Here is a 144,179-nt window from a genome sequence, read left to right on the forward strand (position 1 = left end):
CAATTCTTTTTTTTTTGTTTATTTTTTCCCTTCCTTTGGTGTGAAAGGTGAGATAAATGTACCTCCCACTTAGCAACAGTTTCTATTTTCTCCTTGACAGCTTGCAGCTTCTCATTTTTTATTCACAGCATGTTTTCTGGTGTCATTACTTCTCAGTTTCTGTCTTCTGCTAACACCAGGAATCCTCCAGAGATGCGTCATTTCCATCACTGGCAGGTCGATATTCATTTGCTTGCTTCAAGGTTTTGCAGCTCTGTTCCATAAGCATCACGGAGGGTCTGATTGTTGTAGCAATTAAAAAGGGCATCTTAGGCCCAAGCTGATGACTGATGGACTTTTCGGGTCCCAGAGAGACTAAAGTCCAAATGGCAGTTTACTTAACTGATGATCAGCTGCATTAAGACCCAGTAGGCTGTTTTCAATGGTCTGTCGAGGTGATCAATATGAATTCAGAAACTGTGAAATCATAATGCATAAGGAGATTTCCTTGCACTGATCTGAAATCATGGAATAAGTGAATTAGTTGAAAATAATATCAGGGAAGAACTATTAACTGCAATTTTAATAAGAAATAGATAAACAAATCAAAGGGTGAACAGGGCAAAATACATGCAACTTTCATTTTAAAAGTTTTTCTTTCTTGTCAAATCTCCTTTCTATTCATAATGACTGTATAAAAAATCTGGAATTTTGGATTGGAATGACAATAAACTGTTTGCAGCTAGAATTTGCTTAATTATATTTTGTTATGTTACCAAGTCTTATAGCTAACACAAGAATTTGGAAATTATTTTTATACTGGTTGAATAATTTGGTACAAGTATATAATGAGAGATGAATTAGGATGATTAAGACTGATTTTTCTCAATTTTGATGTGAACAAAATGGATCTGAACTATTACACAGATCTGAACCCTAACTCTTTAAAACATATTGGGAAACTCATACTTTCTAAGAAAATGTGCTTAAAATCAATTTAAAGAGAACTTTTCCCCAAATGTATTGATTCTCTCTCTCTCTCCCTCTCTCCCTCCCTCCCCCCTCTCTCTCCTTTTGTTTTTTTTTTCTCTCTCTCTCTGTTCCATTATGAAAATGGAATAAACTTAACTTGTGACTCAGCACATGCAAAATGCACAGAGTCTGGAAATAGATAGATTTGTCTAATCCAAGTGCTGGGGTCTGATCTGAAGAGATTTCCTTGGGGAAGCAGAAGCAAATGATTCATATTGACCAATACTATTTAGAGCTGCTCTGAAATGTTTTCCAGCCATTTACCAACCATTTCACAAGGGTGAGAATTTCAGACAAGGTAATTCATCAGTTTCTGGGAAATGCAGCAACAACCACTGGAGGGAGATGGTCTGGATAGGAGGAAAACATGTGGATTTCAATTTCCTTATTTATTTGTTGTAAGGATAGTAGAAACTTTCCATTTCTTAATTCTTTATTGTATTTAAAAATGGATGGATGTTGTTAATCTAACCAGCTATCTTATACATATATACAGTACCATAACTGCCTACACACACCATAATTCCCTGAAGATTCTTAAAGAATGAAGCAATTCTAGAGCAATTCCAAAACAAAAATAGATTATAATTACCCAGATAATTAACATCTAATCAGCCTCCCATTGATAATTCATAAATTATATGTGAAGCATCTCTAGCTAACTGAGTGGATGAATCAAGAAAGAATCTTAGCTGTAGGACAAGCTGACTTTTCACCAGACTTTTAATATTAGATCGATGTACCACCTTGAACCAACTGATTGCAAAATATGCTCATCTACCAAGATGAGCTTCCTATGCCACTTTTATAGATCTGAAGGTGACATTTAATTCAATTTCTTGAGACAGATTATAACAAGGATTGGCTGCCTCCTTCATTGATTTGATGTCTTCTCCAACTAATAATGATGCTGCATGAAAATACCACAATGCAGGGCAGCTGTATGAAAAATTGTAGAAAGCTATGGAGAAGACCTTGAGGTAAATATAAGAAGCCATTACATAAACAAAAACAGCAGAAGCTTTCCTTAAGCTCTGGGAAAGGAGATAATATTAGGAAGAGACCTAGGCTGGTTCTTCCCTGATTCATTGGGGCATTAGAGGAAGGGGAAAAAGACTTTCAAAACTATGTTAATATAGCTTACTTCAATAAAGCTTAATTCTAGTTTTCCTGTAGAGTTAGTTTCTTTATTAGATCTGCCATGTAGGGCTGATAACTGAATTGTCTATTCAGGCCTTCAGATGAGTAAAATAGGGATGTATGTTTCCTAGTATTTAATTCCTGTATTAAATTTTCCTATTATTTAATTTCTATATTACTGATATTATACAGGCTTTTGTTAAACCGAAATTCCATCCTCTGTTGTGGCCTGTCAGTGGCCTGTGCAGCTAGTAGCTGATTCCGACAGCAAGGAGGCTAGTGTGGTGCTGCGCCAGCAGCCTGTGCAGCTGGCACTCGAGTCATTCAATGAGGAGGCTGGAAAAGATGTGGTGTCAGAGACGGGGATTCAGCCAGGGCCTTCAGAACCTCCAGAAGCTCCCTTTAGTGAAGAGGACAAAGAGGAGGAGCCTCTTCTTGATGCACGGTGCACAGAGCTGCCAAAAGGCAGGAGTGGCTCCTCAGGAGGAGGTCTCCTTGAGAGTAAGGTTTGGGGCTAATTGGCCACTCCCTTAGCCTATTTAAGGAGAAACGCTGACTGAAGCAATTTGCAGGGAACAACTTAGTTCATACCTTTGTGTCTTGTCTTACTCATCTTATCAGATTCTTGCAAATTGCTTCTGGGCATTCTGCCAACCATAGTAAGCTTTCAGTTATTATTCTTTGAATTCTTGGCGGCTGTTAATGCAGTTAATTAAAGCCGTTGTTGTAAAAGACTGGTTTATTTATTAAACTAAGGTTTGAACAGACTTTGTGTGTGCTGCGTTCTTTGGGATTCGTAGCTGGGGCAGAACATACTCAGTTTCAGCTGTGTGATATTACAGCCCAATTTCCATGTTATTATATATGTTAATGCATCCCTTCTCTCTGCATCCCCAGTGGGGTCTGCAACAAAACTTCTATTTCCTAGCAAGATTATTATCAAAATACTGGAAATTAACCACACAAAAAAATGATGGTTGCATTTATTAAGCAGCATACTAAGCTCCATAAAATTTGGATTGCCAACAATATCCAAACTAAACAAACTGCCCTTTATTAAATACCTGGAAATTTCAACCCTCAAACTTTACACTTGATGCATTGAATTTTCTAACAGAATATACAAGCTGTAAAAGAAACAGCTGTGTGCCTATAGCAATTACATTCCCAAAAGCTGAAGTCTTTTGCTATGGGCTCTGTGTGTAGAGAAATCCAAGAGCTAGAAGCAATTCAATACAAATTTCTGAGATTGCTACTTCTAGTTCCTTGCTCTATTGCAAATGCACTAACTCTATAGTGCATGAGACTGTTGAGCTCTGTCTGAGGCTCTACTGGTTAACGTACTGTTCAAGCAAATTTATAGGGGTAAGATCCTAGTCCAACTTGTACTGAGATCAACATCATTCTCCATGGGGAGAAGCAAGTTAGATCTGATCTGTTCATTATGGGTTTTCTCCTCCCATCCTATATATCTAGTCTGGGCTTAAGGAAATTCATGCTGGAATCCTGATCCTTCAGCTAAATCTATTCTCATTTCAGAGAAGACTAAGCTCAGCTGGAGCTGAACAGTTCAGTATTTTTATGCTATCTATTTCCCTTTTGCCATTTTCACTGAGCAGATGATATACTGTTTCATATATATATATATATATATATATATATATATATATATATATATATATATATATATATATATATATATGTATGTATTTGTTTTCTCAGGTTTTCGCGGGTGTTTGTATGTAGGTCTTTGGTTATTCGGGTCTTCTCCCACGTAAAATTGGAAGTGTCTTGGCGACGTTTCGACGAAGTCTCATTCGTCATCTTCAGGCTGGTGTTCTCGGCTTCGTGCTTCCAGGAGCAATGTGAGATCGCAGCTGTCTCTTCCTTTTAACTGCTAGTGGAGGTGTGAGCTGATTGGGTGGGAACTTGGCTGTGTTCTGATTGGGTGGAGGTGTGTTCTGATTGGTTAGGGGCTTGGCTGTGCTCTGATTGGCTGGGGTTGTGTTCTGTTTGGGTGGGGGCTTGGTTGTGCTCAGCTTAGTCTGAGTTGCAGGGGGATTTGAGCTGGTGAGCTGCGTTGTTGTTGTTTGGCTTCGTGTTTGTGGCCGTGCAAGCTCTTCATGGTGGGTGTCAGTCTGCTTCATGTATGGATTGGAGGGGTTTAAAGTGGCTAATGATGCAGCTGCGGTCTGGCTTCTGGTCCTTGGTCGTGGCTCATTATCAGTGTGGGTTTGAGTCTGCTTTCTGCGTGGATGTGTGGTGGTGACATCAGGTGTGGCACTCGTGAGTGTGGGTCTGGTGTCATTCGTCGTGTTAGGGACTCGTTTGTCAATAAGGGCGGGTTTCCAAATGGCTGGTAGGCGGGAGGTATCGTCTCATTTGTTCCCTAGGACACACTATATACCAGAAGAAAACACACACAAACCGCTATCTGCACGCACTCTCACACCACCACCCTGCCCAGATCAACTCTGTAGCCAAGACACTCATTTCCAGAACAAAACGCTTAGCTGACGAACAACACCTAAAAACCGAACTACACACCCTCACTAACGTACTCACATCCAATGGATTCCAAAGAAATAAGATCACCAACCTAATCCAAAAAGAAACCCCCACTAAAATCCAAGACAGAGAACAAGAAAACGGCAAAGCCCTCCTCCCATACATAAAAGGCACCACAGACAGAATAAGCAAAATCCTCCACAAACATAACATCAAGACAGCATTCTGCACAAACCGAAAAATATCCACCATCCTAAGGAACCCCAAAGACAAAATTGAGTTAGAAAATCAAGGAGTATATGAAATCCCATGCACCGCCTGCCCCACCACATACATCGGACAAACCAACAGACGAATAAGTGCACGCATAGAAGAACACAAGAACTCAGTCAGAAAAGAGGAACCAACTTCTTCCCTGGTCCAACACCTTAAAGCCACAGGACATGATATTGACTTTAAAAAGACCAGAACTATCGCCAAAACTGAACACTTTAACAACAGAATAATCAGAGAAGCCATTGAGATAGAAAAACGCCCACACAGCATGAACAAACGAGACGATACCTCCCGCCTACCAGCCATTTGGAAACCCGCCCTTATTGACAAACGAGTCCCTAACACGACGAATGACACCAGACCCACACTCACGAGTGCCACACCTGATGTCACCACCACACATCCACGCAGAAAGCAGACTCAAACCCACACTGATAATGAGCCACGACCAAGGACCAGAAGCCAGACCGCAGCTGCATCATTAGCCACTTTAAACCCCTCCAATCCATACATGAAGCAGACTGACACCCACCATGAAGAGCTTGCACGGCCACAAACACGAAGCCAAACAACAACAACGCAGCTCACCAGCTCAAATCCCCCTGCAACTCAGACTAAGCTGAGCACAACCAAGCCCCCACCCAAACAGAACACAACCCCAGCCAATCAGAGCACAGCCAAGCCCCTAACCAATCAGAACACACCTCCACCCAATCAGAACACAGCCAAGTTCCCACCCAATCAGCTCACACCTCCACTAGCAGTTAAAAGGAAGAGACAGCTGCGATCTCACATTGCTCCTGGAAGCACGAAGCCGAGAACACCAGCCTGAAGATGACGAATGAGACTTCGTCGAAACGTCGCCAAGACACTTCCAATTTTACGTGGGAGAAGACCCGAATAACCAAAGACCTACATATATATACATACATACATACATACATACATACATACATACATATATATATATTAAACATATCTGAAAAATACTGTTTTCTGTCCTCAGCATCCTTTTGTTAACTTGTTAAATTCTCTGCTTTAGTGTATAGACATAATCTTTACAAAATCAAACTATTGGAACTCTTCTGTGGTATCTTGCCTCTCTTACCCCCTGTTCTATGTATCCCTCCAGAATGTCAGATTTTTATTAACTTTTCAGTGCAGGCAGATTGGCTTATTTTCCACTTTTCTTTGTTTTAATTGTTTACAATTGTGCTTTTGATATTTCCTGGCTGCCTTTGATACTTTCACAGAGAATGAAAGATGGCCTGCTTTTCCTGTTATGGAATTCTAATTATCATGGTTGTGAGTTTATGAATCTCTCTTCCTTGAATAAGGTATGTATTGGATTACATTCAGTTTTAATATTGAGGATTCCAGCATTACAAGATAGCTTTTCCTTAGCTTAGCTACCAAGCTTTCCCTAATGTTTCTCTAATGTCTCTTCCAACATATGCCAGGGTAATTAAAACCGTTATCAGTGCTATTTCATGCCTCTTTGAAAGATCTGCAGTTTGGTTTTGGAAAATATTTCTCACATTCTCTCTTTGGTTGGGTGGTTAGTAGTAAACACATGTAATGATGCTGCTGCTGTTATTACTTTTTCCACTATGAGCGAATGGGTGATTAGTTATCATTTCTTTCTGCTACGTATATTCCAAATATAGCCCTCTATCCCTTCTTTCATATAGTTGATTTATCTTCTCATATACATCTACACTGAAATAAATTCTATTGCATTCAGTAAGATTTAGTCCTTGCTTAGTATATTTATTATTTATTTATTCAATCTGTTTAATAAGCAGAGTTCTCTGTGCAGATAAGATTGTAATCCTGAATCTTAAGACTGATGATGTCGTAAGGGTTAAGAAAACAAAACAAAACAAAACAAAACAAAACAAAACAAAACAAAACAAAACAAAACAAAACAAAACAAAACAAAACCTTCCCCATGTACCATTGCTCCAATCAACTTCAGAGCATCATGTGACTTCATCAAAATAAAAAGAAAACATTTAGCTCTGGCTGAAACTATGATAGAGTTCAGCAGGAATTGAATTTTAATTAATCATTCCTCTGAGTTTTCTCCAGTTCTTTTATCATGCTCTTGATAGTGATGAATGTACAACCGAGATTATAGTTTAAAGACTGATATTCTGTCTCAATGGATAAAGGAGATAGCAAAATACCAGTAAAAATGTAGAAACCACAGTTGGCTTGGAGAAATGTTTAATATAGTTGTGGAAGCTTCAAAATAATTGAAAAGTGTCTTGGACCTTGAACAAACACAAGCACGCTGGTATACCAAGGGACATATTTTTGGTAAACTGTACAGCCCCTGCTTACATTGGAATTCCAGTCAATTCATTGAGAGGAAGAGATCAGTTATGTTGTGATGGTGGTGTGTGTGTTTATGTGTGTTTATGTACAATGGAGAATAGATCTGCAACTCATTCTTGCTTTTATCTGAATCTGCTCTTATGGAATTCTAGCTCCTCATCTTTCCTTGTAATTTCTGTTAGATTCTAAAACTGCAGTCAATGCTTTATAAATAATTGGTTCACCAAGGATACTTGTAACTAATTTGAACTAGGTCAAATAACTATTGACAACTTTGTAATTAGCTAGCCTTTGTCTACACAGGTAGTAAAATGAGCTAGTAGTCGGTTATGTTCAAATTTTAGATTTTCACTGAATGTAAAAAAAATGGTTTTTATAAAAATACTTTGCATATTATTTTTTAATCAGCAAGAATTGTAGACTCATTTTTGTATTCCCACTTAACACTATACAGGGCAGAGGTGGGTTTCAGCAGGTTCTGACCAGTTCTGGAGAACTAGTAGCAGAAATTTTGAGTAGTTCAAAGAACTGGTCCTCTGACTGGCCTTGCCCCCATCTATTCTCTGCCTCCCGAGTCCCAGCTGATTGGGAGGAAATGAGGATTTTGCAGTAACCTTCCCCTGGAGTGGGGAGGGAATAGAGATTTTACAGTGCCACACCCACCAAGCCACGCCACGTCCAACAAGCCACACCTACAGAACCAGTAGTAAAAAATTTTGAAACACACCACTGATGCAGGGTGATTTCCCTGTAAAGAAATGAGGTTCCTAGGCCTTATGGTTAGGCTAGTAGAACACAGGATTCCAAGAATTTACACCAACAACTCTGATCTTTGGGCTATGTTCATACTACAGAGTGGGCTACTTGCTCTATATTTTAAAAAAAATATATATAGTGCGATTCTGCTTTACTTAATCATAATGTAACAATTATAAATATATTTGTAATTCTTGAAGTACATTATTATGGTCATATATCTCCTGTGGTTTTAAAAAAAGGAATAATTTGGATTAAAAATAAGTGATGTTTTGCCTTTACTAAACCATACATATGTATTGCAATATTAAACATTATATATAATCATATACCTAACTTCAGATTGCTATTACATTGCTACATTATTATTACTTAGGTAAGAATAAAAATGCCTAGCTTGATTCCTCTAATGACTGGATTATTACCACACTATATGAAACAGGAGAGAATGAGTTGCTATGAATATTATGCTTCAATTTTTATATTGTCTTTATATTTTTCATCAAGTAATAAGTAATAAGTCCATACTTTATTGCTAGCATCAACAAATAATTCTACAATTTTTACTGGGCTCATATACAGTAGTAAATTCATTAAAAGTTTTTTGTATACCACTAATGAATCTTTCTCCTATTAATTAATCTTTAACCTGTATTCTAAAACCTTGTTTATAATTTATTAAACCATTTTTGATGTCCAGGAATCAGATTTTTTCCCCAAAGTTTACATCTCTGTCCATTAAAATGAAACTTTAATTATGTATTTAGCCTCAAGTTGCTTATTTAAATTTTCTACTTTTGTTTTCTGAGTCATTAATTTCATTCCAGCATTCTCTGTTGGATATACAAATATTCCAGTTTTTAGCACCCTTCCCTATGAAGAGAAAATTTAAGTTTTTTTGATGAATTCATCCTGGTGTTCTGCTCTCCTAATTGCTTTAGTGTTATGACCCCAGAGTGTAATTACCCAAGATTCTTTGTAGAGTTGCTTAGCATCTCTTCATTTTAATACAGAATTTTAATATATTTACTTCTAATTTCTTATCAATTATTTTAGTTTTTAGCTTAACAGTTTATAACAACATATTTCACCTTGCTCTGAAGGAAATAGGCATTTGTTTTATTTGTTTGTTTGTTTGTTTGGTTGGTTGGTTGATTGATTGATTGATTTGCCACCTATCTTGCCTGAAAATAGATGAGTCATCACAAACAAGATGACTGGCCATCTAAGTTACATATGGGGTTCAGCATAAGAAGCAACTATTTTGCATGTAGGAGCAGAATGGGGACATAGTTACTATGGCATAAATATTTTGGAGACCTGTGCCAAGAAACAACTAGAAAAAAAATGGAAGTCTGCAAGGAAAAGTCTGCAACCAATACAATGGTTGTGACACAACTATAGAAACTATGTAGTTGCTTAGTTGTCTATGAGGAGGATAATGGAGGGGGTGGGATATCATTGATCCAGTTTAAATATGTGCATCAGATATTATGATGCAGCTGATGCAAATTATGCATTTCTTTGCTTGATGCTATCATTATGCATGTGCCATTTTTTTTGATGCAATTGTGGCTCATAGTAGAGACAGGTTGTAGACAGAAGGTAAGTATAAAGAAAACAGAGAAAGTAGAATAGCTAAAAACAGAAGTCAGAGAAAGACACAGGTTGTCCGAAAGTTATAATTAAAAAAAAAAAAATTAACTAGAGATTCTTTTCTATGTGCAACATTATTTTTATGAGTGTAGTTTGACTTTTCTTTTTTGCTGCTTACAGTCATTCATAGCTTCCTTATAATTTCAGCAGATTGGGAATTAGGGATGAAGAACAGTGTTGAACATGAAATCATATTCATTAACCTCCCGGGAGGTTACACGAGGCTGGCTCCAGGGGATTATAACTGCTTCTCTGAGTGAGGGTGCCTTTCCCGCCGCCTTGAAAGAGGCGGTGGTGAGGCCCCTCCTCAAGAAGCCTTCCCTGGACCCGGCTGAATTAGCCAACTATCGTCCAGTCTCCAACCTTCGTTTTGTGGCGAAGGTTGTTGAGAGTGTGGTGGCACGACAGCTGCCCAGGCACCTGGATGAAGCTATCTATCTAGACCCGTACCAGTCGGGCTTCAGGCAGGGGCGCAGCACAGAAACGGCATTGGTCGCATTGGTGGATGATCTCTGGAGGGCTCGGGACAGGGGTTGCTCCTCTGTCCTAGTCCTATTAGATCTCTCAGCGGCTTTTGATACCATCGACCATGGTATCATGCTGCAGCGGTTGAGAGGGTTAGGAGTAGGGGGCACCATTTTGCGGTGGTTCTCTTCCTTCCTCTCCGGCCGCTCGCAGTTTGTGTTGGCAGGGGGGCAGAGGTCGACCTCGAGGCATCTCGCATGGGGAGTGCCACAAGGGTCGGTCCTCTTGCCTCTTCTGTTCAACATTTATGTGAAGCCGCTGGGTGAGATCATCCGTGGTTTTGGGGTGAAGTGTCACCTGTACGCTGATGATACTCAGCTGTACATCTCCACCCCAGACCACCCCAACGATGCCCTTGATGTGATGTCTCGCTGCCTGGAGGCCGTACGGGCCTGGATGGGGAGGAACAGGCTCAGACTCAACCCATCCAAGACCGAGTGGCTGTGGTTCCTGGCATCCCGATATGGTCAGTTGACTCCATCACTGACCATTGGGGGTGAATCCCTGCCCCCCACAGAGAGGGCTCGCAATCTGGGTGTCCTCCTGGACGCACGGCTGTCTTTAGAAGAGCATTTGACGGCCGTGGCCAGGGGGGCCTTTTATCAGGTTCGCCTGATCCGCCAGTTGCAGCCCTTTCTGGACCGGGATGCCTTGCGCACGGTCACTCATGCCCTTGTCACCTCCCGGCTGGACTATTGTAATGCTCTCTACATGGGGCTCCCCTTGAAGAGCACTCGGAGGCTCCAACTGGTCCAGAATGCGGCCGCGCGGGTGGTTATGGGCGCAACCCACTGTGCCCGCGTGACACCCCTCCTGCGCGAGCTGCACTGGCTTCCGGTGGTCTTCCGGGTGCGATTCAAGGTGTTGGTTACCACCTTTAAAGCGCTCCATGGCATAGGACCCGGGTACCTTCAAGACTGTCTTCTGCCACCAATAGCCTCCCACCGACCAGTCCGTTCCCACAGAGAGGGTCTCCTCAGGGTGCCATCAGCCAAGTTATGTCGGCTGGCGACACCCAGGGGGAGGGCCTTCTCTGTGGGAGCCCCAGCCCTGTGGAATGAACTGCCCCCGGAAATACGCAAGATCTCTGACCTCCGGGTGTTCCGCTGCGCTTTGAAGACCTTGTTGTTCCGCCAGGCAGGGCTGTCAATATAATAATTTTAAATTGGGGTATTTTAAATTTTAGAGTTTTTAAAGCAGCCAAATCTATTTAATTATTTTAATTTTTAATTATTGTTGTGTCTTGTGTTTTAAACTGGCTGTACACTGCCCTGAGTCCTTCGGGAGAAGGGCGGTATAGAAATAAAATTATTATTATTATTATTATTATTATTATTATTATTATTATTATTATTATTATTATTATTAAATGTGGTGATGGTGAAAACAATAGGTAGATCACCAAGTGTATCACCCTAACTTCACAGAATACTCTGCATCCAGAGGTGGTTTTCACATAATTTTACCACCGGTTCACCACGCCCCGAAAATGTAAGCGTGCTATTCCTTCCGCACATGCGTTTTGCTCATGCACGCAGCTTACATGCATGTGCATGGCTTAAAAAACATGACCAAATAGGATGGCATATCACCGGGGTGGGCAGGTGGGGTGGGCCCGTTCACAGGTCATCACTACCAGTTTACCAGAACCAGTCTGAACCAGCTGAATACCACCACTGTCTCCATCCTACAGCATATTACAAGACCTAAATTAACCAGGCAAGTCATGGACATTCTAAAGTTCAAATATGCCAAAGGCAAACACACATTTCAATACAGCAGTGATACATGAATAAAAACTGTGGAGAAATTCCTAGTGGCTGTTAACCACAGAGGAGAAAGAATACATGTAACCATATTGCATTAGTAGATTCTTTAGACTATAATTGAATTTTGCCTGGATCAGGGCCACATTGCAAATGAAAGTCATGAAATCTCTGTATGGATTGTAACTTAATGTTATAGACATACCACACTGAAAGCTGGGAAGCAATGAAATCAGGAGTGAAATCCAACAGGCTCTGGAGAACCAGTAGTGGACATTTTGAGCAGTTCAGAGAACCAGCTAATACCACCTCTGGCTGGTCCCAGAGTGGGGTGGGAATGGGGATTTTGCAATCTCCTTTCCCCAGGAGTGAGGAGGGAATGGGGATTTTGCAGTATCCTTCCCCTGGAGAGGGCTGGGAATGGAGATTTTGCAGTATCCTTCCCCTGGAGTGCGGTGGGAATGGAAATTTTGCAGTATCCTTCCCTTGCCGCACCCACCAAGCCATGCCCACCAAGCCACACCACGCCCACCAAGCCATGCCCATAGAACCGATAGTATAAAAAAATTGATTTCACCACTGAATGAGATATGTGATCTTCAAAGGTCTGGAGAAATTTTGGACATGTTACTAATGTGCAATCGGAAAATAAGGCCACATTAATCTCATTAAATGTAAATGGACTAAATTTACCCAGCAAAAGAAAGATGTGTTTAAAACAAGCTTTAACAAAACATAAAACTGAGATTGTTTGTTACAAGTATATACAAGACAAAAGCAGATAATTCACTGTAACAGGAGAAAAATAGAACAACAGCAATATTCAGCAGTGGAAAACACAAAGACAAATGGAATAACATTTTTTCTCAAACAGTTTCTTGGAAGGTATTAAAACAATTAAAAGATAAAAAGAGAGAATTTTAATTCTGATATTAAGAAAATAAGGTAAAAGTTTAACATTGACATCCAGGTATGCTGCAAATAAGAAGGAACAATTTTCTGAAAGTTTTTTCCTCTAAATGCTAATAGAAATCAAATATGAGGAAATAATAATTGTTGGAAATATGAATGGAGTGCTAGAACTGAATACAAACAAAACATTTCAAGGGGGAAAAAAGGAGGAAAACTTTTGAGAAAATCTTTTCAATGTATGGATACATTGGTTTGATATATACTTGGAGACTTAAAAAAATCCAAAAATAAGACACTACATGTTCTTCTCTTGCTGAGACATCAAATGCACTCAATAACTAATATGTGTTGTGTTTCCAAGGCTCTCACACCTTCCATTGTGGAAGTAAAGATCATAATACATGTGCTGATTATAATCCAATTACATATGCAGATCATAATGCTTTTTAATATCCTGGTTCCCAGGAGAAACTCTTGTTTCTCCAACGAGACATATTACAAAAATATAAACACGGACTAAAATATTTTTGTTAAATAAACACAATTCTAGGGTTGTCAATCATATGAAAGACATGCAAAGTTTTTTATAAGACTTGCAGAGAACCAAAGAAAAGGAATACAATAGGCAAAAATTACAAATGGAAGAAAAAAAAATAAAGAAATTAGAATACATTCCAAAACTAATCCAAAATGACAGGTACTGAGAAAGCTAAATAGACACAAACAACAATTAGACTTAATGGAAGTGGTAGAACTAGAGAAGAAGATAAAATATGTCAGACAAAATCATTCTGAGAATGCAAACAAACCTAGAAAACTTTTGACATATCAAATTAGAAAAGAGAAAGAAAGGATGATAACAGTGATTGAAAAATTGTTGTATGCAAGAATAAATATTAGAGAAAAAGTTGCGGTTTTTAAAAAAGAATTGTACTCTAAGCATAAAATTGACAAAGAAGGTTTTAAACATACAATAACGATTTAAAAAATTTATTGACGATCATAGACAAATATTAAGCAGATTTAGCCCAATTCAAGAAATTAAAGAAGCGATAAAGAAAATCAAAATTGGAAAAGCACCAGGCCCTGATGTGCTAATCGCTCAATATAATAAAAATTATAGGAAGGACTACTGAAGATACTGAATAAAATCCAAGTGACAAAAATGTTACCAAATGCATGGAAAGAAGCTATATATCTTTGATGTACAAAAAAAGTGATCTGAAGAATCCTCAATCATAAAAAACCAATATCTTTATTGAATGTTGATTACAAGATATTCATGACTATATTAGCTGAATATATGAGTATGTGCATTCCGATAATTATATGCATTCATCAACATTAAGAAAAAGGAGTCAGCCATAATTTTTCTAGATATGGAAAAAGGGTTTGACATTTTGAAATGGCTGTTTTGTAGAGTCTTAAAATGCATCAAAACCTGGAATGGAAGACATATATCAATGGGCAAAAAGCAAAGATCAAGTGAATTGAACATACTCTATAAGCTTTTTAATACATAAAGATCCAGGCAAGGGCGAATTTTTATAATCACTGTTTATAATCATTCTGGAAGTCTTGGTGGATAAGATCTGAAAAGACAAACTGTCAGGTGTGAAAGACCAGGACCATACCTAAAGTTCCAATTAAACTGTTTATTACTACTCATGTCAATGTACAAGAATCTATTCAAGTAATGATTAGCACTATTTTTGTGCTAAATAAAAGTCAATGGAATTCAAGAGGGGTTGGACTTAGTTTGTTTGTGGCTATGTAGAGACTCTAGGCTGATTCCTCTTTTGATTCCACCCCCAGGATCTAACATTCATTCTCCTATACAATAAATAAATGGAATCAAAATTGAAAGAGAAGAATACAAAATGAAATGGTATGCACGTGACAATTATACAGTCACAGCTGATGAAAATAATTAAAGATTTTGGCTGCTTTTCTGGAAACAAAGATAATAACAACAACAAAACAAAAACATCAAAGAATAACAAGAGTACTTACCCTATGAAGAAGACTTTATCAAAGAAACAAACACACAAACATACTGGTTGTGAGACAACAAAAGATCCAATATCTAAATATTTAGGACTTTATTTGAAAGATGTTACAAAGAAATATTTCAAAGTAATTATTATAAATTATGGAAAGAAATATAACAAGATCTCAAAAAATGAAAACCTTTTTTGCCCGGGAATTTCTGAGGTAATAAAATTAAATATACTACCTAGAGTGAATTTTTCATTTCAAATGACCCAAATTCAAATTTGAATTAAAAGTTTAACAGATGTATATGGAGCGGAGAAAAAAGAAGAATAAGATTCACACTTTTGCATGACTCAAAGGTAGAGGAGGACTTTCCCCCCCCCCTAATCTCAGACTATATTATCAAGCAGGTTATCTATCATGGATAAAATCTCTGAACAGCAGCACATCAATTATAGAAGAAGCTAGTTTAGCCAGACTGACTTTTTGGTATTTAAGGTATATAGAAACAAACAAACAAACAAAATATGAAGGTAAATTTGCTTGACTATAAAACAAAGTCTGGAACTAGCTAAGAATAAGTACAGTGATTTCCCCATTAGCATAATCATCAAATGTTTTTTTTTTCCCAAGAATAATTATGGTATGAAAGGTTTAATTATATATGCTGATATGGTACATTCAGATTCAGAAACCAAATTAAATACACTCAATGGACGCTTGAATTTATACTTAAAATTGCTGGAAGAATATAAAGCTATTTTAAGAAAGAAGGAATCAAAATCATCTAGTGAGATGCATATATAAATTGTTATTGAAATATGACATGGAGGCAAACAAATTAAAAACTGCATGCAAAACTTCAAAGAAGTATTTACCGTGGAACAATGGGAAGAGTTATGAAAAAAATCAAGAAAATTCACTCTCAACATACAGTTTGAAGGAAAATGGTGCAAAATGTTTTATTGAAGGGATATAATATCATAAATGATTACCAAATTTGAGAGATTATGTAACACATCCTGGAAATGCCATAATAAATAAGAAACATTTTATTATATGAGGTGGTCATGCAAAAATAATAAAATAAATAATAAAATAAAATAAAATGTAAATTGAAGTGAAGTAAAATAAAGTATTGGAGGGAAATACACCTAAATATTTTTTAAAAAATTGTAAGAACAAATTTGAATTGAAACCACAAATATTTTATTAGGAATAACTCCAGAGAGTATAAATGAAAAATATAGCTATCTATTAAGATATATGCTGACAGCAGCAATAGCTAATTTGGCACAACATGGAAAAGTAAAATATTGTGGACAATATAAGAATAATAGACTAAAATCACAGAAAACACAGTAATGGCAAAACTGATTGAATATATTCATAACTGACGTTTAAGTAATTCAAGCATCACACAACAGGGCAAGTTTAGACATTTGTTATATGGTTGCTAAGGAAAAGAATTAAGACACCAGGAAAAAAAAAAACAGAGGAAGCAATTCAATAAGCAACCATTTCCAATATTCAGAAAAAGTGCACAGTTACTGATTGGAAATTGGAAACAATGAAAGGGAAGGAGAACATATGCTAAAGTTTCCTCTTATAATGCTTTGATGTTTTATTGTTTACTTTTCTTTTAGTATTTCACTATTTTTTAATCTATATTTTCTATCAACAACTTGAAGAATGCATGCTGACCAGTGGTGGGTTCCTCCCGGTTCCACCCAGTTCCGCCGAGCCGGTAGCAGTGACTGAACCGGTTCTGCCCCGCCCACCCCGTCATATTGTCACCGCTACCAGCTCGGCGGAACTGGGAAGAACCAGGAGGAACCCACCACTGGCAAGTGCCCACTTCCCCCCCCCAGATCAACAAAGTATTTTATCTATTACAGGGGTGTCAAACTGGTGGCCCATGGGCCGGTGCAAGGCCACACCCACCCCAGCTCCAGGGAAAAACATTGCAAAACATCACGCTGCGAGTTTGACACCTGTGATTTAGTGGTTGACAGGAATTGACTGACCAGTCTGTACCTGAGCCAGACTGGCTTTTGGAACTAGAACTCACAGGCTCTTGGTTTTAAGATCACAGTGTTTAAAATATTCCTTCTTTTCTTCACTGCAGTTTTATCTAAAACCATTAATCCAAATAATTTCTAGTTTCATTCATTCTACCGGAAGCTCTTTCTTTAGCCCTCTACTTCTATTTTAAACGATTTTAAAAATATTTGATTGTTTAACATTTCTTGCTTTATAGCTATGCCCATCTTTTTTCTCTCATCCTTATAATAATTTTCTCATATGCACTTTTTCTCATCCACATCCTCTTTTGCGTTATTGTTCTCATACTCCCTTTTAATGCAAAACACACTTCTGTGGGACTTTTAAATTAATTTTACTCTGTGTAAAGCAGCTTTCATAATGTCTTTTCTTATATCCACTTCCCATTCTTTCTGTTGAAAGCCTGAATTTCCTTCTAATGCTTTTTTTATATAGGACTCACTCTGCTTTCACAATAGTTCCTCTTCTTCCATATTCTTTTCCCCCCACAACATTCAGTCTTGACCCTACCAAAAACTAATGTGTCCTTTATATGTATCATATCATCCCTTTATTCTTCAGCAATTCAACTTTTTTGCCATAAACAATCATATCAATGATGCTTTTAGATTTTTATTGATTCTTTTTGCCTATCTACATTTAGATGTATGCTTAAATCACAAATTCAGAACAACACTTCTTTTTTTAAAAAAGCAGATATTCACCAATCACTATTCTCATTCTTTCCTAAGTCTCTGAACAACCAATATTTTTTATTTTAAATTGGTTTTATTTACTCTTTTATCTCATTCTCATTTATTCATGTCACTTAGAATATTTTTCCCCTGGATCACATTCATTTTAAATGTTGCACAATTTTCTGCTAAACTTATTGTTTCTTCCATTATTAGCATTCACTGGAGTGTAACATGCAATTTATAGATTCCTACTCTTCTATGCATCCACAATAATTTAAAAAACACCAGTTCATACAATTTGACATACATTTTAGCCCTTTCATTCATAATTAAATATAGACTACCATTTTATTGTTTATTCCTTTGACAATCCCCATTGCAATCTGCCATATGCTACAGTCATTACCAGATTTGCCTATAGATATATAACATTTTAAAAGTGGCAGTGATTAATAAGATAATTGCGACCCAACCCAACCTTGGTATGCATCCTGAAAAAGATTGATTAACATTATTGTGCCAAGGTTTCATATACTGCAGCTGTGATAATAGAAACATTAGCATTTGAGGACTCATCTCAATTCTTATTTCTATAATTTTAAAAGAAATCCCTGGCACAGGCATATTTTTCCTGTTTTTTTTTTTTGTTTGTTTGCTTTACATTCTGAAGCTTTCCTTTCCTGAAAGGAAATTGATAATTCAGCATGTTTTCCAATTTATAGCATCAGGTAAGTAAATGCAAGTACATGTCTTTTCCAGATTGAATTCAATTGTCCAAACACAATGCTTAGACATCTCCTAATGGACATCTGCCAGAAAATGGACATTGTCTGATGAGCAACTTGCTGAGAATAGAGTTTTCACATTAGCAATACAATCCCCTTTCTTCTGTCTCTTGTCAATCATTTTTATTTTTCATTTTCTCCGTAGAAATGAAGAATTAATGTTCTGTTTTGAAAAATGCAACCCTATTGTTAAAAGAAAACTATTTAAAAATCAAATGTATGTTTTGTACATGTGTGTGTATATATATAGCATGCATGCATATTGCTAACATTAATGCTGACATTTATATTATCACAGCTGCAGTGTATGGGAGCTTATTGCAATAATATCAATAAACACATATATTAGGTTCATATTTGTATATAACACCTATAACACACAAAACATTATTGCAAACATTAGCTTTTAATTCTGTAATGTTGAATAGCAGTTTAATTGCTTGCATTCTAATATTAAAAGAGTTTCCTTATATTATTCTATTGCAGCTATTAGTTTGCATATCACTAATTGCCAAAGAAGTAATATTTATTTTGGCAAGCTATTGCTTTCAGGATAGGCCACTAAAAGAGGAAGCAAATTGCTGAGTGCCATAAAATATTTAAACATAATCATTTATCAAAATCAAGATGTCAACGAAATTAAGGCACTTTTATTTACTTAGATAGATGATAGATAGATAGATAGACAGATAGATAGATAGAAAGATACCGTATTTTCCAGCGTATAAGATGACTGGGCATATAAGACGACTGGGCATATAAGACGACCCCCTACTTTTCCTATTAAAATATAGGGTTTGGGCTATACTCGCCTTATAAGACTACCCCTCTTCCAACGCACACCAAATAAAAATAAAAAAACATCAGATTTGATTTCAATATGGTAATTTTAATTCAAATGCTTATGACATACAGGTACTTAGCAGGAAAACTGTCACTTATAAACATAAGGCTGTTTGTCATCAAACATGTAAACATAAAACAGTACAATTGGATTAAACTTTTTCTAATTCACTCTAAAGCAGAAAGGAAGGATAAGACAATAAACCCATGGGAGCTGCCATGCTGTTTGTTTTCTTAACAGAACCGGTACAGATACCTACGAGCCAGGCTGCCCATCTGTCAAGGTAACGGGCCACGTGTAGCGGCAAGAGGGCTATTTCGTACCAGGTTTTTTTTCCTGTCACCCTGTCCTGTCACCCATGTCCTGTCACCCATGCAGCCTTGACAAGATCGGCACAGCTTTCCCTCAATGTTGTCGGCACTCCCGTAGCATCATCGGTCAGCGCCGGCAACTCAGATTCGGGAAGCTGTGCCGATCTCGTCAAGGCTGCATGCCGCTCAATGCAGACCCCCAGTGATGGTGAGCCCCAGCTGTCTGGGGAAGTCGGAGCATCGGTAATATCCACCTGGATGCCTGGGACGGTGGGGGAAGCTCTGCGCAGCAACCAGCTGGGTCCAGCATTGAGCGGCATGCAGCCTTGATGAGATTGGCACAGCTTCCCCTCAATGTTGTTGGCGCTCCCATAGCGTCATCAGTCAGCGCCGGCAACTCAGATTTGGGTTAGAAATCTCTAGCAATGACTAGAGATGGTAGTAGCCGCTCTTACCGCTTCCGTCAGTCTGTCAAACAAACCCGGGTAGGCTTATACGCGGCGTATAAGATGACCCCCGACTTTTGAGAAGATTTTCCTGTGTTAAAAAGTCGTCTTATATGCCGGAAAATACGGTAGATAGATAGATAAAGAGAGAGAGAGAAAGAATTGTTGGAGGGACCTTGGAGGTCCATGCCCAGGGACTTCCAGCCAGGATTTGTACTTTAGTCTGCTACATCAAAGGTCAATAGTCTAACCACTATACTATCTAGCAGTTCAGTGATGTTCTAATGAGTCTGCCTTTATATAGCTTTTCTGATATCAGCTATTTTTATTTAAAGCAGATACGCGAAACTCTAGATTGTGGTTATGTATCTTTACATAATCAGTGTGAGAGAGAATTGGACTACAAAGTTGGTACCAGCAGTACAATTGCAATACTGTATCATACACCTTTGATAACCAGTGATGAATTGCGTAAGGAAAGATTTGAAGGGGAGAAGACTATAATTAGAGAGGATTATTCTATGGCTTAGAACCTTGCCTCAGCTCTATCTCTATATCCATTCTTTATTTTCAGCAGTCTTGAATTTTGTTTATCATGGTGCTTGATGGGCATTCCATCTTTAATTGCTTCCTTGTACAGTTGAGGCTTAGTGCACTTACAATTGTAATAAAAAGAGCTGTAGAGATTCAAATCAAAGAGGAAGAAATACATTTAACATTACATAGTCCCTCACAAACTTTACTTGTGAAATAGGAAGTGGAAGCAATTTTATTTACTATTGGGTAATTTAGAGATAAGATTTTAGGACACTTCAGTTCTTCCCTGTTGCTCTGTACAAACATGGCCAATTTGAGGACCAAATGTTATCCCCTGGAGACTCAGAATGAAATGTTGAACCTTGCCCACTTTCTAAAAGAAAAGATGCTACAAGAGGAATAATGTTAGAATTACTAGAACTGGTTTGCAAAAGTTCAGATGACCACTCTATGTTATTATCTGGCTTTTGCAGGCTAAGCCTGGTAGTTCTCACAAATATCCTCTGAGAATCAACTGAATTTCCTATCCATATCTAGAAACTTTAATAATCTGACAGAAGAAAAAAAAGCACTATATTAATCAAAATGTCTTGGGCTTTATGCTTTCCATATTTTTATGCTGCAAATGAGGAAACATTTTGACTTCTAGAAAGATATGTTTCCAGGCCTTGATCCCAGGGGTAGATACAGATATTTAATTTCTGCTAAATGACATGGAAATATTCTTACAATTTTGGCAATCCAGTAACTCAAAATGGTCAGTTCCAAACTTTCTCAAATTAGCTATTTACTTCTCTGAGAAGATATATGGGAAAGAAAAAGAATAGATTTAAAAAAATTTTTTTAAAAAATATCTCTTTTACTTAAGCCAAAGAAGTAAATCAACAGCTGTGATTCCAGTATTTTTTTAAAAAAATCTATATGGATCTGTGAATAATTATCAGTTTTTGTTGGATTAATGTTCCAAATTGGCATGGCATGATAGCAGTGTAGAGATTTGGATCACTCATATGCACAGACTGAGATTTATGTTGCATGCATGATGGAATTTATTTAGTTTTTGGCCATTAGGAATTTATGAGGCATGGATAATGTGAGTTCAGAGCTTTGCTTTCTTAGACCATCCATACCAGTTTAAGGAGGTTTGGCATCACTTACAAAAGATTACTATGTTCAAAAACTCTTAAAATCCCCCCCCCACCCATGCTGATTGATATAAACTTGGACTTGTAATATTGTTTGTTTAACTATATAATATGTAAACAAAAAGTACATATTACATATACACAGTGTATAAATTGTTTCAACTCCTACCCTCAAAACAATGCTATAGAGCACTGTACACCAAAACAACTAGACACAAGAACAGTTTTTTCCCCAAATGCCATCACTCTGCTAAACAAATAATTCCCTCAACACTGTCAAACTATTCACTAAGTCTGCATTACTATTACTATTAGTCTTCTCATTGTTCCTATCACCCATTTCCTCCCACTTATGACTGCATGACTCTAACTTTGTTGCTTGTATCCTTACAATTTATATTGATTGTTTTCTAGTATGATTTGTTTGCTTATTTGTACCCTATGACTATCATTAAGTGTTGTACCTTATGATTCTTGATGAATGTACCTTGACTTTATATGTACACTGAGAGCATATGGACCAAAGACAAATTCCTTGTGTGTCCAATCACACTTGGCCAATAAAGAATTCTATTCTATTCTATTCTATTCTATTCTATTCTATTCTATTCTATTCTATTCTATTCTATTCTATTCTATTCTATTCTATTCTATTCGGAGTTTAGTATACAGTAAAGTGAATGTTGAGAGTGGAGGTAATGAAAAAGTAGGGAGTCTTCTTTAAATTCATCAGATTCATAGTCGGTTAAAGTTACCTGCATGATCGGAAGCTTTCTTTAAAATGACAAAGCTAGTATTGTGCCATTGCCACATTGCCATTTATATGTGCATGTAATATTATGATGCACATTCAAAAGAGATGGTGCTTCATCATGACAATGCAGTGCTACTTACATCATTCACTCATCCCACCTCTCCATGGATACCACTATGTGAATCCTTTTTCCCAAAAGAAAAGGAAGCTATCAAAAGAGTTAATGGTGGGTGGTGGTGGTTATAAAATTGCTCACCATACCTGTAGAGAGTAAAAAGGACTTTGATGAGGATACTTTAAAAAGGATACCAAAGCCTGAAAAAGGGCAATATTACTAGAAAAATGTGGGTTAGGTAGCATCACCACCAGATGGATTTGTAACTGGCAGATCACCCTATTCTCCAAAGCACCTGAAGGCAAGACAAGAAGCAATGAATGGAAAGTAATCAAGGAGAGATCCAACCTAGAAATAAGAAGAAATTTCCTGACAGGGGGAACAAGTGGAATGGCTTGCCTGCAGCAATTGTGGGTGCTCCATCAGGAGAGGTTTTTAAGAAGAGATTGGACAGCCACATCTCTGAAATGGTATGGGATCTCCTGCTTGAGCAAGGGGTTGAACTAAAAGACCTCCAAATTCCCTTCCAACTCTGTTATTCTGTATTCTGATAGGGGATGATTATGAACATATCTCAGACAGACACACCCTTAGCTCACACGAATATAAAAGAGATAGGAGGGGAAATCACAAAGTTGGAAGATTATATTACTAAATAAAAGTAGCTTATAGTCTTCTATAAAGTTTCATGATCTGGTCTACTTTGTATGGCTGATAATACCTAATCCTTTAATTTTGATCTTCATTTAGTAGAACAGGCAGATACTGTTTAGTATAGAATGCAAGGGGTGGGTAGGCAGTCCTAATTAGCTAGGAGGGATGTTTGCCTGATGAAAGGTGATTATCAAATAAAATCCAGACTACTAGCGAATGAGAGATGTAGAATCATGGCTACTCTTGAACTCTGGCAATCAAACCATATTAAAGAGATACAGTGGTGAAATCCAATTTTTTTACTACCGATTCTGTGGGGGTGGCTTGGTGGGCGTGGTGTAGCTTGGTGGGCATGGCTTGGTGGGTGTGGCAGGGGAAGGATACTGCAAAATCTCCATTTCCACCCCACTCCAGGGGAAGGATACCGCAAAATCCCCATTCCCTCTCCATTCCTGGAGGAAGGATATTGCAAAATCTCCATTCCCACCCCACTCTGGGGCCAGCCAGAGGTGGTATTTGCCAGTTCGCTGAACTGCTCAAAATGTCCACTACCGGTTCTCCAGAACCTGTCAGAACCTGCTGGATTTCACCCCTGAAGAGATACCTAACTGACATGTTTTGAGACAGTATACAGAATAACTCACATTCCTTCTGTTAAGGCAAGAATAAGCATCAAGAAGACCGAGGAGTGAAATTGATGCTCACAGCTGAAGATAAACCATCTTTTTTTTTTAACTGGTTTTATCTGATGATCAGAACCTGTGCAAATAGGTTGCTAGCTTGGAGATAGTGTCTTGATTTCCATTCTAGATGTTCAGAATATATATGTGGCTAGAACTAGCTCAGAAGTTCAATTAATGAAACAAATACAACCATAATTAACTACAGATATAATTTTATAGCTAACCCTTTCTAGGCCAAAACACATTTACAAAAAGAATCTGATGTTATTTTCAATATTTTTCAGAATATGTAACTGATCTGTTAGGCATATTATTATTAAGGGTGAACCTAGAAGGAGGGAAGAAGATCGATATGATTATTTATCTCAGTTTGACTATCTCTGTGTACTGTGTAACAGGTTTTGTATCCTTGAGTGAAAGCTTCATAAATTCCAGTGTAAAACCCAGAATTCCATTCTAAATAGCTTTAGTATCAAACATGGTTTATTTCACTAAATATGCATTTAAATATAATAAAGCAATTATTAATTATTTTAATTGTATTTTTAATAAATTAGTCTGGTCATAATTTATAAATTGAAAAAATCTCTTCATTGTTTATTATATTCTACTCTCCACATTCTCCCCTTTTTCCATTCTCCACTCTTCACTAAGAGTGGAGAGTGGAGAATGGACTATCGCTAAGCAATATTGTTTGTTTCTTTCTTTGTTTTTATTTCTGTTTGTTCCCCTTATTTTATATTATAATAAACGATGATATTTTTTTAAAAAAATAATATTGTTGCAGGTTGATTTTTCTCTTCATCTGTTCACTCCTACAGGATTAGATGGAAATGCTCCCATTAAACTTAGATTGGGGAGACTTTTTGTAGGGGCAACAGCAAAACTTTATCCTTTCCTAATACTGGTTTAAACAACCTTTGTTTGCTCTTTCTCATTTCACTAACACGCAATTCCAACAGACAGGACTTTGGATCAAATTCTATGAACCAGTTCTTTGAAGCATGTTTCACTCAACACCAAGAGAATAAGCTCACTGCCTGTGGAAATCTGAAGCTGAAAGCATTGCTGTGTATTATCATAATGGGTTTTGTAGCTTTTGATCTCACACATTCGGCACAATGACTACTTGGCTTTTCAAACTCATTGAACACACCTAACTGAAATGAAAGGCTAGTGCAGTAAGTGTTACACTATAAAACTAATGAAGAACATATCCTTGAGGTAAGATACTTCAAATGAACTGATATATAAACAATTGTAGGCAAAGAAAATGGGACATCTAATCATGAGATAGATAATTCTTGACTGACGGAAGACAAGAAGAACCCAGAAGTTTGTTTGGTGTTTTATTAGACTCTAGTAAAAGGATTGACTAGATCAATGATGGCGAACCTTTTTGGCACCGACTGCTGAAAGTGGAACATGTGCGCCGGAGTGCCGCAAACCCAAAGACTAGCTGGCCAGTGTGCATGCGTGCCAGCCATCTGGTCTTCAGGTTTCCTGTGCTCCGGCGTGCAGGAAGACCAGCTGTGCACCAGAAACCCGAAGAGCAGGTGGCGACTGTGTGCATGCCCACAGAGAGGGCTCTGCGTGACACCTCTGGCACGTGTGCCATAGGTTCACCATCACGGGAATAGACATTCACTGAGCAGGGGAATCCTTATTTGTTTAAATAGGAATATTGGAAATAATTTCCAGATATTTGCATATATTAATTTACTTTCTAAAACAGCAAGGACCAGAGATTGAAGCAACACTTCTCAGTTGTTATTATTCTGAGCAAATGTTCTGTACTTGTACTCTGACTGAAAAGAAAGGAAGCAACTTCCAAATGTATGCAGGAAAAAGGATACTTGCTAGGAATGTATTTATCTATTTGAATGTGAGAATCAAGTTTTGAACTTGATATGATTTGATCTGTATTTATGGCTTGATGGCAACAAGATTAAATTTGAATTTATGGGATACTTGTTTCAATGAATAAAAGCTGCAATAGTCAGTTATAATGGGGAAGCATCAAGCCACATGGAGAGACTTTATTTTGTTTTGCTTTGTCCTTTTGCAGAACGAGATAAACATTACAAATGTTGCTGTATTAGGAATTTTAATATATCGGTGGTTTTAATGATATTGTTATTGTTTTGCTGTTTGTTGCCCACAGTGACTATGTGAGATGAGCAGCTATATAGAGTAAATAAATAAATTAAAAAGTTGAAAAAAAAAGTAATACCTTCACCTCCATAAGTTTAGTTTAAGTAGAGATACTTTAATCAATGAAACAGGAAAACAGTCTTTGAAATGAGGCCTTTTGTTACCTGTTCTCAACATAATCATTGTTTGCTACATACTTGGGCCAATAATGGGCTAGCTTTTTAGGCAGTCAGAAAATAAATCCATATTTTATCTTTTTATATGGATTCTGATATCCATGTCTACCTCTTCATTTAAATAAATCAGATATTCATGAAGGTATTTCTTAAATTTTGGGAAAAGGTGGAAACCTACCCTGGAACTAGATGATGAATGGAGTAAGATGGTAGATCCAACTTTGCAATTATTTCTTGTGATTTCTGAGGTGTGATGCCTAGAGTTGTGTTGCAACAAAATTTCCCTTCTTGTGCTCCTGAATCATTGTTTAATCATTGTTTCAAATTTTGAGAATTGCAATGTGGTTCTTTGAATTGATCTTAATCCAGAGTTCAAAGAAATGCATATGAATAACACCATCTGCACCCCCAAAACCCTATAACTATGAATCTTCCTGACAAAGTCTGATTTGTCAGGAAATATTTTTTTTTGACAAGTGAAGTTTTGTGATAATATTCCATGGGCTGACATTTATTTTTCAATCATAATGACAAGGACATATTTCATTGGCTGTTAGGATGCTGTGAAGAAATTCCTCACCTTCCTTCTTGGCAATGACAACAATTGCTGGCAAATTTCTGCTCTTGAAATTTTAATCTCTGCCAACAGTGTGTAACAGAATTTACATCGCACAAACTGTTTGACACTGAAGAACTTAATAATGTGACCCCCACATTCCTGTGAAATACAAAGTTGAGAGCAATGTCTCTTTGAGTGATTTGCTGATTGGCAGCCTTTCTCATGTGAAATTCATTGGTTGTCATCACGGGCCATCCATTTCATTCTTAATCACATAAAGAAGCTCTTCCTGATTCGCCACTGTTACATTTTTTTGGCCCAGTGATGCACAGTTTTCATGTCACCACTATAAGCAATGCGAATTTGTTAGTGAATTTCAATTGACGGAACTCCTTTGACAGTCAAAAATTCAAGCATGGTGCATTGCTGAAAGTAAACTACTATATTTTTTGCACTATAAGACACACTCCCCCCCCAAAAAAAGTGGATGGAAATATCTGTGCATCTTATAGAGTGAATACTGCAGCAGAGGGGAAGGGGGCTAGTGTTTGCTGCCACACCCTTTCACCACCACTGCTGCCTCTCACTGCTGCCATTTTTCACTGCCACTGGGGAACGCTGGAGCCTTTGCTGCTGAGCAGCTGATCGGCATCCCGGAATATTGCCGATCAGCTGTTCTAAGTAGCAGGGATCATCGCTGCCACCGCTGATCGCCACCACTGCCATTTTTCATCACTGCTGATCACCATCATTGCCATTTGCCACCACTACCATTCGCCAGCACTGCCATTTGCCGCCACTGCCAATTGCCACCAATTGTTGCTCACAATCACTGCTGATTTGGCAGCAGCGGCGAATGGTGGTGGTGGCAGCAATCCCTGCCACCTAGAACAGCTGATCGGCAGGATTCTGGGAGGCCGATCCAACCACCAATCAGCTGCTCAGCAGAAAAGGCTGCAGTGTTCCCTGGCAATGGCAGCAGCTCAGTTCAGTTGACCAGTGATGGACGCAATGGAGCGGAGCCCTGATGAGCCACGTGCTGGGGCTGCGATAATGTGCTGAAGCTGACCAGGCTGTTTGCTGTTTGCTGCAAGGATACTAGCCAGATGAATACCGGATGGATGCTGGGAGGCAGAGCCAGATTTTTTTTCTTGTTTTCTTCCTCTAAAGCTAATGTGCATCTTAAGTGTGTCTTATAGTCCGAAAAATATGGTACTTGCTGCAGCCTAATCCTAGTAATGCAACCTTTTCTCAAACAATTTGCTTGCAACGAAAATGAGAGAATATATGCTAAAGTAGATGTCAAAGCTTCTTGCATATCAGTACTGTCATCTTTTGGCAATTTAGAACATTGAAAGCATTATTTTTCATTCATTACTGGAGGTAATCATGGATTCTGAAAGACTGCTACAAAATTGTTTATAGATATCTTCACACTAACAGAAATATTGCAGTGCAGTTCAGCTGCACTGAACTGTCTCCAAGGTTTTTATTACATTAACACTGGACTACTTTCACATGTTAATCCCCATTTTCTCTGCTTGAAAACTGCCCTTTGAAATAAGAGTCTTTTTTCAAATTACAGCTAGCTGAGATGAAATAACAATAGTGGATACATTTCTTTATGCTCTATATATTTTAATAAGTTTCTGACTATGAAAAGAAATTAAACTCCACAACCAAACAACACCTTTTACTTCTTCTGTTCCCCCTTCCGCAATATGTTTAATTTCCCAAAAGCAAAGTATTGCCAATATAGAATTTATATTATATCTGTGAAGTAGTTTTTTTCCCAACAAAATAATTCGTCTCTTTAAAAAGTTAAAAACGAGTTACTATGTCTCGCATAAATGTATGCAGTTAATAATCTCAAAAATTGTTAATGCTATTATGTTAGCATTACCAGCAAAATCTAATCAGTCATACTCTGTAGTTAATTGATATAGTGACAGTTACCTGTAAATGTAAAAACACATTTATGCAAATTCACACATAAATACATGCAAATGTATGCCTTGACTGCTACTTCTGATTTTAATGTCATTTTTTTGTACTATGGATTATGTTTTTATTTGCTCACTACCTAAAGTGCCTTGTTAGATAGGCAACTCTATAAAGTTTTTAAATGTAAATGAATAATTTTTACATGTGATTAAAAATATTCCTATCCACCTACTTAATTCTTTCTGAATTCTTTCTTCTTTCAGCTGTATTCACTCTATTTTGGAAAAGACTGCCAAGAGCAATTAAAACACAATGAAACAAAAAAACAAAAATACAGGATAGATGTCCTAAATACCTTCTAGGCAGAAAAACAAGATATAAACATTATAAACAAGCAAGTAAGCATACATATCCAAGGCCAAACTCATCTGATTAGTCTAATTTGAAATTATATAATTAAAGTTCTATTAAGACATTCACTTCAGGTGAAGGCCAGAGTGTGATAGGGAGTATCATGTACTGTGTTAGCCCTACATATTGAATAGTGCTAAAATCTTACCTGGAGAAAGTCACACATTGATTGGTTTCATACGTGAAAACCAAAAATTAGGGTTTATATCAGTGGTGAAATCTGAACCGGTTTACTACTGGTTTGTGGCTGCGCATGCACAGTGTGTACCACACACCAAATGTGAGATGCGCGTGTGCAGTGCATGCCAAAAGGAGGCATGCAGTAAGTAGAACAGCATGCGCGGGGGGGTGATCAGCTGTGGCGCACAATCTTTTTTTTTGCTTTTAAAAGCATTTTTTCTACAACCTCTTCAGCCGAAGAGGTTGTAAAAAAAATGCTTTAAAAAGCTTCTGACGATCAGGCAACTCAGCTGGGATCATCAGAGCCTTTTAAAAGCATTTTTTAAAACAACCTATTCAGCCAAAGAGGTTGTAGAAAAAATGCTTTTAAAAGTAAAAAAAAAAAAAGCCTCTGATGATCGTGCGGCTCAGCTAGGCATGGGGGGGGGCAGGGATTTTTGCTACCAGTTCTCTGAACCACCCACCACCATCGCTACCGGATCAGCGATCCTGTCCAAACTGGGAGCATTTCACCCCTGGTTTATATGTTACATGAATCCAACATTTGCGATTTGAAAATTTTTGTTTATGCCTTAGTGCGTTATGAGAACTCAGCCAGTTTTGATTCATTTAATAAACAACTGTTTAGCCATAGTATTTAATAGTGCCTGGAATCTGAATGGAACTTAGCTTACTTGCTTATATTGGGTCTTTTGTCACCCTGATGGTTTACCTGCCAGATGCTGGAAACAGGACAGACAAAGTGGGCATGGGACATAGTCCCAAATTATTAAACTTTGAGAGTTATTAAGAGGAAAAGCCAATTCCTATCCTTTCTCAGCTAGAGTTGGAGGAGTTAGGGACAAGGAGACATGCTACTTTGGGGATGTTTCCATAGGGTATTTTTTGAAACAGAAAGAAATAGTTAATAAGGGATAATTGTGGCAGATCAGTTTGCCGATATTACTTCACTTCATAAATGTTTGCAGAGCTTCTGCTAATGCAGATTTTATTTTTGTTATAAATAAGCTCCAACCATAGACTATCCAATTGCTTGTGATTTTATGACTATAATTAAAACAAAACAAAAGAGAAATGAAACATTACTTTGTCACTGACTTTTGTTTCAAATTTTATCCATGGCAAGGAAGTAATAAATATAGATAAATAAAATAGCTAGATTATCTCCTCTCCTAGTAGCCAAACACAGTTTGTTGATAACTCTATGGCCCAGTTATCATGCCTAAAAAAAATATCTTTGCTATGTCTATGAAATTCTATATTACACTGGTTGTTTTTGAGTATCAATGAGCTGAATGGGAAGAAATTATGCTGTCTTATTTCTTATATTAATGACCCCATTCTGAGTAGCTTTTTACTACTCTTTCTCCTCTGATAGCAATACTATTATCTCGACATTCACATGCTGCCACTTATCTGTTTGAAACTTCATCTGTGCAGCATCATTGCTGCATAGGGGTTGAAACTTAATCTAAGCAAGCACATTCCCACATGGGCTTCCTTCTGCTTGCCTAAGCAGCTTTGCTTGCTGCCAGTAGTTCAGTTTGTGAGTGTAGAGGGCCAAGCTTATCCTTCAGCCATATCTGGAGGCAAACAAGAATCAAATCAGGAAAGGGCTGAATGGCCATCAATTTGTCAAGGGGGCAAAATTTTGAAATATACCCAGAAGCTTCCCCTTCACTCACTCATTCACACAGAGAAAGCAAAGAAAAATAAAAAAAAGAAAGAAATAATCTATTAAGAATAAACAGTGTTTTTTATGTAATTTTCCTTTGCCCAAGAAAATTCATCTTTGATTATTATTAATGGTGGGACTTCAGGCAGAACACCGAGGCTTCTACCATCCATCACCCAAGTGTTGCCATAAGGGAGAATGGAAAGCAGAGGTTTTATTGGCAGGCAGCAACTAGTTTGGGCACAAGTTTTATATCAGGGATCTGTGATGGGCACTTCTAGCTATTCCCATAGCTTAAATGTTAATGTTAAAAGCTGTCATACTAACTTAAAAATCTCTGAATGCTCTACTAAGAGTTCTGTAGCTCTTTCCCTAATAGCCTCCAGGAAATTGTTCCTCAAACTGTGGTTAGATATTATCAGCATTTTTGGGGGATTCTGGACATTACTGTGCAGTAAAAATATATCTTGAAAAACACTGCTCCAAAGCTTTCATATTTAAGCGCTTTACTTTGAAATTTTTTGTAAGATCACTGAAATTTCACAAGTTTTGGCACTCTTATAAGATTTCAATCATATTTTCCTAAAGATTATTTTTGGAACCTGCACACAGCATCTAAGCATGTCACACATGTTATGCTGCTGGCAGTTGCGTCACAAACTCATGGATTAGACACATAGCAAGTGCTGGTTGTCATACATTTATGTCAACTCTTTAAAAAGGATCCAAAGGGATAAACATTATTTAGTCCCTTACATGAAAGATAATCAACAGTCTCATAAACATTTTATGCATAACCTTTTTCAGTGGGTTATAATTTAGTGAATAGATAGGGAAAGCTAATGAAGGTTTTGAAGGGGAGTTCACCAGGTCAGTTTGTTTTGTTCAATTTTTGTTGAGATCGGTGGCTATAGAAATCAAACAGACACACAAACTCTGGGAACAAGAGCTAGGATGGAGTTGGGCAGCATCCAAATTGAGTAAAATAAATAAGAATCACTTGAATTTCTGGAAACATCTTTATTGCTAATAGGGTAATGTAACAAAATCTTGAAATCGTCAGCTGAACTACTATAATTAATGATGAAGTTACTGTCTTACATCTCCCAGCCCCCTCTCCCTGATTGAATTTTAGGAACCTTTTCTGTAATGATATTGCTTCCTTCTGTGATTTGACTTCCTCCTCTGAGCTTCTATGGTTTATCATATCGTTCCCCTTCAGACTCAACTTCCTTTTATCAGCATGGATTGCATGGAGAGTGATGATTTCCAGTCCCCCCTTCCTTCGCACTCCCAGGCCACGAAGAAGGGCCAGGTGCATGATATCACAGGGATAATCCTTTATGCTACTGGTTGTTGGAAAACCCACATAAAACAATTAGTGTTAAGTATTGAATAGACGGGCACAGGAACCAATCAGGAGCCAGTAGCTAGAGTGGTAAAATTAAGCACGCGTCAGTGGCTGAAGCCATGGAAAAGTTCCAGTTTAAAAAGGGCTGCTGCGGCTCGGATTGCCATTGCTGTTACTGGAGCTGAATAAAGCTGTTGATCTACTGGACGTGTCCTGTGTCCTCTGTCTGCACCCACTATTCAGCAATTAGCATTGCTAAAAAATAAACAAAACAAAACAAAACAAAACAAAACAAAACAAAACACACTCTTATTGTTTGGCACCTGGTTATCCAGGACTATATTTGTCCACTAAAGTCAAACCTGAAAACGTTGTACTGGGAGAAGTAACTGGATGTCCCTCATTTCTGGAAAGTCAGGGGAAACAGATCTACTTTTTCAATAATGGGACTGACCACTTTGAAAAACCTCTTCTTTTAGATTCATCTGTCGTCAATATTGTCTACTTTTTGAAAATGATTAAAAGCAGAACTTTTCTAGAGGACAAGTTTTGGGGCCTGATGCTTTATACTGTTTGTGTTTTATCTGTGTTATCTTTATGTTTCTATGAGTATTTTTTATAAGTATTTTCTTATGTTTTGAGCTATCAGATTTTTATGAAATTCATTGAGCAATTGATTAATTAAAATCTCTTCATTAATAATTGCTCTTCTGACAGAATTATCAAATGCCGCACTAAACTTCAATATATTTTACAATCTTTCTAGCTGCCCAATATTCCCCATTTTTCCACTGAGTAGAACTGGCCATCTGGTCACTCTTTCTTTCAAAAAGCCAAAAATAAATGTCACTTTGATCCTATCTGCAGGAAACTCCTCTGGCCTGCCTGCCATGAACAACTAACATTCATATTGCCACCCTTGCCCCACTTTTCTGAGAAGCTACCAACATAATATCACTGATAGTTCCAGTGATAAAGCAATTGAAAAATGCTGCTTGCTCAAAAATAGCAGGAATAATATAACGGGAGAAGAAATTATGAGATATTTACCTATCTATCTTTTTCTGGGTTTCTGTTTGTCTACCTCTGTTCAGTAAATGAAGTTAGTGTCACTGAGAGGATCTGGGTTAAAATAAGTGGAAGGAAGAATAAAATCAGTAGTATTGTTGATGTTTATTACTGATCAACCAACCAAAAAGATATAAACAATATAAATGAAGAATAAATTGCATATTTAAATAATGTAAAAAGATGAATAAAGAAAATTATGACAGGAAAATTTAATTACTTCTAATATTTGGCAGACAGAAATTCTGCCAATGTGGTTCTTCTAGGAAAATTCCTGGTTTTTCTTACAATCTTCTTCGATGGGAGAAGAAAGGCAATCAACTTCTTATTTAAGCAAAGCCAGTTAGAAAGCGATTAAGTGGATTTTAATTTATTTGATTTAGACACTGCCCAACTCCCACAAATTTTACAGAAAACGAATGCCTTAATCCTTGTTATTAACAAAAGCTAAAGTTGAGTTAAAACAGCTACATAAAACAGATTTTTAATCAAGTCATAACAAGAATAAATAATATTCCGAGTTAAGAAAATAGGCAAAGATTAATGTAAATTGATAAAAAAAAAATAAAGTATTAAATGCACAATTGCAAACATTTGAAGGAGGTAGAAACAAAATCCACGTGGCTGCACTGAACACTTAGAGAAGATCTAAACATGAAAAAGAGCACACAGAAAATGAAAAAAAGTCAGGCAGATCACTAAATAAGATTTTTAGAGATATTGCCAGCAAAACTAAAGTTCAGAATAAATCGAGGTTAGTGAAGGAAGCTAAGAATATAGAAAGACTTTTTTGGGTATGTTCAAAATAAATGAAGAAAAAAATAGTATTCCAGTTGATCAATAAAAATAGCAGGAGAGTAATAGATAATAAACAGAAAGTGAATTACTCAACTCTTAAATATGGCAGTAAACATCGCATACTTCCAGTTGCTGGGATCCAGGTAACAGTAGATTGACTTATAAGATATTTTAAAAAAATATTGGTCATAACTTGCTCACACTAGATGAGAATGCATGAAGTGAACCTGGGCTTTGAGTACTGTTGTGGTATATTGACTAAAAGAGATACATATGGCCCCCACTCCCTCCGATAGTTCCAGAACTCTTGGAGTTCCATTTGGCTCTATTTCCAGGCCTGTGGTTTAGGGTGTTTGTAGAGCCCCTATCATTTTTGAAAGATTATTGATATAGTTTTGTTCAGGTGGGCATGTGTTTTTTAATTGTGTGTTTTAGATGTTATTTGCCAAATGTCCTTTTGGAGTTGGGCCTGGGGGAATGCTTAAAATCCAATACATTAAATTAAATTGAGGCTAAATTAGATCTTTATGACTATTAAGCTATCCATGTGGTATGGATATAACTAAGGATGGCAAGCATCTCTGTCTCAGTCTTTCTGTCGCTGTCCCTCATCAGGTGATGGGGTTCTACTGGTTCGCCCCAGTTCGGGTGGACTGGTAGTGGGGGTAGCAAGAGCCTCCACCCACCCAACTGGATGTCATCACGGATGCTCTGTGCATGCACAGAAATGCCGTGTGTGTGCACTCCCAGTTCCGAACCGGTAGCAAAGGTAAGTGGAACCCACTACTGCCCTCATTGTCTGTTATCGATCATAATCTTTCTATTATATGTTTGTAAAACTAAGAAAAAGGGAAGAATGTAATAGATGTGAATGAAGGGAGTCTGATATTGATGAATACATACATAGAAGTAGAGGTGTCAATTTAATTAGGAATGAAAGAGCTAAAATTAAAGTAAGATATCAAGGAGGATCCTACAGAATTTAATCCTGGCTCCGACACTCCCTAACAATTTCATAAATGTCATGGATGAAAAAGTGGAATTAATGTTTATCAAAAAGTAGAAATGACTCAAAGCAAGATGGCATATCTAATACAAAAAGACTTTTTTAAAAAATTGATATAGCTTGAAGAAGTGGCTAAAAGTAGTAGAATGAAATTTAATAGTGACAGATAACAAAGTTCTTCACTTAGAAGATAGAAATAAATTGTCCAGGTCTGGGAATATGGTAGGAAATATATGGCTTGATAATATTATGGATAAAGCAGATTCTGGGATTGTAATGGATCACATGCTGCATATGAATATATAATAATAATAATATGACACAACCGCTAAAAAAGGCAAATGCAATTTTGATTACATGCCGTTAAGTCAATGTCAGTTCTTAGGAACAACACTGATAGATCGTCTCTAGAATGATCTGTCCCTAAGTTGACCCTTCATCTCTTTCAATGCTGAAATCAAATCCATCTACCTTCCTGTTGGCTGACCTCTTTTACTTCCTTCTATCTCTCCCAATGTGGTCTTTTTAAGGGAGCTGAATTTTCATGTAACATGTTCAAATGATGAAAATTTGAGTTTAGTTTTGATAATTTGGCTATTAGATTGTAATTAACAAGCTGTAAAACTTATTCAGCCACAGAGAAGTGAGCTGAGGCTGATTCACAGTTGGTAGAGTATAAGCAGCCTTTGAAAAGGACCTGAAGGCTAGAGTGTGCTTGTTGTCAAAGAGGTCAAATGTGGACTGACACCAGTAAACAAATCATCAGACAATGATTTCAGATGAGAGACAAGGGAGAAGGTGAAGCAAATCCAGGGTCTAAGACATGGCAAAGCAACGTAGATACATGACACCACTGAAAGTTGTCCTCAGTGTTTTTTTTTCCCCACAGAGAGAATGCAATAAATAAGCCAAACTGATCTCCCACTCAGTGCAAGCTGAGACATATCACGTAGGAACTGCAGAGTCTGTTTCCTAATAGCTCTTCCATTGTTTTTAGCTGGTTCCCTCAAATTTATTACTCCCTCTCTGCCTCTGAATCTTCACTTAAGCACCTCTGCTTAGGACAAAGACTAAACTCTGAGTCTGAGAGACTATTAACGAGTGTGGATGAGGGATTCTAAGAATTTGCTGTTTTTGACTCTTTTGGCTCCACTTTTTTTCCAGTCCTTTTGTTCCGAGAACATGTTCTCTCATAACACCTGGTAATTTGTGCCTCGAGTGAGACTCCGATTTGTTCTATGATCCATTTATTTGTTTTCATGGAATTATCAGGGGTTTTCTCCAATACCAATGTTCAAAAATGTCAATGTTCTTTTATGCTGCTTCTACAAAATTCAAAGTTGGCTTCCATAGAGTATAATAGGGAAAACTACGGGCTGTACACTTCTAAATTTTGTGGGTTTACACATATCATAACACCTGAATCAGTGGTGGATTGCCCCCGGTTCGCACTGGTTCTATAGAACCGGTAGTAAAACTGGCAGGAGGCTCCACCCACTGACCCTGATGTCATCAAAATGCACAGAAGAGCACGCGCGCAGCCCCATTGCGAACCGGTAGTAAAGGTAAGTAGAACCCATCCCTGGTCTGAATATCTTATTTTGTTTATCAAATTTATATAGCTTCTCATCAAACATAATGATTGGGTATATAATAAGACAAGGAATATAAAAACCATTAAAAACCACAATATAAATTAAAATAAAAACAAAGTAAAATGTATTTTTTCCAAGGATTTCATTTTTTTTTTTTTTACCAAGGACCAATTTTCAGCATATTTTTGACTGCTGGTTCCTTTACTATTGGTAGCTGATCCTAAAAGGCAGAAACTATCTACCACGTCAGTGCCTTCATTGTCACTTCTAAAGCTGGTTGTAATATCTGTTGTCATTAGTTTGGTCTTTATAATCATAGTCCAATGTTTTATCACTATGTTCCTTGCCTTTCCCTATTTGAGCTTGCAGCTCATTTATTTTTTCATATCAGAGTAATTTTATCACTGTAATACAGGTTATTGACGTTCTTTCAACAATTTTGAAACCATACTCATCCTCTTCCAATCCAGTCTCTCTCAATATATGTTCAGCACATTGGTTGAATAAATAAGTAGAGACTTTATGGTAAGTGATATGATCTTCTGACTCAAAAGGTCCATTCCACTTCATTTCAATTCACTGATGCCCAAGATGCCAAAGTGTGATCAATTCATTTCATATTTCTCTGTGCTAAGTTTTCCTATATTCATGCTCTTAACTTTTCATTTTTCCATTGTAATTCTACCTTTGCAGTTTCAGATTTCCTTTTCTCTATGGAAAATCATCAGCAACTACACATCCTAGAGACCTTAACAGAGCTACATCTACATCAGTAATACTCTTATTGAGTGCCGTCAGACTGGAGAGACCCATCACTGTTGGCACTATATTAGCAATCATTTTATCTTGTATGGTTTTCTTGGTAAAACACATGAGCAATTTATCACTGCCTTTTCCTATGCAGTATGAAATGAGATATTTTCTGTTATCACTAAAATGATCACTTGCCTCCAGCATTTTAAAATCACTGCTGCCTAATATAGTTGCCTGCTTCCTATAACTGGGCAACTGGAATGACCTTTACACCTTGTATATCCTTGTTGGGAAAATATGCTGTTGATATACAGTCCTGGCATACTTCACTTATCTCTCCTAGGAATACTCCACACCACAATGAGAGGTAGCATTGCAAGACTTGGGAGAGGGGGAAATGCAGTTTAGGGTATATCAATAAATGCATTATTTAAAACTATAGTAAGTAATTATTCCTCTAGATTTGATAACCCTTTGCACCCTGTGTTCAATATTTAGTATCATATTTTTTTAAAAAAAGATTCAGAGAAGCTTGGAGGAAATGCAGAGAAGAGCAACAAGGATGATTAATGTGTATAAACTAAACTTTACAAGAAGAAAGTGAGGGAATAAGGAATGTTCAGTCTTGAATGAAATAAGGCAACTAAAGAGGAATATGATTCAAGTATCAAAAAATGTCATACATATAGTCCAGGAATTCAGGAAAGCAAATTCTGAGCTATAAATATTCTCTTCTAAAGATAAATTCTGGTTTTAATGTTAGAAAGGTATTCTAATAGTAAGGGCAATTTGGCATGGAACAAATTGCCAAGGAAACTAATAAACTCTTCTTTGCTAGGTAAGCTAAACGTCAGCCCTGGTGGCCATATTTTTCTTTGTATCTTCAGGGTTGCCACACTTAGTGCTGTGGGAAAGTGGAGGGGAGGCTGCATGGAGGTGGTAGAGTTATTTAGCCATAACAACATTCTTTTCTCTGAGAGTCAAGGACAATCAGCCTGCACCTGGAGAGGCGTGACTGGGAGGCATCTCCAGTTGGGACAGTGGATTGATTGGACCATGTGATGGACTTGTGGGTGCAGGGGAAGGGACTTTGACTTTCCTTTGGGTGGGGAAAACCTGGGAGCTTTCAGGTTCAGATTTTCCCAGATGTGCCAATATGATATCTCTAATAAAATAGATCTTTGAAGAGTCTTACTTGGTTGGGGGTGTAACTTGAAACCCTGACACTGAAGCAGAGTCTGAATTATTCTTTCTGAGGCTGTATAGGTTATTTTTCTTGCAATAGTCTAACATAACTGTCTCTGTTATCCTTAGCTCACATCTTGAGAGAATACCTGAGCTAGAATTATATGGCCTGCTATCCTGAATCTTTTTTTTTTTTACAAGACCTGTCAAAACTTTCAGTTGCAGACAAATTCCCCTCATCTCCTTGCTGCTTTTCCCTTATCCCATGTTCTACATTTATGTTTTGTGAAAGAAATATAGGACTGAGGCATGAATATGAGTAAATGTAGTTGGCATGAAGAACTGCAGGAATAAACAGATGTGAGATGCAAGAAAAGAATTTTGTCCCCGTCTTAATTTGCATAACAAATGTAGTGCTTGGAAGACAAGGTATATATAATATTTTACTCTGATAAAAGAAGTAAAATAATTGTATAAGATAATTGTTGTGTAAGAAGAATTCTACAATCTGCATTAATACCACATCATTTTTGACCAGATGAGGCTTTCAGAATTGTATGTGAGCTTCCCAGACCTTTAGACCATTTCATTAGGCAAGATGATAAGCAATAGAGAAAGGATTATGGGAGGGGGGAATAATTGGTATTTAATCTTAAACTGGCAGAGGAAAAGCTGGCATAGATTGCAGGCATTCAAATTAGTTGCTATGATGACGTTGGATGGTTTTCAGAGTTTCTGGAATGAACAAACACTGGCTTATTTCCAGGGTCTGAAGATACTGTATATAATTTTGTGATAATATGAAACTGAGCCATCCCTACCCTATCAAAGAAATACAATTGGTTCCTTGTTAGGCAGAAAGCAGCAACAGGTTGATACTAGATAATGTTTACACTGATATAACTGGAAATAATTTTAGATAATGTACAGGTAAAAATAAATTAATAGAAGCCAAATCAGATAGGTTGGAAAAGTAGTTTCAGGAGAAATAATGGTAATAAATAAAATATGCAAACTTTCTCAAGCTAATTGGTAGAAAAGAAGGCAGAATTGTAAAGCTGATAATACTTAAGATGTTGCTGTAGAAAGATAGTTGCTATGCATGATGATGATGATGATAATGGCAATGAAGATAATGCAGAGTAGTGTGCTAAAAATAATCAGTATCCCCAAAACTAATCTAATTGTGCTACTTGGCAGCTGGGACTCATTGTCACTATAACACAAGAGCTGCAGTGACAAAGAGAAACCTCAGGCTAATTTACTAAGCAAAATCTGTCAATTTGAATGAGCTTTTTTGTTTAAAAATTGGATAATAACAATCTTAGTTTCTAATGGTTTAAATTATGCATCAGCAAAAAGAACTGGATGCTTCCTCTTTTAGTTAGCATTTAATTGCTATCTCCATTGCTGATGGCAGGATGTGCCAACATTTGTGATAGATATAGAAAAGGCTTCAAGATTCTTCTGTGTGACAGTCTGGAAAATTATAGTTGCTTATATTATTGAGAATAACATCTGGTTTCAGGTCTTTCTTTCCATGTCTTTTTTGACAATGAGAAATATCAAATAGGTTTCATCCGATAATAAATTTTCTAAGGAGACAGTAGTTACTGACTCATTAATCTCAAATGCTTTTTAAAAAATGTATTTAAAGGAAAAAAAGTTTCATGTACAAAGGTCTAAATGAAGGAAAAAAGTAAGAACTGAGATATGTTGTTTTAATATAGGGGAATCTGGATATTAGGCTAGAATAGAGGAAAGTAGAAGAAGGATTGAGTTTTGGTTAGACCCAGTATTAGCAATGAGGAGGGTAGAAAACTGGATGGAAAAGCAGTAGATTGTGGAGAGGTGTAGTGGCTAGTGAGACTCAGGCAGATTCTCAGAATTCCTCACTTCTTAGAGGAATTGAGGAAAGAGAATCAGCAAATCTTGTCGACCAGAAAATCTATCAAAGGAGGTATGTTGTCTTCCAGGAACAAAGATCAAAGATGTGACCAAGAGGTTTATCAAAATATTCAAGCCCTCAGGCTACTATTGCCTTATCCTCTTTCATGTAGAGATCGATGATACAACAAAAGAGACTGAAAACAATATCAACAGCCTATGAGAAGCTAGGCATGAAAGCCAAAGAGTTAGGAACACAGGTGGTGTTTTCAACTGCATTTCCAATGAAAGGTCAACATCCAATGAAGAAATGAAGGATTTTAGAAGTACATCACTAGTTTAAAGGAAAGAGGGATACATACAGTGGTGGGATTAGGCCAGTTTGCACTGGTTCAGTCAAACCGGTAACTAACTTTTTGTGCAGTTCAGTGAACTGGCTGAAAATAAAGTGCAAGACAGGTTTTTTTTCTTCTTCTCTCTCCCTTCAGTTAATAGCTCTGGGCAGACAGCCAAGAACCATTTAACAGGTGAATAATTAGTTGCGATAACAAAATCACAGGAATGCAGCCGGCACATGCCTTCAATAAACAATAGAAATTGACAAGATTAGGACAGGGAAACACCCAGGAAATTCATCAATGACCCATCTAGGGATGGGATTAACCTCTTCCCTTCAGGAAGAAGGACAAGATTACAAACATTTTCATTATAAAGGGTATTAAGTAACACTTCTGTGATCAGCTGATACTCCCTGGAGTTCCCCAAGACCTTTTATAGCTACGTCAATGTTGGCTACTTCTTGTTTCTTCCTGGGGGAAAAAGATACAGGATGGGACAATGATGCAGCTTGATCATAGAAGCCTTGAATTTAATGCATGTGTGGTCCAGCCAGCTATACTGCTTCTGCTGTGAAGCACCCAATTTAGAACATAGAGAACATGGAATAATATAGTTGGAAGGGATCTCAGAGGTCTTCTAGTCCAACTCCCTGCTCAAGCAGGAGACCCTATGTTATTTCAAACAAATAGTTGTCCCATCTCTTTTTGAAAACCTCTAGTAATGGAGCACCCACAACTTCTGAAAGCAAACAATCCATTGATTGGTCTCACCTTTAGGAAATTTCTCCTTAGTCCTAGGTTGCTTCTCTCTTTGGTTAGTTTCCATCCATTGTTTCTTGTCGTGCCTTTTGATGCTTTGGAAAATAGATTGACCCCCTCGTTTTTGTAGGAGCCCCTTAAATATTGGAACAGTGCTATTTTATTGTGAGTTGTGAGTGCTATTTTATTGTGAGTTGGGGAGATGTTTGGCAAAACTGATTAAACAGAAAAAAGGGCATGGCTGAATTTGCTTTTTAAATCCTCTCAAGACTTCTCTAGATAAAAAGTGAAAGATCATTAAAAAGATCACCTGTATTATAGAGCTGGGGCAATTTTTGAGATCGTTTCAAATTGACAGTGCAAAAACAACAACAACAACAACAACAATACTACTAATAATAAAGTCTCTTACAATGTGTAAGAAACAAGAAAAAAGTCAAAGAAATGATTGATTTACTAATGAGGGAGGATGGCAAGGAGATGACAGGTAGCAGAGTGAAAGCAGAACTGCTTAATTGATTCATTGTATCTGTCTTCACACAAAAGAAAAAAATAGTCCAACCTATTAAAAATCACCCTAAGAGACCAAACCAGGAATGCAAGGCAAAATAGGAAAGAAAATGGTAAGAAGACACCTATCTACTCTAGACAAGTTCAAAACACCAGGACCAGATGGATTACATCTCAGGATTACATCCCTAAATCCATGAAGAAGCTGACAGATGTGATCTTGAAACCACTGAACACAATCTGTTAGATCTCCTGGAACATTGGCAAATTACCAGAAGACTGGAAAAGAGCTGATGTCACTCCAATCTTTAAAAAGGGGGGAAAACATGATTCCAGAAAATTACAGACCAACCAGCCTATAATATAAATACTCAGGAAAATCCTGGAAAAAGATAATCAAGCAATGTATTTGTGAGCACCTAGAAATGAGCAAGCTGATTACTGGAAGCCACATGGTTTTGTAAAAATAAATCATACAGACAAACTTTGTTGCCTTCTTTGACAAAATAACTAAATCAATGGATCAGGGAACTGTTGTGGACATAGTGCACTTAGATTTCATTAAGGCATTTCATAAAATAGACCACAGCCTACTTTTTGGTAAGATAGAACAATGTGGGATAGATAGTACCACCACCAGATGGACTTGCAATTGGCTGACCAAACACCTGCAGCATGTAATTCTCAATGGAAAGAAGCATCCAGTGGGGTAACTCAGGGTTAAATTTGAATTCATCAAATTTGCAGTTGACACTAAGCTGGGAGGAATACCTAACACTTTGGAAAATAGACTCAGGATCCAAAAAGATCTTGACAGAATGGAACACTGGGACCTACCCAAGAAAATACAATTCAGTGGTGAGAAAAGTAAAGTCCTATACTTAGGCAAGAAAAAACAAAAGCACAGACGTGGAATAGGTGATATCAGGCTGAACACTAATCTAGGTATGCTCATGGACCACCACTCAAATATGAGCCAGCAGTGTGCTGCAACTGCCAAAAAAGCCAATGCAGTACTAGGCTGCATCAACAGAGAAATTAGTACTTCTCTACACTGTGCTGTGGGACCGCACTTGGAATACAGTGTCTATTTCTGGTCACCATGATACAAAAAAGATGTTAAGACCTTGGAAAGTGTGTAGAGAAGAGCAACAAAGATGATAAAGGGTCTTGAGGCTAAATTGTATGACAAATGGTTGAAGGAACTAGATATGTCTAGCCTACTGAAGACAAGGATTAGGGGAACATAATAACTATATTTCAGTACTTGAGGGGCTGTCATGAAGAAGAGGGAATTGTCTTATTCTCTAAGACACCAGAGGGCAGGACAAGAAGTAATGGATGGAAGCTTGTTGAAGAGAGATTCAACCTAGAAGTAAGGAGAAATTTTCTGATAGTGAGAACAATTAATCAATGGAATAACTTACCTCACTGGAGGTTTTCAAAAATAGACTGGGTGACCATTTGACTGGGATGGTATAAGTCTTCTGCCGTGAGCTGGGAATTGGGCTAGAAAATCTACAAGGTTCCTTACAGTCCTATGATTCTGAGTCTAGTTATATTACATTCTTTTGATTTCTTTTTTAATACTGTATACAACATTTATTTTTAGTTCTAAGGTTTCTTTTAAATGTTGAATTTGTTGAAGTAACCTTTTTCATGATACTAATCTGATAAAAAAGCTCCCACTTTTTAAGGTAACTTTATATGTGGATGACGTGGGTCCCATATTTATGCCATAATTTTGCTGTATGAATGAATGTAATTTATCAAACCATTTTCTAGTAGCTGGAAATTCAGTTTGTTTTGAAATCTTGGTATAATTGTCTCTAGAACAGATCATAGTAAGAATAAATGCATTTCATTACTTTTATTTATTTTCTCCCTGAACTGTTTCTCTCTTTTTTATGCTCTACTCCTTATCAAACTAGTAGTGGGAGGTTTACGTCATATTCTCAGATTGACAACAAAATCCCCCACCCCACCAAGATAAATTGTCCAAACACTTTTGAGAATACCATTTTATAATTACACCTCAGATTCATCTGCAACAAAAACTTAAATTTGTTTCTTTATAACAAGTGGTCTTAGGGCATTATAACATTTTACAATAAAGGCCATAAACCCATATGATAAAAGTACATTGTGATTTATTGTCCTTTGATCTATCTCTCTGTAAAGCTACCGAGAGAACATAAAACTTCATTTGGGTTAAGCCCTTATGGTTGTTGGGAACAAGCTAATTGAAGAATGATCCTCTGGAGACCCTAACTAGGAGATATACCTTGTTTAGTAACCCATGGTTGGCACCTGCAAAAAAGTTGAGCAAGTCCTTACTTGACATTACTTGGATGATACAAAGCTGATGCAAGTGTCAAGTGCCAAGTTTAATTCTTCACATGTTTAAAGTAACTAACGCTTTGGAATATCTTCAAGTAATTTGCAAAAGAAGTCAAGTGATAGGTTATTCAGCACGTTTTAGTTCAGATCATTAAAAAAATAGAATGGAGGGTATAAAAAGAAAGACACATTATTTAACTGGCTGTGATAATAGATTACATAGCCTCTTCATTTGCTGCACGTCTTTTAGTTCATTTCAAATTTATATATTACATTCTCTTTCATTACACTATAATCCTAGAGGAACTTTAAATGTGGATCATTTATCCATGTAATTGCAAGTTTTAATAGGGTAGAAACCTATATATTATTGTTGCTTTTGAAATTGCTAATCTATTATTATTATTATAAACATTAAATTCTGTAATATTAATAAGTGTTAGCATTAAGAAAATGCTTAAGAAAGAAAGCATTGTGGTGCTGGTTCTCTTTAGATAAGGGTTAGCTTTAGATAAGGGTTAGCACTACTGATTTAAAAAAGCTGCCACTTTATGCTGAGAAAAGAGATGATTATATTAAAGAGTTGCAGACAGGTGATATGAACTTCCATGGGTGTAGCACCTTTGTGGAAATGAACTGGAAGGACTACGTGCTTCTATTCACTTCAGTATTTTGGATCAATTAATTTATGTCTTTAGATTGACACGTTCTTGAAATAGTAATTTTAATTTTTATAGCTACTGTGTGATTTTCACTGCAAAATTAATCCAGAAAAGTTTGTTATCAGTTCCTGATTTATGGTCTCAATAAGATTATTTATAACATTGAAACTTCAGCTTGTTTGCTATACCTTCTAGTATCTTAAGTACTAGCTCAGAATTTTAGGACCTCTTCAAGTAAGATATCTGCAGATGGCTCACCCCTCTGAATGGATTTTTGCTCTGCCCCCCCCCCCCCATGCCCAGCTGAGCCGCGCGATCAGCAGAGGCTTTTTTTTTTTTATTTTAAAAACATTTTTTCTAAAACCTCAACAAAGAGGTTGTAGAAAAGAAAAAAAAAGGCTCTGACGATCAGGCAACTCAGCTGGGATGGTCAGAGCTTTTTAAAAGCATTTTTTCTTTTTCTTTTTTCTGTAGAAAAAATGCTTTTAAAAGTTAAAAAAAGAACTGGTAATAACAAATTTAACATTTCACCACTGCTCCATTGGTGTATTTTTTCCCATTGTACCTAATCCATGGAAACATCCAGAGAGAGGTGAGAGAAAATAATTTGCAAGTGAATGCTTCTACTATTGTCAATGCATTTTCAGGAAAGAAAGATGTATAAACAGTAATTGCAAGATGAATGCATGGCCTTGGATTATTTTTATTACTCCTGCTGTTTAAGGTCTAAACTAATTCCACTTTTACCTGTTAATTTGTTATTTTTTTCACACCTTTATTTTAATATTCATTTTAACCTTTTAATTCTTCAATAAACCATCTTCCCTACGTACAGTATACAGTATTCATTAACTCTACTCCACAAATTCAGACCATCTTTATTCAGATCGACTGTATCTTTCCCCTTTCACTTGTCTACTGGATGACAGAGTAGAACTTTGCCTTGGAGAAATGTATTGGAAGTCTATCTCCAATAGATATCCTAAAGAGCCTTGATAGTACAGGGGTTTAGTACACCCTGTTATTAACACAGCTGCCTGCAATTTCTGCTGGTTCGAATCTCTCCAAGGCTCAAGGTTGACTCAGCCTTCCATCCTTTCTAAGGTAGGTGAAATGAGGACCCAGTTTGTGGGGGCAATAAACTGACTTTGTATAAAATATACAAAAGAATGAAGGCTATTGCTTAACGCATTGTAAGCCGCCCTGAGTCTCCGGAGAAGGGCGGCATATAAATCAAATTAAAAAAAAAAAAAGTAATAGTCACTAGTTGTCCATTCTATCGTTTTTAGGAAGGTCTTTATGCTGTACCCCCAGAGACTCCTAGCTTCTGAATCAACTACCCTATTCTGTGCTGGTAGAAAACAACATAACATGTTGTTGCTATGTGATGAGATTATAAAGCTTGATATTGTGTTACTGCATCACTTAGTGATGGCAATCCTGGCAGTTCCTGCTGCTATCGTAACTACAGGAAATCCAGATAAGGAGTGCAGAGGGTTCGGGGGTGTCACAGATGAGCATTGGAAAATGTGGGTGGGCCAGCAAGGGCAACGGATAGGAGCTGGCATGTACAAGCAGGCTGGCTAAGGCAGTGTGCAGATGCTTGGAAGCACGGGCAGGCAGGCGATGCTAGAGAGCATGAGGTCCCTGAGATCTGGTACTTTGTAGTGGACTCCTCAGGAGAAAAATGTGGTGGCAGCAATTTACAGAAGCAACTTTTAACCTTCCCTACAGGCTTTTCCATTGACTTTGCCTATGGGAAGCTGGCAGAGAAGATTGCAAATGGCAATCATGTGACCATGGTTCACTGTAATGGCATAATTGTGAGCTGGATGTCCAACTTTGCAGAGACGTAATGTCTCCTAATTCATAAGTTTGAACAGTTGTTGAGTGAATGGTCGTAAGAAAAGGACTACTTGTAAATCATATGAATCTGAACACTGCCATGAAACAATGGTGCTTTGAACAATTGCGACGTAGAACCTTCTATTTACCACACTCCTGGAAAATTTCTCAGGTAAATATGAATTCCCACTCTACCACTTTGATCAGAAGAGGCATTGCACATATTTGTGGGAGACTGAGATTGTAGTGTATTCTATTTACTTAAATATAACCCTCACATCTAATATTCTAGCCAGAGGGATGGAGCAATTTCTCATTTTGGAGAGAGCTTTCTGAAGTAAAGGCATAAAGAAAGTGCCATATAATGGGATTTTTTTTTCAAGAATAACATGAACAGGTGTGTTATTGGTTTTGGTCCTCAAGAATGTACACTACAGGAGGCTTTACCAGATGTACATTATTGGAAAATGACAGCTTCCTGGAGAAAAATACAGTAGCCATTATTTTCAAATATAGTACATTTTTGTCTCAGATATGATCTGGGATATAATTCAGACTCTTTTCATATAATTGAATATGGTACAGTTATAACACTCTCATTGGCTTTGTGAAATTGTGAAAGTTCCAGAGAGAACTTAATTTTCTCCTAGACTCCTTTCATCTTTACACCTAAGGCTACTTGCTAGCATATATGTTCTAGTCTGCTGAAATAAGATTAGCCATCACAACATCCAGATCTGCAGTGTTGGGTTATTAAGCCAAGGTGTCCTTTTTTCTGAGGAACACGGTAGCTCAGTGGCTAAGACGCTGAGCTTGTCGATCGAAAGGTCGGCAGTTCAGTGGTTCAAATCCCTAGTGCTGCGTAACGGGGTGAGTTCCCGTTACTTGTCCCAGCTTCAAACAGCCTAGCAGTTTGAAAGCATGTAAAAAATGCAAGTAGAAAAATAGGGACCACCTTTGATGGGAAGGTAACAGTGTTCTGTGCGCCTTCAGTGTTTAGTCATGCCAGCCACATGACCACGGAGACGTTTTCGGACAGCACTGGCTCTTTGGTTTTGAAACGGAGATGAGCACCACCCCCTAGAGTCAGGAATGACTAGCACATATGTGCGAGGGGAACCTTTGCCTTTGCCTTTATTCTTTTTTTCTGACTTCTTTATCTGAGGGGTTCTTGCCTCCCGCCTTGAAAGAGGCGGTGGTGAGGCCCCTCCTCAAGAAGCCCTCTCTGGACCCAGCTGTTTTAGCAAACTATCGTCCAGTTTCCAACCTTCGCTTCCTGGCGAAGGTTGTTGAGAGTGTGGTTGCGCGACAGCTCCCGCAGTACCTGGAGGAAACCGTCTATCTAGATCCGTTCCAGTCCGGCTTCAGGCCCGGGTACAGCACGGAAACGGCATTGGTCGCGTTGGTTGATGATCTCTGGAGGGCTCGGGACAGAGGTTGCTCCTCTTTTCTGGTTCTATTAGACCTCTCAGCGGCTTTTGATACCATCGACCATGGTATCATGCTGCGCCGGTTGGAGGGGTTGGGAGTGGGAGGCACTGTTTTACGGTGGTTCTCCTCCTATCTCTCCGACAGGTCGCAGTCTGTGTTGGCTGGAGGGCAGAGGTCGACCTCAAGGCACTTGGTTTGTGGGGTGCCACAAGGGTCGGTCCTCTCGCCTCTCCTGTTCAACATTTATGTGAAGCCGCTGGGCGAGATCATCCGTGGTTTTGGGGTGCAGTGCCATCTGTACGCTGATGACACCCAGCTGTACATCTCCACCCCAGACCACCCCAACGATGCCCTTGAAGTGATGTCCCGGTGCCTGGAGGCGGTGCGGGTCTGGATGGGGAGGAACAGGCTCCGACTCAATCCCTCCAAGACTGAGTGGCTGTGGCTGCCGGCGTCCTGATATAGTCAGCTGGTGCCATCGCTGACTATTGGGGGCGAGACATTGGCCCCCACGGAGAGGGCGCGTAACTTGGGTGTCCTCCTGGACGCACGGCTGTCCTTAGAAGAGCATTTGACGGCCGTGGCCAGGGGGGCTTTCTATCAGGTTCGCCTGATACGCCAGTTGCGCCCCTTTCTGGATCGGGACTCCCTATGCACGGTCACTCATGCCCTCGTTACTTCCCGCCTTGACTACTGTAATGCTCTCTACATGGGGCTCCCCTTGAGGAGCACTCGGAGGCTCCAACTGGTGCAGAATGCGGCCGCGCGGGTACTTATGGGGGCGGCATGGCGCTCCCACGTGACACCTCTCCTGCGCGAGCTGCATTGGCTTCCAGTGGTCTTCCGAGTGCGCTTCAAGGTGTTGGTTCTCATCTTCAAAGCGCTCCATGGCTTAGGACCCAGTTATTTACGAGACCACCTTCTGCCTCCGATAACCTCCCACCGGCCAACACGCTCCCACAGAGAGGGTCTCCTCAGGGTGCCGTCTGTCAGGCAATGTCGGCTGGTGACCCCCCGGGGAAGAGCCTTCTCTGTGGGGGCACCCGCCCTCTGGAATGAGCTGCCCCCAGGGATACGACTAATCCCGGACCTCCGGACCTTCCGCCGGGCCCTGAAGACTTTTTTATTTCAGCAAGCCGGGCTGGGTTAAAAAAAAAAAAAAAAAAAAAAATTAATTGGTGAATTTTATGGGTAACGGGGTTTTAAATTGGAGAAGCCTAAGATAATTTAATTTTGTTTTAATGTATTTTAATATTTGTATTGTGTGTTTTTAATTTTGGCTGTTCACCGCCCCGAGTCCTTCGGGAGAGGGGGCGGTATAAAAATTTAATAAATAATAATAATAATAATAATAATAATAATAATAATAATAATAATAATAATAATAATTATAATTAGCTGGAAATATTAAGCCCAGCAGCTTGCCTATTAGGGAAGAAAGGAGATAGCTACCAATAATAAAATGGGTTATCATTGCAATTTATCTAATCCTAAAATCTCTTTTCTTGGTTGTTAATAAATAGGTACTAACTAGAATAAGCTATCTAGTAGCTGCAGCCAAACAATGGTGCAAACTGGGAAACATGAGGTGCCAAGTGTTAAAGACATGGTTAGCTACATGACATTGCCTACCATTTTCAGCAAAATATGGATTTAGAGCGAAAAGTAAATGAATTTAATGTTAGCAATTTCCAAAAAGTATAGGAACAGTAAAAAAAAAATGGTTAGGAATAGTAATTTAAAAGGTGGCATATATGAGAAATAGGAATGCAGCAAATAATAGGCACAGGCAACCTGTGGCCTTCCAGATGGTGCTGAACAACAAGTCCCAGCATCCCTCATTACTGGATGTACTTCCTAAAGATGCTGGAATTGTAGTTCAGCCACATTAGAAACACCACAGGCTGCCTACTGCAATTTTAGGTGAGTGTCACATACAAAAAAACAGCATGTTTCTGAATTATTATTGTGGTTCCAAAAAGAAAAAAAAAACATAATGCAGTCACATTATAAAATGCATTCTTAATATCTGAGGTTCACTTTTTGATTTTAATCTCTGCAGACAATTTTTCTTGGCATTACAAACATAAGTTCTATTTTGTAGGTTCATTAAAATTGAACTGAAGAATTGAGGGGAGTAATTTTATTTTTAAAGGCTTATAAAATTAGGAGAGTTCTGGCTCCCTCCATATTTCATGACATATTTTGTGTTCTTATTTCACAGCTATACCTGATTGGTAAGGATTCACAAATACATCAGGATGAACAGCCAAAAGTCTTTAGACACATACTGTACAGTCTCTTCTTTTTTATGCAGATATACCACCCTCTCTTTTCCTTAACAGAATAGGCTGCTTTATTCCAATAAGCCTAAATCACCTTCTTTCTTATTTTGAAAATTCAACATTACCTATACCTGCAAGGTAGTTAAAGTTGAAGAGTAACATAGCAGCCATATCTTTTCAAAACTAGATTGAAAAAGACTAGAAGAAAGTGAGAACATGGCTTCAGTAGGAAAGCAAAATAGACTGCACTGTAATTTTACATGGAGAAAAAGATCAGCTAAAACTCATTACTAAATGATACAGAAGAGAGATTGAAAGTCTTGTGATCAGAACATATACTCCCAGTTTCTCAATTCCATCTGTGATAATCCCAAAAACTATTATGAGTTGAACTAAAGAAAACTAAATTGGAGACACCATGGAAGTCTTGGCCTGGTGTCTGAAAGATGCAAAGGCCTGGTTGGGATGAAACAGGATGAGATTGAATTCCTAACAAGACTAAATTGTGGTTTGTCAAGGATCTATCTGGCTTTCTGTGAGCTTCAGTTTTAAGTTTGGATAGGGCAACACTCTCCCTGAAGGAGCAAGTTGGGACTGCTCTTGGACTTTCAGCTTCTGCTGGATTTTCAAGTGGAGGCTGTAACCCGGGGAATTTTTACTTAGCTTTGGCTGATATACAAATTATGACTCTCTGGTTTAAAACACTCTGATGAAAGTGAATCACCATTAAAAGATCATTGCTGAAAATTTCCTTTGAAGGCCACCTAGAAACTACAACCGTAGAATAAATACATCAGTCAAAATGCTAGCAGAAAACAGCTGTTATTACCATATAGCAAAGTAAGTTGAAGCTGCAATACTTTGGCCAGCTAATGAGAAGAGAGGACTCATTGGAAAAGACCCTGATGTTGGGAAAGATTGAAGGCAAAAGGAGAATGAGACAGCAGAGGATGAGATAATTAGCGTCATTAAGGTGCAATGAATATGAATTTGAGCAAACCCTGGGAGAGAGTGGAAGACAGGAAAGCCTTGCATGCTATGGTCCATAGGATGCACAGAGTTAGACATGACTAGAATGCAAATTGGTCTTGGTTTATGTTTCAGATTATAATATTAATTATAATTAAGAAGTTGAACATACTATCATATGTTTTCCAGATTTAAGAATCTCACCAAACACAATTGACTTACTAGTATGTACACATCTATACATTTTCAGCTTATATACATGTAAAAAGGTCTATGGAATATTGCAATTATTCTTTTTCCCTCTGCAATGGCCAAGTACTGAAATATAGTAAAATCTTCCTGATGCTTTCAGTAAGTGAAAAGTAAATGTTGTTATATAGGGTCTCATTTCAAAATATAAGTCTAGGGAGCGGCATGGAGTACATTAAATGGAGTAGCCTGTAAAATACAGAATATAAGGATTTATTGGTTATTGTTATGGAGAATATTTGAAGCCACCAGCCAACTTAAATAGCTAATATAAAAAAAATGAACAGGCTGTTGGTTTATAGTAAATAAAACAAAAATATAATAGACCTACATGTAATTGAAAATGGAGGCACTTTATCAGTACAGTACATGGTAGCAAGCTCATTTAAATGTATGAAATAAGATAATAAAAGTAAGACAAACAAGAAGACTGCTTACCCAAGACTGCTTGGGACCAATGCAAGAAGAGGATTCATCAAATTCCCTAACCAGACATCCTTCTGGATCATTGGGTTTTTAACTTTTAGAATTTCTATAAGACTGATGTACCATATGGGACCCTTGAATGTTAGATACCACTAACAACAACAAAAGGGAAGAAAGCAGTGGATTTTATGCTATAACTGTAAAGTTTCAAGAGGTATTTGGCTTTGCAACTAGAATGTTGTGAAAGATGGATCTCATTCACCTAAAATGTTTAATTTGGAAATGGAATTAACCTATTTTCTGGATTTGCCAGTGCACTTAATTATAAGCTAATCAAACTGGCTGGGTTTGTATACCTACTAAGCTACAAAACTTCTAACAAATGTAGCACTAACCAATCAGTGTTTACTTGACCTGATTAAGCAAGTGTGAACATAATCTACATAAATCTTCCTGGCAATCACTGCAGTCCAATTTGTGTCCAAAGATTTGTGATATACAAATCATTCTTACAGCAGTATTAATTTTTTTTAAAGAATATATGATTTACCCTAGACTGTTTCATATTCGAAATGCACAGCATGTACTAGAGACCTGAGTGTCAGGCCTGTCTGTTCTACTCCTCCTCCCCTTCCTGTTTACAGTCTATTATAACATAATCTGAAATCACAAGCATCAATATCGGTATGAACTGATTGACAAATGTACTTATCTCACCTATTTTTCATGGTGGATGAGCCACGAAAAAAGGAAGGGCAGCGTTATTTCTTTTCTGAATGGATGACAGTCTTCTGCTTGAAAATTTCCTCTGTTGAAAGAGATGCCAAGTTCAAGCCCAGTTTTGAAATCAAGACCCATAAGAAGGGAGAGAGAGGAATTTGGAAATGGCATACCACAGTTTGTAACATTTGGATAGAAGACCTAAGGACAGGTCACCTGTTCACAGTCTTATTGCCTATTGTGCCATAGATTATGTTTCTATATTAGTTTACACAAGTGTCCTTGACCTACAACTGTAATGAAGTCTCCCCTTTACAGTTGTAAGTGATGGCTATTAAGTGAGACAGCCTTGCTTAGCAAGCCCTACCTCTGGCTCTCCCTGATGCAGTCGTTAAATGAACACGTGGGTTGTTAAGCAGAGCATAGAGTGTCTCAGGGATGGGGCAAGCCTTGGAAAATCTAACGCAGATCCAAGCCTGCCTGCCCCTGGACCTCCCAAGGCCTTCCATCTCTTCCCATGCTCAAGTTTCTGTCCCTCAGGGTCCACACAGCACTTGGGACTTCTTCCCCCACCCCAGATCCTTGCAGCTGTTTCCCTCTCAGGGCTTAGTTCTCTGTCCCACCCCACCCCCCCATTACCCATAGCATATTTATGTTTTGAAGTTTTCCAGAGTCCCAAACTTTCTGCAGGGCTGTGTAGACCACATTAGGGAAGCAAAATGGAGCAGTTTGTCCCTGGGATACAGTATGACCTCCCTGAAGCAGCAGCCACTTGGGTATGTCTGTAAGGAATTGTAAGAGTACTAAAAAAGATGGCCACTTCGGAAGGTAGCCATGCAGTTCAGGGACAAATGGCCTTCCTTCCTTGCCCAACAAGAGGTCTGGATATCTTCAAAGGCTATGTGTGTGATGGGTGATGGGGGTGGGGAACAGACCCAAAGCCTGCAGGGATTCAGTGGGGCAGGGTGGGGCAGAGACATGGGGAGGAATTGCTGCAATGTCCCTGTGATCAGTCATAAGGATGAATGGTTATGGAGGCACTGCAGTGGCTGTAACTTTGAAATGCAGTCATAAGTAACTTGGGTCTGTCGTAACTTTGAATGGTTGTGTAGTGGCTGGTCATTAAACAAGGACTAACTGCAATCTCTTATGAAAATTTGCATTTAGGATATATCAATATGCATTTGTACAGTACCTGAAATCAAATATTTCTGCTTTCTGCAAAATAGATTGAAGGCTCAAGCTTTGCTTGCTCTATACAAATCTATGTGTAGTGGTCATACACAAACTTGATTTTTTTTCTTACTGTTTCCCCCATATTGTTATAAGTGAAAAGCATTGAATATTTAAGCAGTAAGAGACACGAGGTTAATGTATCTTATTTAAATTTTAATTATTTAAATAATGACACATTCAATTAAGGATAAAGGCTGCAGAGAGTAGGAAATTAAGGATTTCCATTGATAAAACTAAGCTAAACTAAAGTTGAAGAGGTTCTGACCTCTTCATTAGTTCATTAATGAATCTCATCATTATTTTTATGCCAGCAATTTTAATTAGAGATGTGCCCAGCATGGAATATCCTCTTTTAGTCATGCAGGTAATTGTACATTCTAGCCAATTTCTTCCACATTTTAGGAGAGTGAACAAAGAATTTGGAAGAAGAAATCTATAATGCAATTGTAGTCCTAAAAATACACTAAAGGAAGATTTTCCTCATTTGCACTTCCATGAATTTTGCATTTCCCCTGTATCCATATTCCTGCAGTCTGTTTTCTCTGATATAATGAGTTTTGTTTGAAACAGTAGGAATATAATAAAAGGTTTTGATTCACATATTGATTCAGGAAATCTGAATTAGATATTTATACATGAGTTAAATAAATTAATAAAAATGACCTTCCAATATCACCTTCTTCTGCATTCCTAATATCTTATCTTTTGCAAAAGCAAATTGTAGCATTTGAAAAACATATATATTATAGATCACTAAGTCCTATTCCTTACTCAATGTAGGAATGCAAATGAAAAAAAAAAAATCCAGCCAGATGGGTGCCTATTCCCTGCTTAAACCCATGTATTCAAGAGGAGGCCAACTCTTGACTATTTGGCTCCACAGTCAAACTGCTCTTACTTTTGCTCATTCACATAATGTTATCATGTCATGTATCTCCATTTGGACCAGAATTTCCTATGAGGTGAACTTTGTCTTGCTTTTCCTAAATTCTGTTGTATATGACATGTTAAACTAATCTGTCAAGATCATTTTGTGCATTATTTTCACCCAATTATTTGTGTCCTGAAAATTTGATAAGTGCTCATTCCATATTTTCATCTGCACCGGTAATAAACGTATTGAAGAGTATAGAATCCTTTGCAGGTTTTACTCCACTAGTCATAGCCAGGGGGCAATGTTCATCTCCATTTCAAGGCCATTGAGTCAGTACTGTCCAAAGACATTTCCCAGTCCTATAACCAGCATAATATCATGCTGCAATATGGAGTGTGTGGTGAAACACGGAGTGCTGTTACCTTCCCACTGAAGTGATACCTATTTATCTACTTGCATTTACAAACTTTTGAACTGCTAGAAAGCAGGAGATGGGGCGAGAGATGAGAGCTCACCCCGTCATGAGACGTTTGGGTCTTGACTGGGGAGTTGGCTTTCCAGATGAAAAGTCGGTTGTCTTAACTGCTGAGCCATCACACTGCCTCTGTAAGTGGCTAATCTATATTTCATAGGACGAGGGACACTGTTACATACTTTATTCAATTCAAGACATATTATGTATACATCAGTTCCACAATCTATAAAACAGCGAGATAATTTCATGCAAGATTTATTCTTTAGAAATATTCTTTAGCACTTTTCAAGTTGTTTACATTGATCCTTTTTGGTGTCTTCTAGAATCTTCAGAAATTGACCTTCCTTTCTCTTATTTTTGAAGGTAGAAACACTTTCCCTCCTCCTGCTTTCTGACACCTCACCAATTCATCAGAATGTCTTAAACAGAATACATACCTGATCATCAGCCTGCTTCTTCAACAGCCAGGATGCAGTTAATCTGATCTAAGAAATTTAAACTCATTCAAATAAAGAAGTATACCATGACTATATTTCTTTGAATCTTATATTTCAATACTGTCTCTTTATCTTGTACACAACTTTCTGATGGAATACATACTTTTCCTATTAGAAAAGATTGAGCCAAAATAGAGATTGAATAACTGCCTTTCTTTTGTCATCTTTTGGCATTTGCTATCTTAACTGAGCAGCTTGTATATATGATTCTTTGGTTTTTATTTTGAACATATCCGAAGGAGACCTTTTTTTGTTTGTATTGTTTGCTAATCTCATTCTGATCTTTCACTTTCCTGACAACCATTCTACAATTCTGGGCTGTTTGCATGCTTCCTTTCTGAAAGGGCCCTTTTTCCATATCTTACATATGTCCTTTTATATTTCACTAAGCTTTTTGTGCCACTACATTGGTTTCTTCATGTTTTTTTTGTTCATTGGGATTGTTTAGAATTGCACTTCTTTTTTAGGAACTTCAGCCATCTTGAGCTCCTATTCCCATTAACTTTTCCTGCCATAGATTTCTATTTATAATTTATCAAACAAAAACTATAACATCACACGGCTTCCTGCTATTTCCATTTTTGTAAATAGAACTTTCCTGCAGTAGTCCTCAAATTACAATGATAATTGGGGCTGGAATTTTTGTTGCTAAACCAAGTCATAAAACACAACAATACATGACCTCATCAGTTAGTAACAACAATTCTGGTACTCCAGGATTCTATTAACTAAATCTCACTATTCTTATGCAAGACCCATCTTGATTCAAGCCACTCCCAGCTTGATCCCTCCAGCTCCAAGTCTCAGTAAGATTAGAGACTGCCTCCTTTTCAATACCCACAGCTGCCTATGTATCCTGCAACTCTGCCTTTTTGGCTGCACACTGCCACCTCTGCTGGCCATGCTACCATGTGCTTGCTGGCACTACCACCCTACATTTACTAGTCCATCAAGGCCATTGTCTACTACTTTGTAAAGGGGAACTGAAGGAAGTAGATTATATGGACATTTTCCAGTCAGTTTCTAGAACAAGATACTGGACTGAGATAGATTTGGTAATATTTGTGATTATCCAAGGGTGGGTTTGTAATGGTCAATGGTATTGAAGACCTTCTTTGATATCCCAGTGACCTTAGCAGTGGTGGGTTGCCCCCGGTTCGGACCGGTTTGCAAGAACTGGTAATAAAAATGGTGGGAGGCCCCTCCCACCACCCCAGATATTGTAATCAATGATCTGCGCATATGCAGAAGCTTCTGCGCATGTGCAGAAGTAAGGCACACATGCAAGCGAAGCAAGCGCACACGTGAGATCCCATTGCGAACCGATAGTAAAGATAAGTAGAACTCACCCCTGGACCTTAGATACCATTGACTATGGTATCCATTTGTACCAATTTTGAAATTTGGTACTGGTGGACAGTACTGGGAGGAAACTGTCTATCCCAGAACCAGTTTCTTCATTCTCCTCTTTAACATTTATATGAAGGTGTTGGGAGAGGTCCTCTCACAGCAAAGGTGGAGATAGGAGGGATATCAATATATTGATGATACCGAATTGTACAGTTCTGCCCTGGCTGCCCAAGAGAAGCTATCAAGGCTCCATCTCAGTTTCTGGAGGCTGTGGGAGTTTGGATGTGTCAGATGTTTCTACTAAACCAGAAAGGAAACACAACAAGTTTAACTATTTGTACTTTACTTGTCTGATTGTTTCATAGGCAGCATCTCCTTCTCTTTTCCCCCAACAATATTCCTCAAGAATAGACTTCAGATCAATCCTTCCAGAACTGAATAGCTTTTGGGCCCCATGGCTCCAGGAACTGGAAAGCTTTCATTCTTGATTCTGAACAGGATTGAGCTGATCTATTTGGACTCCGTGCAGAATTCTCTTGGACTCACAGCACCTGCTGGAAGAAAAGGTGGCAGCTGTGGCAGAAAGGCAATTATACAACTTTATTTTATAAACCAATTGTGCCTGTTCCAAGAGCAGGGAATGTGCTTATTGTCAATTACACTTTAGTGACTTTATGCAGGTCTTCAAGGTAGACCAGACCAAAAAACTAAGGTTCTTCTTTACTTCTTTCATTATACAGTAATACAATCTTACAAGTCTGAATATTCCTTCCCTCCTCCTTCCTTTATTCTAAAGAGATCTAGGGAGGGTCAAGTTTGAGAAGTTTTCTCAAATTACATTTCTGCTTTGGACTCATATTTCTCTTATATGGCTGTTGTCTTGGCTGTGGCTCTTCCTCTGGTTTTCAAGTTATTCTCACAACCCATTGTATCTCTCAGTTATATTTTTGCAACATGCTTTACGTAAGACTGCACTTGAAGACTGTTCAGAAACTTCAGTTGTTTCAGAATGCAGCAGAATGAGTAGTTATGGGAATTTCTTGCTATGTCTATGTGATTCTTTCACTCTGAGAGCTACAACAGCTTCCAAAGGCTTCTAGATGCAATTCAATGTACTGGCGATCAGCTATAAAACTTAAATGGCATAAAAATAAATTATTAGTGAGATAGCCTGCTCCCTAAAATATCAGCCCATCCTACATGCTCTGAGGAGGGCACACTCTTTTTGAGATAATCCCATTATGGGACATTATGGGATCTTGAAGATTTCTCCCTTTTTTTCAGGTCTTTAAAAAGATAGTTAATACTTAGTTCTTTTCCCAGATTTTGGGCACAGGTGAGTGGTATGTCAATAAGTTATAGTATATCTTAGTCTGGTCTGTTTTAGTAAGTTTTTAATGTATATTTTTTTCCTGTTTGGGGTTTGTATCTGGTTTTTTTTTTCTGTATGCCACAGAGAGTCAGTTTGTTATCAAACAAAAACATATAATGCTATAAGTATAAACTAATTAACCAGGATCTACTTTTTGCCTGAAGGTGTATCCTCTATCAAGATATGTAGACTTTTGAAGGGAAAAGGAGAAAGTCTTGGATGCTATCATTTCTGTCAAGCTCATTTGCTAATTTTATGTCTACTTTTGTTTGAGAAGAACAAGAAACCAGATCAGGAAACTTTCTAATTGGGGATTGTTTTGTTTCAAGCACAGTTCTCAGATTACTCATCCTACATGTTTCTTGTCATAAGTAATGATATGAGGAGTTTATATTGTGTTAGCTGTAAAGTTATAGGTTAGCCTTTGGATGAAAACTGGAAGGAGGGAGGGAGCATATATTTTGTCTCAGTAGATGACAACATAAAACTGATTTTGTCTGAACTTGGCAGCTAAGCAAAAATGGGCCTGGTTAATACCTGGGAATTCTGGGATTGATTGGGGGGTGGGACACCAGAAGAAACTACAGGTAGTCCTCGATTTACAACAGTTGATTTAGTGACCATTCAAAGTTACAATAGCACTGAAAAAAGTGACTTATGACCATTTTTCACCAGTTACAACCTTTGTAGTATCCCCATGATCATATGATCAAAATTCAGATGCTAGGTAAATGGTTCATACTTATGACTGTTGATGTGTCCCAAGATCATGTGATCACCTTTTGCAACTTTTTGACAAGCAAAGTCAATGGGGAAGCCAGATTCACTTAACAACTGGGTTGCTAACTTATCAACTGCAGTGATTCACTTAACAACTGTTGGCAGAAATGTCTATCTGGGTTCAGTTCCAAGTAGGGAGAAAGACACTGGAAACATGGAGGCTGCTTAGAAAGCTGGTTTAATGGGGCAAAACCATTAAACACATGGTCCTGGTACAGTTGAACATATGGAGTGAAGATTGAGTGTTATTTATACCCCCACTTGGGCCTTGCCCTTGAGCTTTCTGTTCCTGTGGCAAGGGAAGGTATTCTATTAGTTGCTGTAGGGGTCATGTGCAAATCCTAGGAGTTTGTCTGACATAAGTCTTGTTGAACTGTTCTGGGTGATGTAATATTCCCAGGTGCCATGTGGTGAGGTCTACTGCTAGATGAGTAGAGGGCTAATCCTATTATGTCCTGAGGCTTAAGGTCTTTTGTTCTGTAGATAAGACGGCCCAATCTTTTGTCTTGTAGATAAGTTGGCACCAAAAAATCTGCTGGAGCCAGGGAGCTGGAGTGAAGTTTCTATCTCCAAAAGCATGTTTCTCAATTTCTCATTCAGGGAAATATAATATTCTGCCTTTTTAATATTTTCTAAAATATTTCATTCTTCTTAGAGGGGTGGATGCTAACTTTCTTCCCAACTGAGGCAAGAAAGGTCATAAAATGAGGCAAAACTCACTTAACAAATGTGTCACTTAACAACATACGTTTTTGTCTCAATTGTGGTCGTCGTAAGTCAAGGACTACCTGTATGGCAGAGGTGTGTCTATGCTGTTGCCTGGAATCAATTCTGATTCAGACCTATCTTTCCTTTTTCTTACTTTCATTTAAGTACACTGCAAGCACATCTTACAACTATAAGTTATTTTCTTGTAGTGGTTATCCTCATAGTTATAATATGTGAATAAGCACTAAAAGAAAATAATAAATAGATTTATTGTTAAATATATCTTCAAGTATATAAACTAGTAAGGCAAGGATTGAGTTTCTCTCTCAACCCCCACATTTTTAAAAAATAGAGATTGTTTTAACAGGGGAAACATAATTAGGTATAAAATATACACATGCTTTATTCAGAGCACAATATCATCATCATCATCTCCTCCTCCTCCTCCTCCTCCTCCTCCTCCTCCTCCTCCTCCTCCTCCTCCTCCTCCTCCTCCTCCTCCTCCTCCTCCTCCTCCTCCTCCTCCTCCTCTTCTTCTTCTTCTTCTTCTTCTTCTTCTTCTTCTTCTTCTTCTTCTTCTTCTTCTTCTTCTTCTTCTTCTTCTTCTTCTTCCTCCTCCTCCTCCTCCTCTTCCCCTCCTCCTCCTCCTCGTCCTCCTCCTCCTCGTCCTCCTCCTCCTCCTCCTCCTCCTCCTCCTCAAACAACAGTTTGTGGAAGATTCATGGATGATAGATAAATATATGTACATCTCTTCCTGAAGCAATTTCACAAGCCTGGGGCTCAAAACAATATTCTGGTGCTTTATTTAATTCCTGATCAAACCTGAATGATACAAAGTGAGGGTCCATAATTTATAATATTGCATTGCTAATATTTTCAGCTTTCCTAAAAACCACTTGGATAAGTTGCTTGTCTGCATTAGGGTACTGCAAACTAATTTAAAATCTGAATTATAGTCATAAATGTAAGTGGTGCTAGTGGGAGTTGTTTATTCCAGATACCAGACCTTTCAAGGTTGCTCAGTTAATGCTTCACTGGGTCTGTTTGGTTTTGCCAATCATGGTAAGAATCATGATTAAGGTTTTCTGTGCACATACAGTAATTGTACTACATTCACATACTTGAGAGCCTGTAGCCCACATTAAACCTTCTGAAAATTTAATAGTAGAATGGAGTATGGAATCAAATACATTGATGGAGATGGTCTAAAGATTCTAACCGGAGGCAGTTGAATACACCAGTGTTTCTTAATCTCAGCTACTTTAATGTCAATTTCCACAGTTCCTTAGCCAACATGTGGAGAAACACTGTAATACGCTAACAGTTTTCCCTGTAAAGTTAAAAGACCTGATCATGCAGAGCACTATAATCATTGAAGCTACCTTTGAATTTCAGAAAGAAATTTTGAAAAAGTGTCCCACCTGAGATCTGAAGAATCTCTACTTTTATAGAATAGAATAGAATAGAATAGAATAGAATAGAATAGAATAGAATAGAATAGAATAGAATAGAATAGAATAGAATAGAATAGAATAGAATTCTTTATTGGCCAAGTATGATTAGACACACAAGGAATTTGTCTTATAAAAGAAAAAAAATACATTTATCAAGAATCATAAGATACAACACTTAGTGATAGTCATAGGTTACTAATAAGCAATCAAATCATACAAGGAAACAAATAAACAATATAAATCATAGAGTTACTAGCAACAAGGTTATATTCATAAGTAGGAGATAGGTAATAGGAAGGATGAGAAGAATAATAGTAATATGGTCTATAGTAATAGTATTACAGTAATACAGTAAACAATTTGACAGTGTTGTGGGAATTAGTTGTTTAGTGGAGTGACTGAAAAGTCATGAAGATGTGAGTCTTCCTCCAAGCATTGGCAATGAGCTGGGAGGTTCTTTGATTTGATACCTGGGGAAAGATACTTGTCCTTTGACCTAGGTTTTTATGGATTGTTGAGATGCCGAAAATTATCTGAGATTGGTGGCCATATAGATCCTGAAATGAATGAATGAATGAATGAATGAATGAATGAATGAATGAATGAATAAATAAATAAATAAATAAATAAATAAATAAATAAATAAATAAATAAATAAATAAAGCAATCTATAAAAGCAATAAATGAATATATACTTTGAAGAGAGAGAAAATAGCGGAGGGGAGGAAAATCAGAACTAAAGCTTAGAAAATGAGAGTATCTTCTTTTTTCTTGCATAGTGAAATGGATTTATGTGATAATTAAAAAGGAAATATGCTGGATAGATGCACGAATTAAATGGATTATGTGTAACCTCAGATTGAGAGGTTTGAGAGATGAAAACCTACTGGATGATTTTGGACCATTACTTCATAGGTTTGGTTTTCAGGAAAAATTGGAGGAGGGAGGGCAAATCTATGTTACCTTGGCAGGATATAAATATAATAAATAAAGAAAATAATTAACACCACATAATTCAACACCACATAAAATTGTGCTTTAATTATAAATCTAGTTAGAATGTCATGGTGGAACTTTTGTGGAGACTATGAGGGGTAGAAAAGGGGGAAACTGGGGGATGGTGCTGGACCTTGAGGTATCAAATGGGTATCTTCTATAGTTCTTGATCAAGTTGCACTTCCCTTAAAAGATCAGGTGTTTTTAGGCTTGAGGCTCTTTCTAGACCATTAGCTAGAGACTGTGGTCAGGAAATCCTTTGGACTAGTCCATGTTTGCCTGCCAATGCATTCTATCCAAGATGGGGTATTGTGTGTTCTCTTATCACAAATGTTGTGAGGATAGAGGCCTGGATGATAGAGATTTTCTTAGTAATGGTCTTATCAGCATGCTACCAGGGTCATAATCACCCCATCATGTTTACCTGTGTATGTGAGTGTGAGTGTTTTTTTTTTTTTTTAATTTGATTTATATGCTGCCCTTCTCCGGAGACTCAGGGCGGCTTACAATGCGTTAAGCAAATGTGTACATGTGCATGTGTACCTTTAATAAGTGTTTACTTGTGCTTAAATTAATTCCTGCAGTATTCTTGGCAAAACTCTCAGAAGTATCTTGCCCTTGCCATCTTCTAGGGCTGAGTGAGAATGACAGGCTAAATGTTTCCTAGAATGCTTTGTGCCTAAGACAAGACTAAAACTTATGAACTTCTGGTTTCTAGCCTGGTAACTTAACCAGCTTGGCTCTCTATGATATTATTTAGGATGTTTGTAAAAACTGTATTTTTCTGTAGGGCCCTTTGACGTATATTTTTCAGTAGCCTGGCATGATTGCTGTTGTACTGGTGTGAGTTAGCAAATGGACAAAGAAAAGGAGAGAAGAAGTTCTATTCCGTTCTTGAAAGATACTGTCACAAGAGCTGATGAGCTAACTGAGTTGTCAAGGCTATTATGGCTCCCCATAATACAGATGCAGAGGTAACCGCTGGATATGTAGATGTCAGGAACTAGATCCATGGGAGTAGCCGTCACTTTAGTTGTTGGAGGACATGCTGCTGGTCTGACCCAGAGCTGGAGAGAAAGAGACTGTTCAAAATGGAGTGTATGAAGGGAAGAGTTGGAGAGTGAAGTTAAGTTGTATATGTATATGTGTGTGTAGCAGTTGTTCGTTCCTGGTCAGTGAAAGAGAAAAAAAATCCACAGGTAGCTTCCCTGGAAAAATGGAATGGAAGTTCCAGAAAGACAACTTGTTCACCAAGACAGGAAGGAGGAAAATGGCCATCATTGGCAAAGCCCTTGGAAAGGACTGGACCAAAGACTCTGAAAGAGATTCTCCCCCCAGTGGAGGAAAAGTTGATTGACTGATCACCAGATCAGATTTCTTTCTTTTCAGTCAGGTTTTCAAATCCAGCATATTCCTTTCTTTTCACTCTCTTGTAATAATCCAAAAATGGGTAGGGAGATGGTGTGAAGGACAAGAGGGTGAAACGTCAGAAGAGCTAGAATGGAATAATCTCTGGATGAGAGATTTAGAGTAAATCTAACATCAGGATTGAGTTCTATATACTTGCTATAAATACCTGTTCTAAATATCTTCATTGTATATCATTAAAAAAAGCATAAAGTCTTGTTTCCCTGTGTCAACTGCCATCCTTGCAAATCAAAATATACTTCTAGTTCTAAAAGAATCCAATCAGACTTGACAGGTCCTTGGAGACAAAAACCTCAGTTAGTTAGATAGATAGAAGGTTGTAGTATTCTGATTTTGGTTTTTTTTATGTGGTTTTAATTATTTTACTGGGTAATTTTTAAATATATTTTTCTGTGTCACATAGCCACATAGAATTGACCAGGCATAATATATGTATTATATTATGTATTAACAAACAAATCATCAAAACCTCCCAAACAAGCAACAAGTAGATTTCCATCAGCTTCATTTAAAATGAGTAGCAAAACTCTTTTGTGAAAGGTCTACTTATAAGAGCTTCATCCAGCCTTCTGCAACATGGCACCTTCCTGATGAGATGGAGCTGCAAGTCTTAGAATTCTTACGAAACAAATGGGCTTAGTTTTACCCAATCAGAAGAGTTCGTTCAAAAAAAGATTTCATCCATTTCTTGTGATGGGTGAAGAAAGTTGACATAAAAATAGGAACAATGGAAGATTCCAAATATGGCTGGTTTCTCTTGAGCATCAGAATTAGTAAGAACAAGCAGAGAAATTTGGTTAGACCAAATTGATTAAATATCTATTTATTTATTAATTATTCAAATTGATATATCCTGTTTCCCTGAAAATAAGACATCCCCTGATAATAAGACCAATTGGGCTTTTGAGCGCATGTGCTAAAATAACCCTCCCGCCCCAAAATAAGCCCTCCCTGAAAATATTTAAACGCAAAGCTGGAAATCAGGTAAGACGGCAAGAGGAGCCCCATCTTGCTCCACACGGCCCAAAATAATAAGACCTCCCTGAAAATAAGGCCAAGCGCTTATTTCAGGGTTCAAAAAAAATATAAGACAGGGTCTTATTTTTGGTGAAACACGGTAGATGCCCATTTAATCCATTTACATATGGGCAGAAAAAACCCAATGCAACAAATTAAAAAGAAGAAAAGAACATGAGAACATACAAAAAATTAATAATAAATGCATAAAGCTCACAGCTGAGGTAATCCCATTCATCAAAACACTCAGAACATCTACATTGAAATTGAAGCCAACCTGAAGTTTGCAATTTTTAAAAGCTAGCTGTCTAGGAATGAAATGGGAAATGGCAACAACAACAACAACAAAACAACAGAAAAGTTTCCTACATTAAGAGGCAGTAAGAAATTTGCAACCATGCTATCTAAAAATGAAATGGTGAAGGCATAAATCAAGGGAAGTGAGAAACAAGAGGCAACTTCTTTGATGCATTGGTTTTTAGAAAGTTTAATTTCAACTGACTCTTCAAAAGCAGCCCATATTTTTGCCTTGCGGAGCCATTTGTAAAAGACCACACATCTCAAAAAGCAGTAGATATATGTAATCAATCTGGCTGGTCTGTCTACATAACTTTAGCACAGCAAAAAGAGAACCTAATTAACATTTATTTATAGCTGGTATTCCACATCTGTAGCACAGTAGAGTGATATCCTTGCTGATAGAGTTCATGAACAAAAATAGCTGTGTAACAGTTCAAAGCAAGCGTAATGTAAACCAAGAGTAAGTTTACATTTCAATTCCATTTTATTTATTGAGGGAAAATATTTCTGTTGTGGCTGTTGTATTTTGGGAAGGTTTCATATTTTTTTTGGACAAATTTGGGATAAAATAGTATCTTGTACAGTATCTGTACAAGATAGTGTAATAAATTATTTCTGAGAAAGATAAGGACAATTATTATTGCAATTATTTTTTTGGTGTGTGTGTGTGTAAATATTTACTAAAATTCTGCTATCCAGAAAAAAAATTCTATGTGGTTCTGGTTGTTGAGAAACTTCACTATTTATGTTATGGATTATCATAATGTAAAGAAAGATAGGAATTGATTTTGTATCTAAAGTGTCAATTAAAATCTGTATTTTGGGTATTCAGACTGGCAGTAACTTTCCAGAGCTTTGGAAATTTTTGTCCACTTTTTGGTTTTGTCTAGGCGGAGGGTACATGTAAGTAGCCTTTCTCAATTTTGAATGCTATCAAGAACCTTTATAAACTTATGAAAGTAACTTTAGAATAGAATGGAGCTGAAAGGGACCTTAGAGGTCATCTAGTCCAGCCCCCTGCTCAAGCAGGAGATCCTATACCCGTGATGGCGAACCTATGGCACGCGTGCTAGAGGTGGCATGCAGAGCCCTCTCTGTGGGCACGCATGCTGTCACCAGCTGCTCTTTTGATTTCCAGCGTGCATGCTGGTCTTCGTGCGTACCAGAAACCTGAAGACCAACTGGGCTGCACGCACATTCACGAGTCCTGGTTTGGGCACTCAGTGCCAAAAAGGTTCGCCATCACTGTCCTATACCATTTCAGACAATGACTGTCCAGTCTCTTAAAAACCTTCAGTGGTGAAGCACCCACAATGTCTGAAGGAAAGCTGTTCCATTGGTTAATTGTTCTCACTGTTAGGAAGTTTCTCCTTAATTCCAGGTTGCTTCTCTCCTTGATTATTTTCCACCCATTGCTTCTTGTCCTGCCCTCTGATGCTTTGGAAAATAAATTGACACCTCCCACTTTTTGTGGCAGTCTCTCAAATACTGGAATACTGCTATCATGTCCCCCCCACCCCCACAGTCCTTCTTTTCTCTAGACTAGCCAAACCCAAATCTTCCAACCATTCTTCATATGTTTTAGTCTCCAGGCCTTTAATCATCTTAGTTGCTCTTCTTTGCACTTTTTCCAAAGTCTCAATGTATGTGGTGATCAAAACTGGATGCAGTATTCCAGGTCTGGTCTTACCAAGGCTTTATAAAGTGGTACTAATACTTCACATGATTCTGATTCTATGCCTCTGTTTATACAACCAATGATTGTATTAGCTTTTTTGGCTGCTGCTGCACATTGTTGACTCATGTTTAAGCGATCGTCCACTAAGACTCCAAGGTCCCTCTCACAGTTACTGTTTTGGAACCAGGTTTTGCATAATCTGTACTTGCACCTTTGGTTTATTCTGCCCAGGTGTAGAACTTTGCTTTACTCCACATTAAATTTCATTTTGTTGGATAGGGCCCATTATTCAAGTCTGTCAAGATCTTTTTGGATCATAAGCTTGTCTTCTGAGGTGTTGGGTGTTCCTGCCAGTTTGCATCTGCAAATTTGATCAGTTCACCTTCTATTCCCTCATCTAACTCATCTAAGTCAAGTCAACTTTGAAGATAACAAGGAAGGATCATGTGATGCTGCCCAAATTCACTACCACTGGATTTTGATTTTTCCAGTGACTTAGAAGGTCATGCCAAATGTTCAGCAAGGGCACTTCTAATTCTTTTCAAAACTCTCGTATAGGACTTGAAAGTATAGAGTTGCTTCAACTCCAGTGGTGGGATTCAGCCAGTTCAGGCCGGTTCGGGTGAACTGGTAATTAAATTGCTGGCTGGCTCTGTCCCTTCCCGCCCTTTCCAGGAGTCCCCACATGCCCCATTTTGGCTCCCAGAAGGCTTTAGGAAGGCCTTCTAGGCCCAAAACGGGGTATGGGGGAAGTGCGGCGTGACCCGCTGTGGCCCTTTTTCACTCCCACGAGGCTTCAGGGAGTCCCACTATGCCCAAAATGGGGCGTTGGGGAGGCGGCCTGTCCCCCCCAGTCTTTTTTTGTTCCCAGGGGTGTGCAGGAGGCCGAGTGCTGCCTGTCACCCCACCTGGCCATGCCCACCCAGCTGGTCATTAGGGCAGAGAACCGGTTGTTAGATTATTTGAATCCCACCACTCTTTAACTCCATACTTCAAACTCATTGCTAAATTGTTAACCTCGGCTACGAATTAGATCTTTTTATGAGTGTTTATGGTTTATGTATCAGCTGTCTAAGGACTTGATCCTTAATATTTGATGCAGACCTTGTTGCCAAATAAAGTCTGCATCTTTACATCTCCACCCCGGATCAACCCAGGGATGCCCTTTCCGTGATGTCTAAGTGCCTAGAGGTGGTACAGGTCTGGATGGGTAGGAACAGGCTCAGACTCAACCCCTCCAAGACAGAATGGCTGTGGATGCCGGCATCCCATGATCTAGCTTCCCCATCGCTTCTGATGGGAGGGGAGTTCCTGGCTCCCTCAGAAAGGGTTCGTAACCTTGGCGTCCTCCTTGATTCACGGCTGTCCTTGGTGGACCATCTGACGGCCGTGACAAGGGGGGCTTTTGCACAGGTTCGCCTGGTGCGCCAGTTGTGCCCTTTCCTAGACAGGGATGCCCTTTGTACGGTCACTCATGCTCTCATTATTTCTTGGCTGGATTATTGCAATGCCCTCTACATGGGGCTGCCCTTGGAGTGCACCCGGAGGCTCCAACTGGTCCAGAATGTGGCCGTGTGGGTAGTTATGGGTGCTTCCCGTTACTCCCATATAACACCATTGTTGCATGAGCTGCACTGGTTGCCGGTGGTCCTCTGGATCCGCTTCAAGGTGCCGGTGCTCACCTATAAAGCCCTTCATGGCAGGACCACCTCCTACCGCCCTCCCACCACCCAGTGCACTCACATAGGACTGCCCTCCTCCTGGTCCCTTCGGCCAGACAGTGTCGGCTGGTGACCCCCAGGATGAGGATGTTCTCTATGGCCACACCGACCCTCTGGAATGGTTTACCCACTGGGCTCCAGATGGCCCCCGACCTCCGCACCTTCCGCACTGACCTAAAGACATGGCTTTTTCAGCAAATTCTCTGATCTGCTGTGTATTTTAATCTGGGGATTTGGGGTTTTAAATTGGATTGTATCATTTTAATTCTATTTATTGTTGGATTGCTTATTTTGTGAGCTGCCCCGAGTCCTTTGGGAGAAGGGCGGCATATAAATATGACAATAAATAAATAAATAAATAAATAAATAAATAAATAAATAAATAAATAAATAAATAAATTAGCTATTCCAACCTTGACTTTAAAAGATTTGAAGGAACGAGTCATTGAAAAACGAAAATGTTGCAAAAAACTTCAGTGAACATTTTGTAGAAATATTGCTGAGAGTTTTCACCTTTTTAAATACTTAAAATAAAAGGTTCATGACAATGTGCAAACAACACTAGTCTAGAAACACTAACCTTAGGATGTCTGCACTTTACCTCCCAAATTCCCCAGGCAGCCTGCCTGCTTCCAACACTCTCCTCCAAATACAGGAAAGTGGCAGACAGCAAGTGGCAGGTCAATTGCAGGCAGATATTCGCAAGCCTGTCCCCAAATGCTTGCCTCCAAAAGCAAGTAAGCAGCAAGAGGCAGGCAGCCAGTGACCTACAGCAAACAGCAGATAAGCAAATGACCAGAAGCAAATGGCAGGCAGCAAACAGCTGGTAAATGGCAAAAGGCAACAGAGGCAATTCTCCAAATGCAGCCAGAGCAATAAGCACATCCCATCTCCCAGCTTTCTTCTCCCAGCGGTGAGCCCAGCAAGTGACAACCCAAACACGCATGCATAAATATATTAAGTATAAACACATAATACGTTCAATGCAATCAGATCAATGTCTGAAATGAAGAAATGCATGGCTCTTGCTCCCTCTAACATTTTATCCAGAAGTCCCTCCACAGAGCTAGTATCAGTATGGATATCTATAAAGAGGAATTATATTAAATGGGCAACTGAAAAATAAGGCCCATTCTGTAGAACACAATTCTGTAGTGGTTTTTGGAAAACCTGAGAAAATAACAACAGAAATTAATAGCTTCAAAACAAATGCTATGCATTTTCTCTTTCATGTTTTGTTCCCATACTCTTTTTGAGCTTTCAGTTTATGGTTGTAGCTAATTGTCTGGAGGATGGCATTTTCTTACTTGATATCTACACAAATCCCTCTACCTGTTATTTTGGGGGAGTGTCTAATTGCCTGCTACTGTCAATAAAAGATGAATATATTTTCCTTACGTGTTTCATTTCTTCTATTTTCATGTTAGGATAGAATGCAGAATATGGCAAACAACGGTATGCAATATGATTTCAGAATTGTAAGCATGAAATCAGTACATCTCATTATATTTTCAGCTTACAAATAGCCAAAGATTTAAGGGGAAAAAAAGAACAAAAGATGCGCTAATAACAGAAACATAACAATTTTAGTTCATCTTCAATGACTTTTAATTTACTTCCCAACCCTGTTAGTGATTATTTTGCAGCTGTAAACCGACTTGGCTCCCAATTTGTTATGATAAGATGTTATATCAGTGAACAAAAAGCTTTAAGTTTTTAACTATCATTTCCATAAACCCAAGTAACAGGATTATACTGTAGCAACTGTAGTCCAAATGGATTTGGGATGTATGGACTGCTGAATACACCTGTTTTGCATATGGCCAGTTGAAAACTTTTACACATTTTAGTGATTTGAGCCATTCTTTCTAGTACTATCTAATGAAGCCCTCCCAACCTAAATGTCTTCCAGATGTTTCATCCAATTGCCACTATTATCAGTAGTAGAATTTCTGGAAGTTAATGTCTACACACCTGGAAGGTGCTCAGGTTGGGGACACATTGCTTTATATATATATATATAACACCCGAGATTTTAATTTTTTGCATATGCACACCCGCGAAAACTTAAGAAGACATACATACATACATACATACATACATACATACATACATACATATATTTCTTACTAATACATGAGATGTGGGTGTGGCTTACTGATGATGGCTAACGAGCCAGAAATAGATCTATATAAGTCTCTCACCAGGCAGCATAGGGCCTGCTGGCTGCCAGAAGGAAAAGAGCCCAGAATCGAGTGGATATGACTCCACTGAGCTAGGGCTGCAGAAAAACCTTGGTTACATAGGAAAAACCTGGCTAAAAGAAACACACACACACACACACACACACACACACACACACACACACACACACAGTCAAATTGGAAAAGGAAGACTATTCAAAAGAAATGGAAGATAGAATACTGTTGCTCTTCTTCCAGGAAACTTATTTGATCAATAACATTATTTCCAACCCCCAAAGGTTTCTCATATGCATATCAAAATTTATATTTGTAGGGTTGGATTTATGCTAAAAGCCACAAAGGTAGAACTGTTGCATGAGGTCAACTGTGCTCAGATTTCTCTATACACTACATCTTAGGTCTTGTAGAGGAGAGAAAACAGTTCCTTATCACAACTGCTTACATAATTAATACCAGTAATGAGGGAGTTTCAAAAAGATGCTGATACCTGTATGTGTGAGAGTTTATCTTTGTGCCTAACCACTGAACCCCTTCTTCTGTTCACTATAGCCATAGAAATTTTGGACAGGTTTCCAGAGTGAAGCTAACAGCAGTGAAGCTTTAGCTGAAATAATTGAAGTAAAGTTTTAGGGCACTTACTAAACTATTTAATTGTGTGCATGAAACTGCAATCCCAATAACTGTACTGTTCCCATCACTGGGAATCAGTGTGGCATCAGTGTGCCAATGCCCTCTTCTGGAGCAATAATAGTAATATCCAATTGGATAGAATGGATGCCAATAAACAATAATTTTGCAAACAATAATAATTTCCTTTTTAAGTAAGAAATTATCCAAACAATGTCATTGCTTTGCAAACTGAATGGGAAGAAATAAAATTGAGAATATGAGCACTCTAATATTGATAATACCAAAAAGAGGAAATGTGCATTATGATGCCATGATGTAAGCTCTGCCTTTTGCATTTGCATCTATATCAGGGGTATCAAGCTCGATTTCATTGAGGGCTGCATCAGGGTTGTGTTTGACCTCAGGGGTCCAGGGTGGGTGTGGCTAGCTTGACGTCACTCGTGTCGGGAGTGCCTGTGGTGGTCTGAGTGCTCTGCCAGCGAAAATGGGCTCCAAAGCTCAATTGTCAGCTGTGCTGGCCTCCTGCAACCCTCAGCCAGCAAAAACAGAGCCCTCCCAAGCTCCATTTTCACTGGCAGAGGCCAGTTCTTTGCTGTTTCCGGGGTGGCCCTGTGGCCCAGATCTAAGTACCCTGCAGGCCGGATCTGGCCCACAGGCCTTGAGGTTGACACCCCTGATCTATATGATCTCATCCAAATTCATATGGGATGGCGCTTGTGTCACAATGTCCCTACATATATTTTGTCACTTGTTTCTGTTTACCCTCCTATGTGGATACCTAAGAATAAGAAAAGAAGAAAGCTGATAAATTCATTCAGCGGGTTTGAGTGCTTAAGTCTAAGAAGTGAGGTTTTTAATCTCTGGGTATTCAACAATGCTTCTGCTGCTGAATTGGGGCCATCTTTTATATTTTCTGTCAGATATCTCATTATTAGCCACTGCAGCTTAACATAGTCTTTTCCATGCTGACAATAGATTTTTAATAAGAACTTATCAAAATTCACAACAGTCTTCATAAAAGGGATAGAAAGAGTTTAAGAATAAAAAGCAAATGTGATTATTGGAGAAAGTAAAACTGACAGTTTCATCACTCTCTGCTCCCCACTGAATTAGCATTTGAAATAGCACCTTTTAGACATCCATGTAAAGACGCTTTCAAGTTGATCTCAATTCCTAGTGACTAGATGGACATATCTGTGAATTGTTCTTGGTAACAATATGAAAATGATTTGACACTTACTTTAGTTCCTCTTTCTCTATGTCTAATTTCCCAGCCTTCCTATGACTGGTTTCCCTGATATTGCTCTGCCTATGAATTTTTTAAGTTGCAAACTTCTGCCAATACAAACACACCTGTCTGCAAGTCCAACCTGGAAGATCCTGAAAGTTGGGAGAAGGTGGGAATGGGTTCATTTCCAGTGTGCCATTTATATACTTGGAAACAAACCCTTTCCTGCCTTCTCCCATCTTCCATTTGCATACTAATTGCAGTTTTTCTGAGATAGGTAAGAATTGCACTACATATGCTTTTTATGCCTGTTGGGCTTTCAGACAAAACAGAATAATGAATGGCCTCTTGGAACATAATCTGTTTGTAAATAGACCACTGTCTATACTCTCATAGCCAAGACTGAACCAGGACTGATGCTGATTATCTTTTTGTTAGATGGTTCCATCACCACTCACAGTGGAATACTAAAACAGAGTCCAAGTTATCAGCTCTTTTGGGGGCAATGGCTTAGTTGGTAGTCTTGGTTTTAACAGTTGTAATAATAAACTTTTGGACCAAAGTGGAAATAGGTAAAAAAAAAATCCTAAATATTTCCTTTATTAATTCCTAATCTCTTCCCATCACACATCTTGGATGCCAAAAATAACAATAAGAAATATTGCTATTGTTTGGGGAAAAACATCTTCAATAAAATGTTGACAGGCAAGTAGTAGGATCATTCATGAAAAACTTTGAGGCAAGATTTTATTCAATGTGAATCAACAAGCCAAAAATGTCATTGTGTATAACTCTGACCTGAGTGATTATTCTTGCAACTCAACTGCACAAATTGTATCCGACAAGTTGTTTGATGCAGGAGCTCATTCTGTGAGCAAAAGACTAGAAGGCAGATGTTCTGCTAATCTCTCTTGATTGTCTTCTGATTGCCAGTTCAGTTGCCCTTCTTCAGTCATTTAGAATGGTCATTTGGGAAATCTGCAAGAAGTTTCATAAAAATAGCAGAAGGTAAGTACTGTACATGAATGTACACCTCAGCATTTCTATTTTTCTCTCTTTCTTTTCATAAGGAACCCAATTAGCAAATGTAGAACTTTGCCAAAATACATTGATCACTGGAAACTTGGAAACTGCAAAGATAATCAGCACAGGCAATCTTCCCAGTGAGTGAATAGATACTAGGCAAGTATTTTATGCTTGGACAAAAAGTTTCTAGTCTCAGCTAAATTAACATTCCTTCTAATAGCACAGTTGAATGGTTGAGTGTCTTATCATTTTGGAGATGAAATGGAGAAGCCCAAAAATAAAGGTTAGTTTCTATGTACTAACACAGAGATGAAGAATATGTGGCCACTGAGATGTTTGCCTCCAAATGGCCTCATCCATTTTGCAGTCTCCCTGTCTCCCCACCCAACTGTTAAGAACAGGTTGCTCAGCTCTGTATTAGAAGGACTGGCTTTGTGTCTAGAGATAAATCTCAAGGAGGTTCAGAATTATTATTATTGTTAACAGAGTAACAGAGTTGGAAGGGACCTTGGAAATCATCAAATCCACTCCCTACTCAAGTAGAAGACCCTATACCATTTCAGACAAATGGCTCTCCAGTCTCTTCTTGAAAGCCTCCAGTCTTGGGGCATCCACAACTTCTGAAGGCAAGCCATCCCACTGGTTGAATGTTTTCACTATTATGAAATTTCTCCTTAGTTCTAGGTTACTTCTCTCCTTAATTAGTTTTTATTTATGTTATTATGTATTATGTTATTTATATTTATTTCTATTTATTTATAATATTATTCATTTATAATATATGCAATATATTATATTACATTAAGTTTATTATTTATTTTATTTATTTATTTTATTTATTTATTTGTCAAGCACATATAAGATAACAGGTAAAAGTATAAACATAATTTGAATACATAAAAAGAGTAAGTAAAAAGGAATATTAGGACAGGGACGGTAGGCACGCTGGTGCACTTATGCACGCCCCTTACAGACCTCTTAAGAATCGGGTGAGGTCAACAGTAGACAGTTTAAGGTTAAAGTTTTGGAGGTTTGGGGAAGAAACCACAGAGTCAGGTAATGCATTTCAGGCATTGACCACTCTGTTACCGAAGTCATATTTTCTGCAATCGAGTTTGGAGCAGTTTACCTTGAGTTTGTATCTATTATTTGCTCATGTATTGTTGTGGTATATAATATTACTTATTATATTATTTATATTACTGCTATTAATATTTAATAATAATAATATAATAACAACACAGACTGAACAATAGTTAACACAGCAGTTGTTTTGACTTTCTTAGAAAGACAAAAAAGTCTGGATAGTGAACATAGCAGTATCTGGAGACAGTAGAATAGAAGAGCTTTCTTTCTCTCTGTCCAATTATCCCACCAGTTTGTTGTTGGAAATACTGTAGAAGATAGTATATTGTATGCTGCCTAGAGTTCTAGGAGGAAAGCCAGGATATAACTGAAACTAATGTAGTTGGACTTTGGTTAGTCACATCTCTAGTTGTGGGTTGCTTTTTAATGTTTTAAAAGCCTTTTTTATTTTTGTTTGCTTTTGTATAACTCTGAGATTTACAAATGCTTTACAACCAATATGCAATCAAAAGCTTCAATGTGCAAGAAAAGAATTTCAAATGGAATACGATTGATCCCGGACCTCCAGACCTTCCGTAAAGCCCTGAAGACGTTTTTATTTCATCAAGCCGGCCTAGCCTAAATGGTTTTTTAATTGGGATTTTAAATTTTATGGATTTGGGGTTTTAAATTTGGGTAGCCAATGATTTAATTCTTTTAATTATCTTAACTTTTGCATTTGTATGTTTTTTAATTTTGGCTGTTCACCGCCCTGAGTCCCTTCTGGGAGAAGGGCGGTATACAAATTAAATAATTAAATAAATAAATAAATAAATGTTCAGAATGACTGTGAGACGTGTCTCAAGATAATACTGAAGCTTATATTTTCCATATCAGAAGACAAAGCAAGTAATATCTTTATGGAGGCCTCTGATGGACATGGATGAATTTATAGATATTAATTCAAGTTAACTGAAATCAGTCTTCTGGTGTCTTTGAATGGAGCCCAAGAGTCTTATGTTACTCTATTTCTTATTGTAGAATCATAGATTTGTAGAATTGGGAGAAGCTGCAAGATTCATCTAGTTCAACTCTCTGCAATGTGCAGGAAAACCAATTAAATTGGTCATAAAAGGACCTATCTTCTTAAGAACTTCCAGAGATGGAATAATCACAAATTCCATAGCTAGACTGTTGCACTGTTATATAGATCTTACTATCAGAAACTTTTTTCATAATATATGAGCAAAATCTAGGTAAATCCACGCCTGGGTATGACATGAGATACTCCATCAGTTTTAAATCTCATGAAATTCTAAATATATCAGGAAACCTTCAAAAGATTGTTTTCTTCAATATATCACTTTATGTAAATCACGTGATAAAAAGCATCCATGAAACAGACTGAAAATAAGATGGACCGACGATATCAGCAAGTCTTGAGGGCCCAATTGGCAAAAGAAAGCTCAGGACTGTATTGGTTGGACACATGTGGAAGAGGCCTTCATCCTGCAGTGGATAGACAGTGGCTAAAATGATGATGAAATGATGAATGAAATCACACAGTCCTATATATTTGAGAACAAAAGATGAGAATATAACTTCTAGAGAAGTCTTTGATTTATTGTCTGTACACATTCTCATCCCTTCCATGGTTTAATCATTTCCTGAAAGAAACAGTGTATATATTGTCATATCCTTCATCTTAAGAAGTACATGATTATACTCTCATTTATTTTTAAGTGTTTAATAATCAATTTTGTTTACTCTCCATTCTGACATGATGAATCATAACGAATATATTTGCATGATGTGAAGTTTCGCATATATTCATTTGTAACTTAGCATTTTTATATGTACTACGGAAATCAAGCTGTTCTGAGCAAACTGTTCTTAACTGCACACAGAGACATTGTGCCAGTTCCTCCTGTCATCCCTTGAATTCCACCATTCTCTGCAAATGTCGTCACTGCTCACTCTGCTGAAGACCTTCAACAACTTATGGACAGTTTTAGCAAGGCCTGCCAAGACTTTGGACTAACAATCAGCCTGAAAAAAACACAAGTCATGGGTCAGGATGTGGATTCACCTCCCTGTATTACAATCTCTGCACAAGAACTGGAGGTCGTCCATGACTTTGTGTACCTCAGCTCAACTATCTCTAATACTCTCTCTTTAGATACTGAGCTGAATAAATGTATTGGTAAAGCGGCCACCACATTTTCCAGACTTACAAAGAGAGTATGGCTTAATAAGAAGCTGATGGAACATACAAAGATCCAGGTCTATAGAGCATGTGTCCTGAGCACACTCTTGTACTACAGTGAGTCTTGGACCCTTTATGCATGGCAGGAGAGAAAATTGAACACCTTTCATATGCGCTGTCTCCAACGAATTGGAGGACAAAGTTCTCCAATTACCTGGCAGGACAAAGTTCCAAATAGCGCAGTTTTGGAACGTGCTGGAATTTCTAGCATGTATACACTATTGAAACAGTGACGTCTACGCTGGCTGGAGCATGTCATGAGAATGGCTGATGGTCGGATTCCAAAAGATCTCCTGTATGGAGAATTAGTGCAGAGAAAGTGCTTCAGAGGGAGACCACAGCTGCGATATAAGAATATCTGCAAGAAGGACCTAAAGGCCCTGGGAATGGACATTAACAACTGGGAAACCTTGACCTCCGATCGTTCAGCTTGGAGGCTAAAGATGCAGCATGGGCTTCTCCAATTCGAAGAGACATTTGTTCGGCAGGCTGAGGCAAAGAGGCAGTCCTGGAACCAGCGAAATCTGGTATCTGCCCTCAGTGTAGAAGGGATTGCGACTCTCAATTTGGCCTTTTTAGTCACGCTAGATGCTGTTTTAGGACCTCTTTCCAGAGCATGATATCATAGTCTCTTGAGATTGAAGGATGCCAATGAATGCTGCAAATAATCCTGAGAGTGAATTTTTCTCTACTTTGACATCTCTCTCTTCCACTACTATAATGCTTCAACTTGGAGCTGCCTCTGTGTATAGTTGAATAAAAATGGTCTTCTGTAATTCTGAAAGAATTATTCAATAACTTCTTAGAAGCAAGACTTTCTATCATTTTTTCCTTCCTCCCTCCCTCCTTTTTTTCCTTCCTTCTACAGTACTTCAAGTGGCAAAAATGTACAACTGTGATTGCCTTGTGGTGGCTAAGTTGGATTTTTCACCATGCCATAAATCAAATGCTGCTTTAAAATCTGGTGGAGAATATTCAGTGAAGTTGTTTAAAACAGAATAAATGTAGTTTAGAATTCAATTGTGAAATTCTTTGGTACTGAGATTGGTTGCTTGCTTGCAGATGTTTCATTACCTAACTACCCAACATGTACAGATGATTTTACTTAGTTGATAACATCTAATTTTATTACCTAGTTAATAAAACATCTGAAGCACTAGCTAAGCTCAGAGAGTGCCAAGAAATTCACCGTTGTTTAAAAAATATGAAATAGAAAGCAGAGGCAGGTCACTAATAACCTTTGAGATGTTACCTAATTTCTCACAATCAATCCCTTCATTTTACCCTTCATTTCTCACAATCAATCAGAATAGAGCTGGAAAGGACCTTGGAGGTCTTTTAGTCCAGCCCCCTGCTCAAGCAGGAGACCTTATACCATTTCAGACAGATGGCTGTTCAGTCTTTTCTTAAGAACCTCCAGTGGTGAAGCACCCACAACTTCTGAAGGCAAGCTGTTCCAATAGTTAATTGTTCTCATTGTTAGGAAGTTTACTATTAATTATCTCTGTGATTAGTTTCCATCCATTGTTTCTTGTCTTGCCTTCTGGTGCTTTGGAAAATAAGTTGACCCCCTTTCCTTTAAAATCATATGTCAGAGAACATCAGAGAGTTATGACCCAATAACATAAAGATCTTCAGTGATGAAAGGTTCTCAGGAAAGTCAGGAATGCTGAGGACTGTGGGACTGTGATGGCTTCATTGGCTGAGAGCAAGCAAGAGAATTGAAGGGACAGAACTAGGAGCATCTGCAACCAAGGATACTTGCATGAAAATTCAATTCTTTTGCAATACAGCTACAAGGAGTGATAGTTAACTGAATCTACTTTCAACTTATTTCATTTCAACATTGCTCTATGGTTATGTTTGTTTTGGTTGGGCACCAGATTGAGGGCAGATCATCTGGAGAAGACCTATCAATGTATTGATAAGAGCTAATCAATGTTATGTATGAAATGTAATTCCAAAGTATATTCCAATTTAAATATATTAAAATGTATTCTTGCCTAAATACATATTTTTAAAATGTTCTCTGAGCAGAGAATTGTAGGACCATTCACAAACTATTGATGAATAATGTAGTACCAATTTGCACATTTGTTTGGAAAGTTCAGATTAGGTAGCAGTGGAATTTACAAAGTTTGAATCCTTTAAGCATTATTTTCTAGAAGAAATTGCTGGTTCACTTGTCTGGGAGCCAACTCTACCTTTAAATAGAGTGAGGAAGTCACCTTAGGCAGCTGATTTGGGGTTCATATTTTTTTTTCTCAAGGAGACTTGTGATTTTTTTCTTCTGCTTTAGAAGACAAAAAACTTTATCATTTATTTGGCTGCCATAAAACTTGACTGAGGTGTAGGCTGTGGAAGAAGTCCACTTTTTCACTCCTGATTCAAGCAAAGGAAATTGTTAACAGCCTTAGTGTATATCAACCTTACCAAGTAGACTAGACAGGAAAGATGACCAAATAAGCCAATTCTATTTTATTATAAATTTATTTAATAAAAACTTGCAAGTATGAAAGTATAATTCTCCTACCATCTCATTTATAGCCTGAGAAGGAGATCCCCTTCTAAGCATCTTGTTCTCCCGCTATCCCACTATCCTGCTGCAGACTTCTTTTCTCTCACCATTTCCTAGGCAGCATTGCTTCTTCCTATCTCCCAAAGACTTTCCCACATACCATCACAATTTATTCCTGGACCTAGACATCACTAATATAGCTAGTCAGAGGCAGTGGCCTGCTGACACAAAGGAGTCGATCAACTTGGTCTGAACTCAGGAAGTCTTCTTATCCTCGGGCAGCTCTTTGGTCTATCTTGTTCCCTATTGCTTGAACATTCTGAAGAGATTTTAGAGGGTTTCTGAGTCATACTCAAAGATGCCAAGATGTTTGTATGCAAAGGAGTATACTTAGATAGTCACTTTTCAAAAGAAATGGCCAACCTTTCCAACAAGTTTTAGGAACCACAACTTGTGTTCATAATAAATACTTTTAGAAGGTGATATTGAATAGTAAGATCCCACCTAGAGTACTGCATCCAGTTTTGGTCACCACACTATAAAAAAGATGTTGAGACTCTAGAAAGAGTGCAGAGAAGAGCAATTAAGATGATTAGAGGACTGGAGGCTATAACATATGATGAATGCTTGCAGGAACTGGGCATGGCTAGTCTAGTGAAGAGAAGGACCAGGGGAGACATGATAGCAGTGTTCCAATATTTGAGGGGCTGCCACAGAGAAGAGGGGGTCAAGGTATTTTCCAAAGCACCTGAAGGCCAGACATGGAATAATGGATGGAAACTGAACAAGGAGAGATTCAACCTGGAAATAAGGAGAAATTTTCTGACAGTGGGAGCAATCAATCAATGGAACAGCTTGCCTTCAGAAGTTGTGGGAGCTTCATCACTGGAAGCTTTCAAGAAGAGACCAGATGGTCATCTTTGAAAAATGGTGTAGGGTCTGCTTGGGCGGGGGGTTGGACTAGATGACTTCCAAAGTCCCTTCCAACTCTGTTAATCTGTAAAACCTTAATCTGTAAAGATATTAACTGACTGACCTGGGTACTGGAATTATGAGAGGCATAACCTGATTTGCTGGGAAGTCATGACTTTAAAACTTCCCGTGGTTTCAGATTGTATTCATGCAGGCCAAAATGGTCTGTATGGGATGCACATACTCAGAAGTTTCAGGTTGACATGCTTTAGAAACAGTAGCAGTTATGATATAATAAGATGGATAACAGAGCACTATCATAAACATAAATTAATGTCAGGAGCCTGTTTGAAATTTTAAGACTCCCTATTTAGCTAATTTACAAATTTAGCATGTATTCCTCAATGAAGGGAGCTTTATTCTAACCATTCCCAGGGCACTGTAAATGATTAGCATGTCAATGTTTTATCTTGATGGTTTCTATATGATTAAATGCCCTCTATTTTTTTAAGCCTACAAAACATACAGTAAGATCTATTCTTTTTCTCAGTATAAAAGCTTGGTTGTTGTTTTTTTTAAGTCCTGTCAGAACAGCAGCCAATGGTTTACAAATTATAATGGAAAATGAAGATTTATTTTTGAAGCATAATGCAGTTGGTGGATTCCCAAGACTCTTAAAGTCTGTTCTGCATTCACAAAGCAGAAATGTAAGGGCAAAAGGGTAACCCAGACAACAATACTTAATTTGTTTTGATTCTTGTTACCATTGGGTTGACAGTATGAGGGAAATAATGATTGCAATAATAAAAACTATACATTGAAGAAGTAGTTAATGAATACTACTAGTATAAAACAGGAATCAAAGCAGAGAGGTGCATTTGTGAAATGAAGCCCTGACAAAATTTTGTATCTGAGGTTTAGCTTTAAACTAAGTTATTTGATTTTGCTGCTAGGACTCAAATTGAACAACTTTGGGTTTCTACTGTGATCTGCTGACCTCCATTTATATCAAGATGATTTGTTGTCCTTAGATCATGTATAAGCCAATTTGGTGCAACCTATATATTTTTTTTATTAAAGTTTATATATTCTCTTTCCATTTGCAATGTTAGCTGGAGCTGAGTAGACTTAAAATACAACTAATTTCAATTTCTTTGAAGGGCAAAGAAATTGCCTCTCCATGTCTAAATCCTAGATGCTAATCTCACCCTTCCAATCTAGGCACTGACAGATACAATGCTCTTGCATCTTCAGGCAACAAGGTCTTATTGTCAACTCTGACATATACTAGATAGAAAAGTTATTTGGCTTTGATTCTTGATTTATCCCTAGTTCCTGATTTCTGCTTCCAAGTTTATCCAAGAACCTACTTTTTCAATGTTTTACATTGTGTATGTTTTACATACACTCTGTTCTTTTGCAAGGGTTTTTTTTTTTGGTGTGTGTGTGTGTGCATTGGACTTCAGCAGTTGTAGGTCACGTAGAAGAAGCTATGGCTTAGTTTGTGACAAACTGTAGTTTCATTTACCATTAGAACTCTCAAAAGAGAAATTAGGACAATTGCCATATGGGAACTTACGTTGTAGAAGAGGGCCCAAAGTTAATATTGGAGAATATCTTTTACGCACAGAAGGTTCAATTCCTGACATCTTCGTATCCTAGGAGATGAACTGGGAGAGTAATGGCAAATCCAAATAGACAGCTACCACAGAGCAGTAATAATCTAGACAGGATAGAGATACTAGACAGGCAATAGAATAATTTCTTTTATCTTATATGCCTAAGATTGTACCTTAATTGCAGACCAACTTGGAAAATGTTGGAATAGCAATAGCAGGTAGTCGTACTCAAAAGAGCAGCTAAAGTTATTCTTAGACTTTTCAAAAGATAGTAGCAGGGGTCATGAAAAGTGCTGAGCTAATTAATTTTTCCGAATATGTGTTGCCTAGCAACTAGTAGACCTCAAGAAATGTGCTCCTTACTTTGTATTTCCTGCATATATGAAAGGTCTGTAAAAAAAAATGGCAAAAATTTTGCTGACCGATTTTGGGTAACATATTGAACTACTCATTCTAATCTAGCATGTTGGGTTAATTCAGCCTATAGATACTTCATGGTTTAGTGCAAGATTACCAGATCTGGGCTACCACACTGTAGATAACCACTGAAGGGCAGCCACTAGTTATATTTTGTGTCTCTTTGCTGCCATCTTATGGTATGTCCGAAGTACTGCATATTTGGAAAACTAGGTTCCTCCCCACCCCCCCAAAGGTATGCAAGAAAATTATGTTTTTTCAAGGTTCAGGACTGAAAACAGGAATAAAGTTATTTTGCATACCTGCATTTACAAAGATATGATCCATCCAAGTGTAATGACCCAGGGCTGGACATGGAAACAACACAGCCAGAATGAAGGCTTAACTCCCCTTTATTGCTCCAACTTTCCCACAAAAGTCCCACCATTCACTGCAAGTCCAGGAGCCAAGCTCTAAACATGCACCTCCAATAGTTCCTGGCTGCTATTAGTCCAGAGGAGCAGCACAGTTCTGAGAACAACCACAGTCCAGGGAATTTGGTTCCAAGGAGTCCTTATCACAGGAAGAGTTCACTGGGACTGCAGCACAATCCGGAGCAGAACTGTGTCGGTGCAAACTTTCACATAGCCAGGCCAGGTAAGCAAAGCAAGCAAGACAATCAAGGCAAATAGGGCAAGGCAAGCAAAGTATCCAGATGTCGGTAACAACACATGACACTGGAAAAAGGCAACACTTGTTCCCAACAATTGCCCCTCCCAATGGCGTCTTTTTAAATCTCATTCCCTAGGTGAGCATTATGAAGAAAGATAGGATGCCCTCCTCCCGAGTCATCAGGTCAACCTGAGCTGATTCCTCTTCCTCCCCATTCTCCTGTTTGGGGATCAGAGGGGAGGTAATTGCTCATTGCTGGAGCTCTTCACTCCTCTGCTCCGCTGCCTGCCCTCTCCTCCCCCCTTGCTTGGTCATCCTGCACCCACTCTCCTTCACTGGTGACCCTTCCCAGGCCTGAGGGACCTGAGACTACTTCATCCAGCTCCTCCAGGTATTCCTCTGTTGGCCCTGGCTCCGTCTTGTCCTCTTCCTCGGACCCAGGCTCCAATGGGCCATGACACTAAGGCAAGTCCAGTCTCTGTTCTTGATTGTTCTTTTGACTCACTAAAAACAGCTCTGACTTAAACTTCAAGTTGCTCATCCTCTTTCAATTCATTATTCATTTAAAGGCCAATGCAGAACTGAATCTACTTTTTTGAATTTCAGTTGCAAGAAAATAAAATACCACTTTGAAAATTTCTGATCTTTATTACTGGACCTGCTGTGTGGAGAACCATCACAAGCCCCTCTTAATAATGGATTTTTTTTTCACTCTTGTTCAGTGGGTAGCATTATAGCATTGTTTAGATATTCATTATTTGAAAGAAGACACAGGGCAGACTCTTAAGATCTATTGAAAGGATTACAAATTTGAATGTATTCTGGAATAAACATGAGAAAATATTTATCTCCATATATACAGTGATAGATGATTTGTTGCCCATGGTTATGAATGTATTTTCTATTAATATCACACAGAGAGAACAACATAAAAATGAACAGGTTCTTTTATCATTATTGTCTCCTACAGAACATATACCCCCAGCCTCTAAATAAGGCCACATTAATCTTATTTATTTAGAACTAAACAATCTATGTAAAGTAATTTCATTATAGAAAAGTACACTTATCTTGTCCCCCCAAAACATATACACAAACAGAATATATTTCTGAAGACTTCTTACTGGAAAGGCAGAGTTTGTGAGGAAGGATATAAGTAATCACTTGCCCTTTATTCTCCCTTCACTTTTAATAGTTGCAGGAAAATATGATTTGCTCTGAAATTTCTCAGTGGATTGGTTAACTCACGCACTCATCTCCAGTTTTCAGTTTTGCAAGAATTTAGAATTTCCCTAACTTACTTTATACAATTATGAGAAGTCTTAGGGAAGCTCACTGTAACTGTGGTCTATTTTATTTTCCCTCTAAGTAGAAACGTCAGTTGGAAAATATATATATATATATATATATATATATATATATATATATATATATATATATATATATATATATATATATATATATATATATATTGTAAAGAAAAACAAATATATTGTAATATATATATATTACAAACTATTCTAAAAATACGAGTTCCAGGTATAATTAGTAAAGAAAGAAGCAGACATCCTGCGAGCTCCGGAACTTAAAATTTTAAAATAATTAAAATTTTATTTAACTAAGCTTTTGTCAGCCATCTGCTGACATCGTCAGAGTATTAAACTATCATTACAGAGATCTCTGCCTTTATATGCCATTAATCAATTTGGCCCTTGCGTGTGTAATAGCTCCTTCCAGCTGTCTCCCACTTGTAATCAGCTTTGTTGTTTTTGCTGTCGTCATGCTGGATGATGGAGGCTTAATTCCTACTGTGTATGTGTATACACACACACACACACACACACACACACACATATTCTCTATCTTTATATCTATCTGTCTATCTATCTATCTATCTATCTATCTATCTATCTATCTATCTATCTATATGATTGTAGAATTCTGGTCCTTCTGTAGAGGGGGAATTGTGATTTTTTTAAAATGAAAAAGTATTAAAATCATAACTTTTAATATTAATGATTTTCTTTAAAATGGAGACCTTGTGTACATATAATTTCTGTAATCAAATGCAGTTTTTTCAAATGCCATTGTTTACTGCAATATATTGTCTCTAAGATAGCTTTAACTCCCTCTATATAAAGTTAAAGAAATGCAATTACTTGTATAATTATTAGTATGCAATTTTTTTTGCAAATGTACACTCAGATATTTTAAAATGTGTTTCTGACTGGAGAATCTACTCATGTTCCCATATGCATGTTCTATAATAACATTTCCAAAATGTGTATGACTCCATTATGCATTTTTTGCTTTGTCATGTAGAGAAGGTCTATTTTGTACTCACTAATTTCAGAAAAAGTAGCTCACACTCACATTCAAAACTCACAGTCAATGAACAATTCTTCATTATTGCATTCCCAAGCAACTAGGAAGAATTTATTTAGGTAATTTTACATGTACAAGCAAATAATAAGATGTCAATGGAGGAAATATGTATACTACAAGGAAATAGCTTATTTCAGAAGATCCTATCTTAACAGATACATCACTAATTCTAAACACTTTAATGTAATGTAAGACAGGACATAAATAGGGAAGATCTCTGAAGTTCCTGCTCACAGAAGCCAGGTAGATGCCTCTGGAAAACCAACCAACAGATCATGAAAACAATTGTTTTCCTCAGAAAGGGTTACTATTAGACATACTGCCTCTCAATATGAAGTTTTTACAAGACCTTAATAACTCATACTATGATATATATGAGGGTCATAGAACTTTTAGGGGAAAACCTTGTGTAGCCATGAATTTTACAAATTAATTTTTCCTTGAATGAAATGCTACCTAGCTTTTAAGAGTGAGACCAAATTATCTCTCTCTCCTCATAAGAAGTCTCATAAGTCTGGTCTCATAAGAAGGAGACTTTCCTGATGTTCATTTGTATGATTTCATGTACCACAAATATTCTCATGATGCTGAGTGGGGACATTGAATCATGTCCTAAAATCCCACTCTGATGGCACATATTGTGTATGTGTATGTGAATCCTATACTGAATAAGGACTACATAATGCATTGTCATGGGAAATTGATGTATGAATAGTCACAAGCAACTACAACACTCCTGAGTGGATTACATCCATTCTTGCAACTAATGGTTGAAGCACATACATACATACATACTTGCAGGAATAGCACAAAGTATTTTAAAGTATAAAGTTTAAAATTTAAAGTTTAAAGTATAAGTCTATTTTATGAGAAACACTTGAAAAACTCCATATGGACTCTGTATGATTTTGCATTGGAGAAACCCAGAAAGTTCTACTCTGCCTTTTTATCACGTAATATCACTTCCTGCAAGTAAAATATCAACTGTTACAGTTGAATTTTCACTTTCACTCATGATTGAACAGTTCAGCTAGAATGGAAATTGGAAGAATTTTTGAGATTCTGAGTAAAACACATGCCATCCACCCACAAAGGAAGGAGAAAGCATTTGTCTGTCCTAATGGACATCTTCTGAAGCATCCTGCTTTTTGTCACAATGATGAAAATCAGTACTGAACCACAATACAGCACCACAAATTCTGCAACAACATAATACTTGTACAAGAGAAGTATGTGGGAGTGTTAGCATAGCTTTCATCATTCTTGACCTTCTCACAGTCTTTGATATCTATCCCCTTTATACTTGATCGTTGGCTGACAGCTCCTGCCATAGTAAGAACAAGAAAGTAAAAACGGCTAAGTGCACTAATCAGATTCTTTGATAATACATATGTTTATTACAAGATTCTTGACAACCATATAGGATATTTTTTTCCTAACTGCAATCTGTGCTTATTTCCCTGGGAAAGAGTTTCACTGAAGCCTTCTCATAAAAATGCATAGAATTTCTGCACCTTGAATTACCACTGTTGAACAAAATATAACTTTTGGTGCAACACAATTCTCTCCCTCCTTCTACTACAGTAAAATCAGGCCATGCTGACACCTACATACTATTATTGGGCATCCTTTAAGACATATCCATACTGCATCTTTATATTGATCTTGTCCTATATTCATGTCAGTATGGCTTTTAAGCCAGTTGAAAGAATTTTGTGTGGACTGAGACATTTTGGCAATACTTTTCAAGGGTATCCAGTCAAGATAGCAGGCTGTCATGGTGTTCCATGCTGTTGCACCCTTCCACCTTTTTGTTTCAAGAAAGCAATTGTCAAACTCTTTACTTTTTTTGAATGGATCTCATTGGATATATGTACCTGTGTGTCTCTGTGTGTCTTACATATATTATTAAATGTTAAATTAGACATACAAAGCAGTGGTGAAATTCATTTTTTTTTTACTACCGGTTCTGTGGGTGTGGTGTGGCTTGGTGGGCATGGCAGGGGAAGGATACTGCAAAATCTCCATTCCCACTCCAGGGGAAGGATGCTGCAAAATCTCCATTACCACCCCACTCTGGGGCCAGCCAGAGGTGGTATTGGCCAGTTCTCCAAACTACTCAAAATTTCTGCTACAGGTTCTCCAGAACTTGTCAGAACCTGCTGAATTTCTCCCCTGATATAAAGGTAATTTTTATTTATTTGCTTTTCATAGCTGCCAATATCAACAAGTGACTCTTGCATCAGAAGACACCTAAATACAAATACAATAAGCAACTTTAAAATAAAAATTCCTTTTTTACTGTCCTGTTGGTCTCTAATTTTTGCTAGGGGTACTTTTGCCTTTCTGAATGCTATAATAGCAAAACTTCCAAAATGCAGCAGAAATATTTTTATTATTATTTGTCTTACCTGAGTTACCAATTTTTAGCTGGTCTTTTCTCCAGGTAAGTTCAGGGATGCACCATTTCATTGTTTCTGTAGTTACTCTGGGAAGGAGGTTTTCCATCTCCAGCTTCCATTATTTATGGTATTATAACCATTGTACAGTTGTAGAATTTCTGATAGATGTATCCCATTGATTCATCTGAGAGGGTTTTTCTGCCTTTACAAAATAGCATATTTTCTGCTGTCATTTGGCTGTAATGCAATAAGATGTAGCAGCCCAAATAAAGAAGAGTTCCTGAGATGACATGGGAAGTTGGAATGGGAAGGTTATTTTAAAATCTCAGTAGGAATTTATTTGTTTACTGCCCCATCTTGCTGCAAGGTGACTTGAAAATGTGAATTTGCATTTGTGGTGAGAATGGAGGTAAGTACAGAGCAATGTCATCTGTTCCTGTTTTCTAAAAATGGTTGCTGGCCTCCTCTCATATCAGTACAATTGTACAGTGCAAAGAAGGTGCTAGTCTACTTATCTATACTTAGACATATGTATGTCTAGGTATAAATGATGTGTGGGAATGACCTTGGCAGACAGGAGCAGGAAAAAGAGCCATCAATTAGACAATCATCATGCAAAAGGTATCTCAGCCCACAAAAGTAAAAGGGATGTTAGAAGTATCTTAAAAAGGGACCTTCCCTAGTTTTGGGGAAAGTAAAGGTAAAGAAGAAGAGAAATGCTTTCAGATTTGCTAGATTCTGCTACTGCAGTATTACAATAAAAGTATATTAATAGTCATGGTTTGTTTCTTTTGTCTGGATTACCTCGAAAAGCTGACAAAATATTTCTCTGGGGACTGATTAAGGAAGCTACCTGGAGGAACCAGGGACCAAAAATTGTTGATAGCAGTAAGTAAGCATTTACAGTAACTTAAGGTACTTAAAATGTATGGCTTGTACTGAAATTTAAGGAGTCTTGCATGGAGATGCAAAAATGGGATATCTGAATACATAAATTGCCCATCTATCAAGTAACAGAAAAGTTTACACTATAGTTGATACTATTGAAAGTATTATTTAAACTTAAATTGCCCATTCTAAACCTCTGGAAACTGGAAATAAGTACTTCAGCATTTTAATTAATGACTTGGAAGAAATACCAGTTTGGCATCTGGGCTGTTGGGAAGACATTTGCATTTTATCTGTACACTGACCACAATGGAGCTGCTCATCCTTGTGAATTAGTATGCATGGAAGTGTAGGGGAACTTGATCTCATAGCAGGTTATGTATCATTATGCACCATAGAGCTGTGGTGGCACAGTAGTTAGAATGGAGTATTGCAGGCTAATTCTGCTGACTCCCAGGAGTTTGATCCTGATTGGCTCAAGGTTGACTCAGTCTTCCATCCTTCCAAGGTCGGTAAAATGAGGACCCAGATTGTTGAGGGCAGTATGCTGACTCTGTAAACTGCTTAGAGCAGGGGTGTCACACTGGCGGCCCATGGGCTGGATGCGTCACACATAGATCATGCCCACCCCAGCTCCAAAAGGGGAAAAACATCACAAAACATCATATGACAGCAATGTGACACCGTGAGTTGACACCCATGGCTTAGATAGTACTGTAAAGCACTAGGAAGTGGTATATAAGTCTAAATGCTATTGCTCTTGGCTTAAGCTACATAATGGCAGCATTCTGTTAAGTCCTTATAATTGTGCATTATTTTGATAGGATGAAATATCAAGTTCTTATGAAGCTTCGTTGTAGTTTTGAACTAATTATATCACTATGTTTTCTAGAGCAAAATCCTGTCTACATGGACACTAAAATTTCTCTGAGAGTTGGTATATCTGTAGCAGTTCGGATCGATGGTGGCGGGTAGTTCAGAGAACCGGTAGCAAAAATCCCTGCCCCCCCGCCCATGCCCACCCAATCGCCCGGTCCCCACTTGCCCACTTGGCAGCTTGCTGCTTCTTTCGGCTCACTCGCTTTTCCTGCCTTGCTTCAGCTGCTGCAATCCATTACATCAGCTAGCAACTCAATGTGCCTGCCTGCAATCAATCCAATCAGTGAGCAACTCAATCTGCCTGACTGCCTGCCTTGTGCCTTCACTTTGGTAAGTAAATGGGCTTTTTTTTGGGGGGGGAGGGAGAGCTTTAAAAAATAGTTATTTGGGGTTTTTTTTAGGAGTTTTATTTTTTTTTTAGACATAGCAATTTAAAGTTAAAGAAGTTTTAAATTTAGCTGCTTTCATCTAAACATGTAAATAAAATAAAATAAAATAAAATAATAAAATAAAATATTTGTGCAGCTTTCTGAGATTTGGTGTGTTTCTGTAGTGTTTCACTCTAAGTACACAAACACACAAAATCTCACAAAGCTGTATGTGGCATTTTGTGTGGAAAAAATGTGAAAGTTGGTTTTTGAGCTTTTTGTGGCTGTGTGAGATTCCTGCTTGTTGCAGGGGCCATTTTGTTGTGTTGTGTTGTGTGTGTGTAAAGTGTAAAAGTTGGTTTTTGGTACCTCTTATTTTTTTGTGTACTTTGTTTATTATTTTTATTATTTATTTTTATTGGCCACACCCATCGGGTCACCTGACCACCAAGCCATGCCCACCGGGTCACCTGACCACCAAGCCATGCCCACCAATTAAGCCACACCCACAGAACTGGTGGGGAAAATTTTTAAATTTCACCCCTGATCTGTAGTAGTAGTAGGTTTAATTGTTCAGTTATGTCCGACTCTTGGTGACTTTATATCTGTATAACTGTACACACATGCAAGTGTGATCAGATTTATATAGTAGCAGTTCCAGTAAGAACTCTCAGCTTTCTTTCTACCAGTTGTCATAAAAGCTGAATGTGTTGATTTCCTCTTTTCCCTACCTTTCTCTTTTCTTCTTGTAGCATTAAATCACATGTCATTATTTCAAAATGTGAACCACCTGGAGTGCTTGGACTAGAATACAATACATAAAGGCAGAAATAAAACAAAGAAGCAAGAAACATTTTTTAAAGTGTTTGTCTCTCTTGAAATAAAATTATACAGCATTTCAAGCAAAAACAAACCCCAAGATTTTTATCTGCTGCTTATGCTTACAAGTATTTTATTTCTAGACTATAATGGGCTAAGTAAGATAATGGGCTAAGTAAGTACAACAAATACGTGATGCTGGAATGCAATAGGTAATAAGAAAGAGGACTTTTTTTTTTACACATTTCTGTTCATTTCTGTTCTATAAGTTTTGCCTTGGATTTTAGATACATGTAGGTTTGGCATCAGATGTTATTTTCTGATCATCTTTTCGGGGCCCTTATCAAGGATCACATTCTTGAAAAAGACTAGTGCCACTACTTAAATATTCTGATTCTGCAATTATCTCTTTCCTGATTCTATTTGTTCCAGTGGTGGGATTCAAATTTTTTTACTACCAATTCTGTGGGCATGGCTTGGTGGGCATGGCAGGGGAAGGAAACTGTAAAATCTCCATTCCCTCCCCACTCCAGGGGAAGGTTACTGCAAAATCCCCATTTCCTCCTGATCAGCTGGGACCTGGGAGGCAGACAATAGATCTGCAGGGGCAGTCAGAGGTGGTATTTATCGGTTCTCCAAACTACTCAAAATTTCCGCTACTGGTTCTCCAGAACTGGTCAGAACCTGCTGAATACCACCTCTGATTTGTTCATTTGAGTTTCAGTAAACAATTATCAGAAAGAATAAATTATGGCTGGACGATTATCATTTGCTTATTTTGGCCAGCACTGTGGATGGTCTTATAGAGACAGAATAACCAAATAGGTAATAGTAAGAATACCATGTATCTCTTTAAGGGATACACACTGCTCAAAATTCCCCCATTAATTAATTCTGGTATGAATCACAATCAAGCAATAACAGACAACAAGTTTGATTACTGTCAGTATTGGAGAAATTATCACATCACACTTGATATTACTGTGTACCCGGTACATTAAAACATTTTATTATAGCCAAATATAATGCCATATGCATCTATATATTGACCACAAGGATATATTTTCTCTACATATAACAGATGAGAGCCACTAAGTGTATAATTCAATCAATAAAGAGAAACAAATATATGCATTCTCTATACCATTCATTCTATTATTCTTTAAATGTATCCTCCTCCTCCTCCTCCTCCTCTTCCTCCTCTTCCTCCCCCCTCTTCCTCCTCCTCTCTTTAGAAAATCAAGGGTCAGAAAAAGACTCCATACTTTCATATTTGCTTTAAATTGGGGTTCAAATATTTCTGGAAAGAATCAGAACAGCCACCCAGAAAAACTGTATTACCTTACTATATCCTTCCCAGTACAGTCTTTTGGTCTTAATTTCTTCCAACAGAAGTCAACCAAATATGGCAATTCCTACTGTTTTACAACAGGTACTGAATAATAAGAGTGCCAAACTTATTTTTTCAGAGATGATATAATTTTAATGCCTTTGCACTTGTAAATGTAGAAGGAACATTTGTTCAATGATCCAATGCTTAACAAATATTGAAACCTGGCAATCATGTAGTAAATATGGTGTCTAACAATAGTAGCATTTCATCATGAATTTTGGCAGTGTTCTAACAGCTCACAGGTTATAAATACTAGCTTTTTCAGAAGTTAACAGCAAAATCCTCATTAATTTTACAGTTGTAAAGGTTTTTATGCCAGCTATTCAAATAAAAGATGAAGATAGAGATAGGAGAAAAATACTTAGCTACTCACTGACTAAGCCTACACATCCAGAAGGATCTAGCATTGATTTTTTTAAAAAAGCATGCCTTTTCTATGGGCCTGTAACATCAGCATAGCTTCCTTCCCATAGGGGAAAATGAAAGGAAAGCACCACGAAACAACTCCAAAGATAAAAAAAAAAATTGCTTGCTTTGTTTTGATTTTTCCTCAATTTACCACATGAAGCTGTTCAAAGAGTCTTGGGTCTTCAATTTTCCCTGACCCTGGAATGAATTAAAGATATGATGTACAGTAGCTGCTGGTCACTGTATTGTTGTCATGGTTCCGAGTAATTCTCCCAACCAATTCAAAACTCTGAGGCCTTGGCTTCCTCAAAAATCCTGTTTATTGGGTACATCATATCGGCACAGTAAGTGGTGAAACCAGCACTGAATAATTCCTGTATTTTTGGTATAATTAAAGAATAGATCCTGTCCACTCCTCCTTGTGGCAAAAGGTCACATTAGCCAACCAAGCAGGTGATGAACGTCTCAGCACTCCCTCCTACCATTGCTAGGGCACGCTGATTTGGCCTTGATTCTCAGGAGCCTTATTGTTGTTATGTCTGGCACACTGGAGGAAAACATTCTACATTCCATAAGTCCCCCTCTCCACCATAAGTATGGCAACTAAGAAACAAAGCAAGAAAACTTTTGCTTTAGCTAGAGTTGTTTCAAGAGTTGACAATTAGTCCATTTATCTGATCCCCCTTTAAAGTCTTCAGAATTGGTGACCATAATTTCATCTTGTAGCAGTGAATTCTACAGTTTAACTAGGCATTCTGTGAGGAAATGTTTAACTTGTCCTAAATTCTGTCTGAAGATAAATTTATCTTGAATAATGGAGTATCTAATTCTGCCTGGGAGCAACATTTCCATTCTTTTCAACCACATATGAACTTTAATATTACCTTTGAGTGTGATGTTGCTGAACCCTAGCCCCAATCACAAGGACAAAGCTTCATTGACTGGTAATGGCCCTCCCTCAGGAAAAGCTCTGCTGAAGATTTTCTTCCTGGTGATCTATTTAAAGACATTCTAGACTGGTGAAATCCTATTTTAATCATATAAGTCTCACTGGCCATTTTTCAGAAAGCTGGAACCTACACAGTATAATACCAATTTTCAAGGGAGGCAAGCAGCATTCTCCAGCAAATTAAGGCCAATTAGCCCCAATCGTATCACAGCTAAGAAAACCAAACATTTTTTCTGTGGATAAGCTTACACACTTGAGTTATTGACAACAGCCTCCATGCTGAGAAATAGGCTGGATTCTGCCTAGGTTATTCCACTATTGATTCTTGTTTCCACTGTTTTGTGTGATTAACAAGTATACTAATATCATCAAGAGAAAACTTTAGATTGTATTTCTGGATTTCTGTTCAGTCTTTGATTCTTTCACTGAAACAAACTCAAAACACGAGGATTTGATACCTGGCTGTTCGAATTTGTAATGAGACTTCACTCAAATTCCTTCATTCAAGTTATTTTTAACAGGCCTTTTAAATGACTCCATTATTTCACTAAGGATGTTAAATAGGATTGACTTCTACTTCTAGTCTTATTCAATCTCTGTATCAATGATATTATCTCTGTCTTCAAGGACACCAAGTTCTTCCCAGCCAAAATTGCAGATAGATAATTGTCTGTTCACCTCTACAGTGATAATCAAATCTTACTTTCTATTATGTTCATTGGCCTGCATAGATTGCTGTCTTGTTTAGATCAATACTGCTCAAAAACTTCCCTGATAATTAATTTTTTTTTAAAAAAAGCAAAAGTTATGGGTTTTTTTTACCAGAATCTTCCAAGACGTAAGTGGAGAGTGGACACTCTGTTGAACAAATAACTGTCTCCTGATAACTCAGTTTCTTACAGTATTTACATCATGAGGCTGACCCCCTGATATCTGTGCAATTAAATGTACTATTGAAATGGTGATACTCTGCTTCTGGTGGTTTAATTCCATAAGCACATCATCTTCTTAAAATGAAGTTGTCCCTTTTTTATTTAAGGGTGGAATTATAGGATATTTCTTCAGCATTTCATCCTGAATTATTTCAAAACAAATTTTTAAAATCTATCTAGACAGTTCCAAAACTGTCATAGCTTTTCTTTGAGCAGAGTTCTCAACCTATGAGAACATTAATTACTCTTAGGATCATTAATCACTCTCAGTCAAACTCAGCCTTTGAACTGCATCAAGGTCAAGCCCCTTCCAGATTTTTGACCAACTAAACTTGGTTTGATCAAACAAACAAAATGTACCTCTAGGAAACACACCTAATGTACTTGGTTTACAGTAATGAGGGGATTTTCAAATACTTTGGCCACCTAATGAGAAGGAAGGACTCACTGGAGAAGAGCCTAATGCTGGGAACGATTGATGGCAAAAAAAGAAGGGGACGACAGAGAATGAGGTGGCTGAATGGAGTCATTGAAGCAGTCGGTGTGAGCTTAAATGTACTCTGGGGGATGGCAGAGGACAGAAAGGCCTGGAGGAATGTTGTCCATGGGGTCACGATGGGTCAGACATGACTTCACAACTAATAACAAATGAGGGGATTTACCTGCATGAATGGGTACTCACCAGAGGCCCTTGCTCATAACAATTTGACTTACTTGTTAATTTAATAATCCTCCCCCCTCCCTGCTAATGTATATTACTTCATACTTAGCTCTGCTGAGCAATTTTACCATTTTAATTATCTGTTTATAAAGATTTGGAGAACTCCCAAATGAAACAATGACTGGAATCAATAAATTGGATAGCTATGCCAGTTTATTATATGGGGCTTCCCGTCACCTCAGTTAACTATCCATCATCAGTCACATGTGACAAAAAGATGTAAAACATGAACAGTGTGTGTTGTGTATTTCTAAAAATAAGACATTTTTATGATGCATAAAACTATGGCAGGTATAAGAAATGTTGCTCTTCAGGAGATCATGTTGTTGTGCATGTTATCCACCAGTATCGTGTGGAAAGAGTTACAGCATTTTTCAGGTTGATCATATTGGAAAGTTTGGAATCTGTAAATGTTATAAATGCATTCTTAATTAATCGTGCATGGCAACAGACCTTAGAGATGATACTTCCCCCTCCAGTTTATGCATAGTAAAATGAATTATCATTGTTGTAGAAACTGGAAGAGGGAAAGAATAATTTAATTGTATTACTTCTGGAAGAAGATTTAACTTTTCTTAATGGGAAACCAGAAATTTATAAGCTGTGCAAAGGGAGTTTAGTTTAGAAAAGTTCAGCAGAAAGCATATGGGGGTTTATTTTCTTCTCCCCCACCTCTGTGTGATGTGAGTCAACAGTGATTTCTGAGCTTGTTTATCACATAAATGGTAACCAGAAAATTATTAGACAGTTGCCATGGCAGCAAAGGCCGAGCTTTGATTGTGCTCTTTTCCTGTAACAGTTAAGACAATGATCAGTCTTGCACCCTTACAGCTAACAGTCAGCTCCCGAGTGTGGAAGTGACAGATAACATAACACCTAGTTTTTACTGATAACAAAGCAATTTAGAAATATTTATCAGATAGGTTTTTGCTGCTCAAGTGTATTTATGAATTTTAAAGCAGATAATGTATATTTATGACAAACTGAAGCAAGAATATTCTCATTTTATTTCCACCAGCATCACAATAGTAATAGAGATGTTAGTGTGAATCAGAGCACAGAAAGAAAGAAAAGGTAAACCACCGTTGACTTCCTATGCCAGACAAGAAAATACAGAAGCAAAAATAAGGCTGGCAGAAGAGGCAAGTCTTATCAAAAGGTGGAGATCTAATCAAGCAACACTATATCAACTACCTATAAAAATATGTATACATTCACTTTTCTTCATAAGCAATTTATTTACATTGATCCAAAAACAATAAAAAGCTGAGAGTGTATTACACATTCTTGTCTTACTTGCTGCTCAGTCTTAAACCACTTAGCAACATTCTATTCATTTTCATTTATGCTTTGCTTCCAGCAATTTACAGTCCAGGATTATTAATTGATTAGGTTGGTCAAGATTAAAGTGGTATAAAAATTTCATTAAAAAGAAACCAAATAAATAAATACATACACATTAAACATAACTTGGATATCACATCGATCATATTCAACAATCAAACTTTAAATCCATATTCACCCAAGATTTTCCACATTCAAGCCTATTCAATTTATCATTCATTTTCACTAAACCAACAAACATACAACACACTTTCATTCATATATTTATTCATGACTTTTCTGAATGGGAAAAACCTGGTCTGAGTACATCTTATCTGACATAATTATGCACTGGCCTTCTCAATTTTTTCGCAGAGTTACTTCTCATATCCTTTCTATCAGAATTCTGCCAAAGAACCTCATGGTCACATTAAAGAAACAATTCTTCTGTACCTTTGGCATTCATTTTTGCTATCTTTCCCTTTGTACATTGAATTATAATGGTATTCTTCCAACCATCAAACATCAATGCAGCCTACACACAATTTTGGAAAAGTTTTATATATTGTATTTTGTATATTGTAACATTAATAATTTTGTAGATTTTTGCAAATATGTTCTGCCCCAGCTATGGACCCCAAAGAACGCAGCACACACAAAGTCTGTACAAACCTTAGTTTATTAAATTAAATCAGTCTTTTTCAAACAAAGGCTGTTAATTAACTTTCTTAACAGCCTACAAGAATCCAAAGAATAAATAATTGTAATCTTACTATGGTTGGCAGAAAGTCCAGAAGCAATTTGCAGAGAACTAAGATCAAGATGCGAAGGAGAGTGAACAAAGTTGTTCCCTGCAAATTGCCTCAGTCGTTGTCCTTCCTTAAATAGGCTAAGGGAGTGGCCAATTAGCCCCAAGCCTTACTCTCGAGGAGACCTCCTCCTAAGGAGCCACTCCTGCCTTTTGGCAGCTCTGCGCACCTGTGCATCGAGAAGAGGCTCCTCCTCTTCTTCCTCTTCAGTTATGGGAGCTTCTGGAGGTTCTGAAGGCCCTGACTGAATCCCTGCCTCTGGCACCACATCTTCTCCAGCCTCCTCATTGTCTGACTCGAGTGCCAGCTGCACAGGCTGCTGGCGCAGCACCACACCAGCCTTCTCGCTGTTGGAATCAGCTACTAGCTGTACAGGCCACTGACGGGCCACAACAAATTATTAGGATTTCATGTGCAAAATCTGGTAATTCTCAACCTAGGCAAATATAATATATTCATCGACCTGGAGGTAAACTGGTACAGATGCTCTATCAGGATAATTTCTCCAATTTACTTATACTTTATTTATCAGCTGTCACTAAATATTCATGTGTCACAAGACAAAAGGGCTCCCAGTCCTTGCCCTAAGCCTCCAAATGTACTCTGACTTATAACTACTGACCTTTTATTTTTCTAAGAATGTCTACAGGGCCTGTATAGGGAAGAAATATTTAAGGTTAGCATTAGCGATAGCAGTGCCATAGTAGGTGTTTGAAATCTCCCTGGGACTCACAAGCAGAATAGTGCCTTTTAGATTGTTCATCACTGGTCTCATTACCTGAGTTGACCATTGCATAATTGGGCAGGCTGCTTTAAACAAGTTGACAAAGTTCTGAAAGACTACGGGCAAATAAAAGGAATGAAAGAGCAACAAAATATATCTGATATTATTTCTAATTAATGAAATGACCTAGCATTCTTGAGATATGGTTTCCCAACATTTGATTTAAAAATTCTGATCGGTGAAAGCATGGCACTTGAGATAGATTGGTAATGCAAATTTGGTGGAAGGAAAGGTAATAGCAAAATATTTTTAACTGACGTAGTTGATGCTGTCAGACTGGCTACTGAAAACAGGCAGTATAAATATGAGTGAAAAAGGGTGGCATATAAATTTAATAAATAAAAAATCTGGGGACATAGAATTTTTCCTTTGATGATAAAAGATGAGAACATTGTTAGAAATAAGCTGAATATAGGAAATATATTGAACCTTTTCATCATGGCAGAAAAACAGTGTCCTGAGATTCTGTTCTATCCTTTTCTTGCATATTAATTTTTCAATTTAAAGAAAATATGTGAGTGAAACATAGAGAAAGTGTATGTGGAAACTGTTCATTCACATAAGCTTCCTCTGAAGTAGTAAAACTCAGAGACATTTTTACTAGTTAGTGAGAACTTAGCCCTAAGGCTAAAGAACATATTGACATGCATTTTAATGGACTACTGTCAGCTTCAGTTGCCTGAAGTTGTTATCTGTACAAGGAAAACACATGTGTATTTAAATCAAGTTTCCTGGGAATTTTAAACACAGAATGAGATCCAAAAGCCATTTGTATACATTATTTGTTTTTTTACCTACATTTGATGTGAACATAAGATATCCAGCCATCTAGAGTGAATGTGAAACCTGGAAGCGGCATTTACTTATACACACACATGGAAGTAAATATTTGTTTACCTTATTGTCTGTTCCAGCAGAAGAGGCAAATCTTAATCTCTGGTTTAAAATGTACTTGATTCTTCACACCGTTTAATGAATTTGGTTAATGACTCACATCTCCAGTCCTTGGATTAACTAATGTGCTAAGTAAGCTGTGGAATTGCTCTCTAGCTCAGTGATTTTCACTCTTCAATGAACTTCAACTTTTAAAGGACACTTTTATATCTTGATTTGAGCTCTGCTCTATTAAATACTTACAACTTGCTGAATCAGGACAAAAGGGTCTATACAGCCCAGTCTTCTGTGTCATACATTTAGGAATATCATAAACATGGATAAAAGAGTAATAGTTATTTTGCATTGTTCTTCCTTGAGTACTCTACTTGTCTGCAGAATTACTCAATTACAGTATCAATCTGGGGTGGTCATCAGGACCAGATGTTTAGTCTTCTGAGCTTTTGGACTTGTGCTGGAACCCATCCTCAGGGAACTTCTCTCTCACAAGAATGTGTGTCACAAGTCCGAAAGCTCAGAAGACTAAACCTCTGGTGCCAGTGACCAACCAAAATTGGATCCTGCAGCATTATCCTAGGACACATATATTTACCTTCATTCATGAGAATTACTCTTGACTGAACAAGTAGAAAAAGATGGGAATATACACAGCTATCCCATTTGACACTGTCACATAGTCAAGAGACAACATGAATGGAATTGTGTACACTTACAGCTGTACATAGAAAGATTATATAATAGAAGTAGAAATTTGCATCATCAGAACCCACACATTTAGAGCAATGCTCTAACAGGAGTGGGATTCAAATCCTGGCCCTACCAGTTCGCTATCGGTAGCACGTGGGCTCACATGCTCACTTTGGGAGTGTGTGGCACTTCTGCGCATGCACAGAGTGTTTTTGATAATGTCTGGGTGGGTGGGTGGACCCTTCCACTGCCGCTGCTACTGGTTCTCCCAAATCAGGGCGAACTGGTAGAAACCCACCACTGCTCCTTAACTATGGCAAATTTAAGATGTGTGGATTTCAACTCCCAGAATACCTAGTCAGTATGGCTGTGTGGATAATTCTGGGAGTTTGTCTACATATCTTAAAGTTGCCAAAGTTGAATAACACTGTCACAGAACAAGGTTGTGTAACCAGAGGATGCAGAAATTTCCTTGGGAGGGATTTCCAGTGCCACTATTTCAGCTGCATTAAATTAATTAAAATGAAAATGAAATTACTTTCATTTTAATTCTTCTCCTGATCCCATCTACATCTTTACAGTTTGGTGAACAACCCTGACAGGTCACTGAGAGAACAATTTAAAAAGCTGAATATTGAAAGGCTTTCAGAAGGGGACAATCAGTCTCTAAACCATGCAAATGAAATTTCCAAAGGTACTATTGGCCACAGGTCTAGTTAAACATATTCTTCTGGGCTCTTCTTAAATTCTTACCCTGCATATAAGAACTGGGGAGTTTGCTTTTTTGGAATGTGGAACACTCCCTTAAAAAGTATAGCTATGTATTTTGGGAAAACCATTCTAGCAAGAAGCACCAACTAGCTACTTTAGTTGTAACAATTATGCCTTTTTTTTTGGAAGATGTTCTGATCACTATAACTCATGCATTGATAATCTTATACAGGGGATCACTATAATGTGTTTTGTTGTGGTGTAAGGATAGACTTAACATGTTCTTAGTTTAAAACAGAAGGGTACAAATCCCGTTGACTTGATGGCCACAGTTGGCTTTGCACAGCATCTTGAGAGCCTTGTTCTAAAAGTAGTGTGGAGTGGACACTTTATTCTAAAGATGAATAAATTTTGTTAATACCTCTCTGTACTTCTACATTTATTTTTATCACCCTTTTCCAGCATCAATGTTAAGGGTAAGCAGTGCTACCCTCTTATTTTTAAGGAACTTCCTTTTTTTTTTTTTTGGCCTGGGGAAAAATAAACCCCATTCCCATATGGGACCTTCTGCATACAATGACATCCGTGGAAGTATTTTTACTTGTTCTTCCTAAAATAATTAGTTCTTTTGGGATAGCACTGATGGAAAGCTTAAAGGAAGAAGGAATACATTGCATCTCAAGGAAAAAAGTATTCTTTCTAATCCTGATTCTTTCGTAAACTACATTTCCCAGTGTACTGATGGCAGCAGAAATGGGTAGGACTGATGTAATTTAGGGGCAACTGTGGGCTTGACACTTGCTTGGACATTTGGCTCCAGAACCTATTTTTGTTGCGCACCAAGATAGATCACCTGATTAAGTTGCCACTGCATGAATGGGAATAGGAAAAGTTGTCAAGAATCAGATACGCGTTATGACAATAAGAAAAGAGGAATTGGGTATAAAGTAGTATAAGTAAAGTATAATTGATAAAGTAGACCATAACCTACTACTTGATATGTGCAGTGGTGGGATTCAATTTTTTTAACAACAGGTTCTGTGGGCGTGGCTTAGTTGGGGGTGTGGCTTGGCAATCATGTGACTGGGTGTGTGTGGCTAGCTGGTCACGTGACTGTGTAGGTGTGGGTAGCTCGTCATGTGATCGGGTGGGCGTGGCTATGTGCATAGGGACTACTCAGAGGGCTGAAAAAAGTCATTTCTGACTGGGCCTCGCACTTTTGACCGGTCCTCACACTTATGACCATCCTCACATTTATGCCCGGGCAGTTTTCTTAACAACCATGTCACTCATTTCACAACTGCTTCTCTTCACCATGGTGACAAGATAGGGCAAAAACGTAAAATGTGAGGACAGTCGTAAGTTCGAGGACTGGTCAAAAGTGCGAGGACCAGTCAAAAATAACTTTTTCAGCCCTCTGAGTAGTCCATATGCATAAAAGGATACAGCAATAGAGAGGGATGAAGGAAGGGAAGGGAAATTAGAGTAGGAGGGAGGGTAAGAGAGGGAGGAAGAGAGGAGGAGAAGGAGAAAGGAAGAGGAAGTAGGGAGGAGAAGAAGAGGGGGAGGAAGAGAAAGTAAGAAGGAAAGAAAAGAGAGAGGTGGTAGGTTTGAGGAGAAAGATTGCTGTACAATAAAAAAGATGAAAGGGAAGAAAGCCAACCCCAAACAAATATAAAGATATTAAGATAAAGAATGAATTGTTAAACTTTAAAGAATAAAAGAGAACAAATATGAATGAATAACAATAATTAGAAACACACATACAAACATACAATGTATTTTCTTTGAACAGAGTATTTGGCCGGTTCACAAATTTAAACAGTGTTTAGTCATTTCAATTAAATTTACAATTTCTATATTTCCTTTTTGCCATATTTATTCCTCATCTATTTTTGTAAAAAACCAATATTACCCTTCATCCTCATCTCTAATCTTAATCAAATTCAATTTTTCCCTTCTATTCTATATTATACCCCTTCCCATTGTCATCTATTTTTATATTCATCCTCACATTGGTTAATTATGTAATATTAGTTGTTTAATATAAATTCAACATTTTAATATAAATCAATTAGTTATATAACTACCTTTTTTGTATATTAATCAATATGAACATGAATATTCCAATTATTTCCATGCAATCCAATTTCTTACAAATCAATTAATTATATTTACCAATAATAATAAACCAAATAATTTCCCCCATATATTCCTCCAAACCACAACTTAACCATTTCTGCTTTCAGAATTATACAATTAATAGTATCTCAATTATTACAATTCCCTAGTTAAATAGAGCTTTTTTTCTTTTGTGTTTTAAAATCCTGAACTCTCCTCTTTTTCCCTAAATTTCCCATTGTTTGCACCTACCTTTTTGGGTGAGGAAAAAGAAAAAAATTCTGCCTGCCTAATTTTCCAACCTTGCAGCAACAGCAAAGCAGTTTCAATTTCGTTTCTCAGCATAGCTAGGGGAAAAAAAAATCAGCACTCTTTGCAAGGAAGCAGAAGAGCCCTGAGCAAAACAGCTGAGACAAATCAGCTGAGAGCCGGGAGGCCAATTAGCCTATGCTGAAGCTCTGTGGGCCAATAAAATTACAAAAAAACCACCGAACCCTTTGTTAAATTGCTGGCTCCCCCACCCCTCACCCACCACTATTTATTGGCAATAAATAGTGGTGCGGAGGGGCGGGGCAAGCCAGCAATTTAACAAAGGGTTCGGCTGCACCACTGGCTCTAGGGCGGCCCTTTGAAGCCCCGCGGCAAGAATTTGAAGTTTTTTTTTCCTCTAGCCATCGGAGGCAGCAATAGATTGGGAGTGGGCGGGGTAAGCGAACAGCCGGCGATCCAACAGAGCAGAGAGTGAGGGTGAGTGAAGGCGTGGAAGCTGCTTTCTCCATCCTGCTCTCTTGCATCCGGAGCCGGTGGGGAACCACGTGGCAGCCCACGTGGATCCCAGGCAGCGGAACTCAGGCTAGGGAAGGGGTGGGCAATTGTGGCTCTTTTACAACCTGTGGCCTTCAACTCCCAGAATTCCTGAAACAGCCAAGCTGTCTCAGGAATTCTGGAAGTTGAAGTCCACAGGTTGTAAAAGAGCCACAATTGCCTACCCCTGGCTACGGTAGGCTGGCGCCGCGTGGGTGGGAGGTGAGGGGCGGGCGAGCCAGCAATTTAATAAACGGTTTGGGGGCCAATAAATTACAAAAAAACACCGAACCGTTTGTTAAATTGCTGGCTTGCCCACCCCATTTATTGGAAATAAATAATAGAGCGGAGGGGTGGGGCAAGGGGTGGGGCGAGCCAGCAATTTAACAAAGGGTTCAGCCGAACCCCCTAGAACCCCCAGAATCCCACCACTGGATATGTGTATTTGTGTGTGTGTATGGACATATGTGTGTATCATGCACATTTGAGAGAAGCCCAGATCTCTGAGGAAGACCTGAACAGAGGTTCTTCCTCCAATGAAGAAGCAGTCGGTATTTGGCTGAATGGTTTCAGGATCAGATCAAGCCACAATAAACACACTATAGTAAATTCTAGTCCACTCTTTTCTTTTCACACTCTCTCTTGTCAAGCCCAGAAATGCTGGAGGGGATGGAGAAAAAGGGGAGGAAGCAGGAGAGCTAAAGGAGGATAGTCTTTGGAAGGGGGACTTGGAAGGAAATTTGATACTGGGAAAACACCATTATCATGTTGCACATACCTGTTGCACATACCTGCTATAAACGACATCATTGCAAATAGTAAACAGCACAAAACTTTCAACTATCTTGTTTCCTGTGCAAAAAGCGTATGCCTCCAGTTAAAGACATCAACAACACCACACTGTGACAGACATAATAAAAACTTTCATCTGCCATAATTGTTAGACACTTACTGGTTTTCTAATTGTGTAATTAATACAACAATGCAAATAGCACTTACTGCTGGGGAAATTAGATAATAGTCCTGGCAACAAAAAGTGCTAAGAGGGATAAAAGTGGCAATGCACCTATGACACACTCATATACAGCATTGTGCAAAATCTGGATATTTTCTTAACAATTTGCAATTTATCAGACTGCACAGTTGCAAAGCTGTAAATATGGGCACCTCAACCAGCCCCAGACACTTGTTTGCTTGAACTGAAGAATCAAAGATCACCTTCCCATTTCATAAACAGAAGTTTAAAAGGCATATAAAGCCATCTCCTGCCATTCCATAATCTCCAGCATCTGTATTGCTCTCTGAAGGCTCAAGGGATGAGCCAACAATTCTCTGTATTCTGAGGTGATCTAAAATGAGAAGGGAAAAAGGCAATTGAGCTTTGGCAGCTGAATACTTATTGCTCCTGCAAGATGTAGTATAGGATTAGGCCCTTGATGGTGATAAATTGACACCAGATAATTACTGTGTTATCAAGGCAGATTTGCTAATTAAAAACTTCCAAATTCTTTAAAACTCCACAGCAAAAGTATTCATGGCTGTGGCCTATCACGACTTACTCTGTGCTTGGTACCTTATTAATTTTTATGACAGATTTTCTCAAGCACTTCAGGAGTTTCAGTTAAGCCTTGTTGCTCTTCTGAAAGGCTAATCCAGATCTCTCCCCCACTAAAAAGGGGCCATAATCCAGAGCAGAACCAACTGGCTTCAGTTCAGCAACATCTTACTCAAATCCATGGGAAAACTTCAGGGTAAATAAAATGCATACAGAAGAGGATATTTTGAAATGAAAAAATGATTTCTTAGCAGATACAGGGAATGAGAAATATTGATCTTCACATAATAGGGCAAAACTTTGGAATGGAGCTAAATAATAATTTTTGTGTACAATAATAAAATGAGTACTGTAATCTCTTCTTTTAAAAATTAAATTCTCAGAAATAAAGATTGGAATGATGATAATAATAATAACCACAGAACCAAAAGCACATTAATGTTGTCATTAGCATCTGCAGTGATGGTAAAAACAGGCAAGAGAATGATCTGGCATAGTGATTGCACCCCTTCCCTTTTGCACATGCATGCATTGTCAATATATGTACAAAAAATATGGGGCTTGGATCACAATATCATAACACCTATTTTACTTAATCTGACCTTCCTTGACTATATTGCAGTGTCCTTTCTATATTCTATATTGCAGTGTCAATGAAAGAAATTCATTTCTGCAGTCAAAAATTCTGGAGGATGATATGGATGTGGATTAGAGAAATAATAAAAGAAAATTTTGATTTCGAACCAAAAGCCTTTCTCCTGGGAATTTTGAAAACTGAATATGCAAAAAAGAAAAAGTATTTAATTATACATATTCTGACAGCCGCTAGAATTTCCTTTGCCCAGTATTGGAAAGAAAAACAAATACCACCTCAAGAACATGTTATTGGAAAAAGTGCGCTGAAATGAACAAATTGACTTCAGAAATTAATGACAGAGAAGATTCGGAATTTTATAGCGTGTGGGACATGTGGTACGAATGGATGGGGAAAAGAAATAAAGAAGGAAATAGAGATTAAATATTAATTAATTAACAAAATCCATATGAATAGTATTATATTTAGTCTTAGAGATTTGAGCACTATTATCTTTAAGTGTTTTGAAATTAAATCTATCTTTAAGAAACAATATCAAATAAAAGACAAGTAATAATGCATGTAGATGTATATATGTATATAATTGCACCAATGAACCGAAAATGTACCGAATGTATCACTATATGTTATAATAAAAATCAAATAAAAAAAAAGAAAGAAATTCATTTCTTTTTTTAAATATTACTAAAGCCAGTGACATACAGTAAAGGAGCACACAAATGCCCCATAGAATATGCATTTTCAAAAAGAAGCAGAAAGAAACAAAACAAACCATGCAGAAATGTACTGATACATTTTATATGGAACAGGCCAAGGAAGTTTGACTGATTTGCATGAAAATAAATTTCTACTGCAGCAGGTCAAAAGTATAGAAGTCAACAGGTGCAGTTTTGCCAGCGTCTCATTAAGAGAAAATATTATACATTGATTTCAATGGAGGAGAATATTTGTAGCTCAGGGTTGAAATGAGAGGTCCTTGGTGCTCTCTCAGCTTGTTTTCTTGCAGAAGTTTCATTACCCAACCTGGGTAACATCAAACTAGGTAACATCATCAATGGTAGTAGTGAGTGGGGTTTGTTCTCAATTTATATTCTGGTGGCTTACCTGTTGGTGAGAGTTGTCTTGGTCGTTCTTTGGTTGGACTGTTTACTATTAGTTTTTTTGGCAGTTCTTTGATTGGGGTATTATTTACTTCTGATTGTTGGTCTGATGTTAACCTTGGAGTAAATCTTTGCTCATATGGGAGTAGATTGCTGGTGGAGAGGGGTTTTGAGCCTTTCGTTTCCTTTTTGGCTTATTGATTGTTTCTTTTGTATGGTAGGTAGATGTTGTTTATGTCTATGTGCCTATTGATGACCAATTGCCAGGTTTCCAGGAATTCTCTAGTGTTTTTGGACTTGGCTTGGTCTATGATGATCACCGTTTCCCAGGTGAAACTATACTTAAGTCTATCTATGTGTTGTGAAATTAAAGAGTTTTCATCATGTTCTTCTGACTGCTAGTCAGTGTTAATGCATGTGTCCTGCTAATCTTCTCCCTATTTGTTCTATGTACTGGCTGATAGCAATAGCACTTAGACATATATATCACTTCATAGTGTTTTGCAGACCTTTACACTGTATTTCCTAGAGGGTTTCTGTTTTTCTTCTGAGTCTGCTGGGTCTATGGAGTCTGAAGAAAACTGAGAAGGGGAGGGGCATTTCACCATGTTTCTTCAATTGTAGAAGGTGAATTTTTCTAAGTTTCCATGGATGAAATTTATCATTAGCTATGGTCATAGCACGGGGTCTTTAGTTCTCCTCCTATATTCAATATCTATTTTGCATACGTTTTTTGTTGTTGCAAGCAATTATGTTACCAAGGAACACTGCTATTTATTTTGCATCCTCTATTTCTCATAGTTGGACACTGTTTATCCCTCCAAGAAGCGGGATAGGTGCCAGTAACTAATATTTTGCAGTGTGTGTGTGTGTGTGTGTGTGTGTGTGTGTGTTGTGTGTGTGTGTGTGTGTGTGTGTGTGTGTGTGTGAGAGAGAGAGAGAGAGAGAGAGAGAAAGAAAGAAAGATTGTGTGTTTGTCGATATGATTTGAGAATAATGAGATACATTCTGTGAAGATTTTAGAAAAAATATCTCTGAAATGATTTTTCATTTCATTTTTTGTCCTTTATCTTGCTTTGTTTAATATCTTATCCAATGAAAATGTTATGAAAATTGGGTTTGAGAAAATAGTTGGCATTCTATTTTGTGACTTTTTTCTTTTAAGATAAACATGTTAAAAGAGATGAGCAAAAATAGCCAATTAGGGCAATAAGTTCTAACCACAATTTCTAATAAAGGAATAGTTATTTTTGTTTCTATTGCCTCAGTTGTCTACTTTTGCACATTGTTACTTTTCTCAAACAGAAGCCACATCTCTTTCTAAGCCAAAAGCAGCAAGATTTTTTTAAAAAACAAAAAACTTTCCACTTTCTTTCTGAAGTGTGTGTATGTATGGTTGTAGATGAATCGAGACATGGATGAACAGCAATGAAACAGTACATGTGTGACTGAGAAAAGGTCCTAGAAAATTAACACAATAATATTATTAAACATTGCAGTGCATACTCAATGCTTAAACATACTTAAAAATACTTAAACATACTCAATTATTTTCATGGGTCTCTAATCATTATGTGCTAAAAGTTGCAAATTCATTCTGAAAGTACACAGGAAGAAAAATTCAATGGCTTTGCCTAGGGCTTTGAAGGAAAATAAAATGGAATGTAAAATGTCAGCAGTGCTGTATGTTTCCATAGCACCCATATCTATAGTTATAAAATACATAGCTAGAGAGACGGGGAGGCAAAATCCATATTACTCTCACTTAGAGGGGAGAGTACTCACTAGAGCACAGAATTATTGACTTCTTTTGCAGAGAAAGGTTAAGACTTATATTTATGTTGCCAGCACAACTTAGCTGAGCAGAAGAGGTCACACATGTTCAACCTTCAATAGCCCATTACTGTTTCTGCAATGTTTCAGTGGTTGGCCAATGAACAGCATAAATAGTTTTACATTTCTTTAGAAAGGAGTTACTTCAAAAGCCAAGATCCTTGATTACACGGACTCTCAGTTTACTAGATCTTTGAACTTCGATCTTCCCAAAGATGCTTCCAACCACTTTTATTCTGAGATGCAGTTTTTACAGGGCTGGAAAGTATCAGATGCGAATACATACAAATATGACAACAACAATCCTTTTTCTCCTGGCATTTTAAAGAAGGCAAAAAAGCAGGAACCTCACACAGCCACAAAAAGCCCAAAAAACCAACTTTTACACTTTACACACACAAAATTCCACATACAGCTTTGTGAGATTTTGTGTGTTTGTGTAGTTAGAGTGAAACACTACAGAAACACACTAAATCTCAGAAAGCTGCACAAATATTATTTTATTTTTATTTATTTTTATTTTTATATAAAAGCAGCTAAATTTAAAACTTCCTAAACTTTAAATGGCTAGGTCTAAAAAAAGAACAACTAAAAAAAACCCCAATTAACTATTTTTTTAAAGCTCCCAAAGGGGAAAAAAACTTACCCAATAGAACAGGGGTCTCCAACCTTGGCAACTTTAAGACTTGTAGACTTCAACTTCCAGAATTCCTCAGCCAGTTTTGCTTTGCTGGCTGAGGAATTCTGGGAGTTGAAGTCCACAACTCCCTGCCTGCTTGATTGCAGGCAGGGAGTTGCTTGCTGATGGAATGGATTGCAAGGATTAGTCATTCATCCCTTGGAAGTAGCATTTATCTATCTATCTATCTATCTATCTATCTATCTATCTATCTATCTATCATCTATCCATCCATCCATCCATTTATCATCTATCTTTCTATATCTATCATCTCTAACTCATTCAACTGACATGAAAAAATAATTTTCAAATAAGAATGCTTTGGAAGAATCATCATCATCAATTTACACATATATCAGTAAATCTTCCAAGAGGAAGTGAAATGGAGTCATAAATATCTGGTAAAATTACAGTGATGAACAAGATAATGAAACACAGATTTGGGTGTCATGATATAACTATGGCCTTTTGTATTTGTATCTTGAATATATAAAATTACTTGGCTTGGGATGTGATATCACAAAAGAAATGTTGTTATGTGATGCCCCCTGCCCCCCTGTATATGTCTATGAAAAGAGTGGAATATCCAAGGAGAAGGCAAGATTAATTGGCTAGATTTTGATTAGAAACATTCAATACTTTATTTCAGGTTGCATTGCAAAATCATAATCATAGTAATTATTAAAGATGTACATCTGATCCTTTCTAATAAAATGATGTGGTAGACACTGCTTTCCATTTCTTTTTTTGCCTTCTTTCCCAGTTTTGGACCATTAAATTGCAGGAATCCAAAACATTTGCTTGGAATTAACTTTCATATTAAATGCGCTGTCCTTTAATGACTCTCTGCACTTCAGTGACACACACACACAAAATCAGATTTTAAAGGGCTATCTATCATGCTAAGATGCCATGATAAGAGAACTATATTTATGAGAGAATATAATGAATTATTACAAATAGTTGCATTTTTACCATCCCTTGATTTATTAGTTTGACTCTTGTTTGCCTTAGGCAATGTAGAAAATATTTAATATGAATTGCTTATATGGTAGCTTGCAAAATATTTTGATGGCAATGTAGTGGTGAAGAAATACTGCTGCTTAGAACTGTTTTCACTTTTTTTGGTTGAAGTATTGCATCTAAAAATTAAAATCTTGGAATAAGGTTGGGGAGATGAATTAGTTTCCCTTTCATACTCTTTCCAAAAATAAGTCTGTATTTTTTTTTTGTATAAAAAAAATTAGAATCAACTGATTTCATACATGATCATTATTAGTATAATAATGATCAAGAGTATGATATGTATGATCAAGAGTATGATATGTGAAGAGAGTAATTATGACAAAAACTATGTTTTTATAGAAGAATTGCAGACAGAAGATGACTTGCCCACTGTTCAAATTGCTGATAATATTGTAAAAATTAATGTATATAATTCCTTTATTGGAATTAATTAAAAATTCAATGTTTATATGATTTTTTAAAAAGCTACAGTGCTTGTGAAAACAAGTCTTTAAATTAATTCCATTATCAGTTTAATTTAGATCCTAAATTACATCCTATATCAGTTACTATACCTGAGAGTAAGACCCAGCAAATGTAATGAGATTGTGATACTTAACACACTGATTTACATAAGCATGCAAAAGAATGACTTAAATGACTTTATACCACACCAGCGAATAAGTTTCCTTACTGTTTTCTTGCACAGTTATGTGACTCTTTTTTTTTTGTCCATTATGAAACTGGTTCAGCCTCATCCTAAACCAGTTCTCTTAATAGCTGGTCAGTTTAGCACAGTTAGAACTTTTGGAATAGACTGGATTATAAATCAATACATAAATCGTTTTATACGTCATGGTTCAAAGAAATTAAATACTTTAATTCAAATATAGGCAATTAAATTGGGATAGGTGTGGTATTTATTGACCTTCACATTCAGGGGTGGATTTATGTATGCATACAGAATCAAAGTCAAAGTCAAAGCCTTTATTGTCATTGTACATCATGTATACAACAAAATTGGTTTAGCCTCTACTGATGCAATTCATACAAGACAACGTGAATAATATAAGGGATAATCCTTATATAAGTAGTTAGGGAAATAACTAGTCATACGTTTCCATACGTACAACATATTCTGTGCAACCTGTACATTACTCAGGTGTATGATCTTATATTATGGTATATACATATTACACACTACACTGGCACCAGTGAAATTTGTGGTGCTATATTGTGTTTAGGAGTCTGACAGCCCAAGGGTAGAAGCTGTTTTTAAACCTGTTTGTCCAGCTGGCTATACTTCTGTGTCTTCTATCCGATGGTAAAAGTGAAAAGAGACATGGGCCAGGGTGTGAATCATCCCTAAGTATCTTCCTTACTCTGCTGAAACAATGAGACCTGGCAATGTCATCCAGTGGTGTTAGGGGGCAACCAATGGTTTCTTGTGCCGAATTAATCACTCTCTGTAGTGCCTTCCTGTTCACAGCTGTTAAACCAGCACACCATACTGTTACACAGTATGTGAGGACACTTTCTATCATGGACTGATAGAGGAAATCATCAACCATTGATTTTTCTTCAGGACTCTAAGAAAATGAAGTCTCTGTTGAGACTTAGTAACCACCAGGGACATGTTGTTTTTCCAGGTGAGGTCTTGACTAATGGGCACTCCCAAAAAATTTAAAAAGGAAACCCTCCTGAAGCTGAGCTTCAGGGTGGAAGATGTAAAGAATCCAGCCCTTACTGTTTGTGGATGATCCATCAGCAAGTCTTTGATCCAGTCACAAGTGAGGGGAGGGAAATTCAGGTCGGTCAGCTTTTCAATGAGAATGCCTGGTAAGATGGTATTAAAGGCCAAGCTAAAGTCTATAAAAAGCATTCTGACAGAATTCCCAGATTTCTCAAGGTGTCTCAGTGCAATATGTAGAGTAGTGGCAATGGTGTCCCCTGTTGACCTGTTGCTTCTATAAGCAAACTGGTGTTGATCGAAATTTGGTGGAAGACAGGACCTGAGATGTTGTAAGACCAGTCTCTCAAAACACGTCATCACTATAGACATCAGTGCAATGGGTCTATTCAGGCTGTTTATGGCTGCTTTCTTTGAAACTGGGATGATTGTGGCTGCTTTCAAGCATGACGGGACTCTAGCCAGTTGCAGGGAGATGTTAAAAATCCTTGTCAGGACCCCTGTTAATTGGTCAGCATAGGTTTTTACCACTTTCCCCAGCATCCGGTTTGGACCTGCAGCTTTGTTGGATTTAGGGCCTTTAGCACAGCTCTCACTTGATCTTCATCCAGGGTGAGTGAGTGGAGGTTAGAGGCCCATGGATTAGAGCCACAGAGACAGGTCTTTTAACCTCAAAGGGGGCGAAGAAGCTATTCAGCTCCTCCACCAGCCAGGCATCAGCAATGGCTATTTTCATCGTATTGCCATTATAGTTGGTTAGATGTTTTAACCCCTGCCACACCTGTCTTGAATCTTCCACCTGTCTTCCAGATGCTTCTCTACCTTTTGTTTGTATTTCTGTTTAGCCGCCTTAATGCCTCGCCTCAAGTTTGCCCTGGCCTTGTTGTATTCATCTTTATTTCCTGCCTTAAAGGTGGAGTTTCGGGCTCTCAGAAGTGATTATACATCTGCTGACATCCAGGGTTTATGATTACTGTAAACTCTGATGTGCTTATTCACTGTTACATTGTCTGTGCATGTTTTAATGTATGAGAGTACAGTGTCAGTGAATTCTTGCAGCTCCAAATGTTCAAATATACTCCACTCAGTAGCCTCAAAGCAGTCCTGCAACTGGCAGAGTGTTCCCTGAAGCCAGATTTTGACAGTTGTTCTGACTGGCTGTATTTTTTTTACTAAAGGGGATATACTTTGGGCATAATAGCAGAGAGAGGTGGTCAGACATACCCAGATCAGGGAGTGGGATTACTCTATATGCCTGTCTTAAATTTGAATACATATGGTCTAAAGAGTTCTTACCTCTGCACAAACTTAGGGAGAACAGACTTTAGACAGGCTTGGTTAAAATCCCCAGCCACAACAAAAGCGCCCTGGTTATGGTGTCATGTAACTTAGAGAGCGCTGTGCTAATATTTGCATCAGATGGAATATAGACAGTGGTGATAACTATAACAGAAATCTCTCTAGGTAAATAAAATGGCTGACAAATGACAGTTAAAAATTCCATATCTGGTGAACAGTGTGTATAAGTAACTCTACTGTTAGTACATCAATCATTATGTTTGTAAATACAAAATCCTCCACCTCTGCTTTTACTGTAGTTGCCATTTCTGTTGAAGTGGTATGTGATGTGATTAGTTAGCTCCGCTGATGCATCCAGTATAAGTGGATGAAGTCAGGTCTCCGTAATGATCATCACACAGGAGTCATGAATGAACTTATTCGCCACCATCCATAGCTCTAGTTCATCAGCTTTGTGGACAAAGGATCTAGCATTGGTTAGAAAAATGCTTGATAATGCTGATCTGTGAGGCTGCTTCTGTAACCGAGGTAGCAAACCAGCTCTGCATCCCCGCTTCTGCTCCGTCTCTCTTTGCCATTGACGCCACCTCCCAACAACAATCCATGGAGAGTCTGAAAGTCTTACTATGTCACTCGGTATATTATGAGACCGCTGGAAGTCGCTGGTAATATTCAGTCCACTAGAAGATCCAATCTTTAGTAATTCCCTACGAGTATAGACTAGTTTTTGCCCACACTCTCCACTGTAACACCAGGAGCTCAAGACCACAGCACCTATGCACGCTGCCATCTTGGGGTGGGGGGAACCCCAGTCAGCTACTGGAATTTTTGTAGGCATACAGTCACTCCATTTAAGTGCATAAATGTATATGTCAAGGATTTGCATCTGTTTACCAATTAAGCAACACTTCTATGGAACACAATTGTTTTATTTAAACTAACTTGCCTCTGATAGTTCAACATGGCAGATGTATTTGCACTGCAAACTAAAACTTGCTTAGACCATTTGTACTTAAAATGTTGTGCGGATTGAGGCTTTTTGGTTCAGCGTATTGTGCAAACCCATGAAAGGTGGTAATTCAGCAAAGGTGAAATGTGTGAATGCAGCCTATCTGTTTCCAAAGTTCTGCCTTTGTCCTGTTGTGCTGAGTCACTTCCTGGTAGCTGTTTTCCCATTATCTCCCCTATTCAGTTCTTCTACAAAGTTCCACGTCACTATAATAAGTAGCAGATGCAGTTGCTACAGTACAGTGGTTTGCTTATTTATTTAAGAGACTTACATGGCTACCCATCTTATGAGCCATAACTCTAGGTAACAGCAGAGTTATCATAGCAACAGAAAAAAAGATCCCAATAAAAATCAATATTTGAAGAAAAGAACAATTCCAGGTGCCTTAGACCAACAGACATCTGTGCAGAGAAAAACAACTATTGGCCTTCAGCCTTACCTTATCTCATGCCTGCAAGAAGAACCTGCTTTTGAATGGAGACTCGGTAAGCTTTCCTATTCACCTCCCAATGATTGGCACTCTATTACATGTGGATAGCATCTATATTTTTTTACTTTTCCATCCAAGGAGGAAGCAACACATTCAAGAATCTCTCCGCCATTGGACCATGTACACAGCTGTGTCCCACAGAAGAATGGAAGACAACGCAATTGCTCCATTGTACTAGCAGTGCAATGGTGGGGTATGAGAAAAGAAAAGCAATTTTGCTATTTAGTTGAATTATACTGTGCATTGAAAATGATTAAAAACTATAAGATTCATTATCTTTGCAATGGTATAAATTATTCATTACCCAGTTTAATTAGCTTTGCAACAATGATATTATTATCTTTACAAAAATCACCACATGTGCCCCATTTGCCCTGCATCTGCTAATAGCAGGCAGTGATTATGCTAGACAATAGGGTGCAATTCACATCCCACTGATACTAATTATACAGTTCCCATACATCTCAATGGACCTGGACAGTACCCAACACTGACAAGCACTGTCTTTTTTTTAAAAGACAGAAGTTCTTAATGCAGGCAGTTTAATGCTGGTTTTATAAAACTGTAACAATATGAACATTTCACTGGTGTAAAAACTGCAGGTAACTCAACCCCTGCTATTGGTGTATTGTATCATCCCACTAACAGTTGCTAAAGAGTAAAAGAGGTTTAGTTCTGTATTCTGTACTTAGGCAGGAACAACCTGTAACTGTGCTGTTATTATCCAGCTGTAGTCAATGATGATTTAAACAAACTTATTTTAACAACAGAAGTCTGTAATTATCTTGGTTCCAATAAATTTCAAGTGAAATAGAAATGTTAAAAAAAGAAGCACATGGAAGCATCATAAAAGGATGCAGAAAATTGTTGTTTCATCCTCCAATAGTTAGATGGTACTCTGGACTCAAATATTTTCAGAACTTGAAAAATACCAACATCTACTGTATTGTCTTTTTAAATTAGGGAAAATGAAGAAGGGAAAATTAATTTGTTATGAAAGGTTGGACAAATTCATATCCTATATTTTTTATAAAAAACAAATTCTCCATGCCTTAAGAAAAGGACATTTCAGGAAGTGCGTGAGATTGGGGCAGGTTTTCTTCAATAATAACAGATACATACCTTACATATTGCAAAATGTCATGTAGGTTTAGCTGATCACTTTCAGACTTCACAGCACATTTCTAAAAGGTTTCAGGATGGGTGATGGTAAAGAAGACAAAAGATTTTACTTTTCCTCTTCCCTTCTGGAAACTTTTTAGCCTGGCTAAAATTCTAAATAGGATTTTTTCAGAGGTCCTGAGTGCTTGATTTGTGGATCAGGAGCTACAAAGAACAGGCCAGGACCACTCATGGCCCTTTTTCTGGATGATAAGCCCACTTGTTATCCTAGTTGTCTCTTTCCCAGAATTTCTGTACGTCACCATTTTATCTCTCATCAGATTCCCCCCACCATTTTCATTATTGAATCATGCAGTGATAGAATTAGAAGGAGCCACTAAAGTCACCAATTTTAACTTCCTCCTCAGTACAAGAATCCAATTTAAAACATGCCTTCTTGTACATATGCACTGAAAGATAGCTTATCACCTGTCTGAATAACAGTGCTCTTATTATTGGGAATTTCCCCCCCCCCTCAAAAAAATATCCAGTTGTGATTTATTTTCTTGTAAATTAAATCTATTATTCTGTAACCTGCATCCTGAGAAAAAGGAAAACAACAACAACAACTCTCATTATTTGCTGCTCCTTTTTTTAAAGTTAGAAAACTCAAATTCCCATCTCATGACATTTATACCAGCGGTGCCCAACCCCCAGTTCATAGACCTGTACTGGTCCACAGCCTGTTGGGAACTGGGCCATGCAAGCAGTAGGTTAACATGCAAAACTCCCTGCGAAGCTCCCCGCTATCGCCACTACCATTACTGATCCACGGAGCCGGAAAGGTTGGGGACCACTGATTTATACCACAGGAATAATTATTTTCTTTTTAAAAAATACTTTTTGATGCAAGTTATAAAACCTTTTGTATCCAGGTTTTAAGAGCTTGGGTATAGAAGAAGCATTTGTGTTTGAGTGCTATACTTTAGCACTCAAGCTACCTTTAATAATAGCTGTGTCTTTTTCTAATCATTTTATATACTTACAAGAGATCTCCAAAATATTAAAAAAAATATGTATTTTTTTTTTAAAAAAAACAGCTGTGCTGTTTAGATATTATTAGTGAAATGGGCTATATAGTTAGGTGGCAATCCGGTATGCAAGTCTTTTAAAAATGAACATTTCTTAATGAACAATGGTCAAGTATGATTATTATGCCTTAGTCCGACACTCATTAATCTCAATTAAAATAAGCAGTGCTTACTTCTTCATTAGAGCTACTTCTTATGTGTCCTATTTTATAGAGGACAGATATGTCAGTCTTCTATTTTAAGGCATCCTTTATTTTAAATATAAAGAACCATAAAATAAAAAAGAAGAAGAAGAGCAAAGCAGAGCTGGATCAGAACATCCTTTCGGTTCCAGCTCATGTATTAATCAAAATTACGTACTACACATAATGATGATAATTTTTATATATAATTTTATTAAAGATTTTTTAAAAGGAAAATAAAAACTAACAAATAATATAAATAAGAAAAGAAAAGAGAAAGAAATCAAAGAGAAAGCTAAAAGTGTAAGAAAGGTACAAAATGAAAGAATAATAGAGAAAAAGAAAAAAGATATAAAGAAGGAACTTCCCATCTTCTTTACAGCAATTATAAATTTACTTCTTATTCTATGGTTACAGTATAATTTCCTTGCTTCTATGATGTATCCTGTCTAATGATCAAAATCATAAATTATAAGTTCATTTTTTCTATTATACAAAAATTCATAAGGGGTTTCCAGTCTGCATTAAATTTAGGCAAGGTCTTTTCTCTAATTAGTCACCTCAGTAAGCTTCATCATCTTCATCAAACCACTTCTCCATTGTGGGTAGTGCTGTATCTTTCCATCTTCGTGCAAACAACAATCCCACTGCAAGTATGATATGTAAAAACAAGGTTTCATGACTTCTTTCCAGCTGTTTGTCCATCAATCCTAAAAGGAAAAATACAGGTGTCAATTGTACATTAATCTTTAAAATCCTCTGAAATGTGTGTGTGTGTGTATGGTAGTCCTTGACTAATGTTTATAATGGGAAATGCTCATTGTGAGATTTAAAAAAACAGCAAACCTCATAAAAAGTGAAACAGAGACCATGAACAAGTAAAAAGCAGATTTATTATAGATATATATCTATATATCTATATCTATATCTATATCTATATCTATATCTATATCTATATCTATATCTATATCTATATCATCTATATCTATCTATCTATATGCTTTCCTTGCACAAGCACGAAGCCGAGGACACCAGCCTGAAGATGACGAGTGGGACCTCGTCGAAACGTCACCAAGATACTCTCAATCTTACACGGGAAAAGACCCGAATACACCAAAACTTGCATATATATATATATCTTTTTTCTTTTTCGTAGGCTTTTATGTGCATATTCTTTCTAGCCAGGTTTTACCTACGTAAACTTAGTTGTTCTACAGACCTAGGTTCTGTGAAATCTCATTCACAAGTTTCTGGGCCTTTTTTCTGCTGACAAACTGCAACTCTCCCAGAGAGCAACACAGAGTTGCAGTTTGTCAGCAGAAAAAAGGCCCAGAAACTTGTGAATGAGATTTCACAGAACCTAGGTCTGTAGAACAACTAAGTTTATGTAGGTAAAACCTGGCTAGAAAGAATATGCATATATATATATATATATATATATATATATATATATATATATATATATATATATATATATATGCATATTCTTTCTAGCCAGGTTTTACCTACGTAAACTAAGTTATTTTGCAGCTCTGGTTGTGTGAAATCTCATTCACAAGCTTCAGGGCTTTTTTTCTGTTGACAAACTGCAACTCTGTGTTGCTCTCTGGGAGACTCAGATAGCTATTTCTGCCTTATAAGGCTTCGTCGGTGAGCCACACCCACTTCTCAGATTTTCCCCTGTAAAGGTACAATGTGTCTTTTTCTTTTTCGTAGGCTTTTATGTGCATATTCTTTCTAGCCAGGTTTTACCTACGTAAACTAAGTTATTTTGCAGCTCTGGTTGTGTGAAATCTCATTCACAAGCTTCAGGGCTTTTTTTCTGTTGACAAACTGCAACTCTGTGTTGCTCTCTGGGAGACTCAGATAGCTATTTCTGCCTTATAAGGCTTCGTCGGTGAGCCACACCCACTTCTCAGATATTCCCCCTGTAAAGGTACAATGTGTCTTTTTAGGTAAAACCTAAATATCATAAGCTTTTGCAAAAGGGTTCTCCCATGAAAGAGAGAGAACGTCTTATCACTCCAGTTACATCGTTTAAATAGTTTCAGACGATCAGCAAAACAATTAGAACGCCCCCACCAGATATTGTTTTCGGTTGTTACATAACATTTTGGCTTTCTCACATGTTCCACCCTGGAGTTCCCCTCCAAAAGTACCCTCTAAAAATACCCTCTGAAAATGTATTCATAATTGTTTGTTATTGTTCTTATTAATTGGACACTTAGTCTTTTCCTCCTTTTTCAATGGAGCTTGGGTCAGTCTGACCCAACTTAGAATGTACCAAAACATCTGTTTCCTCAAAACAGGCATCATACACACTTCCCTTTTCTACATATCTTACTCAGTTTAATAGCTGAGGGTTAGCTCAGGTTATGTAAAAGGTAAATATGGAGTCACTTAGGCTATATTCTTTACAAGAATAATTATTTTTCTCTGACCCATTATGTTTGTAAGTCATGATTATTGTAAAGAAGCTCACCATGTGACCAGACCTGTTTTTATGTACCCTTTTTGATGGTCACTAAGCAGCCACCATGTTGGTTAAGTGAATGCCATGATTGCTAAGTGAACCCATTGTTTCTATAATAATAATAATAATAATAATAATAATAATAATAATAATAATAATAATAATAATAATAATAATAATAATTTTATTTATATACCGCCCTCCTCCCGAAGGACTTGGGGTAGTGTATAGCCAAAATTAAAACATAAATATACAATATCATAGTTAAAATTAATTAAAATCATTAAATAGTTTTGGCCGAATTTTAAAACCCAAAGTTAAAACCCAATTTAAAATCATTGAATTAGACAGCCCCACCTGTCAGAACAGTAGGGTCTTGAGGGCACAGCGAAAGACCCGGAGATCAGAGATGTTACGAATATCCAGGGGCAATTCATTCCAAACGGCAGGGGCTCTGACAGAGAAGGCTCTGCTCCTGGGTGTCACCAGCCGGCATAACCTGGCCGACGGCACCCTGAGGAGTCCCTCTCTGTGAGAGCGAACTGGTCGGTGGGAGGCTGTTGGTGGCAGAAGGCGGTCCCGTAGATATCCTGGTCCTATGCCATGGAGCGCTTTAAAGGTGGTAACCAACACCTTGAATTGCACTCAGAAGACCACTGGGAGCCAGTGCAACTCGCGCAGGAGAGGTGTTACATGGGCGTAACGAGGTGCGCCCATAACCATCCGCTCGACCATTTGGAGCCTCTGAGTGCTCTTCAAGGGGAGCCCCATTACAGTAGTCCAGACGGGAGGTGACGAGGGTGGGAGTGACTGTGTGCAAGGCATCCCGGTTCAGAAAGGGACGCAACTGGCGGATCAGGCGAACCTGATAAAAAGCCCCCCTGGCTATAGCTGTCATGTGCTCTTCTAAAGACAGTCATGAGTCCAGGAGGACGCCCAGATTGCGAGCCCTCTGTGGGGGGCAGAGATTCACTCCCAATAGTCAGCGATGGCACCAGCTGACTATACCAGGACGCCGGAAGCCACAGCCACTCAGTCTTGGAAGGGTTGAGCTTGAGCCTATTTCTCCCCATCCAGACCTGCACGGCCTCCAGGCAGCGGGACATCATATCAATGCCATCGTTGGGGTGGTTTGGGGTGGAAATGTACAGCTGGGTGTCATCAGCATACTATCAGCGTACTATGGAGTGTTTTTGCTGAAAACTTGAAATAAATGCTGGTTTTTGGCAAAAACATCATAAATCATGGCCATATGACTACAGGATATTGCAAACAGTTGTAAATGTGAGCCAATTGCTGAGTGCCCAAAATGTGGACATATTGCCATGGGGACCTTGGAACAGGACCATAATTATCTTTGGGGATAGGGTTTGTTGGAATTTTGAACAATCACTAAGCAACTGGTCATAAGTTGAGGATGTTCTGCATCTGAATACAACATTTTTTTTTACACATCCACCAAATATGATAAAACATCCCTCCTTGTTGTTCACATTTCCAACATAAATTTGAAGTGCCATTATACATGGTAGACAATTTCTCTGGTGACATATAGCAATAATATAATGCAGACAATTTTTCAGAAACCAGATTGATGCAGAACTGGCCAAACCAAATTTAAATAGAAACCTTTGCTGTTGCTTATAAACATTTACATATTGTCTGGATACATGTAACTAATTAAGCTCAAATAAGCTTGTAGAACTTTATGTACATATGAAGATTGATTATTGAAATAGAACTAGATATTCCAGAAAGTGAAATTAAATGTGGCATAGAAAATCATGGCTAAAAACTACACTACAGAAATTCATAAAATACTAGACGAACTGTTGAAAATATTTTTTTTATTGAAAAGTTTTACAAAGAAAATCCCCCCCATTCCCCCACCCCTTTTTCCTCCCCACCACTCCCCCCCTTCCCCTCCCCCCCCTCCCCCCCAGACTTCTCAGAGCAAAATACAGGGTATTTCATTTAACAGTCATAAACTAAATTAATCTAACTATTCTTAAACTACAAAATCCCCCTTGAAATCTTAACTCCACTATAGCTAGAATTTAACATTCATTCATAAGCTATTTGATATTTTCTTGTCTGATACTTATTTTGAATATAATCAATCCATCTTCTCCATTCCGGTATGTATCTTTCTTGTGTATATCCTTCAAATAAGCTGAAATTTTCGCCATTTCAGCTAAATTCGCTACTTTCAATGTCCATTCTTCAATAGTAGGCAAAGAGTCCTTCTTCCAGTATTGCGCTACCAACAGCCTGGCTGCTGATATTAAGTTCAAAATCAGTTTAGTCTCTAATGATGTACAATCCGTCGTTATACCCAATAAGAACAATTGAGGAGTAAATTTCAACCTTTTTTTCAGAATGTTCTGCATCACCCACCAAATTTTTATCCAAAATGCCTTGATTTTCTTACAAGTCCACCATATAGCGACCCAAGCCTCCCTTCGATTTGACGGTGGCCGAAAAAAAGCTGGGCTGCCGGGGGAGGGGAGGTGCGGGAAGGCGATGGACCCGGCACCCGGAGGCTCGGAGGCCTGTTGGCCGCTTCAAACAGTTATTTAGCCCAGATTTGAGGCCCGGGGTGTATGGCCCAGCGGTCAGCTGCGCCTGAAAACCCCCTACATGGACCGAGACCTGGGAAGATCGTGGCAGAATTTGCTCGGAGAAAACTGGCAGGACTATTGGGGGGATTTGGCCCGGAACATCGAAGGGAGTTGGGGAGTGATAGAGGGGGATTCCAATTACCATCTGGTTTCCCCCTTGGATTCGCCCCCCCCCCCCTATGAAAATGGCCTCCCCCCCGTTGCTACCTGGACTCTCTATTAGGTCGGCCCATTTTTCCATCACTACTGACTCTGGGACTTTATTATCACCCTCCTGGATTTTTATGTTTGTTCTCTATCTCCTTCTGCTGCTGGCTAGTTTATTCCTGCCGCCCGATTTCCACCTTTAGGCCTTGGCTCGGGGGAGGAGAGATTGCAGGCTGGAGGGAGAAGCTGAGAGTCCAGGTCAAGGACTGCTGCTCCATCTGCAGGGAGAAAGTGACTATTGTTGGCCTTTTACATCCAGCCGCGGTGAGAGAACGGCTGTGGCCATCCGCCTGCACTGCAACCATCTGATCTGGTCGCCCCATCACTGTGAGAGAGTGAAGGGGCCCCAGCTTCATCCTGGCCAGCCTCTTTTGCCATCTCTCACCTCAATGACTATCTTTAAATTTCGCTGACATCCAAGGTTCCCCTTTTCCATCTCATCATACTTGTATGGCTTATACCTCGGCAGATTTGCTTGCGCTGCGAGATGCCCCCCTCTCGCGGCGATGGCCTTCCACTCTATCGAAGGCCTACCTTAAGGACGGGCTTTGGAGCCCCGAGAGGTGGCATGTTTTAAAGCGGGGATTGAGGGTTTTTTTAATTAGGGTTTTTAATAATCTTTTAAGGGGAACTGGGAGGGCGACCAAAGGGGATGGGGGGGGTAATCCACCTAGGTCAGGGCCCAGCCTGGCACAGGGTAACGGTCTGGAGGGCGCAGGACAAGGGATTGGGGATGTCATCAGCACGGTGGATGGGAGGGGCAGATATGGCGGGAGCAGAGGACCTTATCTTGTGCCGGGGGTGCGCACTCACTACTTGAGAGCGATTGCACACCCCGGTCCTCAAGGCTCCCCTCGGATACTAGGTGGCTCAGATACTCAGGACCTGGGCCTCCGGCTGATGCTGTGCAACGCCAGGTCCGTGGTAAATAAGGGCCCCCTCATTTACGATCTTATTCAAGAGGGGGGAGCGGACCTGGCGGGTATTACGGAGACCTGGTTGGGCCCGGAGGGAGGGGTCCCTCTGGTTGAGATGTGTCCACCAGGCTTCAGAGCATTCCATCAGCCGAGGGCCCAGGGGAGGGGCGGGGGGGGTGGCGGTTATTATTAACGAAGGTCTGGGTCCGAGGGAGACCACTGTGCCACAGATTGCCGGGTGTGAGTCCCTCTTTGTGAGATGGGGTCATGGGGTTCAGATGGGCTTGCTGCTTACGTACCTGGCTCCCTGCCGCGTGGCAACGGCCCTGCCCGAGCTACTCGACGTGATAGCCACGGTGGCAGTTGATACACCCAGGCTTATGGTCATGGGTGATTTCAATCTGCCGTCCGTTGGTGAAACGTCAGAGATGGCTCGGGAGTTCATGGCTTCCATGACGGCCATGGACCTGACCCAGGTAGTTCATGGCCCCACTCACAGGGGGGGACACATGCTGGACCTGATTTTTGTCTCTGGCCAGTGGTTGAGTGGTCTTATTATAGGGGATATAGACATGAAACCCTTGTCATGGTCAGATCACTCACTCCTTCGTCTGGACCTTCGAACCGCTACACCCCGCCGCAGGGAGGCGGACCCAATTAGATGGATCCGCCCCAGGCGCCTGATGGATCCTGATAGGTTCCAGACGGAGCTTGGGCCAATTCCTGAAGATCTGGCACACGACTCGGCCGAGGACCTGGTAGCTGCCTGGGATCGGGCGGCTGGTGGGGCCTTGGATCGAGTCGTGCCTTTGCGGCCTCTGACCCGGTGTCGATCCCTCGCGGCTCCTTGGTTCACCGAGGAGCTGAGGGAGATGAAACGCCGGAAAAGACGCCTAGAGAGCGGTTGGAGGGCCAGTCTCGCTGAATCTGACCGAACACTGGTAAGGTCGCATATTAAGACCTACCTAGTGGCGATAAAGACGGCAAAGTTTAACTACTTTTCCGCCTCTATTGCGTCATCAGGGAATCGTCCGGCCGCCCTGTTCAGGGTAACCCGCTCCCTGCTCCATCCGGGAGCGCGGGAGGATCCCTTGGAAGGCAGGGCGGAGGATTTCGGACAATACCTGTATGACAAAATCGCTCAGATCCGGGGGGATTTGGACTCTGACTGGGTAGATCAGGGCAGGGTGACGAGGAATAGTCTTGAGAATGTTACCTGGGAGGAGTTTGATGCTGTGACTCCAGATGATGTGGACAGGATTTTGGGGAGACTTAGTGCGGCCACATGTTTACTGGACCCGTGTCCCTCCTGGTTGGTACTGGCCTCCCGGGAGGTTACACGAGGCTGGCTCCAGGGTGTTATCAACGCTTCGTTGAGTGAGGGTCACTTCCCCGCCGCCTTGAAAGAAGCGGTGGTGAGGCCTCTCCTCAAGAAGCCGTCCCTGGATCCGGCAATATTGGCCAACTATCGTCCTGTCTCCAACCTTCGCTTCCTGGCGAAGGTTGTTGAGAGTGTGGTCGCGCGACAGTTTCCACAATTCTTGGAGGAAACATCCTATCTAGATCCATTCCAGTCGGGTTTCAGGCCTGGACACAGCACAGAAACGGCATTGGTCGCGTTGGTTGATGATCTCTGGAGGGTTCGGGACAGGGGTTGTTCCTCTGTTCTGGTCCTGTTAGACCTCTCAGCGGCTTTTGATACCATCGACCATGGTATCATGCTGCACCGGCTGGAAGAGTTGGGGATGGGGGGCACCGTATTACGGTGGTTCTCCTCCTTTCTCTCCAACCGGTCGCAGTTCGTGTTGGCAGGTGGGCAGAGGTCGACCTCAAGGCCTCTTATATGTGGAGTGCCTCAGGGGTCGGTCCTCTCGCCCCTCCTGTTCAACATTTATGTGAAGCCGCTGGGCGAGATCATCCGTGGCTTTGGGGTGAGATACCACCAGTACGCTGATGACACCCAGCTGTACATCTCCACCCCAGGCCACCCCAACGATGCCCTTGAAGTGATGTCCCAGTGCCTGGAGGCTGTGCGGATCTGGATGGGGAGGAACAGGCTCAGGCTCAACCCTTCCAAGACTGAGTGGCTGTGGCTCCCGGCATCCCGATATAGTCAGTTGACTCCATCACTGACTATTGGGGGCGAGTCGTTGGCCCCCACAGAGAGGGCTCGCAATCTGGGAGTCCTCCTGAATAGGCAGCTGTCCTTGGAGGAACATCTGACGGCTGTAACCAGGGGGACCTTTTGTCAGGTTCGCCTGATCCACCAGTTGCGGCCCTTTCTTGATCGGGATTCCCTGTGCACAGTCACTCATGCCCTCGTCACCTCTCGCCTTGACTACTGCAACGCTCTCTACATGGGGCTCCCCTTGAGGAGCACCCGGAGGCTCCAACTGGTCCAGAATGCAGCAGCGCGGGTAGTGACGGGAGCAGCCTGGCGCTCCCATGTAACACCGCTCCTGCGCGAGCTGCACTGGCTCCCAGTGGTCTTCCGGGTGCGCTTCAAGGTGTTGGTTATCACCTTTAAAGCACTCCATGGCATAGGGCCTAGCTATCTTCGAGACCGCCTGCTGCCACCGACAATCTCCCATCGACCCGTGCGCTCCCACAGAGAGGGCCTCCTCGGGGTGCCATCAGCCAAACAGTGCAGGCTGGTGACCCCCAGGGGGAGGGCCTTCTCTGTGGGGGCACCTACCCTCTGGAATCAATTGCCTCCAGAGATAAGGAGAATCCAAGACCTCGGTGCCTTCCGCCGTGCCCTTAAAACCTTCCTTTTCCAGCAAGCCGGGCTGGCCTAATTTTTTAAGTGTTTTTAAGTGTTCTGTTTATTGTTTTTAATTAATGGGGCCAAATTTATATATGTATATTTTAACTGTATTTTAATATTTGTACTTGATGTTTTTACTTGGCTGTTCACCGCCCTGAGTCCTCAGGGAGAAGGGCGGTATACAAATTCAAAATAAAATAAAAAATAAAAAAAATAAAATATATGATAATAAATTGCATCATCACATTCACATCTCCAACATTTAGCTTACATACATGACAATTTTTTAGGATCTAAGTGCCATCTATAAAACATTTTATAAAAATTTTCTCTCAAATTTTGTGCTTGTGTAAACTTAACATTTCTAACCCAAATCTTTTCCCATGTTTCCATCATCACTGGTTCCTGAAAGTTTTGTACCCATTTTATCATACAATCCTTAACCAATTCCGTTTCTGAATCTATTTCCAATAAAGCGTTATACAACCTTTTAATATGCATCTGACTTTGATCGCTAATCTGTTTTACCAGGTTTTCCTCATTTTGCATGACACCAATTTTTTGATCTTCCCTCCATCTAGCTTGAAGCTGACCATACTGAAACCAAGTATAAATTATTCCTTCTTCTTTCAATACATTTAAAGATTTCAGTTGCAGTTTACCCCTTTCCATAAAAAGAAGCTCTTTATAAGTAATCACCTCTGTTTTTTGTTCTATACTTATATTTTCTATTGCATGTCTGGGATTTGCCCATATAGGTATCTTGTAGTTTAGCTTATATTGATACTTTTTCCAAACCCTCAGCAATGCATTTCTAAGTATATGACCATTAAACACTTTATCCACTTTTTTTTCATATAACAAATAAGCATGCCATCCATATAACAGATCATAATCTTCTATATTTAACATTCTCTCTTCAGTTAAATTAAACCAATCGCTAATTTGTGATGAAACAGCTGCTTCATAGTACAATCTTAAATTAGGCATTTTAAGATCTCCTCTCTCATGTACATCCTGTATAATTTTCAGTTTCACTCTTGGTTTCTTCCCGCCCCAAATAAAAGTATTAACCCCTTCCCTCCCTCAAGTTTCCGTCTTTCTTAAGCACTGATATCATTTGAAACAAAAATAAGAATCTAGGTAATACATTCATTTTTATTACTGCTATTCTTCCCAGTAAAGATAGTTGTAGCTTTTTCCAATTTTCCATTTCTTTCTGCACTTTTTGCCAAAGAACTTCATAATTGTTTTTAAATAATTTCGTATTTGAAGCTGCAATATATACTCCTAAATATTTAATCTTTTTAACTATTTCAAACCCCATTATTCTCCCTATATCTTCTCTTTGAGATATGGACATATTTTTAGTTATCATCTTTGTCTTATGTTGATTTACTTTAAATCCAGACACCTTACCATATTGACCTATTATGTCCAATGTATGTGGAGTCGATTCTATAGGCTGAGATAAAGTAACAACCAAGTCATCTGCAAACGCTCTTAATCTATAATCTTGCTGTCTAATTACAATTCCTTTTATTTTATCAGAGTCACATATTTTATTCAACAAGACTTCTAAAGTTAAAATAAACAACAATGGAGACAAAGGACAACCCTGCCTTGTACCTTTTTCGGTTTAAAAAGCATCTGTTAAGCCTCCATTAACTATTATTTGTGCTGTTTGTTCCTGATATATTGCTCTAATTGATTGTATAAAATACTCTCCAAAATGCATTTTTTCTATTATCTTAAACAAAAATTGCCAATTCAATCGATCAAATGCCTTCTCTGCATCCAAAAATATGAATGCTGCAGGGACCTGGTTGTTTTTTTCCAGATATTCCAATAAGTTTACAGTTTGTCTAACATTATATTTCATTTGCCTCCCTTTTATAAAACCTGATTGGTCATTATGAATTGTTTGTTGCATAACTGGCATTAGTCTATTTGCTAATATCTTGGCAAAAACTTTGTAGTCAGTGTTCAAAAGTGATATTGGCCTAAAATTTTCAGGTTTGGTACAATTTTGATCTTCCTTCGGGATCAGTGACACAAAAGCTGTTCTCCAAGAGGGTGGAACTCCTCCTCCTAATTGAATTTTACAAAATAAAGCTCTAAGCAGTTCTACCATTTCAGACTGTAAATTCTTGTAGTAAACAGCTGTTAATCCATCTGTTCCCAGAGCTTTACCTGTTTTTAACTGCTTAATTGCTGCAATAATCTCCTCAGAAGTTATTGGCTGATTCAGTCCTTCCCTCTGTTCTAAAGTTAATTCAGGAATATTCTCTTCCTTTAGCTATCTATCTATATCTATACCTTGTATTGAATCACTAGCATATAACTTTGTATAAAATTCTAAGAAAGCCTTTTTAATCATATTCTGTTGATAAACTTCCTTACCTCTAAATTCTATCTTACCAATAACTCGTGATTTCTGTTTTTTCCTTAACACATAGGCCAACCACCTGCCTGGTTTATTAGCATTACTAAATGTATTGTGTTTTGCATATTGTAAACTAGTTGCACTTGATCAGCTATTAACATATTAAATTGCTCTCGTAGTATATTTATTGTTTCTTTTACTTTCTATCTCCTGGATTAAATATGAGTAAATGTTTTTTCTTTTTTATTTCCTCCTCTATCTCTTTCCGCTTCTTTTGTTGCTTTGATCTATGTTTATTATTCATATGTATTAAAGTTCCCCTCATATAAGCCTTACTTGCATCCCAAACCATTTCCATAGAAGTACCCTTATGCATGTTAATAGCAAAACATTCTTTCATTTGTTTTTTAAACTCATTCACGTTTTCTTCATATCTAAATAGATTTTCATTTAACCTCCAAGACCTCCTTTCTCCCTCTCCTGTTCCAGTTCCACCCAAACCGGACTGTGATCAGTTAGAGTTCTTGGACATATCTTCGTCTTCTTCACCCTAGAAATAAAATCATTTGTGATTAGTATGAAATCAATCCTAGAAAAAGATTGATGTCTATCAGAAAAAAATGTAAAGTCTCTCTCCTCAACATTACGTTCTCTCCAAATATCTCTCAATTCCATATCTTCCATCATATAAAAAAAGGATTTAGGTAATTTCGCACGTGTTGAAATCTTTGATAAACTTTTTTTATCTTTCTTTGTATCTATTACTCCATTCCAATCACCCATTAATATAAAAGATTTATAGTCCCATTGTATTATTTTAGTGTGTAAAAATTTATAAAACTTATCTTGTTGTTGATTAGGGGCGTATATTCCAATTAAAAGCATTTTTCCAGTCTGAGTTAATAATTCAATTGCAATATATCTTCCTTGAATATCTGCCTCAATTAAATTAGCTGATAATCCTTTCTTTACATATATAACTAGCCCATTTTTCTTCTCTGGCGCTGATGCCACAAAGTGTGTACCTAATCTTGAATTTATCAAATATTTTTGGTCTGATATTCTTGCAGACAAATAACATTGTTCTTAAATTGTTTCAAATAATGAAATACTTTCTTTCTTTTTTGTGGTGAATTTAAACCATTAACATTCCAGAATAGGAACTTAGTTGCCATCTTTGGCCTTTTGAAGCTTTAAGAGCATCAGCTGAATATCCTCCTCCACCTTACTCTCGGCCTAGCCCCCCCCCCCACTACTTCTGTTTTTTGAATTTCTTGTGGTAAATCTTGAAGTTGTTGCACTTTTAATTGTTGTTCTTGACGTTTATAAGTTGCTCAGGTCAGTCGTTGTTCTCTTGGCTCTTCCTTCTTAAATAGTTCCAGAGTTGGGGATGGGCCCCCAAGATCCAAATCCTCTTCCATGGTGGTTCCTCCAGCTGCAACTTCAGCATAAGTTTGCATCTGCTTTCCATCTTTTTCTTGTTGTAACATCTCCATTTTCTTTCTACCTGGTGAGGGTGGATGTTCAGCCTTTAGAACATTAACATAAAAATCTTTTGCCTTCCAAACTATGTTTAACCGGTATCTTTCTTCACTATAATTCACTATTAGACCAGTTGGAACATCCCATCTGTACTCCACTTGTTGGTTTCTCAGTTCATTTACCAAAAAGCCAAAGTCCTTTCTGCTTCTTAACATTTTTGGAGGGATCTCTTTCAGAACCACCACTTCTTGTCCAGCCACTTGAATCTTATTCTTGTAGGAAGCTTGTAAAATGTCATTTCTGATCCTCCTGGTTGTAAAACAAATCACCACATCTCTTGGTAACTGCCTTTGTCTTGCAACCCAAGAGTTAACCCTGTAGATTTTATCAATTCGACTTGCCACATCATCTGGACTTTCTTTGATTAGCCCTGAAATTGCTTCTGCACAAATATCCTTTAAGTTTTCCTGGTTATTTTCTTTTAGCCCTCTCAGTCTCAGGGCAAATTCCATAGATCTGTATTGTAACATTACCAGTTCATCATCCACCTTCTCTGTTTTAGTCATAATGTCTCCTACTTTGTTTTCCAAGTTCAGATTGGCTTCATTGATTTCTTCCACTCTCTCATCCACTTGAATAATAAGTTTTGACAATCCTGAGACTGCAAAAACAATATCATCTCTTATTTCATCATGCTTAACTTCAGCAATTTCTTTAATTGACTTTATATCCTCCTCAAATTTCTTTAATTTCCCTTCCACAATTACTGTTAGGTTATTCATAGCTGCAGCTTGATTATTCATGGCTTCTTTTATAAATTCTTTGAGTTCATTAAAAGAAGCCTCCTGACTCTGTGAATCAGCCGGAAGTTGTGCTTTCTGTGTCACTACTGACACTACTGGAGAACCTCCTCTGCCTCTAGAAGCTCCTGTCTTAAATTGTTTAGAAGCCATCTTTTTTAAAAAAATCTTTTTTCCTTTCACAGCCACAAAGTCCCTTGGACAGTTTTCAAAAGCTTGTAATTTATAGTCTATATTTTATCAAGCAAAATAGTCTTTTCTCCACAAGCTCTCAATTCCCAGCAGCTTTAATCCAGTCTCAAAGTGCAAAGTTCTCAATAAACACTTTTGCTTCTAACTTTCACTTTCACACCCATAACAAAGGTGCCATCTTCAGCCTCCAGCTCAAAAAGATTCAATTAGAAACAATGTAAATCCAGAGTTAAGCACTGTTACTTTTAAAGCTCATTCTCCTGTTTCCGCTCTGCCTGCGCTTGTATTCAATCAAACTCACTTTTGCCTGCAGGATTGGTTGCGGCATCTGGCTCTGTTTAAAACAGAGTTGTCCCGGATCCGGAGCTTCTTAGTGGGCTGACCGAGGAGCTCTCACCCTCCAAGCCTCTGGAGTTATTCCAGAGGGCTTCCGGGGAGCTCTACTCGCACCCACCGGCTCTCCTCTCCTTCTTCTCCCAATGGAGAGGTTTTTCAGCTGCCAGACAGCTGATTAGCGCTGTCAAAGCAGCTTTTACGAAATCGCAGGGCTGGCAGTCCGAAGAGACCGTCCATGACACCTGCGGTGCCAACCGGAAGTCACGAACTGTTGAAAATCTTAAGGAAACTCTTGCAGAAGGTGAAAGTTGTTCTATTGTTTAATGTGAAAAAAAAATACATTAAATAATGTGAAAATGCAATGCAAACCCAAAGAAAATAACCAGAGATGAAACTGAAGTAAGGTTGAAGAGACATTATTTTTCTAGGCTCTGGGCCCATTTTCTAGGAATGGTAACTGCAGCAGTGAAATAAAGAGGTATCTGCTAATTGGGGAAAACACACATTTTGACATGATGTGGATGTGCAGACATCACATTGACAACAAAGGTACACATTGTCAGACTATTGTTTTCCCAGTTATAACATATGGCTATGAATATCGATTCCTTTGGATTGCAGTGCTAGAGAAGATTGCTGATAATACCTGAAAGAAGAACAAAATATTAAATATTAAAAATAAAACAAGACTACTTACTAACAGTACTAATCAGGAAACTCCCTTTTTACGACCCTGTAATCCCTTAATTCAGGGTAGAATCAGGGTGACTAGATGGACATTTACTGAGCATTTACTAGCCAGATGCCCTTCCTGATGCCATGGGGAGTTCACAGCAGATATTTTTTCTTTGTACCCTAGGAGAGAAAAATCAGCAAGAAGTAGTGGAAAATACCTTGAAATATCAAAGGCTATTAAAAGGAACAAGGAACTTCTTACTGAAATTCAGTTTAAAGAAGCAGTTTCTGACAGATAGTCCTGGCAAAATTATTTCCATTGGGCTACAGAGTTAAAAGCAATTGAAAAAAGAGATCAACAGCAATAACATTATGTGTACAGAGGTTTTATGGTTTATCAATCATAATTTAGAGGGTTATAAATTATGGCTAAATTAATAGTGAGTTAATGTGTTGTGTGAAGATAGACATAAGGAAAATATGCAGTGAGAAAAACAAACCATGGACATATGAAGCCAGTTTAGTATTCTGTTCAGATTTTAGCATTCACAAGCCTGATCGAATGGGGAACAAGGCGGGAGATCCAAGGTCAAATAATCAGAAATCCTCTGATGAGCTCAAGCAAAGAAGAGCTAGGTAATCCAAGATCACAAAGTATTCAATCTATGCAAAGGGGGTGACAAAATCAGAATCAGATGGTATATTGAGAAAAAGTATTAAGGACTGGGTAGTTCAAGTTAAAAACAATTGCTGCTAGGGAAGATTTAAAAGTTTGATAACTTTTATTCTTGAAACTTAGGCAAAGAAGAAGTTCAGCTTTTGGGGACTTTGCTATTTAAGGAAGTCTCTGGTTTCTGGTTTCAGGGACGTGGTGGCTCAGTGGCTAAGACATTGAGCTTGTTGATCAAAAGTCTGCAGTTCAGCAGTTTGAATCCCTAGTGCTGCGTAACGGGGTGACAGTGCTGGCTCTTCAGCTTAGAAACGGAGATGAGCACTGCCCCCTAGAGTCTGGAACGACTAGTACATATGTGCGAGGAGAACCTTTACCTTTACCTGGTTTCTGCAGGAGAAGATTAGAACATGTAGAAGATTCTGTCCTTAACACATGGAATTTATCTGCTGAAATAACTTGGGGCTGACTCCCAGCAGACAGTCAGTTGATTAAAATGTGAATGTATTCTATATTTACTGCCTTTGAAGGTTTCAGATATTAAAATAATTGGATGTTAGTTGCTCAGTTCAAGCAGGACAAAGCATCATTTTCTGATCAAGTTCAGACAGCCAAATATCTTATACCATTGTCCTCTAGAAATCAGAAGATTTTTGAGGATCAGTTGAAAGCCAACAATTTAATGGAGCTCCTAGGAAGAATTTGCAAGGGGCTTTTCTTTTGCTCAGATGTTGGTAAATCATGGACAAAACCTATCATAGAAATATGAATACATGAGAAAGCTAATATTGCAAAATATATTTAGGACTTTATGATTGTAATCTGATGCATACCTTTTTGGAAAAAAAATCCTATTGAACTTCTTTGAATTTATTTCTGAGTAGACCTGGAAGGAATTTTTTATAGGCCCCGTAAGAAGAAAGATTGAAGAAGAAAGGTGTTGAAAGGAAGAAGACAGAAAGGAGAGAGGGGAATTGAGAGCCAGTAGTCTTTAAGCTGGATCGGTGTAAGGGATATGCAGTTATGGTCCTAGGTCGACTGTCTCTGGAGCATTGTCAGATGTCTGAAAGACTATGGAAAGAAATATAAGAAAACTTGGTTGATAAGAGAAAAAGGAGAACATATTTTAGAGATGGAGAGATGTTCACCAAGCCTTTCCAAGAAAAATGAGTTGGATAATTCTGTGCCAGTCTCCAATTCCAACAAACTATCTCATTTTTTGGGCCAGATGGCTCTGTTACTAAAGAACTTGGGATTGGACTACTGTTGGTATATGCAAGCATAATTATTTATTTATTTATTTATTATTTAAACTTGTATGCTGCCCTATCTCCGAAAGGACTCAGGGCGGCTCACAACAATAAAAACAAGCAAAATCAATGTTAAAAATACCCAATAAGATTATAAAAAGACCATTAAAATCCCCTTTAAAACCCCTTCAGTCCAAGCCAGCCAGATGAAATAACCATGTTTTAAGGTCATGGCGGAAAGAGCGAAGGTTAGAGGCCACCCGGAGCTCCAGGGGGAGCTGATTCCACAGGGTAGGTGCGCCCACAGAGAAGGCCCGCTCCCTAGGGGTCGCCAGCCGACATTGTCTGGCCGACAGCACCCCAAGGAGGCCCTCCCTGTGAGAACGCACCAGGCGATGGGGAGCTGTTGCTGGCCACAGATGGTTCACCAAATACCCCGGGCCTAAGCCATGTAGGGCTTTATAGGTAATTACCAGCACCTTGAATCTCACCCGGAGGGCAACCGATGCAGGTCCCGCAGGAAAGGTGTAACATGAGAGTGTCGGGACACTCCCATTACTACCCATGTGGCCACATTCTGCACCAGCTGAAGCCTCTGAGTGGTCTTTGGGGCAGTCCCATGTAGAGAGCATTGCAGTAGTCAATCCAGGAGGTGACGAGCGCATGGGTGACTATGCGTAGGGTATCACAGTCCAGGTAGGGGCGCAACTGGTGCACCAGATGAACCTGGGCAAATGCCCACCTGGTCACGATCATAACATGATCTTCAAAAGTCAACCGTGAATCCAGGAGGACGCCTAAGTTGCATGCCCTATCAACAGGGGGCAACACCTCACCTCCTATAGCCAACAATGGAATATTCCCTTGGAACCAGGATGCCGGTATCCACAGCCACTCTGTCTTGGCGGGGTTGAGCTGAAGCCTGTTCCTCCCCATCCAGAGCCGCACCGCTTCCAGGCACTGGGACATCATGTCGAGAGCATCACTGGGCTGATTTGGGGTGGATATAAAAAGTTGGGTATCATCAGCATACTGATGATACCCCACCCCAAAACCACGGATGATCTCCCCTAGCAGCTTCATATAAATGTTGAACAGAAGGGGAGAGAGGACCAACCCCTGAGGGACTCTACACATAAGGAGCCTCGGGGCAGATCTCTGTCCCCCCGCCAACACTGCTTGTAAGTGCCTGGAGAGGTAGGAGGAGAACCACCATAAAACAGTGCCTCCCACTCCGAACCCCTCAAGGCGCCACAGCAGGATACCATGGTTGACGGTATCAAAAGCCACTGAGAGATCTAATAGGACTAGGACAGAGGAATGTCCCTTGTCCCGAGCCCTCCAGAGATCATCCACCAGTGCGACCAATGCCATCTCCGTGCTGTACCCGGGCCTGAAACCCGACTGGTACGGGTCCAGATATAATGTTTCATCCAGGGCCAATGGGAGCTGATGTGCCAAGCGAAGGTTGGAGACAGGACAAAAGTTATTCAAAATAGCTGGATCCAAGGCAGGTTTCTTGAGGAGGGGTCTCACCACCGCCTCCTTCAAGGTGGCCGGGAAACTTCCCTCACCCAAGGAAGCCATAATAACTGCCTGGATCCAGCCATGTGTAACCTCCCGGGCCGAACAAACGAGCCAGGAGGGACACGGGTCCAACAAACACATGGAGGTACTCAGCTTCCCCATGATCTTGTCCACTTCCTCGGGAGTAACAGGATCAAACTCGTCCCAAATCACCAGTCCCACCGTCACCTCCCCGACCGACCCTGCCCAGCTGGTGTCCAACCCATCCCAAATTTGAGCAATCTTGTCACGCAGATGATGACTATACTCCTCGGCCTGCTCCCACATAGGGTCATCTCCCGCTCCCTGATTCTAAAGGGAGCGGGACACCCTAAATAGGGTGGACGGGAGATTATCTGCAGATACAATGAGGGCACAGAAGTAAACACGCTTCGCCGCCTCCATCGCCACTAGATAAGATCGAGTGAAAGATCTCAACTGTGCTCGGTCAGACTCGGAATAGCTGGATCTCCAACAGCTCTCCAGGCCTCTCCTCTATGCTTCATCCCCTGGAGCCCCTCAGTAAACCAAGGGGCCAACTGGGATCTGTGTCGGGTCAGAGGCCGCAAAGGCAAGACCCGGTCGAGAGCCCCGGCAGTCACCTTTTCCCAGGCATCCACTGCTAGGCAGTGAATGTCTCTATCTGAGGTTGGGCTACAGGGACAGGTTGCCCATATACTACTCTTTTGCTGATGCATACCAGGATCTTTTCCTGAGATATTGGATCTGATTACAGGGCTAATTTTGGAACAACCAGGCCTGCTTGAGTTATTCCATACTCTGGAAGTCTTTAGGAAAGCTCAGAAATTCACATCTACCATGGTGACCATTGGCTTGATCTGATCTTTTCACATTAAAGCAATTGGTATCTGAACTAAAACTGGAAGACATTATAATTTATCTGCTGCCATGGGTAGACGTTCTATGAACTGAATGAGATTGACTGCTATCATCTCTATCTGCAGGCTTGGGAATTCTTTCAGAATGATCCCCCTCAGACCATCTTATGAATCCTGATAGGAATTTTCCAGCAATCTAGCCAGTAGTTCCATCAAACTCAAATGTGGAAATGACTAGAGTATTTTAAATCTAAGTTTACTCTCATCCATTCATCTCGAGGCATCTTTGATTTATTAAGGAGTGTTGACAGATGAAGCAACACAAGAGACACTTGGAGCATATGCGGAGAAAAAATCCAGAAGTGAACCGGATTGGTCATTGATAAGTGCTCACATTATAACCCACAATGTAGTAATGCAGTCAGCACACTTCTCTGCCCTTATGGTGTCAGCCATCAGGCAACCCACTCTCTTCAGAGAGAAATCTATCAGAAGAGCTACATAAGTGTTACTATGACATTGTGCAAGTCTTGTTCATAAAATTGTTCAGTTTTCTATGTTCTTGATTTTTCAAGAGCAGATCTGAAAAGATGAGAGGGGTAATGTCGTGAGAATCCCAACCTGATAAAGGAAAAGACTGTGACAACAAGTGGGAAATTAAGGGCCATAGTACAAGTAGTCCTCGACTTACGACAGTTCATTTAGTGACTCTTCCAAATTACAATGGCACTGAAAAAAGTGACTTATGAACATATTTTCACAGTAATGACTGTTGTAGAATCCCCATGGTCACGTGATTTAAATTAGGATGCTTGACAACTGACTCACATTTATGATGATTGCAGTGTCTCGTAGTCATGTGATCACCTTTTGCAACCTCCTGACAAATAAAGTCAATGGGGAAACCAGATTCACTTAACAACCATGTTATTAATTTAACAATGACAGTGATTCTCTTAACAAATGTGGCAAGAAAAGGTGTAAAATGGGGCAAAACTCACTTAACAAATTTCTCACATAGCAACATAAATTTTGGGCTTAGTTGTGGTCATAAATTGAGGACTACCTGTATTATAACCTGCATATTCTTTGGTATTATCTGTAACTCAGAGAGAAGCAGTTTTCACAATTGTGCAGTAACAGCTAAATCATTTGTAGCATATCAATTTCAGACCATGATCAGAAAATTTGTGTCACTGGAACACAAATAATATATTGCTCAATTTGGCAGATGTTCAAAATTCAAATTAGAAAATGTTTATGATGGCACAGCCTCATCCATTTCTGACACGTAATCTTGGAAAGTAAGTGAAAATGGCATAGCTAGATCTAAATTTATCTATTTTCCCTTTATTCCCCCCTCCTCGTTTTTTCTTTAACCTCATAGAAGTGTTAGTGGTAATGGTGTCAGTCTCATCAACTATAAGTGATCTTGACTTTGAAAGTTAGGCTGGAGCTATTTAAATGAAAGAATAAACTTTCTGAGATGCAAGAAGTTTTTCACTTAGCTCTTTCCCTTGCTTTTCTTGTTTCTTGGTATGACCTTTCACTGCCCTAACCTAATGCTTTTTGTATAATGTGCTTTCTAGAGTTTATTAAAAATACATTTCCTTAAACTTGTGGGTTCCGTGCTGAGTGATATATTTGGAAAGGAAACTTGAATTCTATCACTATTTGTGTAATGTTACTATTGCATTTAATAACAAAAAAGAAAAAAAATAAATTAATGCATCATACTGGAAATTGCCTATATCACATACCTACCACTCAGTGGATAGGAAACAAACCTATATTTTAGAGCTGAGTTAAACATACAGAATAGATTGGTATCTGAACTAGAAAAATGAAGGTTGGCAGTTTACTCAGATGGATATTATAGATGAAGCCATTTCTGCTCATTCCTTTATACGTCTAGAGATTTCATAGGTCCAGTTTGTTTTCTATTGGAATCTAACTGAAAGAACAACTCTCTTCATGCATATAATGTTCACACTTTATTCATGCAGGCCCTATTGCTTCTGATTGGTTTCTTCATTCATCTCTGAGCTCATCACAACATATTTTGCTTGATAGTTCTATGAAACATTTTGGGGAAATCACAACAGGAACCTAGTGTTAAGGTTGCCTCTTTGCAAAGCTTATATTACACCTCTGGATTTTGGTTATGCAGCTCACACTTTTTTTTTAACCAAGGCTCTCTGAGCACACAGCTCCATAACTAGGAAGCCACATATTCATTCTCTCCCCTGACTCTTTTTTTTCATAGTGAAAACTACAAGAAGCATAATAGAAAATAGCTGAAAGGTCAAAGTATAAAACATTGGATTCATAACAAGACAGCATACACACACACATCCTGCACAAGTTTTGTTGAATCAGGTCCAAATGTCACTTATGATATTCATAGATGAATGCTGCAGGTATCGAGCTCAGAAACTCCATTCCTTGCTTTACTGCGGTGCGCAGCAGGTTTGTTGCTTGACCTTAAAACTGCCGCTTGATCTTTTCCCCACTGATCCTGCTACAAGCTTTTCTTCCTACACCTGTCTCTGTCTGGACTGCCCTTTTTCGAAATAACCTCCACCTGCCTCTTTGGGTAGTAAACTCATCCTTATATTTTAGCAAATCTGTCAGTTGACCTACTTGCCTGGAAAAAATCCAGTTCTTTCTCCAGGGCCTTCTCTCCATCTGTGAGGATCTGACCCAACCAAGAGCAACCAATTTTCATCTATGGCAACCAATGTGACATTTTACTTGTTATCCCTTGCAAGTGTAGATGAATGTACAAGAAGCTGGTGACCACATTTAGTGACTGCAGATGGAGAGTCTAAGGGATGTTAATGTGCAGAGATCAATAGGACATGATTGATTTGAAAAAGCAGCATCTAGGGAGTATTTAGATTACTCATCATGAAGATAAGCACAGGTGCACTTTTTAGTGTAAAGTAATAAATGAAATATATGTGTTGAGAAATTATGCTGAAGCCAAATCTCTTCCAAATGACTTTTCCAGGAAAGGTGAGAGGAAGCTGAATACTGAGCTGGTGCTGTACCAAAAAAACAGGTGGCCCATTTGGTATAAGGATCTGAATTAATAACTGTTTTGCTATATTAATTAAATACAAGGATATCATAATAGAAAACACTCTGGGGTTGAATGATTCAGTAAAATTGGCAGCTATAGGAAGTCATCTGAAGAGCTTGGGGTTTTTTTTCTCCTCTGAGGTGAAATTTTTTAGTCTTGTGTCTCTACAGTGTAGATGGGAAATCATCCTTACTTTCCATCTGTGCCATTTTTGGTATTATTTTCTCCCCACATTAATTTGATCCTGTTTCTATAATAATCTGCAATTATGGAAATACATTTAAAATGAATACTATATTAATATTTTACAGTATATTCTTTTCCCCAAATCTGCTTTTCTGATTCTTTGATGGTTCTGAGGCAAAGAATGGGTTGGGCAAATTGGAAGTGCAGCAAATGGCAGATAATTTAAGTTCCAAATCATGCATCAAATGTATAAATACTATTTTTTTGAGTGTCCTTAGCTGCATTAGAGTGAACATTAAAAAAAGCTTTAATTAATCAGAGGCATCCGCATCCAAAAACTGGGACACATAGACAGGTATACCCCTTTCAAGAAACATTATTCTTCTAGGAAGGAGTATCTAATGTGAATGGAAAGAAATATGTTTTAAAACATAGTCCACAGAACACAGCCATAACAGTAATGAAATTCGCTATTAGGATCCAAAGACAATCAGTTTGGGACTGAATTGAACAACTTGATTTCCTCCTCTAAAGATATCACAAGCTTATTTTCTCAAACTGGTGCCCTCCAGCAGTGATGACCTTCATGTCTTATAATCTCTTACTATTAGAGATGTTCTTCCTGAGAGTAATGGAATTTTAGTTCCAAATTACTGGGGGATACCAGTTTGGGAATTGTTTTCTAGTGCCGGGGAGAAAAATTCTACAGCATTTTAAAAAGCAGTTGCATTCAGCTTGATGCAAGGCAATTCATTTTAGAGATTTTCCAAGAGGAAGACAATTTGGAGACATTATCACGAGGAAAGTTATGTCAATTACTGACTCACTAGATGCTCCAGGTAACTGCTTCTCTGCTCTGCAGCCTCTCTTACTTTCTATATCTCAATAAATTCCAAGAGGTGACATCAAGAAGGAATTACCTCCATGTCTTTCATAATAGTGGTACTATTGTCATTATAAGAGAGTCACTGTAGGAGAGAGACTCTGTTTTTGAAAATGGGCTCACAGGATCATCTGAGATTGTTGCTAATCTACTGGCCTTCCTGCTGCATAGCAACTTCCCTGCCTAAACTGTTGGACGCCATCTAAGGGATGTCATTGGAGGTCCCCAAATTTATGGAAAGCACTATATATATTTATCCAAATAAATTCTCCCCCCCATTAAAATACTCACACTCTGCAAAAATTCATATAATTCTCAGAGTTGAAGCTCCATTAAGTAGACCAAATCAGGAAATCAAAGCCATAGGAAGACTACAATTACCTTTATTGAGATTGGCTATAATAACAGAATCTTGCAAATCTGATTATGCTATATTTTCCTCCTTGTTTCTTATATTCTAATGAATCAGAGAGGCATCTGCCAGAGCCTCTTCTGAATATGATATATTTTTTCCCAGGGCTTAAAAACTGCTTTAACTCCTTTTCCTTGATAACAGTTTTTGCATATTTACTCTCTACACAGCAAACCTCCTGCCAATTGGCTCAAACAGGTCTTTTTTCCCCAGCTCTACTGTAAATTTGAAAGTTACAATAGCAATATTTATGGTGAGAAGGGAAAATAGCTGGATGACATGGCACTTTTGGGTTTCTGGCAAATGCCCAGGGTTTTTTTTCTTTCTTTCTTTCTTTCTTTCTTTCTTTCTTTCTTTCTTTCTTTCTTTCTTTCTTTCTTTCTTTCTTTCTTTCTTTCTTTCTTTCTTTCTTTTCTTAGGAGATGCAACAGAGAAGAGAAATGTAAAACAGAATCGATGTAAGATTTTTTGCTATATAAAAATGTCAATAGCTAGCAGCACCTGTCTAACTTTAACTAATTTTAGAAAAGCAAAGTAAGCTCAGACCATTTGGTACTTGGGCAAGTAATCATCAAGAAACCCAGAGCCTTAGACTAGTTTGGAAAATTGAGAAAAACACAAGAGAAATTAATGCAAAACCATTTTCACCCTGATGCCCAGAAAACTAAAGTACAAAAATGTCACTATGTAGTCAACATATGAGGAAGCAAGCTTGATTTGATGGAGTCTTTATCTGCTAATATAAATAAAGCTTCCCTTCCCTTCCAGCCTATTATGTTTATATATATTTTTCATTAGCAGCAGCAGCAGCATGAACAATATTAAGATGTCTGTGATCTTTTGTCAATAGATTAGGTGGAACAAAATTGCTAAAATCTCCTATCATGCTTTGTTTTAGTTTTTGGTAGTGCAAATAAGCTCTGGATTTCTTAAGTAATTTAGTTGGCAAGATGTGAGTAGTGGACAAATTTGGAATAATGGCAACGGTGGTATAAAACATCTGAATGATAAGCATTAGAGAGATAATGAAGTATCTTATAATATTCAACACATACAAAAGCTTATATCATCTTTGTCCAAGAGCACATGAAATAGCTAAAGTAAATTACTTTCTTTGTTTTTCTCTGGATAGCATCGCAATAAATCCTTCATGGTGCTTCAAATGCCATTTGAATGGTTAGACTAGCTTTACGATCATCTTGAAAACAATAAAATAGGTACTATCTTAAACTGATCAGCATGGGTTTAAGAAAATGTAATTCTTGGTGTGTGCATTATATTTCAATGCAAAAATTGCTTTCCATACAGTACTTCTCTTCATAGGATGCTAGTCAGCGGCTACATTTTATTGCCTATAGAAGTTTTACATTATAAGGTTTAGGGAAACTTTATTTCAGAGTCATATTCAGAACTAATATTGGAAATGATTGGAATTATGAGATAATGGTAATCAAGGCAAAAGCCACACAAGCATTTATTTAAGCATTCTTTAGTTGAATTAGGTCTTTAAAACTGGGATTAGGAGAAAAAGGAAGAGCTGCAGAATGATGATTGAGAAATAGGCAGGCAGACAGACTCGCTTAAATTTAGGGTCAAATTGGCTATTTATTGAGACATTACTCAGAAGATTTTAATGAATATTAAATAGAAATAAAAATTCACCACGCTTTCAGAGGCAACAAGTAAGAGGCTCACTAAATTGTTGATGTGGAAGCTACTACTTGGCAAGCATTACATTTGTCAATTCATGTGTTCTTGAAGAAAAAATAATCTCCTTATCATTACCATGGTGACATTTTGTCTGGTTTTATGTACGCATTAGAAGTCTACCTATTTTGTAGTAACTAAGGCTGACCAAGTCAATCCCAGTCCTTCAGAAATCATGCACCTGTTTTCTTTCTTTCTTTCTTTCTTTCTTTCTTTCTTTCTTTCTTTCTTTCTTTCTTTCTTTCTTTCTTTCTTTCTTTCTCTCTTTCTTTCTTTTTCTTTCTCTCTCCCTCTCTCTCTCTCTCTCTCTCTCTCACACACACACACACACACACACACACACACACACACAAACAATTTCTATGTTATTCTTCAATAGTTCTGGGGGAATAAAGTTAGCTCCAGGTGCCTTCCCTCTATTGAGTTGGCTGATAAGGGACTTAATTTCAGAAACAGATGCTGGGAGCCACGCAGGTAAGTCCACCATTGGTGGACCTTTTGCATTGAGGTCTCACTGGGAGAATCTGTTTACAGGTCTACAACAACTTGCCAAGGCCAACTCACCGTGGGACAACTCACCATGGCCAACTTGCAACGGGACAACTCACTGCGGGACAATTCACTGCAGGACAAGAGTTAAACTAATATCAAAGAAATAGTGGAATAAAATGATTAAGGAAAGGAGGCCAAAGGAAGAACAAAATGAAATGTGGATGACAAAAATTTAAATAAAAAATAAAAAATTAAAATAAATTTTAAAATTTTATTTTAAATAATTAAATTGAATTGTTGACTTGTCCCACAACAAGTTGTCCTGTGGCAAGTTGGCCATGTTGAGTTGTCTTGCAGTGAATTGGCCATGGTGAATTGGCCATGGTGATTGGCTGTGGTGAGTTGGCCATGGTGAGTTGATTGCAGTGAGTTGTAGCACTCCCTATTTGTACATCCTCTGGAACTGTAATTCCAAAGTTTCATGTGAATTTAATGGGGTAGAAGTTCTGGAAACTTGGTATGATATTAGGTGCCAGAAAAGAGTGGAGTTCTTTTTTTTTTTGTTGCTTCATAGAATTTCATAGATCATAGAATTTTATTGGCCAAGTGTGATTGGACACACAAGGAATTTGTCTTGGTGCATATGCTCTCAGTGTACATAAAAGAAAAGATATGTTCATCAAGAATTCTAAAGTTCAACACTAGTCTTTATCTTTCTTCTTTAAAAGG

The sequence above is a fragment of the Pituophis catenifer genome, unplaced genomic scaffold (assembly GCF_029215685.1).
Source record: "Pituophis catenifer annectens isolate HBS135680 unplaced genomic scaffold, rPitCat1.0.hap2 SCAF_1, whole genome shotgun sequence".
NCBI lineage: Eukaryota > Metazoa > Chordata > Lepidosauria > Squamata > Colubridae > Pituophis > Pituophis catenifer.